Below are 144,179 nucleotides of genomic sequence, written 5' to 3'. Positions count from 1 at the left end.
AATTGTTAGCGACTTGGTTGTATTTAATAAACGTAGTAAAAAAATTATTATTCTTACTAGGATTGAAGTGAATACAACATTACTGTAGTTTTGAGTTACACGCAACTAAAAGAATACGTATAACTATAAAAAACGTCTTTCGGACGATTTACCACATCAGAGTCATTCAGTCTATGACATCGACTCGTGGTTATGTTACGCTAATGTAAACATTAGTAGTCTCTCATCCTTCCTGAGACGTTAATCACCGAAACTGTATCGGGCGCTCGATACTTGAAACAGACATTTTGTTTGCCCTTCCTAAGCTCTCTGTATGGTTCGTGTTTACTTTCTTCTTCCGCACGTATATTAGCCTCAGCCGGAGCTGAGTGTTGTGTTGAAAGTGTGTTGAAAAAAAATTTCCAGTGAATCTTTGCTCTCTCATTTTTATTCGTTTATTACACTATGTAGCATAAATGGTGTTGAAAATTTTTTATTTTCTATATTAAAATGAAACACTATTTATATAATGTAGTGTACATTTATTTGCTGTTTAACTATTTTTGATTTTCAATTGTTTTCGCTTTTCAACTGTTTCAACTCGACTTCTTTCATGTTATTCGCCTTCAACGGGAGATAGCTAACCGCAGCGCGGTAAGCGACTACTGTCTCTCACTCTGCACCAGAACGAGCGTCACTATTTCAACTATGCATCACTTTAACAATGGAGAAGAACGAAAATACGATTTGTTAAGTTTGAAGGACCGTTTTTTTTTTTTATTAAGATTCCGTTATTTTTTGTATTACTAAGAAGAAAATGTAAATTAATAAACTTAGTTCTTGAAAAAAAGCAACTTTTTTACACGGATGAATGAAAAACATACATATATTGTCACACCAAAAAATTTTAATCAGAAATTTCCAATCGATTATAATTAAATTATTTAGAGAAAGTCTATTTATTTTTCTCCCTGTCAAATCTAATTTGAATTTATTGTTATCATCAGCAATATACGATTGGTTTCGATTTAAAATTAGATAATATAGTGGATTATTATGAATTTCTTTTATATCTGGGAATCACTAAAATTAAAAATGAATGATAATCGTTGATTTTGTTCCTTTTTATTTAAAAATAAACTTTGGTGCGTTTTCTAACATAATCAACATAACAAATATTTTTAATGTAGGTGCTTAGAAAATAAAAATTCATTTTTAGCTCTATACATATATATTTCAAATTTTCAAAAAATACACAGTGATATAATTATTATAAATGCATGTAATTTCAAGAATTCTTACACACACACACACATATGGTTACAATTTTTTATCTCAATAAGTATTTTTTTCGATTGAGTAGAAGTGTCAGTGATTAATTCATATTTTTTTTATTTAGAAAAGGATATAACTGATAATTTTATTTAAAATAATATTTTTTTCGGTTAAATTTTATGGAAATGAGTGATTTGAAAATTTTATGTATAATAACTTTTTTTTTTGTTTTATGTGTGAACTAATGAAAGAGTTTTTGAAAAAAAAAGTTTTATAGTACATTTTAAATTCACTTGGGGGACAAGATACTTCTGTAGTTAATTTAGTAGCTGCTAGGCGGCGTCTTTAGTTCGCTTTAAAAAAGTCGTAAAGAGTCAATAAAAGCGAAGCCTTAGGATAGGCAAAGATGATTCGCTTCAGCCTCTGTGGTGTAATCACAGCATGTGCAAAGTGCGCAGATCCCTGGCTAGGTATTAGTCTTGGTGTTACCAAACGAATATCCGGCATTTTTTTACTAATTTTTGACTCGCGAGCAAGCTATACCTATAGAAGTAGAGCGCTGTTCAACAGACGTCAGACTGGGTGTAATCATTTCCGGTCTTCTTGCTAGTCCCTGTGTAATATGGAGACCAATGGTAATACTGAGTAGGAAGGGGTACTTTTTTAACTACGAGAGAGTGGGTATATTTCTTGTTCAGGTAACTAATACCTGAACCACGGTAAGGAGCTGGCGAGTATGTATAACACACAGATCAGGCCTGGTTGCGGAAAACAAAATCCCTTAGGGTACTAGAGAATTGTCGCGTACATATGTAGTTCTGTAAATTTGCTATTGTGTCAATCGGGTGGCCATTTTCTGAATATAGAGTCATTTATTCTCTTTCCAGCCATCGTTAATGTATAACGCATTATAATTCTATCGACGGTCATTAAAAATCATTGTAAATACTAAAATTAATTCTAGCTCTAGTGTTAATCATATTTAACAACATTGTCAATTCAAATTCATCACTTGTCAAAGTAAAATCCGTCTTATGTCTGTTCTAATATAACTCTTGTAAATAATATTGAAATTTGGCATACCGATTGAACATTATCACTGGTTTGGCCTCCGCAGAGGAGAGAAATTTTCAAATAATATTTCTTTTAAATAGTATCATATTGAATCCATAGCTCAAGTGATGCGTTGCATACAATACTATTATATTATTCGTTGTATATTGTATCCTTTTAATTTATGATTTACTTACAATAAACTTAGTTCGCTTATATCCTGAGTTGATCTCATTTTGTCACAAGCAAAAGAAACCTTCCTACTCTATCTACTGGTAAACACTAGCTTAAATTTTTTTTTTTTCCGCTGAACCAACATCGTTGGGATCTTTGGATTCCATTTGACAGTATGTTACAAGTAAGTAATGTGTTATTCTAATAATTCGTTTCATTTTATTATAACTGTTACTGTACTTTTTAAGCAAACATTATTATTAAAACATACTTAAAACACCTTCAATAATTAATCAAGTCGTAATTATTAGTAGTAGACTTATACGTGACAGTCTAAGTTTGTCATGTACGCATGTATCAACCGTTTTTCTAAAACAGGCAGACGTAAGATTTTTGTCAGGACATGTAATACCCGAAAAAATAGCAATTTTACTCAGAAAAGGAACAGATAGACGTATGTCTGACGAAAATTCTATGATCTAGGCACATTGAATATTTTTGATCTATTACGATATATAGTTTAGAAAGACGAAATTCTCTCCCACACTGTCCTAATGCTCTTTTATAACATATGGATAGACATAAGTTGGTCCACCTGAACTTAAATAAAAAGTTTCACCACGACAATAATATAATAAACAACGATATGCTCCATTAAATTGAATTATATTGAGACATAATGATTTGACGGGCGAATCCCATATACCGACGAGAATGACTCCTTGTACTTTAATACAGCTCTTATCATATAAGGTGACGTTCATTCTATGTTTTGGCTCTTCTTATCGGTCATGTAGTTTAAGAATAAATGAATTGATATAGGGCTTTTCATTACTAAACTATGCTTCAATTAATAATAGATGATGTTAATGGATTCTCTTATAAAACGGTACACATCTCTTAAATACTGGTACACTATCTGTATACCACGTCAAAAAAATATTATTTCGATTCAATAACAATTCCTTATCCATCATCGACACATACAATTTTCTATCATACCAATCATGCATGTTATTTTGGTAACCATCTTCGATGTAAAAAATGGATGATTGTCATTTCCTACGAATGCTTAATCATCGCCCAGAAAAGGGATAATTTTAGAATTTTTCAATAAAAAATGTCACTTTCCAGCGGAAAGAATGATGAGATTTAACTAGTTGATTATTTTTCACGTCGATATCACTTTTTGTCCTCGAGAGAATCGAGGCCATAATAATTCCGAACGCATGTACGAACGACCTAATACCACAACTCTTAATACTTCCTAATTGGTAGCTAATTATAATGAATATAATAATAATAATAATAAATAATTGATTTTTTAAACTAAAAAAATATTTTTATCTCCTCTACTAGGAAGTTAGTAGGATAGGCCTTCAGAGACGTACTCAGACCACTGGAGAGCACTGATATTTAGTTTAATTAATCGGTAATTTAATATTTCATTTATTTGAACATATTAAAAGTCTATTAACTAGGAATGAACTATTACATGCAAAAGATTCTCTTTTCTTTAACCATCAATTCACTTCATAACTTAAAGTACTCTCTAGAGTTCTATTTAGAATAAAGCATTCAGTTTTAAAAAAATTGAATGTTGGATATTAAATTATGTTTTTTAGGATATAATTTAACAAGAGTGAAAATATCTGTTGCGATAAATTTTTTAAATTGCTCTTTTATTTTAGTGAATATCAAAATCATGCATGTTCTTGTCAGCTAAAATTTATAGCCCTGAGATCATTCCATAAGAAAGGATTAAAGCAATAGATAAACATTATTCGTTAAATTTGAATCTACATTCAATATATATCAATGAAAATGTTTCTTACATCTTACCTTTCATTGGATTATCTGACTTTTATCAGGTTGTGATTTTTATATTGAGCATATTTGCAACTTCAAATCCTGAAATCAAAGATCACATCACACCAATATATTGCTATATGTTCACGGTGCTCCTGTAGATGGTGATTTTTTATTATTTTCATGTTATTTCTGACAAATAAGTATTCAATGAATTGATAAATAATTATAGACATTGTCAAATTTTCTAAAGAAAAACCAATCTCAATTTATTCTTTGTTTACTTAACAATATAGCTTCAAGTTCAGGAAATAAAAACACGTGTATTTTTAATACACATCTGTAAGGACTCCAAATTATTCCTATTTTATTTTATTACCTTTCTAATATATTACTTCAAGTACTTAGGTTAGTCAATGGACCCTTTGATTTTATTCAATAATATGTCCCATACAGCAGACATCTATAAATATGAACAAAAAAGAGAGAATTGTTTGTTTTTATTATAAAGTAATGTTTAAGGAGACTTTTAGTTAGTTTTAAGAAAATCTCTGAACGATACAGATGCACTTCTCAACACAATTCGTTATCTTTAAATAAAGTATCCACGCTTTTGATATAACGAAACAAATTCAGTCCATATTTAATTAATGTTCCTTCACCATAATCCTGAATTTCCAGTAGACACAATTGACATTTTTATTCAAAACAAAATATCTGCGAACTCCGTTCAATTGATTTTATTTTTTAGCCGAAATTTCATTAAAAATTTTATGAATATTTTTTTCATTTTTAATCAATGTACTGAATTAAATCTAAAACATACTAGAGCATCAATTTTTTATAAATGTTAAATTTTTGGTGAGTCTTTTTGAATAATTTTTTTGTAAAATAAGTATTAGTGGTGTAAGGTATTTTATCTATTATACGATAATAAAAAATAAACTAAATACATTTTCATTTCTGACTGATTGTTGATTTTCATTCAAAACTACTTTTTCAATTAATTATAACATCACTTGAAGTTGATTAGAAAAAAATTTTGAGGAATATTTGTTCAAAATTATTATAATGTTGAGGCCGGAAAATTAAAAGGTTTTAAATAATCATTAACGAGAAAAATTAATAAATCTTATCACAAATATATTTTTAAATAGACAAACATGCATTGAAAAAAGACGCATGAAAGGAATAGGGTTTTTTACGTAACGCTAACATTCGTTTTATTGTTTAATTTTTTAATTTTACACATAAAATTTGATCTTATCACAGCAAATATCAATTAACACTCTCCACCATTTATTCCAACAAAATTATTAAACACATTTAACAGAAAAAATTCATTTACTTTAATAATACCAAGAAATTTACATACAATTACATCATAGCATCAAAGTAAGTTAAAGTAAGTTTGACTCTGGCCTTAAATTCATTCAAATATTTGAGTACAGATTCATCAATTGTAACATCACGCATCATAAGATTGCAATCAAGAAAATCACTGTCACAATGTCTGTGATGATGTTTTAATATTTCCTGCGGATCTAGATGATATGCCCGTCTAGCAGATGGATTCAAAGTTGTCAAAGCATAGTGATTGTGAATAGTAAGTGCACGCTCTGTGGACACAAAACTCTTAACTGAGTCGCCTTCCGGTGAAACAACTGATGTCCTCAGAGTGTGAAAATAATTGAGAAACTCAGAGTCATTACCAATGGTTTCTGCTTTTCTATTGTTTATTACTTGTTTTTGTAATTCCGGAAAGAAATAAACATTTCTTACAGCATAAGAAGCATAGTCATTAAAGGATTTACCAGCTTTTTTTCGTTCACTCTGAAGTACTTCAGACCACGTTCTTTTATTTATCGGGATTATCATTTCATCAATATCAATTGGGACAATGAATTCAGAGCTATAGAGATTATCATAGAAACAGTGATTGTAAGGTATTAGTTCCATTCTTCTTTTCATCCAGATATTTTTGCTGAAGAGTCTTCTTCTGGCTTTAACTTCATTGGGTAAATCTCCCGGAAGATTGAAACGAAACCATCTCACAACATTTGACTTTTCATACAGCCTAAGAACCTTAGTTACATTCTCATGAACATTGAAAACATAAACATAAAACATACTTGCACCAAGAATTCTAGAGAGTTCAAAAAAAGCTATAAGCCTCTCACTAATGTCTTCATCAAAGTCCAAACCCTTGATACACAATGTAAATTCGCTTTCACGTGTCACATTTTCTACTTGTTTGACAATTAAACTATGACTAGTATTCTGATAGCAGGCAGTGAGACCGACGAATACTCGAGAAGGACGAGTTCCTGAGTCTGGCAGTGGACAAGTGATGAGGATACCCGTATAGCCTGTTGATGTGCCACCCCACTCATCCAACCAGATGTCTGATACCAGAGCTTCCATGCTGAAGGAACGCATTCCCTCGTGATCCTCTTGCCTGTAAAACAAGTAACAAGTCGTATGTAATTCTAGTCGAACAAGCTTTACTCAAGATGTTTTCCTTTGCCGCGTGTCAACCAGCAAGGATTGTTACAAAAAATAGATGAAATAGGAAATAAAGAATGATAGAAAGTGATGACAAGTAATGCAACTCTTTTGGAGTTAATTTGACAGATTCTTGTTTCGTTAGTTGACATATACTACGAGAAAGTAAAATAAGATTCTCAAGTGAAGTAAACGAAGGAATACACGTTAATGATGTACAGGCCTTCTCCTTCCGCCTTACACTTCAGTTATTTCCGAAAGACCCGTTATAAGACCAGGCAGTTGACAGGTCGATAGAATTACTTCTCTCTAGAGTAAATTATGGATACTTTCTTTATTTTTTCTTATCTATTTGAATATCTGAACTGTAAAAATATTCTTTTCTGCAATGAAATCTGATCTTACACTGAGAAAAAAATATTATAAATATTACAGTGTTATCTCCGGTAATTGGGACATAAGTGCCAAGTTAATATAAAATTTTAAAATACAATAAATACGTTTCACTTTAGTATTCTTTTATTATCCATTTAGGAATTCTCGAGAAAAGTTTTAACAATTGTTCTTGAATAGCGCAGTTAATGTTTTATTGCACAGTAAAATTTCCTATTGATTGAAGAAAGATTTACTGTTCTATTTTAAAATTCTACTAATGTGGAGTGAAATTTTTACGGCATTACAAAATAAATTTTTCTATGCACGAAATCGATTTTCCTCAAATTTGTTTATTGAATGAATCAAATTACTACATACGATGCCTTTTATTACAGAATTTTTTAACGAAGAGTTTGTAACTATCAAATTCTTTCTATTTTCATACTTAATTTAATAACATAATATATTGAATATTTATTTATTAATGTACTTATGTTAATTATTCTTTATTAAGAAATAATTTCAATAAAGAGACAAGATGGACTTTGTTAATAGTTCAAGTACCGAAATTTAATGACCTTCAACGCAGTTTTTTTTGTTGAAGCCATGAGATTCTCATATCAATACACGGTTCGATAAAGAAAATTCTTTTGAATCATATGCATACTCTCTATTGCATTTTTAACCTTTAGGCTGCGGGGGTGGTCGATATATGGACTAGCATTCAGGTCAGTGACTCTATCTGAGGTATCCAGTGATATTATGGATACATTTTACATGTTCCCAGAGGTAAATTTGTACTGAAATTTCCCCGCAGCCTAAAGGTTGAAGGAAAAATCAGTGTTTTGACAGTCCTTGACTCATTAGTTACTTCAAAGTCTTCGAACGAGTTAATCTGCTAAAATTTTTCCAATTGCAAATCGTTATTATGAGAGGCAATGTTTATTATTCAGTGTTTTTGTGGTGAAAAGATTTTTATACTAAGTTTTATATCGTTTATCGTGTTATTAGAAGAATTACTAAAGGCTTCAATTCCAGTATAATACAAAAAATTATTGTAGAAAATAAATTTAAATTTTACCTTGCAGTAAAAAAACTGTTAGATATATTTTTAGATGAACATATTGAGTGTTTCTTTTTAGTTCTGAAGGAAAAATATTCATTTTATGTATTAGATAGTAATGTAGTATTTAATTTCCATCACATAAATACCGTTGAATTGTTTAATAAAAAAAAATTAATAATTAAAATATCACAATTGAGATGTTTTTAATGCATTTTTTTAAAAAAAAGGCAATATGAAAGAGGACAAATGGCGCTGAAAATTTATTTAATTCTATTTGCCACTCTAATTTTTCATATACTCAATTGAAAAATTTTTTTCTTCAACTATTTATTCAGAAAAAAAAAATACAATTGCGAACATATTACGATACAAAACATAATTTTTTTTTATTATGTTAAAAGTAAATTTTTTCTGATGATAACATAAATTTCTAGAAACTAAAAGCTGATAATCAAATTCCTGATAAAGAAATCCATTTTTTTATTTTTCTAATTAAATTTTTATTAGCAAAAAAGTTAAACCTCTAGTGAAAATTTCATTAATTGCCTTTAAATATCATGATTCATGTAATTAAATAGAAAACTGAAAAAAATTGTACAAATATTGTTTGTTAATTTTTTAATAAAAAACAATGGAATTAATCAAATTCTAGGCAAGATAAATTAAGGAAGATACAGTGAATCTCATGTGTATTTAGCATTTTAGAACCTTTCGAATATTATTAAGTGTTAATGTCAGAGCAGTAATCCTTTAATTTTCAATCCAAAGATGGAATAATAAAAATGAACGTGCATTCTGGTTAACCATATACTCCTTATTTCAAAACTGAAATTAAAATTCTGATCCGTATCTTTAAAAAAGTTAAGATAAGACAAAGTTATGAGGCAAGACAGTGTAAGATCGTTAAAAAAATCCCTATTAATACTTTAGAAACGTGTTTGTAGAACTACATGTTTTAAGACTCATATTTGCAGTTTCTGATATTTGAATGTTTACGGTTGTTTATAATGTCTTATCACATTTTCTTTATAAACTTATAGACAATTATCATATAATCTGTAAGTAGCAGATTTAAAAATAATTCTCATGACTTTATATACAGAAAATTACTAATTTTTTCAGAAATTCATTGAATTTTTTGATACATCGATGGTTTTCTGATGTAACCGCATGTCTCGAAAATGACCACTTTACAGAAAATAGGAAAAACTGAATAATTTATTTATCCTTTTTGTTAAAAAACAAACATTTCATATAATTAAATACAAGTAAATTTCCAAGTGATTTATACAATAAATTGAAAAATTTATAAAAATTCACTTACGCGGTTGCGTCAGAAAGCCATCAATTAATATCTTATAAATATCACAGGCACTAAAACTCCTTTGAAAGAGTTGATATGAGTAAAACTTTTATTGAGATGTGACTGGTGTGAAAATATTGTGATTAAAATGTTAACATTTTTGAATCTTCATGCACTTATTGCTGTTTTTATCAGTTATCAGTCTCAAGATTAAGAATATTATTGAAAAAAATTTAGCAAAAAGTGATGCAATTAATCATGGATTTTCAATTAATAAAATTAATCATTGATTGAAATATTAGGAACTATAATCTAAATATTTTCGCTTTCTTTAAAAGGATCAAGGTATATATAGTTCAAGATCGATATATCATTCTGTTCAACTGATGGAGATAAAATAATTTTATAATTTAAAAATTAATTATGAAAGACTAGATTTAATTAGAATTGTTTTGATCTGAAATTCAACATATGAATAAATTATTTGCTTTAATCAGTTGTGAATTATTATTAAATTTGATTTTATTTATTTAGATCAAGACTTATGTACAATCTCATCATACGGAATCCTTTTTTTAAAGATTGCATTTACCATTAGACTAATTTTGTCTAACATTTATTAACAAAAAAAAATAAATTCACTAATGACAAAAAATATTTTATACCCATTTAAACATCTTGGAAGTTTAAAAACTAATAAAAATAAGTTAAAATTCTATCAAAATGAAATTTAAGAACCTTGCTAACAAACTTTCTAGTCCAAAATACTTTACGATAAACAAACTTAGCACCTGGTACACCACTTCAAGTAATATTAGAGACGTGCACTTAGCAGAACAGTGTAAACGACTTTTAAACTGATTAGATTCTCAGATACCAACTGTGGGGCAAGTATTCCATAGAGAGCAAGTGTTTTAACATTTTCCTATTAGCACATAAAAAAAAATGAAATAGCTTGGTGAAATAAACGAGATAGAATAAGCGTTAATGATGTACATGATTTCTTCCATCTTACACCTCAGTCATTTCCGAAAAATCCGTTACGTGCTTAGACACTTGACAGGCTGATGCAATTACTTCCCTCTAGAGAAAGTATTATACAGAAAGGAATTGAATGCTTGAATACGTAGTAGACCACCGTAGTTGTATCTGATTTACTATTAGCACAATTGTTGACAATGGTGGAACAATAATCTCAGGTTATTAAATTGTCATTTGGGTCAGGTGAAAAGCCAATTATCGCAGACTGCAATCTACGCACAAGACAGAACAATAAAGTATTTTTTGTCTCTTAACTTGTATTTTATTCCCTATGCCTTCGAGCGGACAAACTGCAAATGCCTCATTACCTCTATTTTTTAGATATATACATTGAAATGGTTGAGTGATCTTATATCCTGTCACCCTATGTGATTGTTAGCATCATATATTTTCTCTTTTATTTCTTGGTTTTATGTTAATTAGACTCTCCACCATCGGATCAATGTATTAAATCCAATTATTTACCAAATAGTGCAGAAGAGAACTCCAGACACTGCCGGCTCTCGTTTAACGCCAATCACTCGGACGCTTGGATACCTAACTACTCTAATATCCAAGTGGCTAGAGTAGAGAAATAAACGGCCGGGAATAGTTTCCAGCCACGTTTTCTCCACTTGGTTCGATGTGTTTGTCAACGATGGACTTGATACTGTCTCGTTCGTTGAACATTCTCGTGACGGCCGATAATCCAGCGCCAATCTTCGCGCCCATGAATATGCCACAATACTCCGAGTACCTGGAGGCTCACTTCCTGCTAAACGAAAGAAAAGAGATTATCATTTTTATCCGGTACTAGATGCTTACTTTTCTTTTATATCATTTAAAGTTACCAATAGTTTTAAAAGCTTGGAATTCAATTCTAAAATGAAAATTAGATTTTTATCAACAAAAATTCGTTTTTTTTCTTGCTAAGGAAATGTAATAACAAAAATTTGTTTTTATTCGTTTTATTGAGTTTTATATTTTATCTTATTATTTGAGTATTTTTAAAAAAATATGAATATTGTAGAGATAGTTCGACAACATACAATTTTCAAATTTTGAGTGGCTGAAAAAGTAAAATTTTTATAAATATGATTATGATTAGTTTATCATAATTTTTAAAGTAATACATTCTGTATATAACAAACATTCAGTGAATATCAGCACATCAATTCAAGATTTTAAATTATTTTATTCATACATGTATTATATAATTATAATATTGTTTGGTTTCATAATCACACAAATTTAGTTTATTAATAAAAATTTTTTTGATTAATATCTAATTGAATTTATCAAAAAAAAATTGAGATAGAATTAAGTTTTTTATGAATATACATGAAAACATTGATGCTTGTAGTCAAGTGAATGAACATCTGCACACTTGATACAAATTTCTCCCATCAATATCCCGATACAGATTTAACTCTTTCAATTCCCAAATAGAATCTCGAATATTTTTCAAACTGACATAAACCCATACATCTTATTTTGACTTTTGCAAAAGACACATAATTGTATCGTGATTTACATTAGAAAGTGATCATACTTCTATATCAAAGTATATTGACTTTCAACTGATAAACAGAAACCTCTGATTCATTCTCAAGATATCATCAACCAAAATAATGAATATTCTTACTATCAGAATAACTCTTCTTTCCATAACTTTATGTCAATGAAACAATTAAATTAATCATGGAATATTTAATTGAAACATTTTGTAAAAGTGTTAAAATGCTTTTTATAAATAAGATTAATTGAATAATATTTCAGTTACTTGAAAAAAGTATGAAAAAATATATAATCAGGAAGTTCTACGTTTACTCCAAGAGGTCAGACGACTCACATTTTCTCTATTTTTCTATTGGAAAATAGTGGTTTCTAATACTCTACGTTTATTGCAAGAAGTTTAAAGAATTATGATTTTTCTAATACAAGTCGACAGGAACAGTTATGGCACACTAGAAGAAACCAATCTGCCTAGACATTGAACAGGTGACTATCTAGAAATCATAAATTATCCTCGACTAACGAAGCTGCTAACCCCGAGTATAGGGCAACGTGAGATTTATGTTGTGGCGAAAAAGTGCGATCCTCTGATTATTTACGACGTTTTTACATCCCAATAGAATTCTTCGTCTTTAGAGATAGACAGGTAATGAATTTACCAAGCTTCTAGTTTCTTTATTACAAATACGCTCTCTTCTTTGGAAATTATAAATCTGTACGTGAGTATCTTACAATGCAGAAACTAGCATAAAATTTGCTCTAATTCTCTTGAACTACAGACAATTATTCATTGGATATTTCTAACGTATATTGAAAATGAAAGCTTCTCGTAAATTACGTAAATCTGTCTTGTTAAACAGGTTCTTTCAGAATATATCTATTTAATTATAGAACAATTTATCTAATAGGATTAACTTTGAATTTATAAATAGATGTTGAAAGAATTAAAAATTATTTTTTATTATGGACAAAAATTTTTTTGCTTTTATACTAAGGAATTTTTTAATAAGGATTATTACAACTGTATAAAATAATCATCTGAAGTAGTATCGTTTGGTAGAAGAATTTTAACCATCACAAATTTTTTTGTTTCATGATTTTATTGGCTTTCATATAATAAGATATTTATTACTCAGCTTTGTGTAATAGATAAAAAAAACTTCTCTCGTTAAATTCATGGCAATATTTTTGTCAAAAGTTATTTAATCATTAACTAAAGAAGAAAACAACGTGGTTTTAGAAATAATTTTTCAATTTTAATAATAATTTTTACATCAATAACAAAATATAAAAACCATTCCTTGACCATAAAAACCTTATTTGTTTTTAAAATAAACTATTTTATTTAATGACTAAAATTTACATAAAGTAAAAAAATACACAAGAAATATTTAAATCTATAAGTTGCATTAACGATAAAAAAAACTTATGTATTATCACTACAAATCCAAGTATTTTAAAACTAAATACTTAAAGTATTTACAATGTTAAATCTATGCCAAAATACTATAGTTTGTTTATGGTGTTCAACATTGTAAACACTTAAGTGTTTTATTACTAAACACTTGAACTCTTTTAGATTTGCAAGGTTGATTGCATAAAATAATCTTTTGTAGATGAAAGTCTTTTTTAATTCAACCAGAAGAATGAAAAAGCATAGAGGTGAACAAGGTAAAGAATCATGTTTGGAAATTTGAAACTTTAAAACCTTCAAACGGGTGGTTTCGTTTCGAAGCTGTTCTGACATATTTTATGATTTAGCATGAAATTTATAACATTTTATTAACAATGTCTGAATTTGTTCCTCTAATAATCTTCCTTTTTTTCGTCATTTTTTCTCTTTTGTTAAAATTTTTTTATCTAATATAACAGTGTCCAATTAATATTTAAATTAACAATATTCATTTCTTGACTGAATAAAGTAAAATTGAATAAAAAAATTAAAAGAAGACTTATGATTTCACTTCATTAAAAATAATGAAAAGTAATTTACTTTCAGGAAAAATCTCTTTGCAATTATTTCTATTTACATACTACTTATGCAAATTGATATATCGTTTTTAAAATCAATATTTGCATGAGAATTCACTAGTGTTAATTATGCATACAAACAAATATACTAAAAAAATTCAATACTTATTGACTCAGATAAATTTTCATTTATTTTAAATCAAATTATTGAATCTTTATTAAATAAAATAGATCGATAAATTTTTTTTTTAAATAATTCCAATTAAGTATCCTATTAAATCAAAGAATAATTGATTGCTTGAATTTTTAATTTTATTATTTGACAGTGAATTATTTTGATGTAATCAAAGTTAAGAAGAACATTTTTAAATTATAAACATCTTTTTATAGATCTAATACAACAATTAATTGCGATTATATTCTGAAATATTTTATTGATATCAACGGTTATTTTGATATATACATGTCAACTAAAAGTAAGCGAGTACGTGTTTGTTATTCTATACTTTACCTGTTGTAGGAGCTAAATCCGTCGGCAGTTCTGGAAGCTGAAGAGGCATATCAACAAGAGTGAGTACGCAAAGAGCGGTTACAAGGGCTGCTGCAAGTCCTACCCTGCATAATCTCCTCATACCAGTAACTAACATACTATTATCGTCTCAGTCCTGATGCTTCTTCCAGTGTAATGTCCAACACATAAAAATGACCACGAATCCTTACCCACTTCCAGCAGTGTCTTGCAAACGTCCGAGTTGTGTACATGCGCTCTTCAAGTAATAAACACTGACAATAAAGTAATAATAATAACATACAAGAGAATTCTTACTTGCTTAATGGACACATTTTTATTCAATATTATCTACTAAATTCATAATTCTCAAACTGACTGTGACTGCTCGTTATTATTCTCAAGGCGACCGTGCTCTAGAGCAGAAAGATGAGAAATGGCTTTCCTAGCATAGGAGGTTCTTAGCATAAAAGCAATAACAAGTACTCAAGACCCACGCTCTAAGACCTTATTGAGACTTAGGGAGTGTCTATCTATGCAAATAAGAATCACCACCAACACATTGCTGATTATTTTTATATCTCGGTGTTACGCGTCTTTGACGTAAAACCGACCTCGTATTACCAAACAGCACATGCGTCCTACACGATTTCACTGACCTATAGATTATATACGCATTCGCTTGCCAACCAGAACCATTTATGGCTATGATGATTCGACACATACACAGTTGGGGTTTTTTGCACAGACCACAAGTAATTTTCATTTCCATTAGCACACATGTAATTGGCAGAAATAAAATTCATTATCATAATTATTTTTCTTTTCTTCCCAGATGTAATGATTGATCAAATAAAAATCATTATTAACATTCATCACATTTTTCACCAAAGTATAATTAATTACTAGATCAAAAAAAAATTTATCAAGTCGCCAAACTTGTTGATGACAACGCCAAATAAGGTTGATAATAAAAAGTGTAGCTATAGTTGATACTTGGTTTGGGTATTGATATTAATGATATAAAGCACGTGGTAACCACTGTGAATGTCAGAATTGATGTAATCCTGCTTGCGCGAGAGACGAAAGCGTACTGCGCCACAGAAACTAGGCGGTTAACACGCGACCAAGAGTCTCTTTCTCTCCAGCTGAAGTTTGCCCTGGTAACTTTATATCTCTCCCTCTCTCTTTCTCACTCTTAGTTGTGCCTCTATAGCCAACAGACTGGTGCTTTGGCATTGCTTGTTGCAATTGCTTCTCTTCTCGCATAGCGAATCTCTCACCAAGGCATATTTCTATCACCCTCATCTTACTTACTCATACAATGCTCACCCATCACATTCCATCATCCACATCCCTTTCTTACTCTTTAAATCGAGACACTCGTTAATTGGCTCATATATACCTTGTACAGTATAGGTATATTAATACATAGGTAAAATGAAATAGAGTGACTTGGTATAAATCGAGATAATTGATTCGAGTTCATTCCATATTATCTAAATATAGATGTAATAACTTTCTCAACAAGAAACCAATGCGTCGAATCAATTGGATCAAGACTGTCTTGTTGTTCAGATCGACAGATTTTATATGCAAATGCGAGGTCTTTTTCAAGACTACACACTTAAACGACCAACGGTCAGTACACATTTATACCCACAGGCGATTGAATAATGCGAGCACTTTCCATTACGCACCATATTCCCAGGCACCGACACATGCTTAGGGGTTACGATTAAAGTACGATGACCTTGAGCACTAGTTACTTACAAACTTTGCGAGCAGCACCGGTGTGCATAAGTGCATAGACCACCGTAGGAATCTCGTGAGAACCTGACGAGTTAGGTATAATTGTCGACACTCCTATAGCCCTTTTTTTATGGATTATTCAGTAATATTCTCTATCTTTTAATAGGCCACCTATACTTTTGATGATGAATAATAAGAGATAAATAATCTGATAATTATGTATAAAGATGGATATATATGCGAGGGGGAACTATATTAAAATAACCAAGCTATATGAATATACCTTTTTAGCTGATTTTTTTCATAGTACCAAGCTGCAGTCATTAACTTTTACGAGTCTATAAAAGGAATAGCGACATTAACCCAGCAGCAACAATGCTACTAAGCAATGCATTATTGGTGTAGTTGACTTTTTCTTACATACTTTTTACTTATATTCCATGCGTAAATACTCTCTCCTATATTCAGCTTTTTAAAAATCAGAAAAATCAAGCCAAGATTTACTCATAAAAAGATGCTCATTTGAGGACATGCAGTTAATAGTTTGGTGCTTGTGCATGTTTTTTATGACACAACATGAAATTACGTAATTATGGAGAATTCATAGTATCGTGTTTAGCACCCAAGTAGTGTGCATGATACACCAAACGATGTTTTGACTCACGCAGCTTAGCTTGCTACAGTAGCTGAACAAGTTGTGAGTCTTTTGACCCTCGGAAGTAACTCTGATAACTTGTTGTCTTGGATTCTTTTTACTTTATCTCATAAATTGAAATTGTTGAACGGATATTAGGTCTTATACTTTATAATGGCTGGTATTTATTTTATTTTTGAAAGTGTTGAATGATTGAAGAATAAAGCCAACAAGAGTCTTTTGAACACAGTTGGTTTTTTATCCTTTTAATTAATTTCTCGATGATTATGTGATAAGAATGATTTAATGGAATTTAAGTCAAGTATTATTTTTAATTGTGAGATTATAATAAAATACTAAGGGAAAGATAAATGTAATAATTGGGGTTAAATTTATTATTACATTATTTCCAAGTTATTGATATGAATGATGAAAAGTTATTCTTCGTAGAAATTAACTCATTTTGTACTCGGTTATGATTCAATCAAAACTTACATTACACTCAATTTCATTATACTGTGTCTGCAGTGAATTTTCAATGAGCAAAAGAATATTTCCATCGGAGCTATTAATTATGTCTTAGCATAATTTTATCAGTTGAAGTTTTCCTAAATCAGTGAAGATTTTTTATTAATAAATTTTTAAATCTTATGATGAAAAAGAAACAAATGAGACGAAATTTTTCAATAGATATGCTAAATAAACAACAATGTTTTGAAAAAATAGATAAAAGCAGTGATTGATGATAATGTTCAGAACCTACTAGACCAGTATGATAAAAAATATCTATCATTAAGATCCAATAACAAAAATAACTTTTGGTGAGATTTACTCGATGTAAAAATGTGTTGATCGTTAAAAATACCAATAAAAAAAGTGTTTGGATATTGAGGAAAAGAATTTGGGTTTGATTCCCAGTTGGGTGTATATGTTTTTCTGGCCTTGTTTGGTCCTAAGCGTTCCACATATTTCTTCGTTACGGTTGGTGATTTAAAAAGATTCTAGTCGAGTATAGTGTAGGAGTTCGGACAGCACCGGTGATTAATAACTAAATGATTAGATATATTTCAATATTAAATTAATAATGGTTTTTTAAATTAACCTTTTCATTTGTATTTTGAAAATATTATATCAATACTAAGTCGTAAAGATTTCAAATGAGGTAAATTTATTATGTATACTGTATAATTATTTTATTTATTGTTAATTACTGTCAACTACATATTATAGAGTTATATTTTTGATTATTTACTTTGAGAATTAATTAAATAAACTGGATACTATGAGTAATTTTTCAACTGTAACTATTTCAAATCGTCATCTTTTAGCGTAATACTTTGCTTTGTTTACCTTCGCTATTATTAGTATTTTTTTTATGTAAAAAATCTCAGTTTGTATGTTTTTTTTTATTGTTTTTGCCCATCACTAAAAACAGAGATATAATTTTCAAAATAAAATATGATTAGCAACCTCCTTAATATTGCTTAGTACAACACCATAATTTTTTCTTAGTCTTCCTGTGATTTTTCATTAATTATTCGCAGAAATTATTTTTCTTTAATTTCAACTTCCAGTATCCTGGGAAGTTTACCAAAGATTATTATTATATTTCATTCGTGAGGAAGAAAAATTCTTGCATGCACATTGTAAAGAAAAAGCTGATGAAACTAAGTAAGTAACAATTTACATCTGAAAAAATAACATTTACATAATAGTTTAATTACATACATGGATAACTGATAATACTTAATTAAACCTTTCAATCTTTGGAATGATTCTCTTATTAATCCTTACAAAAATGCAAATAAATAACTGATTGTTAAAATATTTGCACGCTTGACAATTATTGTAAATAATTATTTTTTCCTCTTCATCCAAACGTCCACACCCACTTGTTTGATCCACACCTTTTTCTTCTTGGATCTCTTTTGTCCTATATCCATTCAGATTTGTCAAGAAAAAGCCTCGATGAAATGAAAAACATAATCCAACTTAGCAAAGCTTACGTGTGAGAGTCAACAGTCCATAGAGCGTGTTGTGATGGCCGTACAGAGAATGGGTGTTGCAAATGCGCACAGTACTTATAAGAACGCCCTGCCTTGCACGTTGGACGATGCACATGAATTTTTTCTATTCCCTAAGAGACGAGATATCTTGTTGTAGTATCACCAGTTAGCGAAGAATAAGAAGAGCGAGTAAAGAAGAAAGAAGGTGGTCCCTACGTAACCGCTACATGGTTTTCCGTGTAGACCTTTATGCACGACCTTACCCATTACGTATTCCCTCCAAGTACCCAATAAACAAAATTATATCAGAGCTTATGCATATAACAGTTCTACATTTTTTATATATCACTCTAGACTGTGTATATCTTAGCACGATAAATTACACCACATGATTGACATTATAAATATATAACAGAGATGATCATTACTATAATTTTCAGATGATCTAGATTGCTTACCAGAGATTGGATTGGCAAGCTAAAAGCTGTAATTCCTTGATGGCGAGTTTAACACGAGACAGCCTCAAGCAACAGCCCACTGACATTGGCGTATTTGCGCACAACGACATAAACATGAGGGCTATAAGGAAGATTGAATGAGCAACAATAATTCCTCATTCTCCGTCTGCCATGTCCTGACCTACACCACGGTCAGGGGGCATCGTCCTCCTCATCCCGGTAAGTGGAGAGAATGGACCGAGAGTATACACAGCATAAGATTCCTTGTTGGATCCCAAGTGTAGCCCTACACTCACCACTACCACCAAAATCACCTACACAGGCGCCATGGATACACAAAGCAGAATTTATATTCTTAATATATCTCCAATTTAGCAAAAAAAAAAAATCCTTGAATGAATATTTTAATGAATAATTCAACAAAAACTTGTAAAATGCGATAAGTCATTTTTATCAAATGTATTTATATACATAGAGCCCAGGAATCATGGATAAAACATCTAATACTAATTGATTAACGAATTGCTTTTTTATAGTGAGCATATGTTGTGTATGTTGTTGAATAAGAAAATAATCTACAGAACGAGCATCAGGACTTGAACTAAGAGCCCCTTGCTGCGACATGATATCTCGTCATCTTTAATTGCCGTATCGATCATCGGTAGAAAAGGAAGATATAGAAAGTAAAAATAAATGCGCGTAACTCCAACAGCGCGGTACATCGATCAATTAGCGAAAGAACGTACGCGTCTCTCTGTTACGCGTATTCCACTAGGGAGTACTGTATAAATAATACTTGTACATTAGCTATAATTAGAATCTCAGAGTATTTTTGTCTTTTAGCTTTATAAAATAATCTATGAATAATTATCTTGTAGATGAACATTGAAAAAAGTGTTAATTTAAGTAGACAGAATGGACTCACAATTGGCTACTGTAATTGAATGATCATTGAGGTGATTTTGTTTTGATTATCGAAAAGTATTTTCATTATCGCAAGGACGAAGAACGTCAGAAGTTGAGATTTAGTATCAGAAAATTCAATTATATCAGTAAAAAATGAAACTCATTTTTTATTTTTGATTATTTTTCCGTTGGAAGCAATTAGATTCAGACTGTGATCGACCTTTATGTTTGTTCAGTTTGTCAAAGAAAAAATTCTTTGATTTATTTTAATGTCATAATAAATTGTGGACATATTTAATAAATCATGGTGTAATTAAAATACATAAAAAAAGAGTACTGGATATAGTAAGTATTATTATTATTTTTTTGGAAATTAATTACCTAGGATGATTGATTTTCCATAAATGACTGCTGATAGTTGACTTTTTTTGAAGTTCATTAAGTTGAAGAATATTTATGTGTTGACTGTTATAATCCATCTAACTAGTTTCTGATTCTCTTTTGCTCATTTTTAGTTAATCGTTCAAATAAGGTTATTAAAAAATATGTACAGATATTTGTATCATTAGGACAAGGTAAAAGAGTCTGTAAAATTAGCTATGGTTTCTACTACTAGATCTTTGGTAATAATGTTGATGATCAACTTTAGAAAAATGGATTTATTATAGTATGTTTGGTTCAGTTATTGTTTAACATAAAATAATGATCGTGTATTAAACTTTCTCTGATACATAATTAAAATGGAAAGAACTTGTTTCCAAAAATCAAATAAAAGGTCCTAATATTGATGAAGCAATCCAATGTTATGAAGCAATCTAGACCTATAGTAGATCCTATTAAAGATTATTTTTTCAATCATTCAATGTATTCTGATATTTCACGATTGCATTTTATGATGCAATATTTTTGCATACTCATTGATTATTCTATCAAAAAATCATTCAGTTCTAAGAAAAAAAAATTCACTGATCTATCAAATTCTAGAGCTATTTGATGGATGTTCTCTACTTTTTAAATAATAGATATAAAATTTAAAAAAATTCAATCGCAAGTTAGTAGTGTTATTGATAGTGGTGATGATCATTGATCATCATGATGAGCAGCATCAACTTTTAATACAATAGTCATATTGTTTTTCTTAGAATTTTCATTACTTTCATTGAACTAAATGACCTGCACAAAGTAATAATTTTTTCGGTAATTTTATCGGTAAAAATCAACATTTTTGTACAAATTTTTTTTTTAATTTGTTTGTTTTTTTTGTGTAAATTAAGAAAAAAAAATATAAAAACTTCATTTGATTACTTGCAAAAAAGTTATCAACAATTATACGTGAATGAATGCGTTTACAAAATTCTAAAAAAAAACACTCAAAAATGTTTATTTTTCGATTTTCTAAAGTCAAAAACCGAAGGGACCACAATAGTATAAAATTACCATTTTTTCTAACAACAAATATGAAAAAAGTTAATTTTATTTAAATTACCACAATAAAATAGCAATATAAAATCACCAAGAACACTGAAAACACCTGCTCGATATTTCAGTTGGTTAATAAATATTTAAGCAAACATCTTGATTGCTTCACCAACAAAGCTAATTAAAAATCAGCTATCTGTTGATTTAATCTTGAGAAAAAATATTGTAACAAAATAAATAATATCATAAAAGTAAAACCATGTTTAGAAATTGTATATTTACATAATCCATACATTTTTCAGTTTAATTTTAACCCTGAAAAAACATGAACAGGTTCAATCTGGATTAATTATCCCTCGTTTGCAATCAGATCAGCAAGTATTATCGTGAATCGATACTAATGCCAGTCGTTTATAAGTCTTTAACATAGGTCTCTGCTTGGTTTGCCGCCATCTGAAATGTTCTTGAATCTCATTCTGACCAGTATATAATGCTACTTGTTTCTCTTCTCCTGTTCTGTTTCCCTTTCAAAGCTGAAATGAAAGCACGATACTTTACAGTACATATACCATCGTATTGCATTAATTACCCAGTTTCATTTTTCGCCAAAGAATCAAGTCTCCCTTTTCTTGGTGCGAAACCATGACCGCAACTGCCTTTCTCGATCCAACATATACTCGTAACTGCAAATAAAATAGCGTGGAGTAATTTTAATTGAAGAGTGGTACGGTTACTAATATTGTCACGCGAGCTAATATTTTTGTTGGTTTGCGTGATCAGTAATACAAATGACTCAGAGACTTCTGTTTTCCAATGACATCCCGTAAGATTACGTCTAACGATAAGCAAAAGAGGTTTAAATTTTGTTGGCCTTTTTATTTTATTTTTCTCCAACTATTTCGTTTGTTTCCTTTCTACATTGTTGTAGAGCGATCAGATATTTCTTACCATAATGAGTAGGTATCGTGACTAGCCAACGTCATGGAAGATCACAGGTTAGCTCAGCTGATTAAGCTATTTCAAGACTGTAAAGAAAACCATTTCTGTTCTTCTCTTACACACATGGTAGCAGTGTATTCTGCCAGTCCAATAAGACTACTAAAGTATCCTGATCAATTTTACCAACATAAACTTAAGTGTTATATCATCATAAACACTGGAACCTTGGTACGTAAAAAGTGAATTAATTTACTATCATGTTTATTAATGTATAAACGATGATAATTGAAAAGAAAAGTTATGAAAAAACAACAAATCAATTGAATTAATTCATTAGACATTTAACACCAATTGAATTTAAATAGCTACTCAAACCATGAAGAATGAGATAAAAATAGATTGAGGATTATTCATTGTGTAAACAAAAGTTGTCGTGTCTTTTGCAAAGGCGAGATCGCGTATAAATCAGTCGGTCGCTTCACAGAATTTTCTTTTAGACGAAGTACATCAACCAACTGGCATAATCCTTCTTCGGCATCCTGTTCGCGCGTCCTACCGCAAAAAGTCAGACCTGAAGGAAAGGAATAGAAGACATGAAATGAAGCGTACTGGAACTTAATGAATTTAGTAGCCGTCTTCATGTTGAAGGCCCCCCTGAATGAGATCATTCGTGTTATTTGTAATGTGGTTACTTTAAGTGTAGGTATAAAAGTAGTACTAGTTCCCAAGTATTATATACTGCTGGAAAAATAAATCAACTCTGCTACTAAGCTTAAAAGTAAGTGAATATATTTTATATAATGATAATTATTATTTTTGGTAGTTAAAAACAGAAATATTGATAAATATATAAAATTTCAATTAAAACTTAATTTTAGTACTTAGGTATTTTCCAGGAGTTTATGTGGAATTTATATAATTGGTAAAAAACGGTTAGGATTTCATGCTTCAGTTATAATCTTGGAAAAAAATAGAGAGGAATTTTTTGCTAATAAATATAATCGCTTCTCTTCCAATTATATTCCATGCGATCATTCGACCATAAACTTATTATTTACGGTTGTCAGAAAATGATACAGTTATTGCTAAATTAAAAAAAAAATCATTTTGATTTTCTCCATTCAGTGATAAACATTAATATTGTTAGCAACTCTTGATTGTTTTATTTATGTTGATTTACGACTAAGACCAGTACACAGTAGACGTTTTTTCTCAATTATAAAATCTTTGCTGTTATTTTAAATGAACTTTAAGTTCCCTTTGATAATTTTCCGTACCATTATTGTACAATATTATTACGAATCATGCACATTTGCAATATTAAATACTTAATACTTTAATGTGAAAAATACATTTTTTTCGAATACCGTTGAAGATATTCAAATATGAAAAATAGGGAAGTACTTAGGTCTGGAACTTCATATAGGTTCAGAGTAACTACAAAAATATGAAAAAACAACTTAGTACTAAATTGTCACTAGATCCCTAGTAGGGTATGCCAGTCTTACCAGTAAATGAAGTTATCTTCCAGTCATGGCTGAGTACAGAACTATTGCTGGATGATAACTTCCTGCTAATCCCAATACTGGCTCAATAATGAGTCTGTTATATGTTTCTACTAGAGATCGGTACTCAAATTAGATTTCTACTAGGAATTAGGCAAACATGTATTTCAAACACCTGATGGTAGGTATACAAGATGATTAAATCATATCATCAATCGGATATTTTTAGTAATCAATGAGTATCTACCAAGAAATACTTAAAAATAGTGGAACCATACTGAAAAAATGGATCTGGGCTTAGTTTGTGCCCTGACGACAAACTTCCCATTGATTAAAATCCGTAATTTTGTCATCCTTAGGTTTTTGTGTTTATAACAAATTGCTATTTTTATGAATAATATACAATTGTTTGATCATATAAAGTTATTTATAACAATATTTTATTGATATTTATCGAATATAATCATAGTAATGAGCATTCAATAAATTAAAACCATTTTTAATTATTTATAATAAATTGAATTTATTATAAACAATACATGATTGTGTAAAGTCATATAAAGTTATTAACAACCATATTATATCGGCCTCAGTTGTCAATAATGTTAATCATCTAATGAGTAGAATCTATTTCAAATGTCTTCTTTACTTAACACATTTTACACTCTTGTTGTTATGAAACAAAATGGCTGAACCGAATTTGTTCAAATTTCATTCAGATCTTTTTCATTATATTATCTTGAGTATGAAATTTATTCGAAGTTGATATCTCTAGTGGTTCTCGAGATATCGAAAATGAAAAAAAAAACCTGACATATGCACACACGCACGCACGCACATACATACACTTATTTTTAAACCTTCTCATATGCTTTCAGATGTTTCAAAACGTAAAGATAAGATAAAATTACGAATTTCAAAAATCGACTCCATTACAGTAATTTCTTAATAGGAAATTAATAAATTATAGTATCAAGTAAATATTTGATTGCTGTAGGATTAAGTGAATAGTTTCTAATGCTAAATAAATAATTAATTACATAAATTATGAAATATTTATTTTAATTAATTATTTACATAAAATAAATAATTATTCATTTAATCTTACAATAATTATATATTTCCTTGATATTTTTTTTTAGTGTAATTATCATCTGTTTACAAGTTTACATTGTACGTGTGTGCGTAAAGTTAAGACATGGATTAGAATGAGGGATGTTGTTTTGATCTCGATCTTATTAAAGCTTACAGAATAAAAAAATAGACCATACCATTGACCACCCTTTTCTCCGGTAATTGTGATAATTAAATAAAAAATTTCATTAACTTACCATTTTCTTATTCTTTGAGATTTAATCTCCACTTTTATTTCATTTAAAAACAACTAATAATCACAGATGACGGAATTTTTTAAATTTATTTCTAACTTCAAAATTACGAGTGAGCGAAATACCTGTATTTAGCAATGTAGATCGATGTATTTAGAAATGGAATTTTCATTCAATAAAGCAGATTTCCAACACCGTTCTCAACACAGTTTATTTTCTTAAGTCTCCAATCATCTTCTATCTGCTATTTCTTTTATCACTGTTCAGTTGTTGCTCCTTTTTTATCATGATCACACGAGGTACCCGCATTTTCACCCTCTTATCGCTCCATAATACGCCACAGGGAGCTTCTGTGCAAACTCGTCTGAACGCCCACGGAATCTGGAGCATTGCAGAGTGCAATAAATCAGCGAGCGAAAGCACCTTCTTTACTTGTTCAACGAGCGGTGATATTTTTAAAAATGATATGTAATGAATTAAACCACATTATTTTTTGCCAATTGAAATTGCACTTGTTTTTACAAGGCATTCCTTGCTGCAATTAGACCCGATAGTTTTACACTAATTCCAGGATGCTTGAATAAGACAAGAGTGTTACACGACCCCGAAAAAATGTTATGTGAAAAACGTCAAAGAACGCTGTAATAAACTGCTGGCGCGCGTGGTACTCAAGCATCATTGACCACGAACTGGATTCTCGCCACGGTGGTCGGTAACCATTACATCTCAGAACTATGCCATCTTTTCCACCTGTGATTCTTACTGCCGTAAGTCGACCACATGATATAGAAGACGTTGAGAATAAGAAAATCGATCAGACATTTTCGATGACGTGATTGATACCAATTCATGTCAGCTGTTACTATCAATCAGCAAAAGATTTTTTTAGAAAAGAAAAAAATATAAAAGCTATTAAGACCAACTGAAGGAAATAAATCTTGGAATGTACAGGTGGAGTGAGTCAAGAAGTCAATGATATTCTATTTCCTGGAGTCTGATGTTGAAATATAATAGTGAACATGAAATGAGTGTAGATTGCAATATTCGTTGAATGTGTGGTAGGGAAAGAATACCAAACTTTTTGGTGAAAACTATTCGATGGAATGTTGGTCAAAAAACTTGCTGTTGATTAATGAGACACACGTTTCATTGAATTTTGTTATACGGGTTAGCTGCAGGTGTTACTTTCAAGTCACGCAACCATTTCCACTTTCAATGTCTGATAATTATTATGATTATGTTCAATCCGTATTCAAGTTTGTTATAAATTTTTCGAAAAAACTTTGATATTCATAATATTGTATTATTGAATATTTATAATTATATTCATTTATAGGGTATTATGCTATTGAAGTTGAAGATTATGATTATATGTTATAGATGTTTATTATCTTTAGATTTGAGGATGGAAACATTGTATAATTTACTGTTTTGAAGAAGGTATAATTCTATCAAAAAGAAGAGTAATTCATTGTGCATTTTGAGATAGCCATTACAACTATGTTTAGATGTATTTTATTTTATATAATCAATAAAATTCTTAAGAAATTTTTGGCTGTTAATATTATTGATCTGGTCCATTTTCAATGAAAGTTGTTTATAATTTAAACTTGATAGATCAGCTGAACAAAATTTAAGATAGGACCAAACCAACTTAAATTATGGAATACAAGGTAGACTGTCATGTTGTAAGGACGGAAAGGATTAAATAATATGTTATTTAATTGATTTTTCTTTTGTAAAACGACTATGTCCTGTTTCTACATCGAGATAAGACGTATTATCCTAGTAGGGTATGCCAGTAAGTAGAGTTATCATCTAGTCATGGCTGAGTACAGAACCATTGCTAGATGATAACTTTGTGCGCATTGAGACTGGTTGGCCCAATAATGGGTTTGTTGTACGTTTTCACTGGGGTATTGCCCTAGGATCGACTCGTTCCTACCCTAGGACAACTCCGTTTCTGTCAAAGGAGCTTACATACTATTACTACAACCAAACTTGTACTGTTGTGTGGATAATTTTTATTCTTTAGATCCTTATAATATATTGAAAAGAAAAATTTTATACTTACGCTTTTATCGTCTTTGTGTATTAACTTTTTAAGTATATTTTAACAGTTTTATTTCAGCTTAGTGAGATCAGTTTTTTAAAAATTATGAATATTAAAAAACTATCAATTTAATGGTTTAAGTAAGGAGTAATACATTGAGAACTTGTTTTTAACATTTAACTGAGCGGCTCAGTAAATTTTACTGGGCAACCCAGTAAAAATTCGTCGGTAAAAAAATTTTTCCGGCTCTTTATTAGAAATTTTACTGGGATACCGTATGAATTTTTGCTGCGTTTTCCAGTAAATTTTACCAAGCTTCTGAATAAAAATTCAGTAAGTCTTTCAGCAGAATCTACTGTGTTGATCAGTAAATTTTACTGTATTCCTCAGTGAATTTTATTAAGTTTTAAAAAATCTATAAATAAATAAAAATAAAAGAGTATTATTTTATCAAATCCAATCTTTTAGTATGTATTTTTTCTGATTAATAGCATTGACACTTTGAGAAATATTTACACAATCATTTTTATACCTTCTAAAGGATTTAAATGCATTTGAACTCGCCCGTAGATTTGAAAATATTTACTTAGAAGATATAAAAACTGAATTTGTAAATATTTCTCAAATTGTCAATGCTATTAATAATTAGTATTTTATTAAAGAAAATATTACGGAGAAGAACTTGAAAATTCTTGAAAAAGTCCTGAGTCAATCAAAAATATTACATCATCAAAATAAGATCGATAAATGAGAATCTATAGTTGAAAAGATATTTTCGTATTTAAATATATAAAATAATAATGGAGTGTAAAAACCGCTTTCCAAATGTGTAAATTTATTCGAAATATCATATTCTAAATATAAATACATTCTAATCCAAAGAATATCCGAAAAGTAAATTATCGAAAAGCAATACCAAAAAGAAAAATAAATGACATAACTTATTATGCGAGGAAAAGAAAAGTAAAAACTTATAAACTTGAAGTGTTATCTACATAAATTATTTATCGTAAAATATAAACTGCAAGAAATGCACTTAAATTACTATTTTCCATTCAAGAACTCTTGTCGATGATGCTTGAACGATGATGAGTCATGCCTGAAGGGTGATTGTAAGAAAGGCAATAACAAAGAAAGCAAAAAGTTAGACAAGACGTTAACTCGGAAGTATAATATCGCGCCTCAGCACGAGGATCGATTTACGCAGAGCGAAGGAATTGAACCGGCGACCTTTTATTGCACTCTAATCGTTCAAGTATCCCATTATCCTTGTACGACGATCTTTGTAATTTCCTCTTCCTCTATCGTAAAACAACCTTTCGATCAATTCACTTGTGGCTTTTCTTATCGTGATGAGATGTCTTAGGCCACCAGAAGAATATTCAAGTTATGTTTAAATTTTTTTTTATATTTACACTGCTTTGTTTCGAAGAAAGGAATGTTATAAAAAATTCAATATTTTTTATACACACGAAACAAGAAACAACGCTAATCAAAGAATAAAAAAATATTAAGTCATGAAACGGGCACTTTGATGATTCGATTTATCAGCTAAAAACTGTTAGCCACAAATTTTATAATTTATCAAAATGCTCATCATTTATTAAATATGATAAGCAATTACAATAATATTAAAACAATTAATTGAAGTATCCTGTTAATCATATGCTGTACATTATTTCGTCAATTCATCCCTCTTTCGAAATTGATCTCAAATCATGTCGTTGATTGTGCTCCTTCTGGAAACGAAGTAGCCCACAATACGATATCAAGCTACATAATAATATATTTTAAATTTATTCTTTTTATTCTCTCGATAATCAAGAGAAAAGGTAGCACCAAGCATAAATTGCCGCAATCGCTGCCATTTTCCTCTTACGTCACGAAGAGGTAGTATCGTATCTCTATACAAGTTATAAGATGGTTTGTGCAGGTTATATTTCTTAAAATTAAAATATCTTCCTTATTCTAACATAAGCATGAGCGAAATCAAGAATTTGCAAGGAAAGCAATTGTTGGCTGTCGATTAAGCATACTATTAAGTATCATTACTGCTTCATTCATAATATACGAAATTCAAAAAAATTTTTTTGCGCTAAAATTGAGTAAAATGAGAGTTTATTCATGAAGCAATCATTTGTTTTTTTTTAAGTGGGTGATCAGAGTTTTTGAATGTTATGAAGTTCCCTCACTAACAGATTATAAAGTTGGTAACAAGTTATTTTTGTTCTAGCGCGAATATACAAATAAAGTATGTTCTAAATGAATTTATATATTTTTAATATTCCTTTCCCGTGGTATGCACAAAAAAGTGTAAAAAAATAATTCATTTCGAATATGATTAATTCTTAGATTTAAATCTTTGGCGCTCAATGATTTTAGTACTTTTTGTCGTTCCATCATTATCATTATTTACGCTTGTCGCAAATTTTTGTACAGCCTAGGAGGGGGTTGTTTTTGATAAGATCTGTATATATATAAAACCAAATTGAATTAATAGTTCTTTATTTCGATCCAAAGAATTTTTTATATCAATTTCGTCTTGTACATATTTTTTTACTGTCGATCGCTTTCGTATGTACATCAATAGCTATACCTGTATATAGTTGATCCTTTTATAGCTTTCGAGTATACCAAACGGCAAAATTAATTAATTCGAGTTTGTTGCGCCAATTAATTGTATTCATTAACTGAATACCCAAAGATCCATCTTATGTTCGATCAAAACGTGTTTGAATAAAACATACTTATACATATATACCCAGTACATCTACATTTATGTACATATTTGGTCATGGGTAATGTTAAGTTAAGTCGAGATAGGTTCAAAGGTACGGAAATAGTTCCTGAAGATAACAGTTCGCTAGTTCGTGATCTTGAGTTGGACACGTCTGCAAACGATTACAATAATTTCCGGCACCGAGTAAACGTTTTCGATCGTGGTCGTTGGGTTTTGCAGTAGAGTCGTGAGTCGAGTCTCTCGCGTGCATCTCGTGTTCACGAATCATGAGTCGATGTAACTCACGATCTCACACCATACGACTTCAGTGTTTAGGAGTCCACCTTTCATTTATGAGCTTATGTTGGAGTACAACGGTAAAGTCTTAACTAATGATCTTATTATAAAAATTATAAGCTCGATACATTAGAATTAAGGTAGTACTACCGGTTTTAAAATTTATGTTTAGAATTTAAGGAAACTTGGTGTATTGGTCCATGATAATATCATAATTAACTAGTTTCATTTTTAAAGACCTACAGAAAACTGAAAAAACGATATTGATCTTGAAAAATTTTTGCCTTTACCATTGATTCTTATGGGAAATCACAGACTCTATTTTAATCCAAAAAATCGGACTTTAGAATTTCTATGATAATGGTATCAATAAAAAGAAAAAAATTAGTTTAATGTTGTGTTTAAATAAAATCCTAGCTTCAGAGCTTATGAAAAAAGTAATTAATAAATAATTAAGAAACAAGTACTATGTTACTTACATGTGGCAACACCGCTAAAAAGATTATGACGCGAGCAAACAAGAAAACAGTAACCGTTTGAATAAAGTGTTCGGGCCAACAAAGTTAAGAAGTTAAGGGGTATGGTAAAACGACATGCAAATGTTTGGGACACTTAAAACGGAAACATGGCAATGAAATAGAAAAGAATTGTAGAAAATATGTGAAAGACAATAAGCAAAAGAGAAATGAAAATACTACAGTTCTGACTTCAAGGCAAATTATAGAAACACCTGTAATTCATGAAACTTTTGATTTTAACTTGGTAAATTATTTTGTTAACTTAATGATTGCATTTTGAGCTGTAGAAAACCCATACTTTATCAAGATGATGAAGAATTTGAATGTGACAAATAGTGAAATCAACATAGCTGGGCGACGTCTGTCTGTCTGTCCAGTCCGTGCCAACCTCCGAAATGGATAATTCTGTTGCCACCAGACTTTGCCAACATGTAGAGAAGGTTGTCAAGAAGGTTATAGGATACTTCTTGTTTATGTAAATTATTTATAATTATTAATATTTTTAGAAGCAATTGACAACGGAATTTACTCTGAGAAATATATGTAGTTGGATTTACTATTAGCGTATTCGGTTTCTGCTCGAAGGCGCTCAGAGCAGAACCGAATATGGCCGAACGAAATAAATAATAAATTATCTTCATCATCATCAGCTTCAAATGATGATGATAACAATAATTCCATTATCAAGTCCATTTAATGAATTAATTTTTTTTTGATATAAATAAATTTAAATTCACAAAAAAAGTAGGTTAGGTATACTGACAGCTGATTTCAAATAGGGCTATTTATACGTTCGGGATTTTTCGTACGCATTCGGTCATATTCGGTTCTGTTCTGAGCGCCTTTGAGCAGAAACCGAATACGCTATATTAATAGTTCAAAAAGGACTCAACTATTTTCTTAGAATGTAGGCAATATATTGGGGTACTGCCAACGAGAAATTTTTCCTTCAACTAAAAAAATGTTACTTACCATGTAACATGAATTTAAAGGAACTCTTTTTATTTATAACAATCGAAATTGTTGTAAACAAGCAGAAATTAGATCTTACATCAGAATTCAAATTTTTCTTTCTAATCATTATTGATACACACGAATTCATTACCTTTATTTAATTCCATCGCAAATTATTGCGTATCTAAAATTGAGCCAAAAATTTTCAGTGCCGGTCTTCTTTTGATGCCATAAGTATTTTTTCTGGTCATATTTTTTCACAATATCATGATTATTAATAAGAAAAAATCTTATTTCATCTTCCTTAAATTTAGCAAAAAAATCTAAAATTTGAATCCGTTTCTTTATCACCATATTTATTTGATCAGCTGTTGCATTGATTGAGCATATACTCATACTATAAGTTCAAATGGTCCATCAAGTAGATCTGTATAAAGAACGAATCTAAATTCTGCATCATTAGCATGAAGTCATTCATCCTTTAGAACTAGTGGTGAAGCCCATTAAAGTGTGGAGTCCATGCTGGTTTTAAACTGAGAACGACAGGACGTCTATCCTTTCTGGAGTGCAGTGCACTGTACCTAATAACATGACTCCCATTACTAAGAGGTTTACGATCTTTCCATCAGCTCAGCACGGTGATCTATCTTTCTTGAACAATTCACTTTTTCGTGCCACAAAAATTGGTTTTTAACTGAAGTTTCATATTAAAATGTTTTTAATAAATAAAATATGAAACTCTCTGAGTACTATGCCCCAACATAATTAGAAATTGTACGAAGATTGGTGGTTTAATGAATTTAACCAATGTGGAAGCTTCGAAATTTATAATCATCTTCACAGCAACTGAATATAGTTTTGTAAATATGCAATTTACATGGAGTCATATATTGAAAGAACGCCACCGACATTACCTATTCATGGTGATGTTTCTAAAGAATGCCTATAACTAATCAATTGAATAAAAATAATAATCAACATAAGTTAGATAAATAAGGATTATAAAATCATTCAAATTAAAGAAAGATATTTTCAGTATTGCTTATATCATTATGTAAGTGATTACATTTATAATCACTAAATAAATTAATTATCTTGTAATCTCTGTATGTATTTCAATCATTTTAAATATCTTTTTAAAATATTTTAAACAAGGAAAAATTTTATTTTTCACACTCATTCGATACTCGTTTATTAATAACAATTTATACATACACAAAGTTACAATATGGAAGCTGCAAAGAGCAAGCGTCTAAGTTCTGGACAGTGATAGGACTCCGTGATGCAAGATGTGTTTTACAAATTCGACAATTCTTTTAGATCCCATTTACTCTGTCATAAATCATTGTAAAAGTGTCCTGAAATCTATCGAAGAAGTTCGTAATTGTTAGAATAAAGAACAACACCAAACATGTTTGACATATAAAAAACTATGTTTCCCATTTTTGTTATTCATGGGACGAACTACAGAATGGAATTTAATATTTTTTAACAAATTATTATGAGTAATTTTCCTTAACATGAAAAAGTGCTCTTTATTGATATTAATGTAAAGTAGTTTATTTGATTCTTCTTTATTTTTTATCATTCTGAAATACTTTTTGAATTCATTTTCTACTGTTATATTATACTATAGAATGTGTTATTTTCTTTTCAGATTGTTTTTTCTATTTTTCTGTTTTAATAATGAATTTTTTGATTGTTGTAATCGATGAACTATAATCTCACCAATGAAACATATTATCGCGGTGACCCATCCTAAAGCTAAGAAGATCATTAAAGGCATTATAGACTTCATATTGATTGGTTTATTAATACTTTTAGTCCATGATATTGATTTTAATCGACTGATCACTTTCCGTATCTTTCTGAACATTTCTTTTTCATATTTATCAGTAAACCCTAATTCATAAAACAAGAGCAATATTTTATTTATTCGGTCGTTCAAAGGGTTTCTCTTACGCAACATGAATGAAAATGGTAGAGATGAAATCGGTTCTTTAGCAATATGTATTTCACCTGAATAATCCTTCAAAGATATTCCGAATTTACCCACATTATAGATATTGTCTACAAAAGCAGCAGATTTATCATTTTTGAAAATATTCGCCATTTCTGCTAAAGTCTGTAACCTATAAGACTTATTAAATACTTTTTCGTTTAACTTTAATGTTTGTCTGTCAGTTACGTACAAGATTTTTCTGTACACAGGAGATTCTAAATCATCCAAAGTATCAGCATTTTTGATGGTCGAAGGATTTGTTAGAAATCCTGCTAATTTTCCTTGGAATGCTGATTGTAAAATCAAAAAGTAAAGAAGAATCATAAAGAAAAATACTTTTAATCCCAGAGTGTTCATATTAGTTCTGATAGATGTACTTATCAAGAGTCTGATAACTTCGAATATTGCAAATGCTACTCTATCAGTTTTCGCGAAGTAAAAGCAGACAATGAATGTGATTGTCAACAAGCAACATGTATATAAAACTATCCATTTACCAAATAAATTATACATTTGTTCGAATAGTGTTTGATAGCCTTGGTTGTGTGAAATAACTGTTATTATCAAAAAACCTGGTGGATAAGAATCTTCGAAAGCTGCGTGTTGAATGGAAAAAAAATATAGATCTGGTTTGAATTTTCGAAGATCGAGTGCTTTTTGTCTCAAATTAGATGAGTCCTTTATGCAATAGATGGAGTTTTTTGTTTTCAAAGCTGTTTTGAAGAAAGATAACGTATCGAACCAGATCCCATCACACAACTTCACCAGTGTTTCGTTATATAAACCTTCATGAAACGAAGTTTCACTCACGAAGAGTAGCTCTACTTGATTTAGATATTTAGTTCGATCAAACACAAATCCTCGGCATAATTCACCTACGAAAAAAATGTCAATTTATTTGATCTTTGATAAAATACGCGCAAAGTGAGTACATTGGTGAGTTGCATGATATTTACTTTCATCAATGAAAAGAGAAGGAATTATTGCTGTACTTTTCGCGACCCCCCAGTGACTTGTTGTCGGCAGCGACCAGATGATTAGTCAATTTCAACTTCTTACTACGTAAAAGTATTTGTCTAACGAAGTTTTCGCTAAAGATCCACTTTATCTTCGCAAAGCGTCAATGCACTCACTTTGAACAAATTTCATAACACCTTTTAAATTCAATGAAATTTTACTTATTTTCAGAATTTGAGAACCAAGCTGTTTCGAACTACTTTGAATTACCTTTAAAATATCTGCGATGAAATACAGATATCTCTGTACCAGTATTTATATGTCGCCAGTATTCTGATGCGTACGGTTTGTACGGATTACTAGTCAACACACTTACTTGTCCTTTTGAATTCGCATAAATATAATAAAAAGTTGATACGGACCATTTGTCCCAAAACAAATTGAATAAGAAAGTGCGATAACTTTCGGCACTTGTAGCGAAAATGAATATTGGACGATTATTATTCCAAACTTTCATAACACTGAACATAAAGAAAATTTTATCGGAGATTAAAGAAGTATTAGTAAGTATAAAATAGGCATCTATTTTTGCTCTGGGAATTGAAGGTCGTTCTTTCATTAAGTCATTTCTTATATACTTGACACTGTCCATTTTCACTATTGGGTAAGATGCTGACGGATCTACTCGAGTGTCAAAATGCTCAAAAATAAAGATGTTTTCGAGATCTTTATAGCAATCATTGATTATTTCGTTCTGAAATTACATTGTCACCATTGGAATGACAAATAAAGTAATGGCTTAGTACATTGTCTTTCAACAATAATACAAGGTAAAAAAAAACATTTATAAATTTTTCGAGTATTACCATGATGTCGTTGAATACCGATATATGAGTACCGGATGTTACAAAATTTTGCGAAAATATAATAATAACACAAAAAAACCAATCAATTATCAATTTCGATGGAATTTCCATTTCCCACGGATGATTAATATTTGAGTGTTTTAATTATAAGTGCAATATTTTCAAATGATTATTTCAAAGTCTGCACTATTGTGGATGATTCACAACTAATGTTCGATTAGAGAAAAACCTTTTCTCATAAAACGACAGGGGAAACAATTTTTAATTTGCTAAAAGCTTTGTAATAATGGTTAATTATTCGACATCACGTAAGACATTTACATAAGAGAATTAATGAATAAACCTAATGATTAGAATGTGCAAACAAACATGTTTTGTTTTTAAATTTTAATAATGTTGAAATCATCATTAAATATTTACTTTTGTACATTTGTTATATTGATGAATTTTATTAACAGACGGAAAACATGTGAATTCAATTACTATATTAACACTATTCTAGTAGATTTTAATTCTTCTTATTTTTGAAAATCATTAGGACATATTAATATGAGTAAAAATAAAGGAATTCTGGCGAAGGGTCGTATCTAGGGCATACGCCGTCTGTAATTTGAACAAAGTCTTCGGCCGTATGCCGGGCATCAGACGGCTCGTTGCCGGACTATCGTTTTTTTCCTTTTTGAGAGTAGAATGCCATCTTGAAATCTTCTTAAACAGTTCAACATTACCGCAATTGTTATTTTTAGATAATACGAAACAGAAAATTACAACTAGTGATTTCATTGATGCAAATATCTACTCCTTAAGTTTATCGATAGATAATTGTTGGCGTCATTCACTAGCAAATACGTGAAATTGTGATTAGTTTACGTTGAAGGAAGAAAAATATCGTTTGTTGAAGTTATATAGAGAATAGAAAATAATACTAGGGAGGTGCAAAATTAGTATTCCAAGTTTGGTAGATACGTGATTGAATAAAAATGCCAAAATTAAAGAATTCCAGTGATTTGAATGACTATTGTCGCAGTAGACGCGCAGAGCTATTAAAAAGAATGAAACATCCTCAAGATTGGCTGGAACGCAAGTAAATATTTCTTAAAGTTCAGTAATTTTTGTAATGTACGTGGTCACACTTATTTTATAGGTTAGACTTGTGACTATGTCAACTACACATTTTAAAATGCACAACTTCTATAAAATAAAATTGATTTCAACGAGCCAAAAGCGCTTATCACTACATTAGTTACTTTATTCAATTTATAATTTTTTTTAGGGGTATATGGCTCTCAACTAAAAAGAGAAGAATTATGAATGGTCCTGTAGCAGCATCAACATCAACAAGCATTTTAACATTTAATTTTTTATAAATTGTTTTGACTTTATATATTTTCAATTTCTAGATATAATGAGAAGAATTTTTTTTAGATAATGATGTGCAGCAGCATAATGACGAGAATGGACAAAATGCCATTAGTACAGATGTTTCGAGGGTACTGATTTTCGAAGATGTAGAAATGAACGATTATGTACATCGTATGGCGAATGACATTAATACTGTAAACTTAATCGACAATGATGACAATTTAGATTGTAATGACGAAGATGATAATATAAGCAATGCTGAAGACGATGCTGGTAATAAAAACTATAACGATCGTAATGGTGATAGTGATAGCAATGATGCTGATAGGGAAAATGTGGACAGTGCCAACAATAATAATTGTAGTAACAGCAATGATGACAATAAGAGTAGCAGCAATGATGACTATGATCGTGATGATAGTAGCAATGATGACGACGACAATGACAACAATGATGACGAAGAAGAATCTGGTACAAATAATGATGAAAATGATCATAGTGATGATAGCGAGGAAGATGTTACTGATGATGAAGATAATGATGAAGCTGATGTTAGCAATAATCAATTAGAAAACACAATCCAACAAGAAAATTTCAGAAACCAACAAGTCCATCCATATGATAGCGATAGGCCATTGTATGAAGGAGCCCCTATCACATAGGCAGAAAGTGCTCTGAGTATTTTTAGTTAAGCATTGTCGGAAAATGCGACAGGAACAGCTTTTGCTAACCTTTTGAAAATGATGGCATTTCATTTCCCAGCAGATTCATTATTTAAGAAGACTGTTTACAAATTTAGACAATTTTTTAAAAATGGTAACACGAATTTAAAGAAGCATTTCTATTGTTTAGAATGTTTTCGCAAATTAGAAAGAGAGAATTCTCAATGTCATTGTGAAAGACCTCGAGAACGTTCCTATTTCATTGAAATGCCTATCGTTAATTAACTACAAAATCTTTTGAATAAACCAAGCTTTTGCAACGATTAAAATTATCCGTACAATCAATTAAAAGCACAAAATACTAATATTGAAGACATTTACGGTGCCTCTTTATATAAAGAACATGCAGCCAACAATAATCCAGAACGTAATAAGTACACATTGTCATTTATGTGGTACACAGACGGAGCACCAGTTTTTAAATCTCGCAAATACAGTCTTTGGCCATTTTATTTGGTAATAAATGAATTACCGTATAAAAAAAGAATTTTGAAAGAAAATGTCATCGTTGCGGAACTTTGGTTTAGACCGATTGATCCACTTCCAAATTTATATTTAAGACCGTTATATGAAGAAATGATTGCCCTTCACTGCAAATCGCAGTGTTTTATTCAAAAACACTGTACGTGTTTTATTTTAATATATGTACGTGCATTTTTATGAATAGTTTTGAAATTATATGCCTCGTGTGCATTATTTTGTGTCAATGATGCATTGATACATTTTGTTTTAATACACTGTAATACATTAAATATATAATACATTTAGGTGTTTCATTTCAAAACACATTGAACATATTAATTCAAAACGTATGAAATGCATAATTTATATACTAATAAAATGCTCATCCTGTTTATTTTGTATTTGTATGTTTCTGTAGGATTGAACTTTTTAAAGGTAAAATATAATAATATTCCAAAGAGATTATACAAATATCTACATTTTTCTTATTATAATATAATTTTTTATTTCCATTTATCATTAAAAAAATTCACATCTTTCATGATTAATGAGTAGTACAAAAGTTTTATTATCTAAATTAACTCGTAATAGTGGGTGAGGAAACAATAGGTCATCAGCTCCAAGTAATATTTGTTGGACTGTGGCTATAGGCTTTAACACTTGATAAGAATTAAGATTTCTATTATAACAGATTGTTTCTAATTTTAAGATTACAAAAAAAATTTTGCTATCATAAACGCAGATATCCAGTATTTCACCAAATTCTAGTGGAAGATCTTCATTACAACTTAACAAAATAATGCTGCCTTTCTTAAAAATCGCTCCATAAATGGCCACTTTTGGAGACACCATTATTGAACATGTTTCCTGAAGTTCATGTGGTATTAATGGATATAGCAATGAGGCATATTTGTAGTGTGTGAAATAATGATTTAGACCAGGAACAATTATTTTACTTTCGTGTAAAAACAGTTTTGAAGATTGACCTGGATTAGAAAAAAGGCGAGAACAAATACGACTTTGGTGTCTATAGATCATGGTTAAAGGCATGTTTTTGAAGTTGCGAACAACTGGTACAAGTGATTTGAAATAAGCGTGGGCAGATTCGAATCTGAAGCACCAGTGTTGTCTTGGAGGTCCAAATAATCTTATACATCGTGGAACGTGCGTTAAAAAATGTGTTTTTGGTATTATACTATTCGGATACAGCCCATTGAAACGTGTTATAAATATATCGATCATCCTACTTAATAAATCTACTGAATCCCTACTTATTTGATATGCTAAACATAAATTCATAACTTGTAGTAGTAAACTAAAACAGTCGATTCGGTCATTGAGATCTTCTCCGTCATTATCAACTAATTGGAGAATTAAAAATGGAAGTGTATGAGCAAGTACAAAAGTTTGAGCGGCACTTTGTCGCAAAACGTCATCAAGATCCTTTAATTGGATTTCAGCGGGTTTATCTCGATTGAAATGACCATAATTGAATGTAGACAGTTTTATATTAAAATTGTTAATCGTGAAAAGTTCGTTTTGAACAATGCAATACTTCAAAAATAATCTTATATTCTGCTCAACAATTCCTTCAAGAAGGATATGCATGCAGTCTATTGGTAAACATTGTGTTACATCAAAGTAAGGTATGTTTACAACTGGACTCACACCATTTATACCATACGATAATTGCCAGTATTTTTTCGCGGCTTTCGTGATACCTGGCTCGTTGATATCATTTAAATATTGCATGTGTAAATCTTTATTCCGCAGTAGTTGCTCATTTTCAAAAGGATTTAGTTTTAATACATCTTTTGTTACCATACACAAACGACATGGTCGATATGCAGCCACAGATTCTTTAAAACCGGCCATCAAAGCTGATGCAGGTGTATCTCCTAGAATGTTCAATAATGAGCCTTTGTAATTTTTCCTTACTCCGTTAACATACATATTTAAACCTTCTGTTCGTAATATTTCAATATCATCGATGAAAGGTCTCAAAATTTTTTCTAAGGCATTCGGTTCTTTCAAATATATTGTTTTAACAATGGCATACAATTGAACGGTGTTGTTTGAAGATCGTAACTCGGGCTTAATATTTAGAAGAGTCCAATAAAACATTGCTAACTTCTGATTTTTAGAACTAGCTCCTGAAGGGTTGGTAATCCCCACATCATCGTAATATAACGATATTGCTAAAGAGTTTTTATTATTACGAAAAAACTCATTTTCTCGATAATATGAACCGTCCAACACTGTACGGTATACACTTGGGTCATGATCGAGAGGATTGTCTATATGCAATCTAACTTCATCGTTCATTAACAGATTAGTTAAATTTTCCAGAAAAGGAACAATGTATGCACAATGTGTAACTTCACATAAGTCTCTAGAAATTGTAGAAAGCCTCTTTTTTTGTTTCCATTGCCATTTTGACGAAATCTTAACTTCTGTAGCTTGTACCATGCGCATTTCTTCAATTAAAAATTTATCAAGAGTAGATTTTGATTGTAATATAGAAAAGAGTGTAGTTGATGGATACTCTTCCATACATATAGTGTTAACATCGTCTATTGAAAGCATGTGACTTACAGGATCTGTTTTCTTTTGACATTCTTCCTGTAAAATGGTTAAAATGACATCAAAGATATTATCCTTCTTTCATAAAAAATTAATTCAAAAGAAATCATAGCCCAGCGATTAAATATTACAATTGGTTACTATGAAAATGTATTTGAACAATTCAGAAAATATCTGCTATAATACTCACCAATATTATTGATAAATAAACATCTACCAGTGAAGTGATTCCGTTAATGACCTGATCTATTGATGTCTGAGAAATTTTACAGTTTTCTCTTATATCTATTATTAATTTAGCAGCATACCATTGAAGATTCTTCATTGTAGCATATTCAGCTCTTTCTGTCATTCCTGATTTATTAAGACAAATAAAGTTATTACAAGGGTTGCATCTGGCGTGATTGTAACGATTAAAATTGATAAAGTGATCTACGTGCACTCACAAAGTACATTAGAATTTTGCTTACCTTCTTCATCATTTAATTCATCTCTAACTCCAAAATCTTGTTCTTGCTGTCCATTATCATGTACTAATGGTCTTTCATCAAGAATTGTTGAAAGTGTTGGATGTTTTCTGTAAACATGCTGCTGAAAAGATTTCCATTTGGTGTAAATTGCTCCACATCCATCCTCTGCACAGCTAACTTTAAAACGCTGATCAAGTTGGTGATATCGCACTACATGTTTTAATAAAGTGATTTTCGAATAACATTTGAAAAAACACATTGTGCATTTAATAAAAATATTGTCTCCATTCATTTTCAATAACTAATCAGCTGACATATACATAAGTGTTACTCACTGTCATAACCAAACTTTTTAAGGTTATATCTACATAAAATACTAAGTTTCTTTTTGATTAATAAAACTAATTTCATAAAAATTTTCATTACATGGATGAATGTGTTGATGTAATTAGATTATGTTTCCAAATAATTTAATCAAATTTTTCGAATAGCTATCCGGAAATCGTGCTCACTGTCACAACGTTTACAGGACGCGTTAAAGTTTGCGCAAGTTTCTGCGCACAGTCCCAGTTACCGTGTTTAACCGCACAAACGTGGAACGCGTGGGTCTTACTTTACATACAAAGAAATCTAGTAAAATCAGTGATCGAATGAAAATCTAATTGAAAGTGAAACGAAATAAAAAATGGAAAAGAAAATCTTCTGTGCAATTTTGGGTAGGTGTAAATGTGTAAAATTTATCAGCTTAAAGACTATTTCTGACAAAGAAATAGTAAAAAATAAACTGTTAGAGCTTTGTGTACGAGACTCGTCATTAAAAGCATCGCTCGAGAACAAAGAAATCATTTTGCAAAAAAAGATGTTGATGCTGGAATTCATGTTGATATTGAAGACGCCGAAGAAATTAATAATCTAGATAATATCAACGTTTTATTAGTGCCAATTTACCAAGAATTTATTATCCCATCGACATCTCAAAGTTGTGCAGCTGAAGAATTGGCGGGAAATAGTGAGGTTAAAGTTGTGTATACCGAACCTTTTATGGCGTCCGTTGATGTACAACATAAATTTTATCCTGATCATGCGGAAACTGATAAAGAAAACGATATTGAGGTAAGAAAAAATCATAATCGCTTTTATTGTTTAGTAATATTCGCATGTTGCAATGTTGTATCTTCATGAATTATTGTTTTGTTCATAGGTTGATAATGTGTCAAATGAAAATTTTTCTGAGAGTGAAAGGAAAAAATTATCTGACATACCAAAATCTAAAAATCTAAAACCGCATGAAATCACCTTACCTAAATTAACAATTGACATAGAAAATAAAATCAAATCTCATGGTGTCTTGGCTTCTAATACATATATAATAAGCTTTTGGGGAAATTACTTATGGGAAATTACTGATACTAAACCTTCATCAGAAGATTATGCTAACTTTGCAACCCAAATAACGACTAAATTCCCTGAACTACGTGGTGGTGCTGGTGGAATAGTAAGTAAAGATTTTTCAACAAATGTGATGATTCAAGTTTAATAGCTTATAGTTGCATTATTCTACTAATGGATTTTCTATTTATGATAACAAATTTTGTTTCATTTTAAGGGTATTGTTAGAAAACAATTGAGTGCGTGGATTCGTAACCACCGGGCCTATTTAAAAACACAAGCCGCCAAAAGAGATAAAGATGGAAAGATACTTTCAAGAGCATCCGTAGAGGTGAAAGAAATGTAAGTTTTCTTCGAGAACTCAATAATTAATCATTAATCTCTTCATTGTAATGAATGATAAATGTAAATATTAAAATTAATGTTACTTAATTGTTAATCATTATTAGAATTGCTATTCCAATTAAGAAATTTTTCATTCTTACTTTAAGAATAACTTAATACAAAATTATGTAGACCCAAACAAGCTTTTTTCAATTAATGAGAAACAGACTATTATTATTAATTTTTTAGAATTTTCCAAAAAACCTTGCGTTTTTACTATATTTAACATACTTTCTAATTCAAAATCACTTATGGATCAAGCTATAGTTAAAATGCTGTGAAATTACAGAAATCAAATAGACGACGCTGATATCCAAAGAGCACTGAGAGAACTACAAAAAAATCATAGCGAAAGAAACTTACCACACGTGAAAAAGTTATTAAAAATAACTTTGCCTCAAAGACACCAATGGATTTAAAATGAAGCTAAATCAATCGAAAATATAGTTGAACTATATCCTCAACTGAAGGTTTATAATCTAGTACGTATAAAATGTCTTTTTGTATAATAATACAAAAGTATCAAGGTATAAAATATGAAAGTATTACAACAATAACATTTTTTTAATCGCTTTTTTTTAGATTCTTTTTGAATTTTGTGCAATGAAAAATTTGAGTCTTGACGATTTAAATACAAACGCTAATTTTATGTTTCAAAAACTATTAGAATGTTATCGAATTGGCGAAATTACAGATGAATCTAAATACCAGGTTTTGTCAAAATTATATGGAGAATTATCAAGAAAAGTAAACAAAAATGCAATACCGTTATTTAAATTGAACCAAGTGAGTTATTAATTCACAATCAATATTAAAAATTTTCGAAAATAATTGATTAAGTAAAAAGATATCATTTGAATTGCTCTTTAAAGAAGGTATCATTACAGGTTAATTCTTCTATTGAAGACATTGAAGCTGGTCCAGGCGAATCTCCTAGGTGTGTGATTTATATGGATGAAGGAAGAATTGCAGTGGCATACGTTGTAGCAGACAATAAGACGCAGGTGAAGATGAAATCACCGACAATGGAAAACATCGTTGTTTGTTTAATGTCGACTTATTATGTTTGGCATGTAAAATATCCTTCTCCATACAAAAATATATTACAATATATTGATAACGCTTTGTTAGGCACATCCGTTCAAGCTAATCAGGTAATTTCAAGATTCATTAGAAAAAGAGATGCTATTGTTCAGGAAACACAAAAAGACTCTGCAGAAAACGAACACTCTTAATAAATTTTCTCAAATGTTAACTTCCTTTGAATATTCACTTTCCGCTGATACTTCTCATAAATTGATTACAACCTATGTTATTGAAAATATTGTAGCTACAATTATATTAATATGTTTCAATATTTAACAAGAAAGTTTTATAAAATAGGTTTTACTGACATATCATAAATAAATGAATATATTTTACAAATTTTTCGGATTTCATTTTATCCTGTACATTAATAATATCTTTTATTTATAAGACAGAACGCACTAAAGTTACTAAATATTATGTGCATTAAAGTAAATCTCATTAGTGCATAGTTCTAATGCAGTGTATGTGTTTTGAAATTTTTAATGCACGTTGAAGTGACTAAAAAGCTACTACAACAATTAATGCACTTCAAGCAAATTAAAGTCAAACACTTCGATTTGCAGTGTTAGTACAGGTGTTTATGTGGATATTCCTGGAGAAGATCGGCTGAAAAAAGTAAGAGCATTTCTGCTTATAGGAACGTGCGATGCCTCGGCATGTGCTGATTTTTTGAACCATAATCAATTTAATGGTCATTTTGGCTGCATAAAGTGTCTATCAAAAGGATATTCCATATCAGGAGATACATTCGGCAATACTCATATTTATCCGTATGAAGGAGAAGATATTACAGGAGATATTATTACAGGAAACGTTATGACAGTGCGTACCAAAGAAAGTCATGAAGATGATGTTACCACGGCAATGAAATCTGGTAATGTGACGAATGGTGTTAAAGGTCCGTCTATTATCAGTATATTAATGCCTGATATGATTAGAGGCACTGCCATAGACGTTATGCATAATGTGTATTTAGGGTGTTGTAAACGTATGACAGAATTACTTGTTGATAGTTCACATCGATATTTTGAATTTTCATTATATGAACCCATTGGAATAATTGATAGAAGAATTCTAGAGATTAAACCTCCTGGCCTTTTGAAAAGTATGCCGCAATCTTTGAAACATTATAAATACTGGAAAGCGTGGTTTTTCTACTATTCAGTACCAGTATTGCACGATTTAATGATACCGAAATATTTCACTCACTATTTACAATTTGTTCAAGGCATTTATATATTAAATCAGAGCAGTGTAAGTCTTGAAATGTTACAAAACGGTAAAAATTATTAACAGCATTTGTGTCAAAGTTTCAAGTGTTATATGATCCACGCTATATGTCATTCAATGTTCATTCGTTGCTATATTTGCCTGATATGGTAAGAGATTTAGGGCCATTGTGGGTGACTTCATATTTTCCTTTCGAGGACTTATTAGGAACAATGTTGAGATATGTACATAGAACGCGGCACATTGGACTTCAAATTTACACTAAAATTGCAGACAATCAAATTATGAGTGATAAAATGCAATACATCGGTGAACAATCACAAATTGGTCAATTTTGTATAAGTATGATGACAGCAGGCAAACGAATAAATCCAGAAAATCGTATTGATAGAAATTTATATATTTTAGGAAAAATTATGCATTTAAGAGAATTTCCTAATCTTATTCGCGAAGCCTTTACTCGATCAGGTGTACATTACGATAATAGTTATAATTTATGTACATTCTTCAAACTTAAAAAAGGTAATCAAATTATTTACGCGGAACGTGACCGAAGCAATAAAAAATTTATTTCTCACTGTATAGTTTTAATTGTCAGCAAAAAAAACAAATAGGGTTTGTGAAGCGATTTATCAAGCTATGTAATTGTAGCGTCACCAGATGTAAAGAAATTTGGGATAATTCAATATTTTATGCACTAGTTCAGAAAATTAGAACATCGACACCTTTAGAACGTCTTCAAATATGATAATCCAAAGGCCAATTGTACATGACGTAAATGATCAAGTTCCCATAAACCATATCAAGCAATACATTAGTGCAGATTCACCAGTACAATTGATATCTTTAAATTCGATAATAAGTTTATGTTCTGTCGTACAAGCAAATGATGAAATTTTTTAGAAACGTTAGATAATTTAGTTGAGTATGATCAATGAATAAATATATATGCTTTTAATTTTAAAATTATCATTTTCTGTTTGTAAATATGTGTATTAAATAAAAAAGTTCATAAAATGAAATATTTCTTGTTATTTTAAATTTTTAAGAGATTTCTTTTTACTTACATTATGTGTCAAATCAACAATTACAAATTGATGTTGATTAAGGTTATTCGATCATTAAGCGAATTTAAAGATTAATCTATAAAAATTGCAAAAGTGATAGCTAATAATTCAAAGAATTCAAGTTTGCTTTATCAATAAATATCACCGTTTAGTTTAGCAAAAATAAATGTATAAAGTTCAATTAAAAGTTAGGTTGAACACTAAACCCAATGGCACCAATAATTTCATATTTCTCGTAAACAAAACGGTCAAAAGTTTTATAATTTTGTAATAAATCAATTCTAATTGTCAAGTTTTATTTAATATGAAATATTGTCATTTATCTTTAAATTAAATTTTAACATAAGTTTTCCCTATACTATACTATTGTTCATGATCGAACAACCTTAATCGCTTAAATACCTAAGAAATAATAATGAATGTTTGTCTATAGCCTCATGTGCTTTGCCGCCTATAAGGCCATCTTTCTTTTGTCTGAAAATTTTCCGTCGTATGCCCGTGTGTATAGCTAAATCTATGGCCATTCAAATCTTTTCCTCAAATTTAGCCATCATAGGCCCGTATGTGTTTCCGTTAATAATATTTACAGACTTTACGGCCATCATATACCCTTTGGAAAGCCGGACGGCCGGTGTTCGCCCGTTAGAAAATCATCATTTATTTTTACTCGGGTTTTCTCCCTTGAAAAATAAACACAATGTAAACGATAATAATTAGTTTACCATCAACTCATATCCAATAGAATGAAATAAATAGATGAGTATTAAACATGATTATTCGTATTTACGGAAAATCGAATACGATTTTGCCATATTACTGGACTTTTCTGTCAAATTCATAAAAAATGTGCAAATTTATCATCTACAGTAGCGGTAGATACTTGGCGCCACGCACACATTTGCCGTCTCTCTCGATTTTAATTGATTTTTTCAAGCATTATTAGTAAAATGACGTTCCACATGATGGAATGAGGAAATTATTAATCGCGAAGTAACTATAACAGAATGAAATTTTTATTAATATTCGAGTTCTTCCAACAGCAAATTTTGTGTTTTACGAAAATAAAATTACAAACCATGTGAAATGAATGGAATCCTATTATTTTTGTTTATAAAAATTGTATTTGTTATAAACATTAAAGAACAGGATATATGCAATATATTTGAGTTCTTCCAACACGTAATTATTTCTTTTGCTAAAATTGAGTTACGGACTATGTAAAATGTATGGAATCATACTTCTCTTGTTTGTAACAATTGAATTTGTTGTGAAGGAACAGAAATTAAATCTTACAATAGAATTCAAATTATTTCCTTTTATCTTCAATACTTACGTATATATTTTTTTTATGAACTTGATCACATAGCAATTGGTTTTTGGTATTGGGTTATTCGTGGACGAAGTCGTAAGAATCTGCTAGTACTTTTCTATTTCAGGGAAACCGTAGGAAGAACAGAAAAGAACAGAATTGAAATGTGTGAAAAACGGATTTAGGGGCATAGCCTAATCTGTTTCTTAATAAATACTCAATAGATATATCTCGTTTTGAATTTGAATGAAAATTAATGATCACTTTTGATTCTATATTCTATATAACTTTCGAGTATAGAGTACTGTATTACTCGGTGCTGTAAATGTAAGCCGCGAGAGCGCGCTAGTTGGACGAAAGGGCAATAGTTGGACAAGGGGTAAAATGTGCAAGTGACTTAGCGCCGAGTATCTACCGCTACTCTACATACTCCCAATGTATAAATTGAACGAATGAACAATTTATTCCCTTTCTAACAGTAATATTCATAAGAAGTATGAATAATAATATTAATTTATGAATTATTTTAGATTCGGAATAATGTAATACATCAATTTATTCAATTTTGTTATAAAAATAATAATATTTATTTATAACTTATTAAAAAATATAAGGAATGTGATACAATGAAAGATACTATGATAAATAGCAGCTATGAAATAAATTTGTATCAGGCGGGAAGTTTTAGAGGACAGCATCTCACACAATCTGATAAGTATTTTTCATTGACCATAATCGTATTTATTTTCCATAGCCAAGCCAAGATTTTTTGATATCCTTCAAACACTTGAAAAAATATTTGAATAAGTTTCATGCTAATCAATGTTTGTTGACATTTTAATCAATCATTCAATTGACAATTTTTCGAACATACTTTTTTGGTTCTTTTGACAGATTAACTGACTATTATCCACTTGAAACAAATGGCGCAATACACTCATGTCAATTCGGAAAATTTTTTTACAATTATCGCACTCACCATTAGTGTTACGTATCAATTTCAAATTCAAAAAAATAACTGTTAACTATATGATTTATTCATAATAAATAAACTCAATGTTCAGTCTACTTAAGAGTTTATTTATTATTAATAAAATATATTATTTACAAATATATATTGTTACGCCGCGACTACCTCACATCATTTCGTATTGGAATTATGCTGACGGTGATGTCCTTACGCCTGTGTCTCGAGACTCAGAGCAGCTATTTCAATTCTTTTTCTCAAGCGCAGTAAACACCTTCACGATGCACTACTTTCATATTTGATAATTCATGCATGTTTTTTTTTAGTCAGTAGAAAGGAAGCCTTGATCGAAGTAGAAACAAAAACTATTAGAATCAATAGAAGGATGAGAAATAGAATATAATCAATAAGATAATAGAATTCAATTATAAATAGAAATAATTGTTCACCTATAATATTAGTGTAAACCAGTTAAGTGTAACTAAGTTTAAGCGAATTAATAAATTTGTGACCTCTTAAAATAAAATCTGTGTTTACAAATTAATTAAAATCCTGAAAACTATCCACGGCATAACAAAATTGGTGGCAGCGGTGGCATCTCAAATCAGTTGAAATCGGAATACGTGAAATTATTAAAGGATAAAATGACAATAATAACACTCCTGTAAGTAAAATTATTGTGCATACTTGAATACATATGACAGAAAACGCATTCTCGGAATACAGAGAAAATCAAAATAACGATCATTTTGATACGGACGACTCCAACGAGTCTACAGAAGATTTAAACGAATTTCGAGAAATTCAAATAACTGAAAACGCGATGGAAGCTCGGATGACGGAACTTATAAATGCAGTACAATCATTGCAAAGTCAATTAATTACACTAAACACGAAAGTCGAAAGTATAAACACGCCGTCTAATAATTATACATCAGACCACGTCACAGATGATCGTGCATCTACAACGCACGATAGCGTCGCGACGTCAACTGATATAAAAAATTTAAAACAACAACTCGAATTAATTACAGAATTTGAAGGTAACAACATAGCAGTTAAAACTTTTATTTTTGAAATAAAATCAATTGTCGATGATCTACCGGAAGATCAAAAAAATACATTTATTCGATTGGTAATTGCAAAAAAGATTATTAAGAATGCACGGAAAGCGATCGACGGACACGATATTAGATCTTCAGACGATTTATATCAAGTTTTACGCAATAACTTCGGTGAATGTAAATCATACGATATCGCCGTTCTCGAGAGAAGCCAATGTCAACAAGGATCAGACAAAATATCACTCTATAACAAACGATTTACTGAATGTCATCTTAATATTAAAAGGGCATGTCGAGTACGAAAAAAAAGATCGCGCTGTTATTTTAGCAAATGACAAAAAACAGGGGCTGATACAATACATTCGTGGTCTGAAACCAAGTATCAGATTATTCGTTAAAGCTGGGAAACCTACAACGATTCGAGAAGCGCAGAATCTAGCATTGAAAACGGAAAAGGAAGAAGAAATATCGCGCATAGTATATAAAACTTCGAATCACGAAAGCAAAAGAAATATTAACAGAAACTCGAATAATCCAAATAAAAATTTGAAAACTTCTGACACAGAAATGCAAAAGAATATGACGCAAATAAAAAAAAGATCTCCTTGTCATGGATGTGGCAGTTTGGAACACATTGTGAGTCGAGAATAAGTTCGGACAGCGATATCATTCATTCCTGGCAAATACTGGAGCAGCCGTCAACGTCATCAAATCAAAATGTACTGTAGGACTACCAGTTAGGAAGACGTGGGCACAGCTTACAGGCATCAATTCTACGCCTGTAAATTGTACACAGGAATGCAAAATTACAATAGATAACGTCGATCATATTTTTCTCGTAGTTCCGAACGATTTTCCCTTGGATGAAGATGGGATTGCTGGTCGTCCATTCCTCGAAAAAGCAGATGCTATAATTCTTGCAAAAAGAAGGGCAATTATTTTAAATAGGAAAATACCCGAACTGAAAATGTTAAAAATAGAAACCGAGAAATCAAGTAATTATTCGATTGAAAGAAGCGAACTTTTGAGGGAAAAAACACGTCTTAACCACATTTTGATGAGAAGGCTGAGGAAGCTATATGGGACATAATAGACCCATATCAGGATGTATACGACCTACCAGGGGACTTTTTACCAGGCACTGATTTAGGGGACCACCCTCTCGAAACGATAGACGAAATTCCGGTCTTTGTAAAACAATATCGATATCCACCTGGACAACTGGAAGAAATTCTGAGACAAGTAAAAGAAATGAAAGAAAAAGGTTTAACTGAGGACTCAGACTCTCCATACAATTCACCACTGTAGATTGTTCCAAAAAAAAGTGATGCATCAGGAAAACAGAAGTGGCGGGTTGTAGTAGACTATCGAAAATTAAACGACAAAACTCGTGCAGATGCTTATTCTATACCAAAAAATAGAAGAAATTCTGGATCAACTGGGCAATGCTCGCTACTTTTTAGCCTTCGATTTAGCCAGCGGGTTTCACCAAATCCCGATGAAGAAGGAACATCGACATAAGACGGCCTTTAGCACTCCTCAAGGCCACTATCACTTTGTCAGAATGCCTTTTGGGTTGTAAAATAGTCCTTCAACCATTCAGAGAATCATGGACAAGGCCCTGAGAGGATTAATCGGGAAAATATGCTTTGTTTATCTGGACGATGTCATCATATATGGATCAACATTAGAGGAACACAATAATAAATTGCGTATTTTTCTACAGAGAATGAGAGAGGTTAACCTCAAACTACAACCTGATAAGTGTGAATATTTGAAACCTGAATTACAGTTCCTGGGTCATGTCATTACGAAAGATGGTGTGAAGCCCAACCCTGAAAAATGTAAAAGTGTCCGAGAATTCCCTCGTCCGAAAAATACATAAAATATCGAACAATTTTTGGGACTCTCGGGCTATTACAGGAAGTTTATTAAAGACTACAGTAGAAAAGCAAAACCATTAACACAACTATTGAAGAAAGATGTACCCTGGGTATGGGGAGCTGACCAAGAAAAGGCATTCACGATTCTCAAGGAAGAATTAAGCAGTAGTCCAATCCTGGCATACCCAGATTTTCCAAAAGAGTTTACCCTAACGAATGATGTTTCTGGTGTTGCAATAGGTGGAATACTGTCACAAGAAAAAGATGGGAAAGAACATCCAATATCCTATACCAGTCGAGTATTGAATGCTGCTGAACAACGCTATTCAACGATTGAAAAAGAACTACTAGCAGTAGTATGGTGTGTGAAACATTTTCGCCCATATTTGTATGGTTGCAAGTTCAAGATAATAACCGATCACAGGCCACTAGTTTGGTTAATGAATCTAAAAGATCCCCATTCACGCTTAGCTCAATGGAGGATCATGCTAGAAGATTATAACTACGGAATTGTCTACAAGAAGGGCATTCCAAACACGAATGCCGATGCACTATCGAGGAACCCAGTACTAGCATACCAGAAGAAAAAGAATACGAATTTAGCCAACAAGAAAAGAAAAGAAATAGAAAGAGAAGAATCAGAGAATCAAGTTAAGAGACGAAAGAAGCTGAGTGAACCTCAAGCAGTAAATAAAGAAAGGAAAGTAGAAGATAAAGAAGAGAAAAAGAATACAGAAAATGTTCTACAACCGGAATTAGCCTCGCGAGCGAAGCTAGGAAAACATATTATCTTGACGAATGATCCAATACCTGAAGGTAGTGTTGATGTATCATTCATTCGAGGAGAAAATTCCCAACCCATAGAAGTCTACTCTGAGGAGAACAGCCAAGAATATCACATTATTATAAGAATTAATGCAGAAGAAAATCTTGAAGAATTAAAAGAAAAAATTCAAGAAATAAAACAAATAACAATGAACGAGGAACTTGAAGAACTCCACGTTGATCACGATGGATGCGTACAGTTAAGTGGTTTTCCAAGCAAAATATTGGAGAAAATCTGGATAAAAGAATTTCGAAAAAGTAAAACTACAATTTATCTCCATGATAAACATAGAATGATCCCAACAAAAGAAGAGATACCGAAAATACTGGAAGAAAACCATGATAACCTCACGGGAGGACATGGAGGAATCAAGAAAACCTATTATAGAATCGCAGAGAATTATTTTTGGAAACCGTTGAGGAAGGATGTCAAAAATTATGTGAAAAATTGTATAACCTGTCAACGAAACAAAATCAATCGAAACCCAACCAAAATGCCAATGGTGATCACTGATACACCAAATAAATTCAATACCAAAATCGCAATGGATATTTGCGGACCTTTACCTTTGAAAACGAGAGAAAATAGATACGTACTAACTATACAAGATCAATTAACAAAATATTTCGTCGCAATACCTTTAAAAAATTTTACAGCCGCTAAAGTTATCAATGAATTCTTGAAACATTGGGTCAGTTATTTTGGAGTACCACAAAATATTTTAACGGATAAAGGAACAAACTTTACCAGTGAACTTATGAAGAATTTCGAAAAACTCTTGGGGAAAAAACAGATAACTACAACTAGCTTTCACCCTTAAAGTAACGGAAGTCTTGAACGGAGTCATCAAGTATTAAAAGATTTTCTACGACATTTTTGTGATGAAAATGCCAAAAATTGGGATGAAGTCATCCATTTTGCAACATTGTATTATAACACATCGAAACATGAAGGAACTAAGTTTACACCCTGTGAATTAGCATTTGGCCAAAACGCAACAGATGTATCATCGGTTAAGAAGCGTCATAATATACCATACACCGAGTATCTCAATGAATTAAAATGCATGTTATCAAAGAACCATGATAAGTGTAAAAAAATGATATCCGAAAGTAAACAACGAGCCAAAGATAGGTATGATAGAATGAGTAATCCTCAAAAATTTAAACCTGGCGATTTGATCTGATTACGGAAAGAGAGTGTAGCTAATAATAAATCGCATGCACTCAACCTAACATGGGAAGGACCATATCAAATATCCGATAAGACGTCCGATGTTAACTATGAAATAATAAAAAATAATAAGAAAATTATTGTTCATGCAAACAGATTAAAATATGCTAATATAAATTTGTTTCAGAATTTTCCTGATTAAATTTTCTGATGGTAGCAAAGAAATTTACAGGGAAACAGATTTTCCCGTATTGCCAAACATGTACATGGAGTACTTGGGAGATGTAAGATTCTTTCACGAGACTTACAACGTAGTATCATATATCAACCTGGATGAATTGACGTTCCAAAAATCAGAGATCAGAAAAGGACTCAACATGATCAACACATTTTGTAACAATAACTGTACCGAGGCAAATTTGATTAAAAGAATACGTAATCAATTTGAAACGCTTAAACAAGATAAGTATAAATTATTTTCTGCCATAGGAGTTCCAAACTTAATTAGAGAAAAAAGGGGTATATTTAATTCTGTCGGACAAATTTCTAAAATTTTATTCGGGACTATGAGTTCAGATGATGCAACTTATTACAATACTGAGATAGATGCTGTTCATAGAGATGATGGAAGGATAAGTGAATTATTCCGAAATCAAACATACATATAACAATTAAGGATCCATAAAACTGAAAGTCTTTTCAGAGAATACAGCGAAAAATTTGATAAAATAAACCTAAATTTTCAAAATATTGACAAAACCTTTCAAAAAATTTTAGAAACAGAAAATGTTATCCAAAAGGATACTATTATAACTGACCTTTGTCTAGAAGTTGAGTTAGCCTTAATATAATTCAATAGAAATGTTAACATGATAGTTCAATCCATTAGTTTTGCAAAAATTGGTCAAATAAATTCTCAATTATTAACACCAGATTTACTTATGAGTTCAATAAAATTAATAAGAGATGGGAGAGGAGCTAATGAAATGCCAATCGCTATACATGAAGGTAACTTTTTTGAATACTTAGAGATAAGTGACGTAGCAATAAGTGTAATAAGATATAGATTTGTTTATGTAATCAAAATACCAATCTTAAAAATAGGAAATTTTAAGGCATACAGAGCCATTCCTGCTCCTAAATTAATAAGAAATCATTTATGGGCGTATATATCAAATCCTAACGACTACATAATTACTAATAACGAAAGATTATTATACACACCTAGCGATAAATACTTCTTAGAAACTTGTAAGGTACACAAATCACTCTATTTCTGTAAAACAATACATCCAAAATATTTTATTCAGAATCAAGATACCTGTATGAGCAAAATTGTTAATGAACCGATTAATATAAGCGAAAATGATTGCGAAATCAAAGTAATTAATGTAAAAAACTCTATTTGGATACAATTCAAGAGTAACGACAGATTATATTCAGCGCCGAAACCTGAGACTATCAAAATTATTTGCGATAACACAATAATAGATAAAATTGTCAATGGGACAAAAATATTGTAGATTGCACCTGGATGTAGTGTTGTCTCTAATAATGTTATATTAAACTCTTATAAAAGTGTAAATTTCGATAATAATCAAACCTTTATACCATTAGTTCACTATAGCTTTAACGAACATTTTCAATTGATCAACAATTCAACTATGAACCTAAGTCTACTTAAAATCCATTCAATGGAAACACCAGATGTAAAAATTGAAGATTTAACCAAATATGGAACTAAATTGAACGAAATTAAAAGAGAAGCACTTGAAATAGGAAATCATGAACGAACAAAAACTACTCACGAAAAAATAATTTTTTGGTTTACCTATACTATGTATTCCTTAGACGTGCTAGTTCTACTATATGTAGCTTACAAATTAAGAATTTTTCGATTAATTAAGTGCATAGTGAATAAGTTCTTTTCATCATACAATCGTTTAATCGATTATTGTGCTTCACATTCTACATCTCTAATTAATAATAACGAAAATTCTTCCCATGAAATTTCAATGAAAACCATATGCTATGCAAATTCCATTTTCTCGGACCTAAATAGTGTTTCAGAAAATAATAGGCCAAATCACCATTCTAATCAAAGAAGTAAATTAAATAAATCAAAATTACGGTTATCAGAATTCGAAGACTTATCCTAATATTGTTAGAAAAATCTCCCTTTTCGGAGATTTTTCAATCTAAGGGTGGGGGTGTTACGCCGCGACTACCTCACATCATTTCGTATTGGAATTATGCTGACGGTGATGTCCGTACGCCTGTGTCTCGAGACTCAGAGCAGCTATTTCAATTCTTTTTCTCAAGCGCAGTAACACCTTCCCGATACACTACTTTCATATTTGATAATTCATGCATGTTTTTTTTTAGTCAGTAGAAAGGAAGTCTTGATCGAAGTAGAAACAAAAACTATTAGAATCAATAGAAGGATGAGAAATAGAATATAATCAATAAGATAATAGAATTTAATTATAAATAGAAATAATTGTTCACCTATAATATTAGTGTAAACCAGTTAAGTGTAACTAAGTTTAAGTGAATTAATAAATTTGTGACCTCTTAAAATAAAATCTGTGTTTACAAATTAATTAAAATCCTAAAAACTATCCACGGCATAACAATATATATTTTTTGGAGCTCAACTAAATTGATATTTTAACTATGAATAAATCCTTTTTTTAGTGTATAATTATTATTGTTACAGCTTTTATCATATTCCGAACTTATTAACATTTTAAAATTCAAACTAAGAAATTCTACGTTATGCATTATGATATGACGTTTTTTTTATTGTTGAAACTTCGTTAGTAGCTTTTTACTTCATTACGATTGTTATTTAATGAAGTTAACAATCTGATACTCAATTACAATGAGTTTTACGTAGAAAGAAAAGACTGTATAATTGCAGAAAATAAAATCACAAACTGTACGGAAGTAACTTGTATTTAAAGATTGATGTTATTTTTAAATCTTGATAATTGGCAACAATTATTTTTTAACATTGCATTGGTTTCAATTACGCGTTTTTTTTTTTCACTTTTATTGGTAAATAGTATATATGTATTAGAAATACATGCACGTGATAAATCCATACATTAAAATGGCAACTAGAGACTTGGTTTTGCCTACGTTCTTTATCAGAGGCTTATGTCTGGCAGCAAATCCATCTATCACGACAAGTGAGTCACTTTTATTTGCTTCTTTGTATCTTGCCATAGGTATAAAGCAACTAATTTTTTTTTTAGTTTTTTCAACCTTTGACTGTGATCTGTACCACTAATAAATTCGCTTCATCCAGGTTGGAAGAAAAGGATCGGTATCTATTAGACCTCGGATCTCCTTCGATCCAATAGGCGATATTTGCAGGTTTCGACAATGAGGAATGCAAAAAGTTAATCGTTCCACCAACGCTACCTATCAGTTTTAAAGCTGCTTAGCCATTCAAATGTTATTTCAATGACTTGTTTTCTTATTTGTGGTAGACAAATACCCGTAAATAACAGATTTTTTAGATTGCAATTTTAAATGAAGCTGAATACCAGAATAAATCTGACGTTTTTATAGGTACACATGTGAAGCCGTTAAATAAATTAGTTTTATTCCTTATTGTAAAACACATAATTCTTACTTTTTAGAATTGAATTAATAAACACTTTTTTTGTCGGAAAGAAACGCATTTCTATGAATATCTGCATTAAAAACAAGTAGTAACTCTACTTTTGGTAAAATAATGAAATTTTTTCTTCATTTTCAATGTCGGTACTGATGTATCGAGTACACATGAACATAATGTAATTCAACATTACTCTATAAATTTTTCATCTATTTTATATCCCTTGTCCCTCATACTAATCTCAATAAGGATGAGTATTTCAAGATTTCGGCATAGAATTAATCAGGATAAAATTTCCGTTTCCGAATTTCCCGAATATGCATATTAATGTGTAAGCATTTTACTAGATTATCAAGTTAACAATAATTGTAATAAAAAATTGATTATTTCGGGAATTTTTTGAAAAAAGGCTAGGTATTTTTGTGGATATGTATTTGACATGATAGTATTCACAATAATACTATTTCTAATGGTTTCACTAATGTAAATATATCCGTCCTACAGGCCTTAGCCACTTTAAATACGTTAATACTATTTGCATTTTTTTAAGAAGACTTTTAGCTCATTTGTCAATATTAGAAATTTAAAAATATGTTTCTGATTACAGTCAAGCGCCGATAGATTTCAATCCTAATGTATTCAAATAACCGATATATCAGACCAAGCATTATCATAATTAGACCAAAAGAAAATAGTTGTATTATTTTTTCTTCGTTTTGTAATTATAAATGATTTTTCATCAATCATGCGGGATAACTACTACTATACCACACGCATCTCCGGGCGCAAACTTTCCGATTGTCCACTTTAGGCCTGGGAGCAATAAAACCCCGGGTTTTATGAAATAACCGCACGGAGACTTAAAAATAACGCACGGATACTTAAAATGAAAGTAAACTTTAAGGATTATTTTGTCTAAATCAATCCTTCTATTTTTCTTTTAATGATATGTCACGTGTCCAACATCTGTCTAGTAGTTTTCAAGTAAGCAAAAATATTTTTTAAGCTAGATGCGTATAAATAAAGAGCCAAACAGTCGTTACGATAGTTTAAGATTATTTAAATGATTTTCTTCCGTCCATATTGTTCATAGACGATCATAAACATTTTCCCTTACCATTCATCTTGAAGCGTGCGTTATTTAATTTTCTAACAAACCATTTGCCCTTAAATATCATTGTTCTGAGAATCGTTGAAGAATTTAGTCGAGTGGAGTTAAAATTAAATTAGATGATGGTCAAATTATACATTTACTTTTTCCAAAGTGTACCAACTTTATTATAAACATTAATTCACGAAGAATGAGTGAATAAATTGAAAAATAAAATTAAAAAGATGTGAATGATTTTTTTTTCTTTGTGGGGACTCAGCCCCCCAAACCCCCCGTTTTCCTCCCCCCGACCACCCGTTCAAAACCCTCCAAACGAGCCCCCTGCCGCACTCGTAATGAATAGTATATTGTGCAACTAGGGCGGTAACTAGCCGATTGCCCACGATGGCAGTTGGCGTTAACTGTCTTTCTAATATCTTTCTAATAAATACGCAGTCAAATAAAAGCTCATATGTGATTCATATCGCAGATATAAGCACAATTCGCCTGAAAATTCAGTAGTCTCAGCATAACGAAATGAAGAAGAATCGGGGGGTGTGGAAAAGGATGGAATTTTCTGTATAAGAGTGTCTGCTTTCATGTGTTGGGCAAGACAGAGATACAATGACAGAAAGAGCAAGAGTAAAGGCGGGAGACGTGACTTGGCGCGAGTGACGATCACTCACTCTTGATCGGTACAATTGTTATCTCAGCTTTTAGTACTGATGAATTACTTTTTTTCCGCAACGAGTTTAGATCCAAAAACACATACAACATTCCAATACTATCTTCTGTTAATAATATAAACTGTTTAAGGTATTCAAATGAAAATTTACTCTTGATTTTATAATTTATAATCCAATAATAATTAAATTTATTTCTCAATGTTTCATCTTTATATAGAATTATAAGGTCAAATTCAAATTCTAATGTAGGCTATAATTTCTGCTTGTTTACAACAAATTTGCTTATTATAAAAAAATCGCGTTCGTTTTTAGTTAAGTTATATGGTCAGGAGTCCAATAGCCACAATTTGAAGCCCTATCAACAACTATTAATCGTAGAGAGGCCGTATATAAGATCATTTTGTATGTAAAAAAATTATCTAAAAATTATATGTATCCTGTCTAGACTTCGGTTTTATGATTTTCGAGATATTCTATCATTGAGTTAGAACAACATGGATTCTGCTATTAACAGAAAAAAGAATCAAAAGTCAAAAAAGATCAGGCATAAATATTCCTTCATACATGTCAATAACAACTAATAATTAATGTCCATTATTTATTTTATAATTAATTAAGTGATTTTTGTATTATTAGAAATTTCACCGAATCTATAAGGAAGTTTTCTAATACAGCATACTAATTTCTACCATGCCAGCACAACAATGTTAATAAAGCCATGGCCAATGATTCTTACATTCGACTTCAGTAATATTTACATGATTGTATAATGTTTATTACGGTGGTCGTTGATCGTGCACAGATTATAAGAGAGTATGGTAATTGTTCTGAAATTTTCTCAACTAAAAATATATGATTTTTCTCTCTGCATATGACTCAAAGAATGAACTCGTATCAAAAGAGACGTGTGTAAGAATCCACACATATATTTAATCGACCACATTATGTTTCATGCTGTCGACATGCATCGAGTAACGTAGCTATTAAAATTATTGAATTAAAATGTGTTAATAGCAGTTGAGATGAATTCATAAATGTCGAGAAAGTGGCGATGAGAAAGGAAAAGTGAAGAAGTATTAGTGATGATAAAATAAGGATACGAGAGTTGCAGGTTGTAATGGCACTGACTTCTTCATGAATCTTCTTCTGGCAAAAAGACGCAATCATTCCGCCACGAGATCCACACTCAAGGCAACATCAACTGCTGGTTTCGAAGACTACCGGTCTACGCGTGAAGTTAAATGCCACGCACCCATCGCAGAAAATAATGATGCAGTTGGTATCTCTTACAATATCGATTAAATGCTACGACGGGATTGACGTGCATCTCATACTTAGTCGTTTTGCATTTTTTTTCCGCCAATTTAACCGAGTGTGCACACTCGTGCATGTACGGGATCAGGTGCGAAGAACGCAGTAAAATGTTTGCAGAAATACCACAGATACTTTTTATATTTCCGGGAGCAATTGAATAGTTTCCAAGTATTCAGAAAAATACGAGGACTGATGATAAGGAGTGACCAAGTTAATGATGCTGATGAAGATATCGAACAAAAAATTTGGCAAAAAAACTACCAACTTCAGAACTTGGCGATGATGACGTGTTGGACGTAAATAATATTTATTTCAAAAACATTTTCAACGTTTAAAAACTTATATGAGAATCGAATCGTGAGTAGAGAATTTTTAAAAAAGGAAAAAAAGTCTACGAAATTGCTAGGGAAAGACACGGAGGGTGTGTTGGTTCTTGTAACATTCAAGACAAAGAATAATAATACTTGACTTGTGTGAGTCTCTTTGTACAAGGCAAACGATAGTATAATTCCGTAAATGGTACAAAGGAGCCTGGATAAAGGGAAAAGTATTGAGAACAAGTGAGACACCAGTTGATGCCCAATACTTGGCATATCCCCCTGCTTGTATCCAATTCAATTTGTATGCCAAGCATGTATCTCAGTCCCTCTCTCATTGCATGTAAGCACACCGCCCGCGGCCTAACCGAAGAGCCCTTGATTGTTCCTAGAGTGCTTGCTTCAGTTATGCTCAAGAGTTTCTCTTCGACAGGACTTGCGATATCTTTCTCTTTTTCTTGCGTAAGAACGATCGTTCTTATGTCGAGCGACCAGTGAGGCCAGTCATTATTTCACGGAGCCTCTTATTCCTACCTTTCGTTAGAAATAACGCTGAAGTATACCCATAACTCCTTGCCACTGCAAAAAAGGATTGGTACAGAGTGTGTTGTATGTTTGTAAAGTTCTGTCTCGAATGATCCGGCTCTGAGAACAGACAACTCGTCTATAGGTAGTAGAAAAGAGCAAAACATATATTCCAATCGCTTCTTGATATTTCTAGAGAAAGAATTGCTAGTATATATATATGTATATAAGAAGGTATATACAATACATGATAGTTTTTCTCACATTTTTGTGTAGTTTACTTTTATTTTTTCTGATTCAACTGAAGGTATCATTATCAGGTACAGTCGTAGATATAGAAAGACGCTGTGGTTTACAGAAAACAACTAACGAGACGACAGTGCAATCGTTCTACAAGTCGCCGCAAATGAAGATAGTAATCCTCGTCAAGTAAGGTACTAGACATTCACATCACTGCCGCACCGTTGGAGTTCAATTCAATGCGAGCCAAGATTCACGGCGTGAGACGCAATTTGTCTGCTAAGACATATATGAATTAAGTATACCCTTATTTTCCCATCATCAATTCTATTCTATTAATCTCATGAAGATCAATATTCAACTTCCTGTCTTTTTAAAATAAAACCTCGGATAAGAAAAATCTATCACGCAATAAACATCCGTCATCATAATTTTCTGAAATTTATATCATATTTCTAAAGATATTACTTTCGATGAAGTCTTGGAAACATAAGTATTTGAGAAGAAAGTTTTGGTTACAAAGTTTTTCAAATTGTTAGGTGGTTCATTAACATGTGAATTGTGAGTTATGTCATTATAATACCATCCAATCCTATTTTGCTAATTTTGAAAGAAGTAAATTAAACATTTTGAATCATTTTTTTCGCATTATTTGAATATCGTATTAAATCTATGTTTCTTCAACCAATAGTTACGCTTTTAAATATTCATGTATGTATGTAATATGATTTGTTAATATGGAATCTAAATAGAATAAGCAAAAAATTGCATTTGAGGAACCACAAATGTCTATTTAATATTCCAGATATCTAGTAGATACGTAAATTTTCAACATGCTACAATTAAAAATACATTACACACTCGAAAATAACTTTATTTAAGCAAAAATCATTCTGCTATGATGAGGCTGTGACTTCATTTGTCGATTTCACTACTTTTCTGATTCAGTTTATTGTCAATTACTAATAGAAACCATTTCTTTAGTGAAATAAAAATAATTCGCAGAATAGCAATTTGAAACTATCTTCCATTGAAAAATAATAATCTTGTAATTAATATTTTTTATTATAGAGTAATTATAATTGGAAGAATCATAATTTCAAATATCAATTAATTCTCTACAGTTGAACGTGAAGTTACGAGAAGTATTCGAATGCTTCTCGTAATTTCTGGCGTAATTTTCCTTACAGTTTTTTTCTGAATCTTTCTCATAGTTTTTATTCCACTCTTTTTCTTTGCATCCTTCTTGATCATCTTCGTAACAATGCTCCTATTTTGATAATATTTTTTCCAAAATAAAATTAGACTATAGCGAAGTTTTTCTTAGTCAATATTGATTTTAGGTGTGCTAAAGATATCTTTTGTTTGAGAAATCTAATTATTAAAAATCGTAATCAGTTAGATGTTGCTACTAAATACTAATCTAGCATTACATATCACTAGTTATCAGTAAATGAAATCGTTTCTATACATAAATGAAAAATTATAAGTGCAATACAAAAAATAATGTTTAAAATGTAATACGAAAGAGAGTGAAAATAATACATCAGGCAAGATAGACGACACTCTAGGGAGCTTAACGTAAAATAAAGTGATGAACGACATATTCAGCAGAAATATTGCTGTTAGGGGCGTAACTAATCTGTAACTTTGTTAATAATCAGCAGAAAATTCTCGTTCAATCGAAAGCTTATGATCTTGAGTGGCTACCTATTAAATATGCAGTAATCACAGAGATATTTGCATGTAAAGATTCATTGGTGACGTCACATAATATTGAAAGAGCGCGCTAGTGTAAATCTACCGCTACTCTAGATGCCTGATGCAGAAAATAACAATCTCCACAGCCGGTAAATTTTGTTTATCTAAGAATTTTTACTGGGTTGCCCAGTCCTTATTTTGGCTCGCTTTTTTTATAATTATTACGAGAATTTCGGTCATCCATTTTTTTTCCTGTAGAAATTTCATTAAGTATCATTAATTAATAATATTTCTTATATAAAGATCATCAAAAATCATTACTCAAGTATTCTTTGTTTTTAACAAAAAAAAATTGTAATCAAGACCTGATAAATTCATCTGACCCATACCGGATTTAGTAAGCGGATCCAGTCTATTTCATATGAAGTGTGACGTTTATTATCATATCCGGATCAGAAATCCTGATCCGTTCTTGATCAAACTTCAGGCAATCCTAATCCAAATTGGATCCAAAATGGAACTAATTTCTAGTCGGGGTGTTTTTCAAAGTAAAAAGGAAACAAAAAACGTTTTGTTGTTAAAAACAATTTTTTTTCCAACCATTTAATAGAACATTCCGAAAAATGTTCTTCTCAAGTTCTATTTCGTTTTATTTTTGTGGTATTCTTATGAAGAACACCTTTAAAACATATTTTTTTCATATGAGTGTCTATCAAAAATGCTGTTTTAAAAAATGTTAATAACCGTAAATACATTAAAAAAAGAAGTTAATGAAACTTGATGGAGCTGTTGGCGAGTAATTTAAAAAAAGAAAAAAATTCAACAGCTTGCAATAAGAATATTGTTCTTTTAAAAAAAAATAAAAAAATTTTTTAGTCTTTTATTAATTAAAATAAAAACTCTTTCTTAAACTTTTAAGGATCTTACAGATGCTATCGACGTGAGTTCCAGCGGTTTATGTGTGAATTTCTTGCATCCCGCGCGATCCAACGTGAGATTCGAGAAATAAATGCGCGAAAAAAAATCGAAACGAATCGAAATAAGTGCCGAGAGCTGCAAGCGTTTTAGATTTATCTTTAACTCTTTTCCGTTTCTCTTTCTTAACTTTCAGTTCTACCCTGTGGTGATGTCTCCGTATATGGCGTGGTTTAAGCGACTGTGAAAAATTGAGATGGAACGCACGAATGTAACGTGCATTTTCTCTGACTTTCAGGTGGTGAACTGAAGTATTACCAACTTCTCACCTGGTACCACCTTGCGATTCTTAGTGCTGCACATTATTCCATTTACTACATAGTCATTTGCACAACTAGTAACATTTACAAAAGTACTGCTATTACATCTTTATTCTATTCCATTGAAAAAACAAAAAAAAATACTAACTTTTATCAATTGTACTTCTTTGTGAAGAAGTAGAAAAATTTATAATCAAATACGCTAAATCATTCAGGAAAAAAGGACGTGAGTGCTCATAAAATATAAAATAAATAGAATTTTATTATTCATTTAAATTTTACATAAATTTTTACCCACTTACAGTAATATATATAATTATAGCTGTCATTTTAGTTGTCCAACAACGCTATCAGCATGTTAAAAGATTGTATTACTATTAACGATGTTTATTGATGATTTATGTATGGTACGTTTTTAGTTAAATAGAAAAATATGCTTTTGAAGTAATATGTTATTTACATAAATGAGTTAATACTTTAATTTTTATTCATGAATATAAATTATTCTTCAGCGTTTTTCTTTTTATAATTAATCTTTACTGTAAATATTTATTCTATGATACTTATTTTTAAATGAAATAACAAGAAAAGGTATGTAAATTTTATAGAAAATGCTGCAAGGAAAAAAAAGAATCATTTTCTAAATGTGTCTATAAAAGTGAACAATGAAAACAGGCTAAATATATGCAATAGGTTACTGTAAAAAATGTCTACATGGAAAGAATTTTTTCACTAAATGTAAGTGCAAAAATGACAAGTCCACGTTCCGAAATTTAGAAGTAAAAATTTTTCTATTCGATGGTAAATTTTGAATTCTCCTAAGCAAACTTGAGACTTAAAAGGTGTATTAGTAAAAATTAGACAACCCAAAATTCACTGTTGAACAGAAATATGTTTACTTATAAATTTTGAAACGTGCGCTTGTCATTTTTGCACTTACATTTACACTTTACATGATATTTTTGTATCAAAACTTCATCGAAGAAATATGTTTTTTTTTGACGTTTTATTTTCAAAATCCAAGATATTTTGTAAAATATTCATCGATGAACAGTATCATTGCAAGAATAATTTTTTTTCATGAAATTTATGAATAAAAAAATGAGTAAGGTAAATACTTTATAATCAACTTAATCTTTTACAACGTAATCATTATAAATTTCTTCATAAATTACATTAACTACAGATAATTAATTCAAAATATTTGTCTAACCCCAATAAAATAGTAATAATTTGTTATCATCAGATCGATGATCATATATCCATTATAAAGAATAGTCAATAAGATGAATACAGATAGTTAACTCATATACTTAAATGATACCTAATTGATTATATACATTTCCAATCATAATCCAAATCCAATGTGAAATTTCTTTATGGATACTTATTCAGCAAAGGATTAAAATATATCAATACCATGAAGCTGCATCATTGTTAGATCAATGAGTCACGTGCCGACAGAAGCAATGTAATTTTTTTAACTTCCTCTAATTAATAACGATCATTCCAGAATCTACGTATTTGTTGGCATCTGCATACATGTAAGCACCTGTATATCATACATGCTGCACCCTCCGGATGTTAACCTGAAAACCAGTTTCATTATTATGCTTTTATCGTTGGTTTGAGCGAGTTGAGATAAAGCGACAAATAAAATGTTTATCGATCCTGTTACCAGACTTCTATGAAAAGGTCCAGACGAACAAACTCAGAATATGAATCACTTAAGATGTCATAATCGTAAATCATATGCAATCAAATATATTCACAATCTGTCTTTTTTAATAACGTATCCTAGTCTTATGAATACTATATAACTGGTGGTATGTAACTTGTAAGTAATGAGTAATAAATTAATTATTGAAGGAAAGCAAGTCATAGATAATAGTATAAAAATAAAATAACTTCAATTACCGAGTCAATGACATTCTGAAGGGAACGTCAATGACCGAGACAAGTCAATTGACGATGCAGTGACTGCTATTCGTGCATGTTTAAGTTAAACCTTTGATGATTATATGTAGAAGATACTTGAAAAGTTATCATAGCATTTACTTATTGTTTTTCATTTTCATTCATTTGATATTATCTTATTACAACATCATTTAGTTATTTCATCTGATCACCACGTTTTTGTATTTATTAACTCATTTATCTTTTTTTAGAAGATTCTACATTTATCATTATATTCGAAGAGAACATTTTTGCACCCCCACGGCTTTACCTGTGTCACTTTATAATTTATTATTCCCAGTTCATAACGAAATTAATGTCTTTATTAAATATTATTCATCGTCTATGGAAAAAAATGGAAGCAGACCCATGTCTTAAATTGCTTGCAGTGAAAGACACACTATAATAGGATATGCCCGTCTTGAAGCGTGAAAAAATGTTGGTTCTGTCTTCTTAGTTTATTGCTTAGTAAAAATGAATTAATCAAACCAAGCATGCCTACACACCCATTTTGTCTTTCTTCACTTAAGCAAATGTATACTTGAGAGAAAAAAAAAAAGATACCTACATTATCTTAAGATTAAAGCGGTAGCTGTTGATTAAAAGGCTAACATATTGTGACGTGGTATCTAATTTGGACTAATTTCGTATTATTATGGCTCCTAGAATGACTGTGGTTCGTGAGATTTTTGGTGAATTCGTTTATCCATTAGCCCAATTTATCAGCTCAAAAGGCACCGCCATAAATGCAGTTAAACTGGTCCATTCGAATACTGAAGTCAATGATACAACATTAAATTTAAGAGAGCTTTTGGTGAAGAGAAGGTCTATTAGATAAAATAGGGAGTTTGAAAATTGTAAACAGGTGTTCAACTCTTAGTTTTCAACTGCTAATCATTGATAGATGCTTACTCTTTTTAGACTCGATTAACTTTTTATCAATTGAATCGAAAGGAATTTAACAGATTGCATAATCAATAAAAAAAAATAGGTCGGAGCACACTTTGTCTGTGCTAACACGACGAACTTCCCATTAGTAATTGTTTATAAGAAATTCATATTGTTATAAACAATGTGTCATTGTTGAAAGTCGTATTTGGTTATGAACAATAATTTCTAGTCAATGTCGACTTTATGTTCAAATAAAATTGTAAATAATAAAATAGTTCATCTTTTTATTTATTCATTATTAGTTTTTTTGTTATACGAAAAACGGCTCAACTGATTTTGTTAAAATTTCTTTCAGGTCTTCTTTATAATAATATCTTTCGAATTAATTTTAGTTGAAGTTGATATCTCGATCCGTTCTTGAGATATCGAAAATGAAAAAAATGCTACATACATCGATACACACGTACATGCACACACACACACACATCATTTTAAAAATTGGTCAGTATGCTTGCAAATATCATGGAACGTGGAGATCTGATGAAAATTCAAATTTCACCAATCGACCCAATTTCAATAGCTTCCTAATTGGAAGTTAAAAATTGATAAAATGTTTAAATTGACGAAAAAAAATCCGGGTAAGTTTAACGACTCTTGTAAATTCCACAATCTTGGTTTTATTATTCTCCTGAGCTCTCTTGATACGTTTAGTTATGTTTCTTCCTTTAATAGATATAAAATAAGAACTGATATAATATTAAACATTGAAAATAATAATAAAGAAGTAGTAGAGATGATTATATGAGATCTGAAAATAAAACCAACTGTTTTCTATTTCATTAAACTTCACTTCTTGAAGAGAATGATACTTGTTCTTTTTTGATGACATAGCTACTAGAATGTCTGATAAAAAATCAAGATGATGGAATGAAATAAAAGAATTATAATAATAGAAAAGCTCTGATTAATAGGAGCATTTTACATAATAATCTCTGTTGTCGAGGTACAGAATATTTTATTATCATTTACTTTTTTTTTTTAATGGAAACTTATTCATTAATCTTTGTTGTAATATCCATCAATTGCAAGTCATGTTTAAGATTAAGTTATTTTCTGGCATGTGAGCATTTTTTTCAACTATATAGTCTTTCATTTAGAATATTGATTAACCATAAAAATTTTGTTTTTTATTTTTCTTGAACAAGTGAAGTAATTTTTTTTGCAGTGAATCATGCTATCATTCTATAAAATTATTTTGATCTTTTTTAATAGGCAATGAGAAAATATGCAATAATCAATTAATTTTACTGTGTATGGGTTATTCTTCATACACAAATGTTTTTATTACATGAGCTTTTTCAACGACCACATCTTAACTCTTAATTAAAACTCCAATAAAATAAGAAGATAAGTTTATGGTACTTATAGAAAATAACCTCCTCCATCATAATAATTCCTTATTATCAACATCCACTATTTTTCTGTATTTAAAAATAATTGAACTGACGTTGTAATAATTAGAAAAATGAACCAGTTTCGTTGAAACACTACTTTTAAATAAACAAACTTCAACGAAGATAACGTGAGGAAATATTTATCAGATAGAATTTATTGTCTGTAATAAAATGCAACTGCGGTAAGGATTAAGTGAGGAAAAAATAAATAGATTTTAATACGTGTTTAATCGTGAATGAACTTTATACAAGACTCTCGTAGGGTCAACGCACCAGTGGATGAACAGTCACCAGTGAATGAATGACATGGCCAATATATTTATGTATTGCTAATATATAGATATACTGAGCATAGTATCCACTCATTGGTGTATTTGATTTACTTTCAATATTTTATTATTCATTTTGAGTGTTTCAAAGATAGATCATTCAAATGAAATTTGTTATATTCCATTTAAATGACCTTATAGAGCAGTCTTGTTTTACTGATACACCGGATAGCAATTTAATTCCTAACGATTAATGAAACTATCGATATCCTTAATCGTTCATTCACTGGTGCTTCAATCTTAGATAGAAAATATTATAATCAAAGTTTTCTTCAGCATCTACAAACCGAAAAGTCTCATTCCAACTTCCAATTTACTCAACAATTTGATGAAAGGAAATGAAATACTCTTATTAAAAGTAACTACAACGTTTATTCGAGTAAAATTGAATTTGGTCTCGGTAGTTTTATTTCCAAAAAATAGAATCTTGAATTCCGAAGAAGTAATTGAGGAAAACGAAAACTATGTAGAACTTAAGGTATACCAGCTGCAATTCTTGGTCACGAATCCAACTCGCGGCCGCCAAGTTGAGTTCAGAAAACATTCTTAGAGGACGACAAGACCCGCTATGTAAATTTAGTTTCTCTCAGCTGCCGGCCACGGACTTGCGCCTTGCAATTAGTGTGGAATGCACCGGATGTTTTAAGTCTAAGCATCGAATTAATGACGTGTGCGGGCGACCCATGGCGTAAATTTTCTGACAAAGTATTGAATCGATCCTTATTTAAGGTACTCTACGTTTTTATAGTAGATTACATTTTATTTATTGCATAACTGAACATTAAACAAATGACAATAATTAAATAGATACTGATGGGAGAATCTTCAAATAAAAGGTTTATGATTTTCTTTTATTCTATCCTCATTGATGAATCGTAAAATGCACATTTCTCTAATAAACATAGATCAATATTGTAAAATAAGAACGAATAACAACTTCGGAAAATTAATAAATAAAGAAAAATGTTTATTAAAGATTGACAGCAATCAATTAGAAAGAAAGAATCCGTGCGGTCAACTCAAGTCTCAGTCAAAAACTGGAGATGAACAAACTCTCCCCTCGTTGCTATAAACAATCTAATCGTCAAGCAATCGTCGTTAACTAACAAACTGTCGTTAGTTTAATAGTCATTAGATGGCGACATACAAATATTTTACACTTCTCCCGATCTTCTAAAGATTGCCACCCGGCAATTCCTATTAATTGGGTAAAAATATTGGATTAAGCTGAAATGAATAACATGAAAAATCTAAAATTGAATTTCTAATTCGAAATTATGAAAATCAAATTAATAATCATTCAGCCTAGATTCCAATATTGTCGCTTCCCAACTCTGTCTGCTTTAAAATAAATAAAACAAATAATTAGGAGGGAAAAATCCTGTGGCGGGTAAAAACCTCCAAACAGACCAAAATGATCTAAATTAAACTAATAACGTGATTCTATACGATAAAAGATTCCTTAAAAACTAATCGTCCGTTAGTCAAAATAAAAATTAAAAATTTAAATTTCCATCTTCAATTCCCTTTCCATCCTTCTTTTTCATCAGGAGGAACCACTGGGAAGAACCAAAAGAACCCAAAGAGTAGGAAATGCCAAGAACTGGAAGGTCATGGAACTAAACAAAATAAAAGTTCCTCACAGAATCAAAGTTCTTTAAAAATTTCATTATTCAATCATAGATTCAATGTTCAATTAATAATTAGGTTGAATGGTCACATTTCATGGGGTCAATTCTCGAATTAAATTCCGACTTCGGGTCCTTTTTAAATAAAATCCGACTCTCAAATAAATGATTCAATATCATTAAAACAATCAATTCAATTCCACCTTGCGCAAGGAATTTTCAAAAATAAGTTCAATAGCTTCTGCTCACTGTGCAAACTAAATTATTAAAAATTGGGCTCACAGTTACGCATACTATCCGAACAAAAATAATAGGATACCATGGACACTAGTACCTCACTTTGATTCACTTTGGCCAATAAATGGAGAAAAGAATTCCGGTACAATGACTCCAACCGTGTATATCCTACAGTAACTCCACGAAAACGCTCCAGGACAGACATTGTGAATTTAAATCAACAATCAAATGATCAATGAGAGCCAACGTTCTCAGACTGGAAGTTACAAAAACCCTGAATTCAACAGAAATTAGGAATCTAGGAAGAGTCAAAATAACTAATCATCTTCATGAGGAGCGAGTCTATTCACATGAACAACTTTCAAACGACCATTCGGAATTTTATGAATTCGAAATACATCATTAAGTTTGTTTTTGATAATATATGGACCTTTCCACTCACATTGAAGTTTTGGACACTTTCCTTTAACTCTTTTAGGGAAAAATAACCAAACCTTTTGACCGACATCAAAAGAAAGAATATTAGATTTCAAATCATACATACACTTAAGTTTTTCTGATTTAATTTGCAACTTATCACATACATTATCATGAACAATTTTTAATTGTTCACGAAGATTAAAAACAAAATCAGTTATAGAATTATCCTCAAAAGAATTATCTGAAGGATTAATTCCTCTAAGAAGATCAATAGGCAACCTTAATTCACGACCTAACATCAACAAAGCTGGAGAATACTCAGTAGTTTCATGTCTTGAAGAACGGTAGGCCAATAAAAATAAAGAAATCCACTTATCCCAATCTTTTTGATTTTTACTAATAAATTTGGACAGATATTGAAGAATAGTCCTATGCAACCTTTCAACTAAACCATTTGATTGAGGATGAAGAGGTGTGGTTCTTGTCTTCTTAATACCAAAAAGACTCATCACCTCCTTGAAGATTTCAGATTCGAATTCTCGACCCTGATCAGAATGAATTTCAATAGGAACACCATATCTACAAAATATTTAAGTTACTAAAGCCTCAGCAATAGTAGAAGCCTGATGATTAGGCAGAGGAATCGCCTCAGGCCAACTAGTAAAATAATCTGTAACAACAAGTGAAAATTTATTTCCAGAGGAGGTTTTAGTAAGAAGACCAAGAATATCAATGGCAACCCTTTCAAAAGAAGAACCAACATTATAAATTTGAAGTTGACCACAAGATTTTTTATGGGGACCCTTTTTAGCGAAACAAACTTTGCATTTTTCACACCAAATCTCAACATCTTGTTTAAGAGTTATCCAGAAAAATCGTTGACGAATTTTTGAAATCGTTTTATTAATACCAAAATGACCACCAGAAGGAGAATTATGAGCCTCATGAATTATTTCATTCACTTTAGCTCGACGAATGACAACCTGAAAAATAATATGAGAAAAATTTGGAGCTTCCCAACGTTTAACAAAAACACCATTTTTCAATTCTAAAGAACTCCAATAAAGTAAATAAATTTTAAAAGTAGAATCCAAATGTGAAACATCGTTAAACTCGGGAACTTTATTTTCCTTTTTGAGTTTAATAATTAAACGCACAATGTTATCATCATTTTGAAATTTGATCCAATCAGAATCATTATTAATTTCACAAATGATACGGAAAATATACCTACTATCACATTTTTCATCAGAATCTATTTTGAGACATTTTTTACAATCACATGGACGCCGAGAAAGACCATCGGCATTGCCATGTTTATGACCAGGTCTATGTTGAACTTCGAAATCATATTGAAATATGATTTCAAACCAACGAACTATTTGATCTTGAGGATTTTTGAAAGAAAGTAACCAAGTGAGAGAGGCATGATTAGTTCTAATAGTGAACCTCTTGCCAAGAAGAAAATGACGAAAATTTTCAACAGAAATAACAACAGCTAATAATTCTTTCCTAGTAACACAATAGTTTCGTTCACGATTATTTAAAGTTTTGCTAAAATAAGCAATAACTTTTTCTTCATAAACAGTCTCACCATTTCTATTAACTGGAATCTTTTGAGATAATACAGCACCAATGCCAACATTCGAAGCATCGGTATCAGGAATAAAAGGATAATTTAGATCAGGATAACCCAAAATTGGAGTAGAAGTCAAAATTTGTTTCAATTTTTGAAACGTTTGAAAAACTAAATCATCCTAAATAAAATCTTCCTTTTCTTGACTAATAAGATATAAAGGTTTTGCAATAGTAGCAAAATCTTTGACAAATTTCCTCTAATAAGAACAAAGACCTAGAAAACTTCTAAGTTCAGATTTATTTTTAGGAACAGGCCAATTAATAATAGCAGAAATTTTATCTGGAGAACTTTTCAGTACTTCACCAGAAACTCCATGTCCAAGGAAAATAACTTCTTTTTGGAAAAATATACATTTCTTAGGATTAATCTTAAGAGAAGCTTGTAAAAGTCTTTCAAAAACATTTTGAAGATGAATGAAATGTTCATTGAGACTTTTACTGCAAATAATAATATCATCCAAATAAACTAAACAAATTTTACCGAGAAGACCTTCTAAAACTATGTTCATAAGTTTAACAAAGGTGACAGGAGCATTACTCAAACCAAAAGGAAGAACCTTAAATTGCCAAACCTCATTCTAAACACAAAAAGCAGTTTCAGATCTATCCTCCGGAGCAACTTCAACTTGCCAACATCCACTTTTTAAATCAACGGTAGAAAACCAAATTATTAGAATTATTTTCTAAATTATGAATTTCCAAATTATTATTGTTATAAATCTTGAGTTTCTCTTCGACCTTCCTCGAAACGTTCCTCCAAACGAATCTGATCTCGATTTAGTCTTTCTTCCAACCGATTTAATCTCATCTCTAAAGCTAGAAGTCCTCCATTAGAACCGTCTTCGACACAATCGGCATATTGAGTTCTCCTTCCAGCTCGAGTCTCCGACTTGGACTCTTTGGCATGATTATTTAAATATTCTTTTAAAAATCACCAACAAAACAATTCACGGCACGCGAAACGAACCACTTTCTGACACCAATGTAAAATAAGAACAAATAACAACTTCGGAAAATTAATAAATAAAGAAAAATGTTTATTAAAGATTGACAGTAATTAATTAGAAAGAAAGAATCCGTGCGGTCAACTCAAGTCTCAATCAAAAACTGGAGATGAACAAACTCTCCCCTCGTTGCTATAAACAATCTAATTGTCTAATAGTTAGTCTAATAGTCATTAGATGGCGACATACAAATATTTTACAATATTATTACAGATAAGTACATAGTTCCAGCTTATTTTTTTATTATCTAGAAGTCTAACAGTCTTTAGCTAATTAAAGAAAATTTCAAAGTATGGAGAAGATATGTTTAAAATGAGAATATGAATGTCATTCTGTAATACTTTAAGCTTTAAAAAAGTAGTGGATCCAAAAAGAAGTGTTTCGGACGGTAAGTGTGAGAATGTTTCAATGTGCTATAATGGAGGTATTATAAACATCATTACTGCTAATGTAATGGAATCTTTTAACAGTAGACCTGGTTACCAAATTATTATTCAGTTCGTAGATAATGCAGGCATTATCAGCAGATTAAAACCTCACTAAAAATTAATATTCATTAGCTGAATCTTGTTAATTCTAAAAGCTTTTTAAGAAAAGAAAAAAAAACGAAATATTTTTTTCATTATGAAAATCAATTTTTTAAATAAATTGATGCTAAATTTTGGATAATCACGACCATCTAGAATGTTTTAAGAATTATTGCTAATTTTTATTATTCAAAATAGTTTGGTAATGTATGTTCAACAAACTTCCTATTAGAGAATCTAATTTAATGATATAAAGACAATTTATTCAGAACGTTTTGTCCTGATTGCTTATCATGACTAGAGTAAACTGGATAACTTCATGATGTTAAACATGAATGAAAAAAGGTATTATCTACTCAATTAATTAATTCAATTAGAGTCTCAGTAGATAGGAAGTATATATTTCTATACTACTTTGGGATTTCACCAGATTTCGACGGTTTGGAATGCGAGAGTTCATACACACTCTTTAAAAATGAAACTGTGAAAATAATAAAATACACTGCAAATTCAGTGAATATTCATTGATTTTCCACTGATTAAATCAGTTGTATTATATTTAATCTTTACACAAGATTTGTATCAATGGTTTGACACACAAGATCAAATTGGCATAAATTTTGTGTTAATTCGACACAATTTATTGGTTATAATTTTACTAGTGAATATGTTAATATAACTATTAGTTAGTGTATATTTTTTACAATGATGTGTAAACTAAACTGGTTTAGAATGTAGAAGTTTTCTCAATGAATGTGTTGGCATGATTTACTATAATATTCAAGAAATATTATGCCACTTCAATTCCCTATAGTAAAAATACAAAAAAATTATTAATAAAAGTAATTTGAATAATTAAAAAATAATTTTGTTAGATTTTATATATGTTGAACACCAATTTTACGTATACAAATTTTAAAGATTTCCGGAAATGCGGATTGTGACATCTAATAAAGAATATTCTCTATTGAGGTAATTTGAACCCACGACGTAATTGTTAAGAGTAAATATCTTGAAACGTGGAGATCTAATTAAAATTCAAATTTCACCAATCGACCCAATTACAATAACTTCCTAATGGGAAGTTAATAATTAGAATTTTCATGTTCATAAAATTATCGCTGCTAGATCATTCTCATACTGTTTATCAAATGGTATGAGAAACTGTTTTACACTGTAGATATTTTTCGTTTATGGCCTCTCAAAAAGTAATGAGGATATTAACTTCGGGCCAATTTCATTTGACAGAAAATCTAGACCAGTAGCAAATTCTTTTCTATACATTGTGTACTCCTACAGTTTTTGCAAAAAGGTATCCGTTTCTAAGATATCCACAAATGAGCGTCACGGAATGCTGAAAATCATAAAATACTATGTGTATGTTCGGTCCAATAATCGGTTACAATTATTTTGCAATTTTTTTTCCATTTATCAATTAGAATCGATCTACAGTAATTACCATAAATTACTTAAGTTCTACGTGTAGGAACTGCAAATAGCCTCACACCAATTTTTTTTTCAATTGAAATTTTACTGAAATGAAACCTGAAAGTAGCCATGTATAAAAATTATAGAAAAGAGTAAAGTCACGTTACAGTCCAATGACACTAAAGTTTTAGTCGTAAAAATTCATTGTAAGAGGAGATCATGAAAAACAATTTTAAGCTACAAAAAATGTATTTAGCAGCTGTAATAGAATGCTTCTGAAGTTCTGATATCTATTGGAAATACTGTAAAGACTATACAACTATTCATTTACAATGACAAGAAATCAAATCAACTACTTTCTGAAGCTACAATTATTCAAACTGATGTTTCACTACTACTTTATTTATCACTTTTCCTAGGTAGCAATCAATCAAATGTCAAGATGAAACATTTCAATGGTAGAAAAAGTTATGGAAGGATTATTTGTAGATGGAATACATATTGTTTTACTTTTTTACCCTCACTTACTCTCATGAAGTGTGAAGCACGTTCAGTGTCGGTCAGTTTAACATAAATTTATTTTAAATTTTTGAAGTTGTGTAATTTATCAAGGAAATTTTTTAAGCTGTTCTTCAGATGAACATTACAGACCGTAATTACCTTCTGTTCACCCTTCATGCTGTAATTCTCTCTGTATTAACGGTATTACTTTATGTTGTTTACGTAAAATATAAATACTTATCCATTTTATTTTGTATTCATAGACTGAACCATTTGTTATATTTTTCGAGGAGACATTTCAAAAGATAGTTGTATTCTCGTAATTATCTGAAAATAACTTTGTGAAATAAAAAATACCATAGAACTTTTTTTTGCCAACACATCATTCGAATATACTTACAAAGATTTTTCGCATCATTTAGAGTATTGAAAGTATCTTTTTTTTTTAATTTTTCAAAGTGGTGAAGTATGATGAAAGAAATTTCAAGCAAATGGGTTGAAACGTCTGAGTAACAAACTCTGAAGTATATATTTTTCATGAAAACTCAGTAGAATTTTTATTCAGATTCACCACACATTGTTCAACAATTTCACATTCTTTTAATTAAACTACAATTTAGTTTCATGAATGTAGGGTAAAACACGATTTCTCCTCCAGACAAAATTGTTCAATTCTAAAAAGAAACTAGATTTGTTAACTTTAATAAAGAAAAATCACTAATTTTTTTAAAAAAAAAATTTTAAATGATGAACAAAGATTAAGTCACGCGCGGCAGATTTAGAAAATGGGTTCCTTTACAGTAAGTCGTACCTACAGCAAAACTTAAATAAGCTACAAGTAGATCAGACACAGTACAACTTTCTGGTTTATTTTCCTGAGTTATGGCCAATTATCAAGTTTAGCTGAGAAGATTACCGAGTAATCACAAGCCAAAAATAATATTGCGAAAGAATTGAAGAGAAGTTATCTTAAAGTAGCATTTTAGCTTTGAGGAAAAGCCGCATCATTTATCGTTCAATGATTTATCAGACATGATATTTTTTGTTTGGTATGGTTTTATGGTTTAAGAGAAGTATTAATTGTGTGTCTTCCTGGTGCATATGTGTGTAAGTAAAGCCTTGGTGTAATTTAGACTCAAGGCCAAATGGTGTGTCCTTGAAAGTGTATTCATTTTCTCGGCAAGGATCGACCAGGCTCAGAAGATAAAGGACCCACTGTAGCGCTTGCATGTTAGAGAAGACATGAAGATGGAATTGCGATAGGGAAGAACGATCGCCCGTAGCTTGAATTTATTACAAAGCTTCTTATTCATATATTATTTTCCATCGAGTTTGCCATCGAGTCACTCTACCTTTTTCATTATCTATGTATACTTCGTACTACTGCTCATGTAATTAAATTTTACTTTACTCTCTATATAACTGAGGCTGCAAGCTGAGAAACGAGCTCGTGAAATTGACCTTGAGAAATTAAATTGGCTGGTTGGGGAGAGCAGTAGACGTTCCAACATCGAGAGACGCATCCTTCTTCGTCAGTCGAATGTTGGTGTATTCGAAGATGCGACGAAGAGTATTTTTACTCCACGAGGTCATTTGAGCTGTATCCAGCAGTCTTATTCTATACAAATATATAGACAGTGATAATTTATAATGTTCTGCCAAGTATCGCATTTCTTGTGTAATTCTTACTTCAACCTCAAAAAGCCTTTATGTGAACAGACTAATTTACGTCAAATAGGGGATAATCTTGGTGCAAGTCTGATGGACTTGGAACTTCCGGCTTTCATCTAACAAAATAATTTTTTAAAAGTAATGAAAAATTAACAGGTCTTAATATTTTTATTTTGCACTTAGCAATTCAGGACTCAAGAGAGGCCAGAGAATGTTATCACTGAAAAAAGGATTTATTTATAATTAACATGTTATGTTTAAAGTTAGAATTCTATATTTACTATTAGTAAATCTTACTGCAATTAAACATGATTTTTTTCAGAGATGGAATAGGAGTGATTTCACTTAAGAAAATATACATGTGATTTTTATCAAAAAAGCTTGCAAATTGCTAGTAAAATAATTTATTTTCAAGATTGCATTACATCATTTTCATTAATTTTTTTCAAAATCTATTATCTATAATGAAGAAATACATGATGAAATTCCATTTCTACATTAATTTATATAGAGAGAAACCCATTTATTTAATTAATTCCACTCAGTACATGCATTAAAGCAGTATGCATTTTGTTGTATGGCTAATGAAACACAAATTTAATTCTACCTCAAGTTTATTAAAACTTATTAGTTTGTACAGCTTACAGTTGTTCTGATATGAAATTGTATAATTTAGAAAATAGAAAACAAGTGGACAGGTTGGTGTCTTAGAAAATAGTGTTCTGGTTCCTCAAAATAGGATGTATTTATAGGATGAAATCCAGGATAGAAAGGATAGTTGTTTGGTGACGTAAGGCTGTTTTTTGTCGTGGTAAAACTGTGTCGAATTAGGTAGTTGAGGATTTTGAAAAGTTTAGTTTTCTGGGGAAATATTAAAGTGCAGTTTTATTACAGGATATAGAAAAAAAGGTTTAAGAAATATAGAATGCTAGGTAAAATATACATAAATAAAGTTGTAATATAAGGGCAGGATATATAACACATAGATAAAACTGTGTCTTCATAAGCTATTTTGAACTGTTTCTTACATAAACAAAGATAAAACAACAATTATCTAACATTACTTTCAGTAGATTCATTTTGTCTGTTTAAGATCAGTATAATTTTTAATATGAATATCGATTCATTTTTTGTCGGTAAGAAAAATAAAAAAGTGACCTTGATAAATGGAAACAATTATCGTCCATTAGATAAATTAATGTTCAACATTTACATTCTATATTCATCTTCAGATAATAAAAAAAAATGAACCATGACAGTTTTTAAAGCCAGTTTCTCGACTTAACACGAATATCTCGACAGACATCACAAAATTCCATTGGCTAGTAGATCGCCCTATCCTCGGTTAAGATTCTCATGGGCTCAAAGACTTTTCCATAAGTAAATGCTACTCTTCATCAAACGTGACTGTTTAGATTTTCTAGAAACATGACATTTTCAGAAATACTTATTGCGGTTTTTGGACTTGAGATTTTCTAGAAGCATGAAATTTTGAAAATATTGAAGCCAATTAATGAATAAGAGTCACGCCAAGTTTATGCTTGTTATGTTTATAGTGTCATTAAACGTACTAAATTTAAAAAAAAAAACCGAAGAGAATAATCCATTTTAAATATTGTTGACTCTTACATTTAAATAATTGACGTTTAATGATTTGAGAACTTTTTGTAATTTCATCATTGTCGTTATTTATGCTTGACGCACATTTTTGTACAGCCCAAATGGATGGGGCTGTTTTTGATAATTCGAATTAGATTATATAGGGAGAAAAATAAATAGACTTTCTTTAAATAATTTAATTATAATCGATTGAAAATTGCTGATTAAAATTTTTTGGTGTGACAATATATGTATCTTTTTCCTTCATCCGTGTGAAAAAGTTGCTTTTTTCCAAGAACTAAGTTTATTAATTTAAATTTTCTTCTTAGTAATACAAAAAATAACGGAATCTTAGTAAAACGGTCCTTCAAACTCAACAAATCGTATTTTCGTTCTCCATTGTTAAAGTGATGCATAGTCGAAATAGTGACGCTCGTTCTAGTGCAAGTGAGAGACAGTAGTCGCTTACCGCGCTGCGGTTAGCTATCTCCCGTTGAAGGCGAATAACATGAAAGAAGTCTAGTTGAAACAGTTGAAAAGCGAAAACAATTGAAAATCAAAAATAGTTAAACAGCAAATAAATGTACACTACGTTATATAAATAGTGTTCCATTTTAATATAGAAAATAAAAAATTTTCAACACCATTTATGCTACATAGTGTAATAAACGAATAAAAATGAGAGAGCAAAGATTCACTGGAAATTTTTTTTCAACACACTTCTCAATGTATATATGTATAATATATTGCACTTTTTGATCATAACACCAAGCATGTATATTACATTGAATATTCAGCTCCGGCTGAGGCTAATATACGTGCGGAAGAAGAAAGTAAACACGAACCATACAGAGAGCTTAGGAAGGGCAAACAAAATGTCCGTTTCAAGTATCGAGCGCCCAATACAGTTTCGGTGATTAACGTCTCAGGAAGGATGAGAGACTACTAATGTTTACATTAGCGTAACATAACCACGAGTCGATGTCATAGACTGAATGACTCTGATGTGGTAAATCGTCCGAAAGACGTTTTTTATAGTTATACGTATTCTTTTAGTTGCGTGTAACTCAAAACTACAGTAATGTTGTATTCACTTCAATCCTAGTAAGAATAATAATTTTTTTACTACGTTTATTAAATACAACCAAGTCGCTAACAATTATATCTAGCGAGAGTTAGATTAAAATTGAAGAAAAAAAACAAATAGAGTGTTTGAATTTTAAAGTAATATATTCATTTCAATGAATGTTTCAATATTTAAAGTATAAAAGTGTTGATGGAAACATTAGTTTCACTTACAACATAAAATATGTGTTATATAGTAAGACGTTGACAGTATATTTATTTTCCTATATAACGCATATTGAGAACTATGTGTGCGTATACACTATAAAGTTCCCTGGTTGATCCTGCCAGTAGTGATATGCTTGTCTCAAAGATTAAGCCATGCATGTCTCAGTACATACCGAATTACGGTGAAACCGCGAATGGCTCATTAAATCAGTTATGGTTCCTTAGATTGTACCCACATTTACTTGGATAACTGTGGTAATTCTAGAGCTAATACATGCAAACTAGAGTTCCAACCAGAGATGGAAGGAACGCTTTTATTAGATCAAAACCAATCGGTGGTCTCGGCCATCGTTTACTTTGGCGACTCTGAATAATTTTTAGCTGATCGTATGGTCTTGTACCGACGACAAATCTTTCAAATGTCTGCCTTATCAACTGTCGATGGTAGGTTCTGCGCCTACCATGGTTGTAACGGGTAACGGGGGATCAGGGTTCGATTCCGGAGAGGGAGCCTGAGAAACGGCTACCACATCCAAGGAAGGCAGCAGGCGCGCAAATTACCCACTCCCGGCACGGGGAGGTAGTGACGAAAAATAACGATACGGGACTCATCTGAGGCCTCGTAATCGGAATGAGTACACTTTAAATCCTTTAACGAGGAACAATTGGAGGGCAAGTCTGGTGCCAGCAGCCGCGGTAATTCCAGCTCCAATAGCGTATATTAAAGTTGTTGCGGTTAAAAAGCTCGTAGTTGAATCCGTGTGCCAAACTGTCGGTTCACCGCTCGCGGTGTAAACTGGCATGCTTGTGGGACGTCCTACCGGTGGATTTAGCTTTAGTGTAAAAACTAAAGCGGTCCAATAATCCTGTCGCGGTGCTCTTAATTGAGTGTCGAGATGGGCCGGTACGTTTACTTTGAACAAATTAGAGTGCTCAAAGCAGGCTTATTATCGCCTGAATACTGTGTGCATGGAATAATAGAATAGGATCTCGGTTCTATTTTGTTGGTTTTCGGAATTCCGAGATAATGATTAATAGGGACAGATGGGGGCATTCGTATTGCGACGTTAGAGGTGAAATTCTTGGATCGTCGCAAGACGAACAGAAGCGAAAGCATTTGCCAAAAATGTTTTCATTAATCAAGAACGAAAGTTAGAGGTTCGAAGGCGATCAGATACCGCCCTAGTTCTAACCATAAACGATGCCAGCTAGCGATCCGCCGAAGTTCCTCCGATGACTCGGCGGGCAGCTTCCGGGAAACCAAAGCTTTTGGGTTCCGGGGGAAGTATGGTTGCAAAGCTGAAACTTAAAGGAATTGACGGAAGGGCACCACCAGGAGTGGAGCCTGCGGCTTAATTTGACTCAACACGGGAAACCTCACCAGGCCCGGACACCGGAAGGATTGACAGATTGATAGCTCTTTCTTGATTCGGTGGGTGGTGGTGCATGGCCGTTCTTAGTTGGTGGAGCGATTTGTCTGGTTAATTCCGATAACGAACGAGACTCTAGCCTGCTAAATAGACGTATTTCTGGTATCTTGAAGGTCTACAGTTTTCGGATTGTAGATTTTTACTACCGACGTACTAAAACTCTTCTTAGAGGGACAGGCGGCTTCTAGTCGCACGAGATTGAGCAATAACAGGTCTGTGATGCCCTTAAATGTTCTGGGCCGCACGCGCGCTACACTGAAGGAATCAACGTGTCTTCCCTGGCCGAAAGGCCCGGGTAACCCGCTGAACCTCCTTCGTGCTAGGGATTGAGGCTTGCAATTATTCCCCATGAACGAGGAATTCCCAGTAAGCGCGAGTCATAAGCTCGCGTTGATTACGTCCCTGCCCTTTGTACACACCGCCCGTCGCTACCACCGATTGAATGATTTAGTGAGGCCTTCGGACTGATACACGGCAATGTTTCGGCATTGCCGATGTTGTTGGAAAGATGACCAAACTTGATCATTTAGAGGAAGTAAAAGTCGTAACAAGGTTTCCGTAGGTGAACCTGCGGAAGGATCATTAACGTATTAACAAATTTCATATAATTTGTATTACAATAATAATAATAATAATAAATGTGTTAACACACAAACAATTTTATACTCAATATATATGCAAACAAAATGATATTTTCATGGCAACCTGTTAAAAGTAATTCTTTTTTAAAATGAAAAAGAATTTACTGTGGTTTTTAAATGAATATTCGCCATGATTTTTCATTATATTGAGTTTTTTCTTTTTACAATGCCCCAACGATTACTTGGTTATGGCAAAAATGCATATCTGTCACATTAGTGACTTATATGTATATCATTTTGTAAATGTAACATATACAGATTATATTGACATTTTAACAATGTAAAATAAAAATAAAAAATGATTATTCTAAACGGTGGATCACTTGGCTCGTAAATCGATGAAGAACGCAGCTAATTGCACGTCAACTTGTGAACTGCAAGACACATGAACATCGACATTTCGAACGCACATTGCGGTCTACGGATCCAATTCCCAGACCACGCTTGGCTGAGGGTCGTATCTACATATAAAACTGCATATTTTTTAAGTATGCGAATTTATTATATTGAATGTTCATCATTTCATTAAATGATGTCATTTCAAATTATATAGATGATGATTAAATAACACATAATAAGTTAGTCATCGTGTCCATGAATGATTTTTACATCGTAAAAGGACAGATTGATTTGTAACATTTTTTTGTGTTTCTATCATATTTCTAATGGCGACCTCAGATTGAGCGAGACTACCCGCTGAATTTAAGCATATTATTAAGCGGCGGAAAAGAAACTAACTAGGATTCCCTTAGTAGCGGCGAGCGAACAGGAAAAAGCCCAGCCCTAAATTCCGTAGTCAATGCTACTGGAAGATGTAGTGTTTAGGAGGAATCAACTAACCCGTAGCATTACTTCATGTCCAAGTCCATCTTGAATGGACGTGTGTTTCAGGTGATTCTCTCCTTAGAGTCGGGTTGCTTGAGAGTGCAGCTCTAAGTGGGTGGTAAACTCCATCTAAGGCTAAATATTGTTACGAGACCGATAGCGAACAAGTACCGTGAGGGAAAGTTGAAAAGAACTTTGAAGAGAGAGTTCAAGAGTACGTGAAACCATTTAGAAGTAAACCTGAGAAACCCAAAAGATCGAATGGGGAGATTCATCGTCAAAATATTTGGTATTAATGCTAGTTATGATATAGTAAATAATCCTTGTGGTTAGCATACCTTACGTTCTAGTATTATTTTTACCTTATATGTCGGCGTGCACTTCTCCTCTAGTAGAACATCGTGACCCGTTAAATGTTGATTTATAGCCCGATTGATTGTCTCTTTCTGTTTGCCACTTGGAGGTCATTGGTGTTTCTTAATCAACTGTTTGACGGTATTCATATGGTATTAAGTCGCTATTTTTTAGCGTTAAATTTATCACAAGTGCGGTTAGTTTTTGACAGTACGAATATAATGCCGTCGTTAAAACTAACCAACTGTTAGTTGATGATATTCTTTAACTGACTTTAATACCGGTCAACGATGCTACCGCTTTGAGTACTTTCAGGACCCGTCTTGAAACACGGACCAAGGAGTCTAACATGTACGCAAGTCATTGGGAATTTTAAAACAAACCTAAAGGCATAATGAAAGTAAAGATTGTCTTTAGACAATTAAGGGAAGATAGATTATATTACGATATAATCTCGCATTCCCGGGGTATCTTATTCTCATTGAGAAAAGGTGCACCTAGAGCGTACACGTTGGGACCCGAAAGATGGTGAACTATGCCTGGTCAGGATGAAGTCAGGGGAAACCCTGATGGAAGTCCGTAGCGATTCTGACGTGCAAATCGATCGTCGGAACTGGGTATAGGGGCGAAAGACTAATCGAACCATCTAGTAGCTGGTTCCCTCCGAAGTTTCCCTCAGGATAGCTGGCATTTATACTATAAGTCTCATCTGGTAAAGCGAATGATTAGAGGCCTTGGGGTCGAAACGATCTTAACCTATTCTCAAACTTTAAATGGGTGAGATCTCTGGCTTACTTAAATTATGAAGCTATGAGATTATCGGATAAAAGTGCCAAGTGGGCCATTTTTGGTAAGCAGAACTGGCGCTGTGGGATGAACCAAACGCTGAGTTAAGGTGCCTAAGTGGACGCTTATGGGATACCATGAAAGGCGTTGGTTGCTTAAGACAGCGGGACGGTGGCCATGGAAGTCGGAATCCGCTAAGGAGTGTGTAACAACTCACCTGCCGAAGCAACTAGCCCTGAAAATGGATGGCGCTAAAGTGTCCTGCCTATACTCTGCCGTCAGTGGTATGTTAATTGTATTTTTATGATACATTAAGAAACTCTGACGAGTAGGAGGGTCGCGATGGTGTGCGCAGAAGGGTCTGGGTGTAAACCTGCCTGGAGCCGCCATCGGTGCAGATCTTGGTGGTAGTAGCAAATACTCCAGTGAGATCCTGGAGGACTGACGTGGAGAAGGGTTTCGTGTGAACAGCAGTTGCACACGAGTCAGTCGATCCTAAGCCCTAAGGTAATTCTGATGCTAATGTGGTGTTATAAAGTTACAATATTATAATACACCCATTGGGCGAAAGGGAATCCGGTTTTTATTCCGGAACCCGGCAGCGGAACCGTTTAAATTCGGACATTTGAAAGAATGTTCGTCGGGGCAACCCAAATTGGCCTGGAGACGCCATTAGGAAATTTGGAAAGAGTTTTCTTTTCTGTATAAGCATTCACATTCCCTGGAAACTTTTAACGAGGAGATAGGGTTTAGAATGCAAAGAGCACCGCAGTTGCGGCGGTGTCCAGATCTTCCTAATGGACCTTGAAAATCCAGGTGAAGGACACGTGGAGTTGTCGCGCCGGTTCGTACCCATATCCGCAGCAGGTCTCCAAGGTTAAGAGCCTCTAGTCGATAGAATAATGTAGGTAAGGGAAGTCGACAAAATGGATCCGTAACTTCGGAATAAGGATTGGCTCTGAGGAATGAGGTGTGTCGGGCTTGATCAGTAAGTAAGTTTGGCTGACGTGCCGGGCCTGGGTAAAATGAATGTTGAATAATACCTTCAGGATTTGAGCTCGGTCCCGTGCCTTAGCCTCTTATGGATCGTTCTTGCTGTGTGATTAATTAAATTCGTTTAATTAATCACTACGACCACCATTAAACATTTAACTCAGAACTGGCACGGACCAGAGAAATCCGACTGTCTAATTAAAACAAAGCATTGTGATGGCTCTTGCGGGTGTTGACACAATGTGATTTCTGCTCAGTGCGGTGAATGTTAACGTGAAGAAATTCAAATAAGCGCCCGTCGACAGCAGGAGTAACTATGACTCTCTTAAGATGGCGGCGATAAGTTTTACTTTTGTAGTGCTCTGTTGTAATTCAATTAAATTCATCTGAAATGGCTTAGTGTAAATTTCAATTGTGATATTATAATGTGAAAACGGACTGGCTGAATATTTTGTGATATTAAGTGCTATAAAATTCATTTTATTTGCAAAATAATGTTTATCTGAAATTCTAAGTCCATTCGCTATTGGAAATACATAGTGCTACACTTTCAAGCCGTTGTCTTCAATTTTTCTTATAAATCTGTATATTAAACTGCTATTATCTTTTTTTGCCATGACTAATTATCATAATACTAAAGTTTTTTTTAACGATTAACAGCTACTAATTGTTTATTTTGTTAATTGAAATCATCAAGTGTGCAATATCATTGACAATTTATATGTATCGTAATGACAATTTTTTACAGTGGTTTAATACACCCTAGTTATGAAATGAAGTGATGTACAGCGAGTTTCATGGTTTCTAATTGCGTTTTAATTAGTTTTTTTACATTTGTTTAATTGTTAGTTGGCTCTTATAAGTTTTATTAACGCCAAAAAAACTTTGACATTATAGTGACTTTATAGTTACTTTCGATTGTAGCGCCAACGGCAATATTGTGCAAAAACTTTGTGATCTACTGTCAAGTGGCTCTGAGCTTGATCAAGTGAATGTTTATTTTACCGGCAGTGGTGTATACCTGAATTGGATCGAGAGCTGGGCAAAAGAAAATTTACCTTACCGACAGCGGTGTATATTACGAGATTGTAACATTACCAACATTAAATAGAATGATATTTTATGTAAATTTATATTGTGATTTGGAGCGTTAAGTGAACACTGATCGTCTGAAAAATACTTTATTCACTTTTTCAGTCTTTCACTCTTTCGACAGTGTATAATTAAAATTAAAGTTATTTTTATAGTACATTAATTATACTCCAGAACAGTTTGTCATACTTATATAATTTATTTCTGACATTTTACTAGTCCTGCAGTGATTTGCAAGGAGGAGTATAGGAATAGTAAAGTTTACAGTTTTTTTTGTGACTTTTTGGGACTGGGGATACATTTTTTACTTGCTTATCTATAATTTTGTTGGTGAACTGTTTTGTATTATGACTTTACATTGGTTACATTATTACCATTAATTACGCCGTGTAAATAGTAACATCAACTGGTTATTCGAGCCTTCAGTTTTGAACAGTGGCGCCAATAGACATTTTACTCTAACTAATCTTCCAAGTAGTAATATGTCAACAGTAATTTTATTTTTTGACAATATTTTTATCTGATAAAGCGTACATTACTTCTTTATAGACATTTTTATTGTATTTATGACCTTCCATGTTTAAGGACAGGCTTTTAAATAGTATCTAAACGGCCTACTTACTTCAACTGATTTTTTTGCAATTGTCAACGACTTATTCATGTAACTAAAGAAATTGAATTGTATTTTTCTCTGTTTATTTTGTTGTTTATGTAAAAAGAAAGAAGGAAAAGACAGAAAATTCCTACACTCTCCCTGAATAATAATTTTTATATTCATACCAACTTAATTTTATCCACCACTGCTTCAGCCCTATACTTCCCTAAATCTGTACGTATACTTTTTTGTTGGTTTCTATTCCAACTTATGTCAGCATGTCAACGGCTGGGAAAAGAAAGAAGAAATTGGCTACAGTAGAAGATGTGGAGGGTGCTGTTGTTACTGATGATGTTCTGAAAGAGCTGAGGAACCTTTGGGATTCTTATATCTACAGCATTAAATCTTTTATTCCCTCTCTGCATAGCGAAGCGAAGGATAAGGACACAATACGTGGACGAGAAGGTGCGAAAAGTGCAATAGGTGGAATGGAAGCATGTTTCGAGAAGGTGCAGTGTTTTTATATAAACCTACGAAAGGAGCATCAATCGAGAGCTACTGAAGTGAATGAGGTTATGACAAAGATAACATCAATGACGAACGACAGAGACAACGAACTCGGTCATATAAAATCGGAACTTGATTCTTTGAAGTCTATGGTTGCATCAATGGCTCCTAATCGTAATGAAATGGCTGAAGATATTCAGAATATTGTCCGCGCGCATATTTCAGAATTGAAGGATGAGTTCAAGAATGCTATGCAGGTGGAGTTTCAATCCCTACAATTAAGACCACATGAAACTCAACTAAATGGTCAAACAATTGATGTGCCGGTACAGTCCTTTGCTGATGCTGCTCGTAAACCAAAATCTTCTAGGGATCAAGTGAGGCTGGCGAATGGTGTTAGCTTGCCTGTGCTCAAGAAAGTAGAATTTGTTATTGTTCCTAAAACAGGTCAGGAATCTAAGTTTGAGTCGAGTGAACAGGTTGAAAAGGCTATTAGAAGTGCTGTTGAGCCAGCTGAGTTTGGTATGCAAGTGGCCAGGGTAATTAAATCGAGAAGTACAGCAGTACGAATTTCAGCAGATAAAGTAGACTTAGAGAAGTTGAAATCGTGTGCTGCCCTCCAGCAGCTAGGCCTAGAAGTCAAGATTCCTCAGAAGCTCCTTCCTCGCCTAATGATCTTGGGAGTTCCAGATAGTATTGAGAAACAGGATATTCCTTCAAAATTGGTCTCGGGTAACAACCTCAAGGGTCTCGCTGATGAAATTAAGGTTGTGCACTCTTTCAAATCTAAAAAGAAGCAACATCAATGTAACGTTGTAATTGAAGTCTCTCCATCAATTCGCCGTGAACTACTATCTCTTAGTAAAATTTTTGTTGGTTGGAATTCATGTCATATAGAGGGTCACATTCTTTTAAAGCAATGTTATAAGTGCTTACAACTTGGTCACCTTTCTAAAAATTGTCCCAGCAACTCAGAGTGTTGTTCAAAATGTACTGGGTCTCATGATTCACGCTCTTGTGAGATATCAGCTAAAGACTACAAGTGTGTAAATTGTGCATTTTCGGCTAATAAAGCTGATTGTAACCACTGTGCGCCTGATATTAAAACTTGTCCATTCCTTTTAAACCGCATAAAGCGGAAAGTCGCAAACATTTTGTATTAGAGTTTTCTTTTAGAACCTATCTTAAGTTGCCATCTATATTTTTTCAACGATGAGTCATACAAATCAGCATCTGAGCAGCAGTGTGGATGACAGACCACCTTCTGCCTTAAATAGAATCTGTCGTGACCACAGGCATACCACGAATACTAACATCAATACATATTTACAATTATACAGAATGGGTGAGACCACTGTCCAACCCTGTGAGTATGCCTATACTAATGAACAACGTCAGTTTTCAACATCATCTACGTCTTCGACTGTGGTAACCAGTACGTCACAATCTAGCGTTTCAAGAGCAAGATGGTCAGAAGAGGATATAAGGAGACTTGCCGCTGCGGAGCTTGCTGCATCACCCCAGGCTACACGTGCTATAAACGAGTATCTTCACGCTAATGTTCAGTTAACGAGTATAAGGTGCCTGGCGGCCATTAAACATCTAAGGCTGCGTGAGAGATATAAATCAGTCCTTCAAGAAATGAGGGCGAACCAACCCCAGACTGGGGAAGCAATGGCCCATACAGAGAACGTTGAGGAGCAGAGTGAGAGTCAACTAGACAGTCACCCAACTAGCCGATCTTCTGAGGCTAATGCTTCTAGAACTGAAAGTGAGATCTTTGATGATATTGAAAGTAATGATGCAATTAGGTGCCCTGACTGTCCACGTTTATTTCAATCAGTAAGGAGTTTGGCTCAGCACAAGAGACATGCGCACACCTCTAGTCCTCACTTGGTCATCTCAAACTCAATGGAACTTCTGCATAAATGTCGTTATTGTACGCGATCTTTTTCATCGCCCCAAGGCCTTGGATTACATAAGAAGAGAGCTCATCCCTCTCAGGCAAATGAAGAAATTGAGGTAACTGACAATGCACCATGGCATGATGAGGATATACGTCGACTTGCTAGAGCTGAGCTCAGAGCTCCGGCATCAAAAAAGAAGAATCTAGCCAGATATTTACATGGTCTGAAGTTAGTCTCAAGGAATCAAGCTAGTATATCTTATATCAGGAGCACAAAAAGATATAAAGAAGTAAGGGAATGCCTTTCACGCGAACTCGCTATCAATAGACTGGTATCTTCAGAACGCGAGTGTCTACATATAGAGGACTCATCTGTTTCACCGACCTCAACAATAATCAGCCATTCGTTGCCTTCAGATTTTATGGAATATTTCGACCGGTTACTTTCTGTCTTGCAGGCCCCTGATTGCAGGTTGACGGGTGCTGAACACATAATTGAAGCTATAAATGTCTTGAAATCTGGACTTAACCCTGAATCTTGCATTCTGAAGTGGTATGATGAGTGCTATCCAAGTACGACTCCCTCTCAATCCCCTGTGAAACCTAGTTGGCGTCAACCTACGTCCGTCTCCAGGAGTCATTTACGTCGTAGGGAGTATGCCAGAGTACAGTCTCTTTGGAAGCGTAATAGAGCTAAAGCTGCCAAGCTGGTTATTGATGGTGATTGTGATGATAGGCTAACAGCTCCCTCTTTGGCGACTCAGGAAGCCTTTTGGAGGCCAATTTTTGAGAGACCCAGTGCTCCTTTTTCCCCTGTGGACGATGATGTGAGTACCTTGCCTCGGTTCGACGATGTTTGTGGACCAATTTCAGCTCAGGAGGTTCAGAAAATAAAGCCTCAACTAAGGTCAGCCCCTGGACCTGATGGATTGAAGCCTGTGGACTGGGTTACACGTCTTGAACCGGTTCTAGTTGCTGCAGTAATGAATATAGTAATCTGTTGGGGTCATGTTCCTGCCCTGTGGAGAGACTCTCGAACAATTTTGATTCCGAAGAAATCTGGTTCTCAAGATCCGGCACTATATCGCCCAATATCAATCTCGGCTGTTTTTCTGCGACACCTCCATCGAATTATTGCAGACAGAATTATTAGCCGCGTGGCATTTGATCGTCGTCAAAGAGGTTTCATACATGCTGACGGAACAGCGGAAAATGTAGCTATATATGCGGCTATCCTGGATAAAGCGAGAAGGGACTTAAAGTCTGTTCATGTTGTGTCGATTGATGCGCAGAAAGCGTTTGACACTGTGAGCCATAGGGCTCTGGAGCATGTATTTAGGAAGAGAGGATTCTCGATACTGTTTACGGAATATTTTATGAATCTTTATGCTAAAGCGAATACTTACCTTGAGGTGAATGGTGAGAGATCTGCGCCTATACATCCATGCCAAGGCGTTAGACAAGGGGACCCGTTCTCAGCCATTGCATTCAATCTTATCATGGATGAAGTCCTTACGTCATTGGATCCTTCTACTGGCTTCGATCTGAATGGTGTGCTGGTGAGTGCGTTATCTTTTGCTGACGATTTAGATTTAGTTTCATCTACAAAAGATGGTATGCAAGACGCCTTGAACCGTATTGATCAAGCTATGAGCCGTCATGGGCTATCACCTGCCCCTCATAAATGTACAGCTGTATCACTTATTCTGGCTGGTAAGGTTCAGAAAGTGAAAGTCATCACCGACTCCTTATTTACTATAAATGGACAGTCGATAAAGCAACTGGGTTTAGAGGACTCCTGGCGTCACTTAGGTGTCATGTTTACAATTAAGGGCCCCTGCTCTCCAGTGATTGATATTCGGAGTAAACTAGAAAGAATCTCTAAGGCACCACTTAAGCCGCAACAGCGCCTGATTATATTGCGGACCTTTTTGCTTCCACGCTTCATGCACCAGTTAGTTCTTGGTAAGATCTCGTATGGACTTCTCAACAGGCTAGACAAGCAAGTACGAAAAGCTGTAAGATTCTGGTTAAAGTTACCACATGATGCTCCAAGTGCCTTTATTCATGCTCCAGTTCCTAGTGGAGGTCTTGGTGTGTTATCATTTGCATCAAGAATTCCTGAATTAGTTCTTGCCCGAATTGAAGCCTTGAAAAATTCCTCATTTGATGCAGCAGTAGCAGCGAGTCAAGGTGAATGGGCTCGTGACAGAATAAATTGGACCACTGGACAGTCATTTCCACATAACGAGTGGCCAGATCGTTTACATCTGACGACTGATGGCAGCGAATTGAGACAGTGTCGCGATACTCCATTGTCATATGCTTGGGTCTATGCTCAATTGGGCATTCCTCCAAGAGATTGGTTGGAATACTTAAGAGTGAAGATAAATGCTCTCCCATCACGTGTTAGAACATCCAGAGGTTTAAGAAGAGAATCACATAATATCTGGTGCCGTGCCAACTGCCAAAAAGTTGAAACCTCGTACCACATTATACAGCAATGTGTGCGGACTCAAGGAGGCCGAACTCTGAGGCATGATGCCATTGTTGATGCGTTGGCTAGGATGTTGAAGGACGCGGGCTATGAGACTGAGGCTGAATCCAGAATCCCTACATCAGTAGGATTGCGTAAGCCTGACCTGGTGGTTTGGAAGGCGAATAAGGCTGCAGTGATAGACGCTCAGGTTGTATCTGGAAATGGTGATCTTAATCTTAAGCATCTGGCTAAAAGATGTAAGTACGCTGATAACCCTGATGTTGTTCAGTCTGTTGCAGGGCTCACTGGAGTTCCTGTCAGCCAGGTGCAATTTTCTTCAGTAACAATATCATGGAGAGGTGTTTGGGCACGCCAGTCTGCCAGTTTTCTAATGAGTCTCGGGCTGTCTAAACGCAAATTGCTGAGCTTGACCACTAGAGCGTTGCGTGGATCATATTTAAACTTTGTCAGATTTAATGCAATGACAACAGTTGCCAATCACAACTCCTGCTATTACCTAGTCAAATAGAGAGTCATAGCTATTTCCGTTTCTCTTGCATCGGTAGTCTTCATCAGTTTCCAGATGTTTCAGGTCTCGGAAGGAGTCCTGGCTCTAGATACTTTCTGCAGTGATAGTACGAGAAGCCATTGTAACTTGACCTACTCGGTATCTGTTCCTGACTTGTGGCATAAAGCTTATGTATTTGTCTATTTTGTCCTTGTGCCTTTTTTTATGATTAACTGCTTTTCTAGCCGCTGTCGTATTTATTACATTGGCTTTTTTTTCGCTCAACGGAATGAAGTCAGTTCTGAGGTCACCTGGAAAGGCCTAGAAGACTGGATCTCGATGCTTCTGAGTTGTTCGTCAATTGATCTTCTGTATATATTTGAGGCACGTAGTGTGTTGATTAATTCTTGCATCGTGACTACAATTACACTCTTGCAGAGCGTGATGCAGTATTTCGGTTCTATTACATCAAGCTGCACACATTTGTTGGCTTAAATTAATTAATGAAATTGCGCTTTAATCATTATTGTTTTAATATAGATGCAAGAAATCAGTTTTTTTGTTTATTACATTTAATAATACGTTTTTTTGTAGTATTATGTTGTTCTCTATGCCAAATTACTAATACACATATGTTATCCTATCAAAAACAGCCCCCTCCTTCTGGGCTGTACGAAAATGTGCGCCAAACATAAATAACGACAATGATGAAATTACAAAAATCCCTAAAATCATTAAACGCGAATTATTTGAATCTACGAATCAACAATTTAGTACGTTTAATGACACAATAAACTTAACAACCAAAAACTTGGCGTGACTATTTAGATTTTCTGGAAGCATAAAATTTCAAAAATATTAAAGCCAATTAATAAATAACAGTCATGCCAAGTTTTTGGTTGTTATGTTAATTGTGTCATTAAACGTACTAAATAAAAAAAAAACTGAAGAAAATAATTCATTTTAAATATTGTTGATTGGTAGATTCAAATAATTGGCGTTTAATGATTTTAGGACTTTTTGTAATTTCATCATTGTCGTTATTTATGCTTGGTACACATTTTTGTATAGCCCAAAAGGAGGGGGCTGTTTTTGATGAGATATCCATCACACTTGGAATCTTTCTTGTTAACAAGTTCCATTCACATCAGGAATCTTTGTATAATGGGATACAATATAATTGTGTATTCATGCAAATACTAATCATGAACATTAGTGTCATGTTTATCAGGAGAACAATAAAACTTCAAGATGCATAGCTGTGGCAATAACTACATTTTTTGTTAATTTTATTATATTTAGGAGAGTTGCAAAGTACGAAGACATTTTTAGAGTTATAAAATGTGCAATAACAATGAACTTAAAAATTATGAGGATCTACAATAGCTTTTTGTATATTATATTTCAAACAATCGATAATGATTATGTATAGCCATGAATTTAACCCAATTTCAGGAGAAGCATTGAGTTAATTTGTGGTTATGATGGAAAATAACAGGTTATTCATGATCATGAAAATAATTCATGTGTAACAACAATTATGAACATTCAGACCTGCTTCATTCAAACAGGTGTTTATCGATGCAATTTACTTATTCGTTATTTTGAAGCTAATTAACATTTAGATGTATTTGACAAAAATGAATATTTTGTAGTTTTTTCTAGGGACTAAGAGTATAATATTACTGACTGATCAATAGATTTCTTGAAATAACAGATAATTAAAATTCCATATAATTTATGAGAATGTCGAAAGTTTCTTTGAATTTATTAAGACCTGAAACTGAGATATGAGATGTAACTTGGTAATGCTTTAGTAAAAGTAGAATCTGGTTTATATCCACTTGTCAGTTTGGTATAAGTGTGACAAAAAAAGCTATGTACTGGATTTTTCGTTTTAGCAGTGCAGAAAAAGTCTAGATAATAATTCAAAACAGTAAGTTGGAATTATTTTCTACAGGAGCTAATGAATTATTAACTAGCTCTGGTCTACGTCAGTAAATTAGATTATTCTGGAAATGGAACAATGTATATTTTCTGAAATATACGTACAGTTAAAGTAGAAATAATGTATAGAGCAAAATTGATTGTAGCATGAAAAATGCGTACTCCAAAAAATTAAGAATATCGGAATTAATAGGATAAAAATATATCATAAAAGCAAGTGAAAAATTTATTTAGCTATAGCTCTATACTGTTATATAGAGAGATAAGTCATTATTTCTTCATGAATTTTTCCACAGAGATATCTCCTTAATAGATAATACAAACAACGTTTATTGAAGAATAAAAAAATGTCCTGATGTACTTTCATTTGATGATGTTTGCATTCTTATAAAGAAAAACATACTAAATTTTGATCACAAATATTGCAAGGATGACTAATACATGTACAAGTATCCAATAGATACTCAATCTCTACTTGAAAAATTTATAATCTGTAAAGTTCCAAGTGTAATTAATACGATTTTCTCATAATTTGATCGAAAATCAGTTAATTCTCTGTACTTTATTTACTAACTGAATTAATTGTTGTTTTAGAAGAAAATGTTAAATCAAGGCAAAGAAAGAAAGTAATGATTTGAGCTGATCACCGGCAATTAACCTTACATGATAATCTGGTAAAAGATAAAAATAATTGAAGTTACTAACACACACAGACTTTATACAGTTTAAACATAATAAATTTACCACTTTCATGCGGTTCTTAAGACGATTAATGATAAAAAAAAATTTATATCAGTTTTAAATCGTATTCTGAATTACTATCTTAGGATTGACCCACATGAGCGTCTCCCATCAGCTAACCCACAAATATATTGAAAAATAAATTCTTGGCAATAAACAGAAACTTCGAAAAGTGACAATTGATGACAATTTAACAGAGTAAATATAGTTAAATAAATACAAAAAGTGACCCATAGTCCTACCTTTTCCTCTACCCAATCGATCAGATTAAGTTGGGGAATTTTGAAATTTTGAATTTTAAATAATTTTTATTTGTAATATCGAGTCGTTTTTTCTGGTCACTCCATGCCCGAGTCTACAAATTTCACCTGTTTTACGACTCTTTAATGAAGACTGAATTTGTCCTAGAAAACTCCTGTTTTATTTCTAATACCATTAAATATCTAAGTCTGTTCTTCTCCGCGATTTTCAATAATACGGAGAAAAATAGATCTCTTTTTCGTCTGTTTTTGACTTTCAAACTGACAAATTAAGTTTAAATAAGTCTATGATGAGTACATTTATTTATTATGTACAACGCGATAGGTAGGATCAAATGATGGCCGTGTAGGTCAAATTCACATTTATTTGGCAATATCTCCCTCATTTTCAATCATACCATCAATGAGCAAATGAAAACTGCGTATCTCCGAATTCGAGTAAAACGGGGTAACGTAAGTCAAGGTATGGCTGTGTTACATAAATTCCGTTTTTAATTAATTATAACAAATTCAATTTTTATAAAAGAAGAAATTTTTGTTCTGTCCATGTTATATGGTGAGTAATATTTTGTCCGTAAAAGAAAAAATTTCCTCTTAGATGAACTTAAACATATAGCACCGATTCCTTTTTCCATTGTTTATAAAAATTCAAAAAATGGTCATTTACATTTTAACAGCTTGCAAATAACTCTTTGAACTTAGTTTGAAACAGTTTTCTCAAAATCACAGACAGCCACTCTAATTTCATTTATATAGATTGAACACCTTTTAGTTATTCCTAATCTAAACTAATTCTTTTTCTATAATTTTCCAGCAATAATACTTTGTAATGATAAAAATGCTAATGAAATATATCGGAGAATTACCGAATTATTTTATAAGAACGATATCTACATTTTAAATACACATTTATATTATGAAATAGTTGATCATACAAAAAGGGTTTATTCGCATGCTTTGAAATCAATTTTTCAGCGATAGAAACAAAAGTATAGATGGATTTATTTATATAGGAACAAAAAAAAAGCTAAAGTACAAAAAAGATAAGATCCACTGGCAAGTGAGGATTAATATGATACTCACACGATCAAACGTGAGCAAATTGCGGACTCTGTTGTCCATTCAATCCGGTATGTGTAGTTTAACACGCTTACGGGCAGACAAAGAATTGTTGCAAGCAACAAATGTATTGTGCCTTTTACGTATCGTGTCGCGCACGTACAAGATTGCATGTGGGTTATAAATTTATTTTTTTTCACCCCGTAGCCACAAGTTCCTTTTGTAAGTCACTTAAACGATTCATGGAGCAAAAGCATCAGAGCTAAATCACAACTCTTTGATTTGCACAGTTATATGCTCTAATGTCTTGCAACGATAATACTCCTTTGATGAACGTGAAAAACTTTGAACTAAGCCGTTGCTCTTTTAATATATAAGATATCTTTAGTAGATTCATCGGTAAATTACAAGTGTATAGAACATAACTTTATCGTACTTTAATAATAGTCGTTTGGTTTCTCTGCGGCTCGGTAATAAGAGTACACATCGTCGGCTTGACGCATTTCTCAAAGAAAATCTTTTTGATCCTTATTCCACCGTCCTCTTTCACTACTCTTCTTTACGGGCTGAATAAATTTACTCCGCTAATCTTGCGACGTGCTTGAAATCACTTTATCTGCAGTCACATTGCAACTAAATTATTTTTACAGATTTAAAGTAAAAGTTTCGAATGATGATGGTCTTAATCGCCATAAAGTTATACAACTTTGAAGACAACCGATTATTATTTGATAAAATTCTTACTATATATTATTAACAATGCAGTCGATTATATCATCAACGAATATGATTTCGAACATAATAATTTCATGATAGTGAAAATTAGAATTATTTGAGAAATATTTATAATCTAACATAATTGAACTTTGATTTAGTTTTGCACTTAAAATTCGAATTTTTTTTACTACAAATCGTTCCATTCGCCTTAATTATGCTACAAACAGTTACATTGTGTTCAGAAGGAAAATATGTCGTTTATACTTACATTTTTTTTCGACCTCGAAAAATTTGAATTTTATTGTTAAACCCTATTTTTATTGCGAATACAATTGTTATAAAAAATTATATGTTTTCTAGTCCATGTTCGACTGTTTACAGCATTATTTTCGCTGATAATAATGTCACATAGATTGTTTACAATGAACGAAAGATTTTTTTGATAAGCCAAATAAATAAATTAAAATGTCCAATTTCTTTAGTTAATTGCTGTTCATATCAGTCAAAAAGTCGCGAGTATAAGCTAATATATTTATAAATTAAAAGATTCAATTCAAATGATTATCTTAATATGCTAAAATCATCAATTAAGTTTTACAAAATATTTATTTAAGCGGAAGAATTCACAAAAGTATAATTGTATTTTGGTTTAACATTTATATCTTGAACAATTAAACTAACTCAATGAATGAAACATTTAAGTATTTTTCTATACCTTATTTTTTCATTATAAATAATTTCAAGCATATTTTAATTTCAAATGGTTGAAAAAAATTTATAGAATTACATTCATATTATTTCAACAATCGTTTTTTTATACGCGACAAAATTTACCTCTGGTAACCACAATAAATATAACATTACAACAGCATAGTAAAAATTTCGCTACAATCGTTCGAGACGAAACTTTTGAATGGGTACGCATATAATTCAAACAAGTATACACAAACACAAGTAGCAATATATGGAATAGATTTACTATCAAGCCGTGTATCTCATCGTGGTCACATTTGGACAGAGACAAGGACAGTTTAGACGTAACCGATTGGTATCATTTACGTACAAGTTTATGTACGAATAGTGCGTAGGCGCCGCTATGGTTCGTGATCGGATTGAAAAATATATCCACTGTCAGCATTGCGTGCAGTGGTTGTCTGAAGAGAAACAGCACATCTCTCTCATTTCTGGACATATCACGTATGCCAATCGTGCTATGTTGATAAATATTTCACTCTTTTTCCAATTGGAGATATTTGCAGATAAAACTACATAAATATCTTCAATAAATAAAACAAATACCGTTCTTTTTAAATCAGTAATCTGAGAGTGAATTAGTATATAAAATTTTGGTAATTATAAATTTTAGAAAAAAGCAACTTGGTGAGATCGAGAGTTGAACCCACATTCTCCTCGTGCGCGCTCGAATGCTCTATCACTTAAGCTATCCCACAATTGTGACTGATTCCTTACTTTTCATTCCTGCACTCATTGAGACTTTTCACAGTTCGCCATTCCTCTTATGGCCTAATTAAAGTATTTTCAATATTATATATCAATTTCTCGAATATTGAGAGTGACAGAGTTATTCTATGTAATTATCAAAATTTTTACCCTATGTTAGCTCTTTGAACAAGCCGTTAATACTGTTTTGAAATCGAGGGGGCATCCTACGCAAGCATATTAAGCGGCACTTTAGTCATCACAAAGAGAACAAGAGCCTTTGAACATGCGATGTATGAATATTGCAGAGTATTTCATTCAAAAACTCAAACAATCTCATCAGAGATGCAGTGACGTTGAAAATGGGATCTATGCAACATATTCGAGTTCTTAACACGGGATATTTTTTCTTTTACTAAAAGCAAGTCCCTAACCATGTCACATAAATAGAAACATATTGTTTTAATTGTGATAGTTAAAGTTTTTATAAACAATTAAAAACAAGATCTATGTAATCAATTTGATTTTTTTTAACTAAAAAAGAATAACAAACCGGAAAACATGAAAGGAAATAAAAGGAACAAGTTACTGACCATAAAACATGGATGAAAATGAACATGTTCTTTATTACAATTGTATCTGCTTATAATAAGCAGAAATCAAATATTACATTAACATTCGAATTTTTCCTGTTTATCATTAAAGAATACAAATTCGTCACCTTTTTTTCAATTTCATCATAAAGTAAGAAAGTTGTTCTATTAGCTGAAAAGTAACATTGTTTGAAATTTTCGTGCATCAATGCTTTCAGTTCATTACTGTTCATACCAGTCAAATAGCATGAAGACGTCATGATCATACAAAACTTATACTAGGTTGTATTTTACATTCTGGTTGGTGTTCTGCTAAAATTAATAATGCTATGTAATGACTAGCAAATTTAAGACTATTATCAAAAGTGGTCATCAAATTAAATAAAAAAAATAGGTCTGAGCACACTTTGTCTGTGCTACCACGACGAACTTCCCATTAGTAATTGTTTATAACAAATTTAAATAGTTGTAATCAATGTTTGTTGAAAACATCCAAATACATGTGATATACACATTACTTATTCATTAAATACAATTTTCAATTGTTTATAACAAATTCATATTGTTATAAACAATGCGTAATTGTTAAGAGTCATATTTGGTTGTGAACAATAATGTCTAGTCAATATCGACTTAATTTTCAAATGAAATTGTTATTGTTTGGCTCAAAAGTATTTTAAATAGCTAATCTTTTCATTTTTATATTAGTTATTTTGTTATAAAAAAAACGGCTCGATCGAATTCGTTCAAATTTCTTTTAAGTCTTCTTTATAATAATATTTTTCGAATTAATTTTGGTTGAAGATGATATCTTGATCCGTTCTTAAGATATCGAAAACGAAAAAAATGCTGACGTCCGTACATACATACATACATACATACACACACATCATTCTAAAAATATGTCAGTATGCTTGCAAATATCTTGAAACGTGGAGATTTAATGAAAATTCAAATTTCACCAATCGACCCAATTACAATAACTTCCTAATGGGAAGTTAAATATTTTCAATAAATATTGCTACACAGCCTGAACCTTGTGTGAAGCTTCCAACACAAAATCAGAATAAATTATTATTTATTTGAAATTATCTCTGGTATTAAATATGGTGTTACTTTCAAATGCTTTTTATATAGAATTTTGATTTGGAAATAAAATAAACCATGGATTAACTTAGTTTTCACTCCAAGAATTAATTATTAAATTGGATATCCAACTCCTTTCTTACAAAAAGTATGTTCATCATCTGAATGCTAATTTTTAACTTTGCGATAACTTTCAACCATTCACTACACGAATATTTGCAAAAAAATTCAATCATCTTAAATGCATGAATGAATATGTGAAATCAATAACTTTCTTCTGTTCAGATGTTATCGTTAAGTCCGTTATAGCAAGATCCTTCTTCTCATCATTAAAAGTTAACTTAATCAATGTTTCTTTGTAAGTATTAAAGTGGGCCGTTTGTGCAACTGAATAAAATATTGTTTTTATACAGAAATCAAGATTTGCGAATGTTGCTATAACTGAAAACTAACTTGTATTTGTCATCCTTGATAATTTATCGACAGATGATGTATTTCACTTTACATTTTAACGACACCAAACTTTCATCTGCAAGTACAAATAGTAACTTACTTTATCTATAATCTTGATAATCATTTCATTTCATTTACCAGTAACTGGATTGTATTTTTTAGTATTTTTATCAATCCACTCAACAAAAGTGTAATTGAAATAAAGGAGCTTGTTCGACTCATATATAACATCTACGGTAAATCCTTCGTAATGATCATTGCCTGTTTCCATTATTGAGGACTCAGCATATTAAATAACTCTAGCTAAAACAAGACCAATTATCCAAAAATTACTATCGAATCATATTATTATCAGGAACAAAATGAAAAACTCGAGAGAATTTACTTATTTGTGAAAATAAGTTTAAAAACGCTTATTGCACTAACTGATTATCAATTTATTAATGCATAAAAAATAATTAAAATTCGTTAATACATTAGTTAATTTGTTGATTTACATTTTTTCTTGGTGTTCCACTTTACCCCACCTTTCCCTACTACCAGAGAGATCAATGCAATAAATAATTATCGGCTAAGTCGAACATAAATATAATATAATTTTAATTCGCATATTAATTCGAAAACCCCGTAGATTTTGTATTTAGTGATCGCTGTAATGTACACTGTGATATTCCAGAATGCAAAAAAATTACGATGATCCGTTGTTCCTGGTGTAAAGAATCATTATTTTTAAAACTTCCTTTCAACCAATATCATAAATGTGGGACATATAATCATTAGATTAATCATTGCTCTGGTAAATAATGTTTGCTTTGAATTTATCAAAATGTCTGTAGCACTTTTCAATTTCTCAGTAGGAAGTTATAGTAATCCCTGCTTAAACAATCCTATTAAAAGAAGGAATTTCAATAAGACAATCGCATCGGAAATTTCCTATTGAATCCTATTGAAGGTTTTTTTCCTATAGAAATCGCCTGAATCATATTTATTTTCCCAATAGGAACTGAAAGAATTCAATCAGAATATTATTGACTTAGAATTTCCTATAGAATAATGCAGAATCGTTTTCGATTCTTCAATAGGATTTCAGTAAATTTGATAGGACTTTTGGAATAACAATTTTCTTATGAAAAAGAGGCAATTCCTTTCCGATTCTTCGATAAGATTTTATAGAATTCAATGGGAATACTGTTGTCTCAGAATTTTCTATAGAATCAGTAGGACTGAATGTAATTTGATAGGATTTTTAGATATAACGGATTACTATTCGATATGTGGAAATCCTTTTTAACTTCTTGGAATTTTTCAAAATAATATGACGCTCAGAGTTGATAATCTATTTTTTTATACAGGAAATATGTTGTCACATTGCTCGGAACATGCGCGCGTCATAATTTAATTATAGATTTTCACTACAATGTTATAATTTAATAATAATGTGATGTATTTATTTGAAGAATCCAATTATTATCCTTATTACATCACAGATAAACTTATACACGTTTTTCGTAGCTGACAATTGTATTTTTTATAAATAAGTACATTGTAAAAAAACATATCGTAATTCATGCGATAGATAATTTTTTTTTTAATTTCAAGAAACACTTATCATGAAGCTTATAAACTTTTCAAATAAATAATTCATTTTAAATATTGCTGATTCTTAGATTTAAATACTTAGCGTTCAATGATTTTAGAACTTTTTGCAGTTTCATCATTGTCATTATTGACTTTGATACATATCAACTGAAAATGAATATAAAAAAAATTTTAATTTATTTAGAAAATACTTTAATAATTAGTATATTAACGCTTAAACAATAGTCAACAGATACGGTAGTGATCGTTAAATCGTAAATTGTTACCATTTTGCCCTTACGTGACGATGAGGTACTACCATGTCCCTATACAAGTTATAAGATGATTTTTGCAGAATGTCTCTTAAAATTAAAAAATCTTCCTTATTTTAATGGGCTGAAATCAAGAAATTGCAAGAAAAGCAAATGTTAGCTTCTGATTAAGCAGACTATTGAATATCATCATTGCTTTATTCATAATATACAAAATTGAGGAAATTTCCCTCACTAACAGATTATAAAGTTAGTAACAAGTTATCTCATCAGAAACAACCCCCTTCTTCTGGGCTGTACGAAAATGTGCGCCAAGCATAAATAACGACAATGATGAAATTACAAAAATCCCTAAAATCATTAAACGCCAATTATTTAAATCTACAAATCAACAATATTTAAAATGAATTATTTCCTTCGGTTTTTTTTTTTTTTAATTTAGTACGTTTAATGACACAATAAACATAACAACCAAAAACTTGGCGTGACTATTTAGATTTTCTGGAAGCATAAAATTTCGAAAATATTAAAGCTAATTAATAAATAACAGTCATGCCAAGTTTATAATTAAGAAGAAAATGATTCATATAACATACATCAAAACAGACTTTTTCTGTTTACACCAATTAAAACCTTGTAAAGAAGCAAACATTGTATCTATATAAATGAGATTAGAGTTCCTGTCTGTGATTTTAAAAAACCTGTTCTAAAAAACTAAGCTCAGAGGGTTTTTCGCATGCTGTCAAAACGCAAATGACCATTTTTAGAACTTTTGTCTGTCTGCTCGAGGTAATCTCGGAAACGGCTTAACCGATTTTGTCGAAGTTTCATAGAATTTAGGCAACATTTGTAAATTTATGTTTTTTGCGACTTGTAAACATAAAAAAATGACGTTGGAACAGTTTCTGATATGCAAAAATTGTCCTTCATAAACATTAGATTTTCAATTTACTTTTTCTTCAGTATTAGTATGTTTACATTCCTATAATCTCTAAAAATTAGAATTGTACCAAATATAGTGATAGTAAAACTACTTTCTTTCTAGATTTTTACTTTCCCGGCCAAATTACTAAAGGTCATAGAAAATTTTTTCTAGAACGTGTATGTGAAAATTCAGAGTATATTCGCTTCGTGTATAAAAACAGTCGTTATTATTAATCAATGCGATAAATCTAGCATTTATTTCCTATAAAAATGTTGTACGATTATAAGTAATCACACATTTATTTCATAATTGAATATTACATTGAATTCACATAATTATGAAATTAATTACCAGAGCACTACAATATAAATACGTGCAAATGAATAAGAAACTTAGATACGTTTTTAAAAAAGATGGTGAAGATTATCTTCTTTTTAATAGTCACAGTCTTTGTGAGCGCGAATGCAGGAGGCCTCTCAATTCCAGGCGTAAGTAAAATAATCTATGTTGTGCTTTTTACAGAATCCTTTTGTATCAATTTATTATTAAAATATATATATTTATTCTCTTTATCAAAAAATTTATCAGACATTTATCAGTTTTATTAACTTTTTGTAAGAAACTATAACTTGTTATTTTCAAACATTCACAAGAGCTATTCAAAATATTTCGTTATTCTTTGTTATTACCAAGAATCATCTGACTCGATAAATTTATTAATATTAAACATGTTATTAATTTTTCCACGTATAGACCGACTTGCATTTCAAGCTTCTGACTGCTAATGTTACCGGGACACCAAATGAGTATTTGGAACATGCAGCAATAACAATTCACCCAGATGGTTACACTTGTGATGTAAATACTGTTATTGTTAAACAGTATCCAACAAATGTAATGGTCAGTTATCATTGTTTTTGATCATTCGAGTTTATTTTTTTTATGAATACATCGTTCGTTCTCAAAAGTTCAATTTTTCATCATTATGCATACAGTTGAATGTTACTATAACCTACGCTGGTATGGAAATGCCACCGATGAATTTGGAAGCATGTATTGCTTTTTACGAGCAATGGTTTGTTAAGGGTGTTATAGAAAAAGGTACACCGAAAGAGAAGTTTCCCCATAACTGTCCTATCGACCCGGTAAGTAGATGCAATTATTTTGAATCACTTATTTTTGTTTGGATATGTATGCATTGTAACGCTTTTTCTGGGAAGTTTTTTCCTGCTAAACCCATCAGCCCTATTATTCCAAGTTCAATTAAGAATGTTAAGGTTCCTAGTTATGTTTTTTCCCCCTAAAGTGATCAAACAGTTAAAACTTACCAATAACTGAGAAAAACATGAGCCTTAAAACTAATGCTAAAACTGAACTCTATATTTAATTTTACTGTGAATTTTTCTTCTCTATAGTTTGCTTAGTAGTAGATTTCACTTTCATCTTTGACCAATTTAAAATATATTGTAATGACATATAAACAAAAGCAATAAATTGAGTAAAATTGAAACTACATGATATGATAGCAAAAATCGTCTTGTTTCCTGTTTAATGTTACTTCACTAATAAATATGTTCAAGGGCAATTATACAGTAATGAATTATGAGGTCCCGAAAGAGAAAATTCCCCCAGGAACTCCTCCAGGGGCTGTAGACGTATTTGTCACAATTTATATCCCCGATGGATCAACTATTATGCATCTCCATGTAACAGGAGTACTTGAAGCAGGCGCATCAGGTACACCACAGCTGCCTCTAGGAAAATAAAATGAAGGAAAAAAACAGAGGAAGAAAATTTGAATCACCTATTTAGCATTGGAACTTATTAGATTTATAAGAGTGACGATATACAACTGACAGATGCACCTAAACTACATATACCAGTGGTTTTGTAAAAATCATTCTAATAAGCACATGATTACAAGAGTTATCTCTAACAAGTACAAGTCGTTATAAATTATTATTGTGTATCAATGAATTCTGTTTAAATAAGAGCAAACTCAAATTTTCTTTAAAATAGAAGATTTTATTTCATTAATGTTGTAAATATTCAATTGATCTTCAGAACATAATTTATTATAATTCATTACAATATCCCTCTTTTTATCGTTTGTTTTATTTCGCTCTTTTTCTCTTGAATATCCCGAGTTGTTGAATTTCGTCTGTTTCATGCCTAAAAAAAATAATTTTCTCTATTGTTTTATAAGAGTGACTGCTCGTCACTCGCGCCAAGTCACGTCTCCTGCCTTTACTCTTGCTCTCTCTATCTCACCCAGCCCGCGAGAGAGGAAACTTATACAAAAAATTTTGTCCTTTTCCTCACTCCGCAATTTTTTTTTTCGTTACTCCGAAACCATTGAATGTACAGGCAAATTACGCTTACATTTGACATATAAATCATACAAGAGCTTTCATTTAACTGCTCAAACTAAAAAGTAGATGAACGGTTTAAATTTGGTTAAGAGTTGTTTTTTCTGCAACTGTTGCTTTATATTTTTAAAAAAAAGGAAGGTTGCATTCGGGTAAACAGTTGATTGAACGTTGCATGTTAGTTAAATAACCATTTTTTTACTGCACATTGTAACTGCTGTTTTAAAGTTGACAATTAGTTGCCTTGCATCCATCAGGATCTCTTACTCTCTTATCTCTTACTCTTCATGAACAGCTTCAATGTTTTCACTGTCAACATAATGCCGAGAACCACTTCGATTTTCATCAGCAATGCGACAATGATTCTCAGCCATCATGCAGAAATTTTCAGAGAAGTTTTTATCAGGAAATATTTTATCTTACTAAAAATACTTTATATCATTCTTTGTCATTCATTTAAAAATATTTTAGTTACACAGAGAGAATTTTTTCACTAAATGTAACTGCAAAGGGTGACAAGTCCACGTTTCGAAATTCAGAAGTGAAAATATTTCTATTCGATAGTAAATTTTGAGTTCTTGTAAGTTCACTTGAGACTTAAAAGGTATCTTGGTGAAATTATTACTTAGGATAACCCAAAAATTATTTATGGTAACCCAAAACTCACTGTTGAACAGAAATATTTTTACTTCTAAACTTCAAAACGTGTACTTGTCACTTTTTACTTACAGTTAGTGCAAAAATTCTTTCCAAGTAGTCAACAGACATGAATTGATATAAGAAACAAAAAATGTTGTCATTTGAAATACATATCCGAGTCAAAAAATTGGGACTCATTTTGTCTTCAATTAGTCTTTAATCGAATTTCAATATATATTTGAGACTATAGGACTAAAAAGTCTTATTTTATCCGTGGTTTTCCATTATTAAGACAATTTGAGACTTTTGAGAAGTTTAGATTTTTTTAAAATCTCACTTTGTCCTCAAAAAAGTCTCATTTTGCTGTTATTGAGGAAAAAATGTGTTCTATTTTAAAATTGTTTGGTCCATTAAATGAGGACAGGATGAGATACATGAAACATTATTGAGACTTTGAGGCTTAATATTATTTTTCTATTTTTCCTCATTTTTGCCTCACACTCTACTTAGAGTAACGATTTATTATCAATTAATTATAATAAAAATTGCCAAGTATAATATTCGTACGAATTATGTAAAATAAAAATTTATTTTTTATTATTATTCTAAAATATACATTTCTTACAACTATTCTTAATTTTGTCTATTATAATCTACTTGAATAAGTATAGAATATATTTTTTATAAATTTTGTATCGTCGTATGAGAACTTTCGTGGGTAATTTGTTCATTTTTTTCTGATGAATTCTTGTTTATCGATTGATTATACGAATGATAATTTATTTCTTTCTGATCACTAGGTAATGAATAAGAAGAATAGTGAGAATAAGGATGGTAATAATTTTGATAATGAGTATCGTGGGTCTGATAATTTTGTTGGAGAAACCACTGGTATTGTTGATATTCATATTCATTCAGTTGGTATTTTTGTGAATTATTTGAGATAACTGGCTGAGAATTAGATGGCATTAATTGATTTTCTTTTTCTGATTCTGTATCTGCCATGATTTTATTACTATCATCATTATTATTTTCATTTAAATGATATTGTCATCGATTATTCGAGATGTCGGGTTGTGAATTGGACGATGTTGTGGGAGGGTTTTTTTCTTCTGCTTGATGCTCTACCACGATTTCATTTCTATTAAGATCTAAATTATCGTATTGATTAGTATCTTTTGTGTCCAGATGTATATGTCCTTGGCTTTCAGTGTTGAGTAGATTCTGTATTTGAAATCGCGAAACCGCATCAATTTAACGCACTTTTACTCTTTGTCAAGAGCAGAATTAGTGGCAAAGCTCGAGAACAGATAGACGTCGATTGCAATTTAACAACCTGGGCAGAAATTTCAGAACTTTTACTAAATTTATACCAAGATCGAAAATCTCTAGATCAACTGCTTGAGGATCTAAATAGTATACGACAAGGACGGAATGAAAATATTTCTCAATTTTATCAGAGACTTGAGGATCTCTCTTCTCGAATCTTAGCTGTAATTCATACTTCCGATTCAGATACAAACAAATTAGCAGGTCGAATTTCAATGATTAGAAAAATGACTCTAAATCGATTTGTTTATCACTCACATCCCCAAATATCTCAAATGCTCAGATATCGAGAATTCGAGACCATTAATAAAGCCCTTACAGCAGCTATGGCTGAAGAAAAAGCCCTTAGAATAAAATATGACAATCAAAATCAAAAATGCAAAATCTGCTCTCGCACAAATCACTCTACAAGTGAATGCTATTACAAAAATAAACGAAACTCAAACTCTTCTAAATCTATTAATTTCACTAATGTGAGAAGCTCAAATATTCAACAAAACCCACAGAATTATAATCAACAAAACTCAGATAAACAATGTCGTTATTGTAAAAATAAAGGTCATACAATCGAGGAGTGTAGAAAACTCAAATTTAATAATCAAAAAAGACAACACAATATAAACTCGAATCAAACACCTTCTAATTCTCAAGTAAACTACCAAAATATCAATCAAGATCAAATTCAAAATACAAACTTTAATAATCAAAATCAACCAAACCTTCAAGATATTCCAAGTCAAAATTTGATGACTTTTGCTCATTCAAATATCTTATCCTCAAATACGAATGATTTAACTTACGTATTATTCGAATCGCAAAACTCAAAATCACCTCAAAAAACACTCAAATTTCTTCTCGATACTGGAGCGTCAATTTCAATCGTAAAATCATTTAGCCTTGAATTCTACAATATGCTCAACAACAAAAGTATCATTCTTAATGGCATTTCAAAGAATGCACCAATCCAAACTCTCGGAGAAACATCCATTACTCTGAAAATAAAAGGATTTGCTATATCCGCAACATTCCAATTAATCAATGTAGATACAAATATACCCTTTGATGGTATACTAGGACAAGATTTCTGACGCACACACAAGTGTAATATTAATTATCAAAACTCAACTATTTCAATTCAATCAATACCATTTCAAATTCCTTTATTTAATAATACACCTCAACCTATAAATACGGTCGTTGCATGTCCAAGAACTGAAACAATTGTAAAAGTTAAAATCAATTCTCCTAAAAATCTCCAAGAAGGAATTATATCCTCTCAAAACATTAACCAAGATTCTTCGTTACTAGTTCCTAACGCCATTGTAAAAACCTTACCTGGAAAATATGCAATACTAACAATCATAAACAGTTCAAATGAATACAAACAAATTCCTATACCTGAACTAACTCTTGAACCAACTCCGGCTCAAACTCATATATTCTTAACCTATAACTCATCTCAAACTTCTGATAGAAAAAAATTACTCCAAGAAAACCTTAGACTCGATCACTTAAATGCAGAGGAAAGAAACTCAATCGAAAATATATGTCACGATTTCCATGATATTTTTCTTCTACCTAATGATACACTTACGCAAACATCTGCTGCTTCACATTCTATTAAAACAACCGACGAAATCTCTATTCACACAAAAACGTATAGATATCCTGAAATTCATAAATTAGAAGTAAACAAACAGATAGAAAAAATGTTGAAACAAGGAATAATAAAACCTTCGACTAGCCCATGGTCCAGTCCCTTATGGGTTGTCCCAAAAAAACTTGACGCCTCAGGTCAACGCAAGTGGCGGATAGTCATAGACTACAGAAAGCTTAATGAAAAAACCATCGGAGACGCATACCCGCTTCCAAACATTGAGGATATATTAGATCAGTTAAGTCATTCTCAATATTTTACCACCCTTGACCTAGCTAGCGGCTTTCATCAGCTACCATTAAACCCTGAGGATGCACCAAAAACAGCTTTCACAACTCCAGAAGGTCATTACGAATTTACTCGCATGCCTTTCGGGTTGAAGAATGCTCCTTCAAGCTTTCAAAGAACAATGCAAAATGTTTTGATTGGTCTCACAAATAAGCAGTGTTTTGTATACATGGATGACATTGTCATCTATGGCTCTTCATTACCTGATCATAATTCCAAACTTCTGAATGTTTTTCAAAGATTACGCACAAACAATCTCAAGCTCCAACCAGATAAATGCGAATTCTTGAAACAATCATGTATTTATCTTGGACATAAAATATCAAAAGACGGAGTCAGTCCAAACCCAGAAAAAATAAAAGCCATCGAGTCAATGCCTCCACTAAAAAATGTCAAACATATAAAAATTTTCTTAGGCATGATAGGTTACTACAGGAAATTCATAAAAGACTTTTCTACTCTAGCTAAACCACTGACAATATTATTAAAAAAGGATACGCCCTTTGAGTGGTCCGAAGACCAAGAAAAAGCCTTCCAGACATTAAAAGAAAAACTAATAAATAATCCTATCTTACAATACCCTGATTTTACATAAACATTTATTCTAACTTGTGATGCTTCTAACGTCGGTATAGGCAGTGTTTTATCACAAATTAAAGATGAAAAAGATTTACCAATCTCATATTATTCGCAAACCTTGAACAAAGCAGAACAGAATTACTCCACTACCGAAAAAGAACTTCTTGCTATCATAAATTCAGTCGAACACTTTAGACCTTATCTTTACGGACGAAAGTTCACCATTTACACTGACCATAGACCACTTTAATGGCTTTTTAACTGTCAGAATCCCTCATCAAAATTAGTTAGATGGCGACTAAGACTCAATGAGTATGAATATGACATAAAATACAAACCAGGACGGATAAATTCCAACGCAGACGGATTGTCAAGACTATTCCTCACCACAACTGATAACTTAAATTATCAAGATTTTATCAAGTTCCATTACGTCAATAAAGACGTTATCGAATACGAAGTAGAGAATAAACCTCTGAAGAATTTGCATGATCCCTTAGTCTTATTTTGGTCTCAAGATCTCGACGAAAGCAATCAGTACTCCGATTACATACAGTCAGAATTTGATGTAAATAACCTAACACCTACTATTAACGGAGTTTCCCACTTGCAAAACCAAAATCAAAATTTCTATTTACTCTATTCAAAAAATTTCCATCATGACAAACTTGAATATAAAAATATTTTCAAAGCACTTAAAAATCTAAAAACTCAAATAAAGAAGAAATCGTTTATTTTTGTTCCCCCTTGTAAGGATTCAAATATTAAAATTGCCCTATTAAATGAAATGATTAGATTCATCTTCCCTGAAAATCAAATAAAAGTTTATAACACTATTAGGATTACTCCAAAGACAAATGATGAAATAAAGAAAATATTACAAGAAAATCACGACAGTAAACTTGCAGGACATTACGGATTTAATAAAACCTATTCAAAAATTAAAGAAAGATATTTCTGGACAAATATGAAATCAGACATTCGGAAATATATAAAGTCTTGCCATTCCTGTCAACTCAACAAAACGAACTTTAAACCTACGAAACAACCTATGGAAATAACCACCACATCAGATACGCCTTTCGAAAGACTCGCAATTGACATAGTAGGACCTCTTCCTCTTACTGAATCTGGCAATAAATTTATTCTAACAGCACAGGATGATCTGACTAAATACTCCTTTGGATACCCAATCCCAAATCACGAAGCACGGACAGTAGCAAAGGTCCTAACAAATATTTTTACGCTCTTTGGTATACCTAAAACCTTCCTAACTGACCAAGGGACTGATTTTACCTCCAACTTAATAAAAGAATTAAGCAATCTTTTTAAGACTAAGCACCTAATAACTACACCCTATCATCCTCAGACTAATGGAGCACTCGAACGCTCTCACCTCACTTTAAAAGATTATTTAAAACATTATATAAAAAACGACCAATCTGATTGGGACGACTATATAACTTTTGCCATGTTTAGCTACAACACTAGTATCCATAAATCAACAAATTTCACCCCATACGAACTGTTATTCGGTCGTAAAGCTTATTTGCCATCGTCAATTACTCAAGAACCAAAATTCCATTACACATACGACGATTATGTTCGTTCCTTACAACATAAGTTGAATACTTCCTTTAAGTTAGCTCGAGATCACATTCTAGTATCAAAAGAGAAAAGCAAAGAAATTCATGATCGAAATTTACATCCTCAATCATTTCAAGAAAATGACTTAGTATGCATTTACAAAAATCAAATTAAGCCTGGCTTATCAAAAAAATTAACATCAAATTTTAGAGGACCCTATAAAATCATTCGTGTACACCGCAATAATACTGTTGATCTTCAAATCGGACGTAAAATTGTTAGATACCATACTAATCTCCTGAAACACTATTTTTCAGATGATCCTGATAAAACTAATAATCTTGCTCCTCCTCAACCTTCCTCTTCCAATCATGGGACAAACTTATAAAAATAAATTACTTACCGATTCTAGTGGTATATTTTATGACAAAAAAGGCATTGCTAAAATATCGAATTCTAAACTTACACTAATCACTCACGTAAATTTTATTTATTTAAACGATATTAAAACAGTATTTTTAAATAGTCTGATTAAATCTAAAAGTCTCTGTCAAACCATTTCTAAAGAAAGTAATAGTATTCCAAGTGTTCCAATTCAATGTAATAAAACAATAGATCAAATGGAAGCAAACGCTGTAGAAATAATAAACAAAAATAATATTCTTAAACAGTTGATCGATATACAGTCGATATCGAAAAAACGTTGCGGACTCATGAACGGTGTTTCTTATGCCCTAAATTGGCTTTTCGGTACGCCTGATGCTGACGACGCGAAATACTACTCAGACAGTATAAAAATGTTACTTAATGATAATACACAGACCCAAACACTTTTAAAATCACAAATCCAGATCATTTCTAGTACAATAAAAAACTTTAATAATTCCCTAATTTCTCTGAGAAATCAAGAACAAACAATGAATACTAATGTGAGAAAACTAAACGATTTTATATATGATACTCATGACCACTTAAAACGATTACTATTGCAAACGTTAATCAATGAGCATCTAACTTCTCTTTCTGCTCTTTCAAATCGAGTACTTTCCGAATACACTGAAGCTATTGAAGCCATAAATTTAGGAAAACATAACATTATAACTCCAACTTTAATTACTCCAGATATCCTACTAGAGGAATTACATAAATATAAAGGAGATTATAACTTATTGTATGAACCAAATGCAGAAAATATTTTGAGCTTGTATCACCTTCTTCGAATAGACATAGTTTTCCATCATGGAAATATAATATTTGCTTTAAAACTTCCATTGGTCAATAAGAACGATTATGATCTCTATCAACTAATTCCACTCCCAATTCAACATCAAAACACATCCATCTTCTCCTATATTAATCCTACGTCACCTTACCTATTACTATCAGTTTCCAAAACCCAGTATACCTTCCTGCAAGATTTAATAGAATGCAATGAATACTCTGGACAAAAGTACATATGCTTCAATGTACACACCATCAAAGCTACCGACGCAACTACTTGTGAACTGCAACTGTTGACTCCGCATATTCAGCAAATTCCAGAAGATTGTAATACCAAAACAATCAAAGCAAAAATCGAAGCCTGGACTTACATCAATCACAATCAATGGATCTACGTCCTACAACAACCAACAACATTAACAATTGTCTGCAAAAATAGCAACAATGTTGAAGACATCACCCTGCACCAAACAGGAATTCTCCAACTTCAAAGACAATGTAAAGGATACACTAATACATATTTACTAGAAACAAACAACTACGCTGACGAAAACATCACCTATTTTATACCAAGTCCAACAATCATCTATGACGACTGCTGTATTCCGTTATCTAAAATACAAGATAAAGCAATTCTCCAATTACAACCAATTAAACTCACAAACCTGGATCTAAATGACCTAAAATTTGCAAACAAAAAATTAGACGAATTTAATAACATAATAACGAGAAGATTGACCGAACCTTTCATCGTCACACACACCCACTGGTACACGATAGCCCTAGGTCTGATAGGAGCTCTCATACTTATCATCATAATATCCAATTGTTGCCGTTGGTGTGGATGCTTGAAGTGGCTCAAACGTTTATGCTGTTTCACCCGGAACCCTCAAAATGGAGAGTATCTACCACCCATGATCAAAAACTTCGTAAATTGCAATTTTGGTCAAGACATTCGACAAGATACAAACCGAGATTTAGTCATATATGAACGAGTAAGACAAAATCAGCCAGTACTATCTACACTCCCAGAAATTCAAGAAGATCAGAACGAGACAGAACCTAAAGCCGTTATCCAACATCCTCAACTAAGGACAAGAAGAAGCACAACACCTTTGTAAAAACATATATATTCATAAAACAATTTTATATAGTTATCTAAGACATAGCTGTAAGTTATTTTACTGTTTACCAGTCATAATCTTATGAAACTTAATTATAAACTCAATTGTTATTATCAACATTAACATCTTATATCTTATATTTTACATTTCATAAAAAATCATACTTTTATATAGTCTAAATAATCATAAAATTGTAATTTTCTAACTTAATTAATTCGAGAGTATTGAAAACCAGTTTTCATACTAAAAAAGGGAGATGTTATATATCCTGCCCTTATATTATAACTTAGTTTATCTATGTATATCTTATCTAGCTTTTTAAATTCTTCAAACCCCTTTTTTCTATATCCTGTCATAAAACTGCACTTTAATATTTCCCCAGAAAACTACACTTTCCAAAATTCCCGAAATCCTCAACTACCTGATTCGACACAGTTTCACTAACCAAAAAAAAAAACAGCCTTACGTCACCAAACAACAACCCCTTCTATCCTGAATTTCATCCCATAAATACATCCCATTTTAAGGAACATACCCACTCTTTTCTAAGACACCAACCTGTCTACTTGTCTTCTATTTTCTAAATTATACAATTTTATATCAGAACAGCTGTAACCTGTACAAACTATTAAGTTTTAATAAACTCGAAGTAGAACTTAAATTCGTGTTTCATTGGCTATACAACACTCTATTCTCTTATGAAATTACTGGATTCCAAAGAACGAGGGATGGAAGGAGAACCGTGTAATTGTTATTAATTTATTAAACTCTTTATTAACTAATTTAACAAGTACATAGAATAATTATTTGAGATCAGACTTGTGCTACAGCTATGGCGGTAACAGATAAAAAACTCTTCAGCCGGTGAATCAGGTTGTCCAATCGACTAGTTTTGTATTTTCCCGCTTGGGGCCTAGAAGTCCCTAGTTTATGCTTCGCCACCAGGGGCGTGGTGGTACCACCACCACCGCCACACTCTGATCATTTCACTATACTCTGGTGTCGAAGGCACTAACTAAAGTACAAATCTAGCAGATTCTCGCTTGATCAAGTACTACCAAAAATAAATTTCATTTGTAAAGAAAACACAACAATAAATATATGTGTTCGAGTTGACATGTGTAATAATTAATATTAACAATAAGTTTTATTATTGTAAACCTGTCAGTATTCAATTGATCATATGGTCCATCTAACCAAATCCAAATGAGGCTTCTTTGCTCAGCTTCATCATAAATTTAATCGCCAAGTATCAATTATTCGACCAAATATATCCAATATGGTCTACTAGATTTATGAGGGTATTGTTATCACAACGGGGCGTATTTCAATAAGTAGTAAAATTAGTAATAATAGATACGAATAATTCGACAACTATAATTTGTTTTTTCTGTCATTTAACTTTATATGTTTTCATGAATTCGTACAGCCATTTATCTCTTTCTAATTATGAAAAATTTTTTAATTATAAAGATTTCCTTTAATGACAGGAATCCCTCAAACCTGCAAAAAAGAACAGCTATAAATTTTGCCACTGCATTTTGGAAAAAAAAGAAGTAACAGAAAAAGTTTTTTTATGATTTATGACGATAAGGAAATTTCGAACAACAATCTGTCATTTTTAACGCGGCTATCAACTAAAACACTTCGATCAAAAAATTAACATTGATAAATTCTCAAGATAATGGAATAAATGGCTGTACGAATTCATGAAAACATATAAAGTTAAATGACAGAAAAAAAATTATAGTTGTCGAATTATTCGTATCTATTATTGCTAATTTTACTACTTATTGATTTTTTAAAATATACATATATCATCCAAGTACTTTTTAGTTTTAAATTTCAGTTAAAATAAAAAATAATTTTTCCAGTTAATAATTGACTTTACGACTACTCTCACGAATAGAATTTGTTTATAACAGCCTGTAATTGTTATAAATAATGAAAAAACATCAATATTTGTTGGAGTTGAGTTTTTCCAGCTGAATTTGTTTAATATCGACTGAATAAGGTATATATTTTTAATAGATATATGAATTGATTCAATAATATTATCATCAACACAATTTTTAAAGGACTCTGGTCAGGCTCATTTCCTGTAGAAACTCTTCATTCTTTATAAAATCTGTAATTTTTTTTTAGAATTATTATAATACCATTCAGTTGTGTCAATGGGCAAGATATGAATTCTGTAGGTTCGTGATCGCCATTTTAATTTCTATTCAGATTTGTATATTACATTTGATATTTTATAGCTTTTTGGTATTTCTGATTCCATCGCCAGTTCCCTTTATAAATTTTTGTAATCTTATTAGAATTCCTTAACAGGAAAAATTAGAATTCTATGGGGTTATAAAAAAAACAGGGAAGTTTGCATAAATTTAAATTGATTGAATTAGTTTTATTTTTATTAAATTACTCGATTTTATGGAGTATGTAAGAACAGAAATTTATTTTTGTTATCAGAACATAAATTATAAATTTTTTCAGTTTTTTTTTTAATAATATCATTATTTATCATCTAATCTCTACTAGTACTAATTATTTAGAAACATTTTTATTTTGGTCATTATCTTCATATGACTGCTCATTTGTAACTGATTCATGTTGATTATCAATATAATCGTTACTTGCATAATTATCATATTGTTGCTGATCAAGTTGGTTTGGTTGATTATTATCACCAGATTCTTGTTGGTAAAAAGAAGGATCGTATTGTTCATATTGTTGATAGCTTTCATTTGAATATTGTCCTTGGTAATTAGGATCGTGTGATGCATAGTCTTGATAATTTTCATTTTCTTCTGATGTAAATTGTGATGAGTCTGTAACTTGGTTTTTATTTTGCTCGCTTTCATTGTAAAGATGAGAATAATTTTGATTATCATTTAAAGAATATCCTGTGTTTATGTCTTCTCCATGAGATGTGACATTTTGGTTTGGTGATGGTTCTATCGATGATTCTGTTCCTGGCGATTTTCCTGAACGATTTGAAATATAATTATTAAACATGTTGTTTTAAATAAATCAAATATTTTTTTATTAATGAAATAATAAAAAGTAACAAATAATAATAAACCTTTTTGACTTTCAAATGTTTCTTTTATTTTTTTCGTCAAAAATTCTATGTTGTTTTGTAAACTGGCCATTTCTTCCCTATGAACAAAGAAATTTTCATTTTTATGTTGATTAAACACAAGAAACGACTGAATGATGAACACCTACAGTCTAAAATAACATGTCAATAAACTATTGCTGTGCTGAAAGAGGTGCCTGAGCGGATTTCAAAATGACTGACTTCTTTTTTGGGTTTATTTTAAGTTTAAGATCAACCTTTACAGTACGCTTCTTTTTTGAAGGGGTGGTTGCCAAGTTAAATGACCCATCAGCCGCATCACCTGCTTTCTCTGTCAACACATAATAGCTGTAGACTAAGTGAAGACATTATTTTGTAAAATATAAATAAATTTTAAGGATAATGAAGAATATATTGTGAAATTCAACAAAATTTCATTCAGTTTATCGAGATACACATTTCAAATTAAACTGATCATAAATAGACTTTCAGATGCGATTATTAATTTTAGGTAGCTCTAATTCGATTTCTCATTAAAATAGTTTTCATGTTTAAAAGAAATAAGATAACATGGCTGATAAATGAACAAGAACTAGTAGCTGGACAGATTTAAAAATCTTTTAGTATTAACCTTTAGGCTACGGGGAAATCAGTACAAATTGACCTCTCAGAATATGTAAAAAGTATACATAATATTACTAGATATTTCAGATAGAGTCACTGACCCGACTGCTAGTCCATATATTGATCAGCCCCACAGGCAACGTAAAGTACAATGTAAAAAAATTTATCTCTTTTGTTATGAAAATTTGGAAGGGTATTTCTATGTAATTTCACGCGCTGAATTTAAAAAGAATAGTAACAAAACTCTCGCAGACACCCTTAACCTTGAAAATCACCATTTAAAGATCACATTTCATTCTTCGATTACACTAAAAATGAAATTTGACCTCGAGAATCAATATTCAAGAATGTTTAGAGAAATTTTAAAACTATTTGTTATGTATTCAGGACATCAAATTTGATGTAAAAACTTCAAATATTCTATGTCTTTAGAGTGATCCATATATCGACCACCCCTGTAGCCTAAAGGTGAATAAAATTGGTATTAAACTAATATTTAATCTTTTTTTTTTTAATAAATCAATCAATTTTTAATTTGATTTCCTATTTGCTTATAAGTAGTATCTACTTGATTTCTTGCTATAGAATAATTCGAACGAATATCTACCTGCTTTTTGTTTAAAAAATTCAAAGAAATGTACAATATGACTCATCTATAAATAAGTATGAAACCTATGAATAAAATATTATAAAAATACATGATATATACTCCTAATTATGAATAAACCTAAGGTACCTGCTCAACTATTTATCTATTAGCCTTGTTACCCTATTACACTAAAAATTTAAGCATCTATTGTGTGAAAATTTATAATTAGAGTGGTACTTGTGTGCACGGTTGTTAGCATCCAAACGCTGTGTGAGAGATTGGCATTCGGCAGTCAGTCGCGAGACGAGTTTCGCTTGATTGCTGACAGAATCTTCAAGTCCAGCCACTGTAGCAGCTAGAGAATATTTTTTTATTTCTTGAAAACCAATTCTCTTTAGTCAATTTTAAGTAAAAATTGACTAAACTATCTATCTACCCATGCTAGGCATAGTGTCAAGATGCCGATTTCCCACACAAATTTTGTCTTATGTGTAACTATTTCAATTTAACCATTCTCTACTGATATTCTTAATTATCCAATACATTTTTTATTATTTAAAAGTATTTTTTTATTATTTTAAGCCACAGACAATATACCCAACACAGGCATTGTTTGTTACATCTCACCATGCTTTGTTTCCATCTCCATTATCATTGACGTCAAATCTTTTTCATTTTCTACTCTTGGTGTTGCTGCTGGTGTTTGGCCTTCACTGGCATGAGCTATTTTCTCCATATTCAGCTGCAATCAATAATTTTATACTGTTATCATCATTATGTCTCTTCAACTTATTAAAGATAAGTAAATAAATTAAAAATTAAAAAAAAATCAAGAAATCAGACAAGAAATAAAGTATTACAAGTTTATCTCCAAGACTTAAACCATAAAATATGAATCAATTTCCTTTCTTTCAAGTTTCAAGAACTCACATAAAATTACAAATTAATTTCTGAATCTATTTTCACCATTTGTTGGGAATTATTTTAGATCACGAACCTCTTGGAATATTTAGTTTATGAGTTCAAATACCTCTTTCTCAAGAGAAGCTATTTGCTCAGATAATCGAAGATTCTCTCGGCGACAATGAACTATATCCACATCAGCTCTTTCCAATCGCTGCTTGTAAGAATTTATTTCTATTTGGCAACGACTTTGCTCCTGACGTGCATGTCTTTCATTGCGCTCTGCTGCCAATTTTACGGTTGCTAATTCCTGTTCCACGGCATCTTTTTCTGCTGCTAATTGATTTATATCACTCTGCAAGTTAGCTTATAACAGAAAAAATAGAGGGTAATTTTATTTACTCAAGATTATTTACTTTGTTTTTGTATTGAAATAAAATGGAAATCAAGATTTATAGTAATTTAAATTCGGAGCGTAGTTTTTTTTTTATTTTTTCAGTTATACTCATTAATTTCTTTATTGAAATTGAACGCTTGATAGAGGTTAATATTTTTCATAAAAAATCAGTAATTTTGTCCTATTTATATTCAAATAATCGCACTTAATGGATTTTTTTTAAGTTTAAATGATGATAAATAAAGCAAATAATCTTGAAAATTAAAAAATGAAATGTTTTTTCTAAAATCTATATCTTAAAAACATCTATTATTGTTATCAATCAAATAGGAATTAATTATAATCACTAAATCAACTCGTTAATTCATGTTGATATTTTTTTAGATAGTCCTGAGTTAAAATGTTATATGAAAAATGACTTTACGTATTAAAATAAATATTATATCGATCATAAAAACTTATTACTTGTATCAATTATTCATTTTACTCACATGTTTTGAGAAGCATTTCTTTTTTTAGATCATCATTCATCGCTTGCTTTTGATTCAACTCTCTTTTAAGATCAGCAATTTCTCTTCTCTGTTTATCTATTTCTAACTGTGATTTAGAGGCAGCATCCCAATGAGTAGCAATATCAGCAGTTAATTGTTCAACTTGTTGACTATATCTACGTTCAACTTGATGTCTTTCTTCAGCTAAACGACGACTTGTGTCTTGAGTAGCTTCTCGAATCTTATCTCGTTGTCTTTCTAACTCATCTTTGAGTCTCCTGATTTCAGATTCCAGTTGACTTTTATCAAATTCTGCTTGCTGAGCTAAATCCTGAGCTCTTTTTGCCTTCTGTGTAGCTTCCATTTCTTTTTCTCGAACACTTTTTAGGTTTCTCAAAGCTTCATCTAATTTGGAATTGAGTTCCCTCTTTTCTTTCATTAGTTGGTCCAACTGAGCCATTGTTTCAGGACTTGAAGAACTTGAACCACCTTCAGACATTTTTTTTATACAATTTTGGTTTTCTTCCTGAGCTTTTCTCAATTCGATTCTAGCTTGAGTCAACTGAGCTTCTAATTCACTAATTCGTGATTCAAAAATAATACTTGGACCTTCAGTAACCTGATGAAGTTTTATTTTCTTTCCAGAAGAAAATTCTCCATCATGTAGGTTTATATGTTTCGTCCCATCAATTCTTTTTGTGTCTTTATTACTATCAAACTCATTGAGGAAAGATTTAAGTAAAGTTGTTTTATTTTTGTCATGCAAAGCTTCATTTTCTGCAACAACTTCTCGAATTTTTTCAAGTAAATTCTTCAACTCGTCTTTACAAAACTGTGATTCACTTTCAAGCTGTTCAATATATTCTTCCTGACGCATGATGAGAGTTGACAGTTCTTTTGGTGAGATTTGAGAATCATCTGTCATCAATGCCGATGTTAAAGGCAAACGATTCTTATCAGAAATATTTTCTCGTAATAATAAATTTGTTGATAATCCTTTGGAACATTCACTTATACTTCTTTCATCAGTTTCGTCTCCAGATTCATGTAATTTTGTGTTACTACGTCTGTAAATACTTCTATCTCGTAGTACTTTCCTATAAAAAAAATTATAATATTTTTTTTTCTAGTTTTTAAATATTATGTAAATTTTCAAATACATTTGAAAAAAAGGGATCATACCCGCTTCTTGAAGTGTAAGATTCTGCTAGTAAACATTTCAATCTAGAAACAGCTTCTCGGTACACTGTATCAGTATAGTCAGGTATTTTCTTCTTCGTTGTGTCCATCTTTTGGAAAGAATTTATTCTTCTGCAAAAATGATTTATTATAAATTATTAATTACTTTAAAAAAATTACAGTAATTAAAAAAAATTACAGTAATTAAAAAAAATTTTTTTCAAAAAGGTTCAATTATTTAATGCAAATAATGATCTAAATATAAAAGCAGTTTAAAATAGTAAAAAAAATGTCTGAGAAAAGTGTATATCACTTTGGAATTGAAATCTACCATTTAGATTAAATATAATTAATATTGAAAATTACGATAATAGATATAAATAACTTAAAAACAGCACAATTAAGTTATTAAGTTTTTTGAAAAAATAACAAATTCAATAAATTTTTCTGTAATTTTATTCTGGTATCATTATCTTCTATCTGTTACCATTGTTTATGATCAAATTTTTTCAATATTCCATGTTATTAATGTCGAAAGAAGTTATAGTATTATGTACAATTTTTTTTTTCAATGGCATTAATTCAATTAAAATTAATGAACTGAAGAAGTATTATAAATAAAAACTTATAAAAACTATTGTGGTTAACATTCAGGCCAAAACTGATATAAACAAACAAAAATAATACACGAGAGACAAGTAATTGTATTTAGTTTTAAGCTAATTAAACTTTTGAAATATCTACCACCACCATTTATCAAGCAAAAAACACCACTCATCAATACCCACCTAATTTTGAATCTTTTTGGTCTTCCAAATGGAGCATTTTCAATATGAGTAAAGTTGGAAGTATTTCTTGGTTTGTAATAAGACCTCACCAGTAATTTAGATCGAGAAGACAAAATTCCAGGAGAAGTGACACCAAAAGTAGATGTTCCACCCATACGACATCGTCGAGGGTAGTTGCTAGTCGTCAGCATTCCGCTGGCACTATGGCACGCAAGGTAGCTTAACAAGCTTTACATATAAGCTCCGATCGATTATGATGAAGAAGAAATATACGGTCACACGTATACTATTAGTCGAGAAATCTTGTTCAAGCTCTTGGGGTTTGTAGCTAAGTCAACCAAGTAAATAGAACTTTAGCTTAACAGGACGTATAGCCAGCGACTGGTAGTGAATGGCGTGCAGCGAAGTCATATCATCCGTGCTCAGAAGGGACAGGCACCGTACTATCGAACACGCTATTTTCATACCTGGATTCTATTTTTTTTTTCTTTAACATCTTTAATATTATTTAATAATTACTGTTAACATAAACTAAAAATCATCAATCAACTATTTTAATAACGACTGTAAACATAAAATTATCAATTATTCTACATCAATTACATGTTTAATTCTACATTTGATTAAATAAATGACAAGTAACTTACCTTTGATTTTGTTATTTAAATATTAGGATTTTTTTAAACCAATAAATAAATTTAAGTAATCAATCGATTTCCCAAATAGTATATTTAAAAACCAATTACAATGTGTTATAACATTAAGAAATAATTATTTTCCTTATATTAAAAAATTATGATTTTATTAATAACCACTCTTATTGCACTATATTTTGAAGTTAATATTATATAAAAATAATTATATGTAGGAGAAGGAAGAGTACAGAGAAACGCTTGAGGAAATTTACGAATTTATCAAAAAAAGCTTAAAAATACTTTATGTGCTTTTTGTTTATTAATTTTTCAATTGATTGATGCATTTAAATTTATACAAATTTTTTAATACATTTATTAATTCATTGATTTATGTTTTGTCTCCGTATGCCACTATATTCCTCCTTCCTCTATATTTATATCGTTTTTAAGTTCTCAGCAGAAAGCTATCAAAATGGTTCTGATTTTCTAAAGTCTAAATTTGGACATATTTCTATATTTCAGAATCAAATATTGATATCAATATGGGATAAATTACATTTAATGTATATTTATGCAACTAAAACTTGATTAACTTTCTATCAAAATCAGTCGAACAATTTTTTGTGTTAAATAAATTAACTTAAAAAATAGTCAACTAGAGGAATTTTACAATTTATAAATTGTAATATTTACTAATCTGGATTTTGAATATAATCAGAATAATTCTCCTCTTCATTATTATATTCTTCAAAACATTAATAAATTGTTTATAAATTTAATAAAAAGAACGTAAAGAAATTTGTTATTATGAAAAAAGCAAATAATAATTTACAGAATATTAAACTTATAACTATCTATATATATATGCGTTAAAAGTACTCATATATATATAGACAGGGTCCCTATTTTTATTGTTTATAACAATTTAAAACTTATTATTTAAATATTACTATGATCAATGATCACTTGTTAGTAACAATGTTCAATTGTTATGAACACAATTCCATATTATTAACAATTATTATTGATTATTATAGCGTCTTTAATGCTGTTTTCTCAATCCTGACACGAGTTTAAAATTCTTTCATTGCTGATTTTGTTTTTTAAAATTTTTTTTTTCGATGAAATATTGTCACTATATTTTCATACAAGTATTCTAATCATTTAATATTCATATTTTTTAAAAGATTTTGAAATTTGATTGAAAAACGGTATAATTTATAAATTGCAAAATTCAGGTCGTTTTCCATTTTTGCTAGTTTTTTGGTTCTGCAAAAAAAATGGTTGGACCGATTATGCTGAAAATCTAATCAGTTCTAAGTTACATAATTACGCGTCGAATACAATTGGTCCCACATCAATATCATTTTTTGTTCTCGAGATAATCGAGGCGAAAAATAATTCCGAACGCACATACGTACATACGCACACACAGACGTCCACTGGAAAACGATCGTATTCGACTCTGGGGACCTTAAAACGTGGAGATATGTCAAAATTCGGGATTCGCAAAATCGGACCCATTATTGTAACTTCCCACTGGGAAGTTAATAATAACTACATATTATTTCAATAGCAATTAAACGTTGTTAATAATAATTAATTTTTTTTTAATACAATAAAACTTTCTTAATTTCAGATTTCCTATTTTTTGTATGTATTTTTTTCCAAATTAAGCATTCTTATTTTCACCCTCGGTTGTAGTAGCTGATGAATGTTGGTCGTCTGAACCCAAGCCCAAGTCACTTTCCAAGTTTTGATAATGTGACAGATCTAAAATCATGAATAAAAAATTATTATTTATTAAAAATGTTTAATGACATAACTAAGTATCATATAATTATTTTAAATTTCTATAATCTTATTTTTAGTAAATAATTAATTCAAAACATCAAGTTTTTTAAAGTAGAGTTAAGAACATTTTTACCTATATTTAATGTATAACCTTAAAGATGTGAAAAAAATTGCAATTCATAATTACCACAACACCAAATACTTTGGAAATGGAAAAATTAAAATTTTTGAAAACTTTATAAAAAATTATAATTAATATTAATCCATAGAAAGATTGAATTATGTATCTATATGGTTTGATCCAGTTTGTTCTGTACTATGTAAACGCAACTAGTTTTTAATTTATATCAAGCTTGTTTTGATATTACAATCATAAAATTTAAGTCATTTAATGAATTACTTCACATATTTTTATTTCAATAAATGAAGCAAATGAATTGTAAAGTTTGTAAATTATTATTTACATTATTTTAATTATCATTAATGATAATCTTTTTTATAAAACAGTCTATTTTTTTTGTTATTTGTAGATGTGAGTGCACAGAATTAACGGAAAACTTGCCTCAGCATTTCTCCAAATCCATCAAATCACAATAAACTAATCATCGAATGGTTTAAATCTGATAATCATCTTGCAATTAGCTATCTCTTATAGATTCAAATAAATCTAGTGTTAAAAATATATACTATTAGAAAGATTGCAATTCTACTAGCTTTTAAAAGAATCGAGCAAGAAAATTAAATTTATTTTTTCTATTTTTAATCCAACTGAAAAACTTTTTATTGTTTGGATCTAATGATATTTTAGATCCTTATCATAATCAGCACATAATATCAGTTCAATGTCATAAAAGAAACAACTTTCAATGTCTACACTTGGTAATTTATCTTGCTAGGTAAGAATGATAATAATCTAACAAATATGAGAACAATCCTTCTGGGGTTTACGATAAATTGTTAGGTAATTAATTTATTCCCATGCTATAGAAATATTAAGTTTTCAAGAACAACAGAAAAAATGAATCAATTTTCTAAATTAAATACTTCTTTCTCACAGAAAAAAAAAATAATAAATTCAAAATATACTTAACAATATGTTTTTTTATCTAAAAAAATATAAACTCTCAATAGGAATACACAATTGGAGCTGAAACCCCAATAGGATCTTAGAAATGTACAATCTATTGAAAGTCTACTGTGCTGAATAAAGACCAAAAATTTTTCTACGTGCTTTTATTATATACCAAGGGAAAGAAATAAAATTAAAGAAATGTGTAATTTGAATATCTTTTATTTTCTCTTCTAATATAGTAAAAAACCCAACAACCAATGTTATACTTTAACAACTGATAATTATTTTCAAATTATCAGAAAGGTAAAAGCTATTCAAGATAAAATATATCAAATGAATCATTTATGAATGCATAATTAATGAAACATAAGCTTGTTTCAGAGTATATTATCAGGTAATCACTTAAAAATATTATCATCGAGACGGTATTTAGAAGAAGATTGTATCAGTAGTCAACAACTACACGTGTTAAGTGATAAAGCCGGAAAAAATTTAATTGAACTCAATATTTATTAATTATTAGAATATATCATAAAAATTTTCAATTAATAAAAAAAGATATAGCATGAATAAGATAATTATTGACTGTAAAATGATATATAGTGTGTATTTACATACAATCAACTTGGTTGGTTAGTAAAAAATATAGATGAAATAAGACTTAAAAAACTAGTCCTGGAAAAAATAGACTCAGGAAGAAAGTGACTTTAGAAAAAATAGATGATGAGAAAAATAAAAGGTGTTATAAAAATAGTTTAGGAAACAAACCATGATCTGTAATCATTGACATAGTGTAAACCAGGGTTGGCTTTTACTTTTGGGAATAGAGAGAGAAAGACTTAGGGAAAATTTAACATAGGCCTAATGCCTTTGTCATTTACAATAACAACTGTAGTCTACCTGGGGAATAGTAACAGCAAGCGTTGCCCAGTACTGGTGTAAACTATTTCATTATTAAGTAGTTCTTTGACATTCAATCTTGAAAACACGTGCAGTATATTAATTTATGCTTCGACAGCAATTCTTATCAATCATTATAGATTCCGGCTATTTATTGTTTCAAAACTATTTAGTAATTTTCAAAAATTTGGTGATAATTATAATTTTGATCTTCTTACATAGTCCACGAATATCTTAAATAGACTTCTCATTCGTCTCAGAGTTCAGTGTTTGGTGTGCAAGAGACTATCGCGTATCGAATAAATTTGACATTTGAAACTTTTATTTAAATAATTTATTTATTTATAACTGCATATGTTGAGAAAATAATTTGCAATGTTAGAAGTACTAAGCTCATTATTCTCAACTTTCACAACATTATCTGTCGTCACCTTAATTTTATTTCACTTTTACGTTCATGGAAGAAGAATAGGACGTATTACTGATAAAATTCCTGGACCAAGATGGTATCCAATCATTGGGAATGCACTTGATTTACTAGTACCAACAGGTAAATATTGTTTTCTTTTAAATTTAAAACAAATCAATGTTAAAGTTTGTTTACAATGTCTATTGAATCATTATTAATTTATTTAATCACTATTGAATACATTTTTTTATTATTGTATGATTTGGTAAAATTCTAGAGAATATTTGGCATTTTTTCCGCCGATCTGGACGAGATTTTTATCCTGTTTATAAATTTTGGGTTGGTACCTTCCCCATTGTCAACATTAGACACCCTGATGACATACAGGTAATTATCCTTTTTTTTTTAATTTATTGTTCAGTTAAATTAAAAAAAAAATTAAACTAATTAATGTGTTGGTTTTTTTTAATAGGCTGTGTTAAGCAGCTCTAAAAATATTGAAAAGAATCATTTTTATAAATTTTTACATCCATGGTTACAAGATGGACTTTTAACTAGCACAGGCAAGTTTATCTGAACTGATTTATCAAGTATTATAATTAAATTGATATAAAATTCGCAATCAAGTAATAGTGATGAAAATAATAAATACATATTTCTTATTAGGAAATAAGTGGAGAACTCATAGAAAAATTCTCACTCCAGCATTTCATTTACATAATTTAAAAGAATACAGCAGTTCTATAATTGAACATACCAATCGTTTGGTTAAGTCACTTAAAACAGAATCAACATCTGAAGGAATTATCAAAGAACTTCACCCACTATTGACGAAATTTACATTGAATACCATTTGTGGTAAATATTAATTTATATAATTTTTGAAAATGAATGACAGTAATTTAAAAACAAGATGTTAATGAAATTATGTCACAATAGAGTCTGCCATGGGAATGAATATAACTGAGAATGATGAACATCAAAATAAATACAAAAAAGCTGTCTGTGATTTTGGAAATCTTTTTTATTACAGGTAAATTTATTTAATTCAATGAATTATTCTTGGTTAATTATGTGCCAATATTGGAAATTGTATTTTAATGAACATTCATAATTCTTGATTATTAACAGATTTGTACGACCATGGTTGGAGAATGATTTTATTTTTTCATTAACAAAAAAAGGTAAAGAGCAAAAAGAAATACTCAAGATACTTCATGGCTTCTCTAAAAAGGTAAAACAGTAGTCACCTGAACATATTATTCTTTACTATAATAATCATAAATTTAATGTAAGCTATAATATGTTCCTTAGATAATCAAAGAACGGACAGAATATCACCAAGAAACTCGTGGAAAATATTTACATGACTTTTCATGTTCTTATCAAAATAACACTGGTACACAAGCTACCGGTAAAGGTAAAAAATGTTTTTGACACAAAAGAATTGAATAGCAAATAGTAATAAGAAATATTACTAATATGATAATAAAAATATTTTAATATTTTTGACTAAATTATATAGGAAAGCGAAAAAGGCTGGCTTTTTTGGATCTGCTGATAGCAGCTTCAAAACAAGGTCTTGGAATTGATGCTCGTGAAATTCAAGAAGAAGTAGATACTTTTGTGTTTGAGGTAACTGACGATACAAAACTACATTTAAAAATGATTATTACGAAGCAATGAGTTTGATAAAATCTAAATTATCTCAACATTTCTAGGGTCATGATACTACAGCAACTTGTCTCGTTTTTACCATTCTTCTCCTAGCAGAAAATAAAGAAGCACAGGTACTGTAATAATTAAAATTAAGACTGCACTTTCCTAACCTCAAATAACCTCAAATTTTTCTCGTCAAATTGTGCATTTTTTATTTGTTTTTTTTCAGTTGACAAATATTTAGGAATATTTAGGAAAGTGGTATACAGGTCGGAAAACAAAGATTGATTGTACAAGTGTAATAATAATTGTAGAATGAATAATTTTTCAATGAAAGGCTCATGACAAGTGCATCCGCCATGACACCCCGAAATTCATTGAAAAATTATTCATTCTACAATTATTATTACACTTGTACAATTAATCTTTGTTTTCCGACCTGTATATCACTTTCCTAAATATTCCTAAATATTTGTCACCTGAAAAAAACAAATAAAAAATGCACAATTTGACGAGAAAAATTTGAGGTTACTTGAGGTTAGTAAAGCCTTAATAGTGATTATACTTTTGTTAATTATACCATTTGATAAGTGGTAATTAATTATCTTTACTCAGAAAAAATTGTCTCTTTGAATTTATTCCTAATTTCTCAATAGAAAATTTGTTTTTCTTAATAAAAAATTATAATCATAAAACATTGTCTATTATAGACACGTGCAAGAGAAGAAGTTATTGCAGCGCTTGAACAAAATGATGGAAAATTAACTATGGATGCAATTCAACAATGCACGTATTTAGAGCAATGTATTAAAGAATCATTAAGACTCTATCCAAGTCTTCCAGTTATTGGTAGAAAAATTGATGAAGATTTACAGCTAAGTAAGTATGAAAGCTCGTTAATATTCTAAAATTTTAGTTTATTAATTTCAACTCTTGTAAATTTTATAAAAGTAACAATTGATGAACAAATAAATAGAAAATGATATTTATGTAGTATTAATTTAATTATTTCTTTTTTAGAACATGCTTTCATTCCAAAAGGATCAATTGTAGTTATTCACATATTTGATGTTCATCGTGATGTTAATTTCTGGTCACGCCCTAACGTGTTTGATCCAGATCGTTTTCGACCAGAAAATACTGAATCTCGACACCCATTTGCTTATGTACCCTTTAGTGCTGGGCCACGGAATTGCATTGGTAATTTATTCATTTTTAATTCATTTAAATTTTTGCTACGTAAGAAGCGCCAAAAATTTTTGACTTTTTCGAACTTTTATAGTGTTTTTTATTTATTAAATTTACAAGTTTTCGTGAATACCTATAAGTTATATCTTTTTAATATCCTCAATATATTTTTTTCATTAAAATAAATCTGTTTTTTTTTATCTACAAGCCAAGAACTTTTGACTCTCCCCACATAAAATATTTAATGATGACTTATTTCTAAATATTCTTATTCTAGGACAAAAATTTGCAATGCTTGAGCTAAAATTGCTTATAGCAGGACTGCTACAAAATTTTTACATCGAACCCGAGGATGTAACTTCTAACATCAGTATTCTTCCAGATCTCATGTTGAAACCAGTTCAACCAGCTCATGCTAAATTCGTTCCAATCATGAGATAGATAAAAATTAGTATTATTGTAAAAAAAAGTACAAATAGTTAATTAACATAAATATTTATACTCTATAATAATAAATAATTTTCTATATTTAATTTAATTGAAAAAAGTGTGCGTCAGTCAGAAACTAACGGCGTTTGAAGTGAAACTTTTGATAGAATACAAATTAATTATTAATGAATTTCAAGCTGGCCGCTCCGTGGGGTTGCCGCGCGTAATAATCGGGCCAGGGCCGAATCACTGTAGGGGCCCCAGGGGCTGTACCGGAGATAAAATTTTTTAACAAAAATAAAAAAAAGCCGTATAAGTGACAATAAAATAAACAATTGAAGAAGGGTTAAAGAAGATCGTTTAGAAGAAAATTTTAGTCAATATGACGAACATTTCAACACTATTAATGAAGCATATTAGGCCAGCAAAGGATCTTCTTCCACATTCCTTGGCCTTTAAGCCATGTAAAGAATACTCAGAAAATTATAAAAAAATCATCTTTATTATTAATAATTATTAATAATTTCGTTAATTCTCTTTAATAATAATTATGATTAATTACTAATTTACTAATAATAATTTAACTTCTGTGCCCGGCGACTATTCTTAGTATCTCCGCTTTTTGCGGATCTTTGTTTACTTTTTCTGTCTCTCTCAGTCCATGGTCGAGCAATGGGCAATTAAAAAAAGTATAATTAGCTTAAAAAATTTTTTGGACTCAACAAGTTTACTCTCAATGTCAAAACTACATAGTGTGATATCCCATAAAAAATTTTACTTCAAAAGAATGAAGTAAAAAAAATATTTTACGAATTATGAAGAATTCTCGAATTGTACACCTACTTAAATTTCTCTAATCTTCTAAACTTTTTGATAAAATGGATATTCACTCAAAAAAACATCTCAACATTTGCATATTAAGGTAGTTCTTTCGCTCCGGGCCGTATCAAAAAATGAGTACAGGCACTCCAAAATATAATTTCTATTTTTTACTAAGTATTCCAATAAATAGCTGTAAATTTAATAAATTATTCTGAAGACTTTTTTAAATGATAATAAAAAAATTAAAAACATGAATATTGTTGTGTTTATAAATCTTTTTTTATTAGAGGGTTCCGGATTAAATTTTATACCTTCCTGATACAATACATGATACCGCGCCATGTACATACACGCACACACTACTAAACATAAGTTAATAGTGAGATCGTGACAACGTTGCATTTTATACTTCAAGCTAAATATAGTATTAGTTATTAAGTTACTTGTGAACTATGGGGAAAAAAGCATTATCAGAGTATTATCCAAAAAAAATATGCAAAAGAAACCAATGATTACTAAAGATAAAAGAGTTTTAACTACAATAATTCGTTGTTTGGGAAGTTAATTATAATATTATTTAGGAGTTTGTTATGAAAAGTATTTTTGAAAAATATAGAAAAGAAACCAATGGTTACCAAAGGTAAAATACTTTTAATTAAAGTCATATGTTGTTTAAGAAATTAATTGTGATATTATTTAAAAATTTGTTCTAAAAAATATTTTTAAATAATAAAGAAAAATAACTTATAGTTACTGAAGATAAAAGAGTTTTAACTTAAATAATATGTTGTTAAAAAAGTTAATTAAAATAGTATCTAAATTTTGTTATTGAAAGTATTTTTTTTACAACATGAAAATGTTATTCTCTACTTTTTTGTACCAACGAAAATTTTTTGTACTAGTAATAAATGAAACATATTATATATATATTCGTATATTTTAATTTTTCACGCTTGAACTTCGCGCCGAATGACTACTTCATAGCAGCTACAAAGTTGCCAAGTCATAAACACGTGAATGTCCCTTATTGGGAATAGTAAAAAATTTGTCATTAAAAAATTTTCAACTCCGTATTGACACGACAGATTGAGTCATTCTTTAGTTTAATATACGTGCCATAATTGTATGTCCACCCTGTAATTTTTTAAAATAAATCCATAGAACCGTTCTTAAATGAATTGTGAAAAACCTCGCCATGTGCTGAATTTACATTGACTTCAATGTGAAAAACTGAAATTTTTAATCGTTAATAACTTAAATTTTAATCAATAGAATAATTTTTTTTATTTGAGAAAAAGTTTTCTTTTTTTATTATCTTTATTTCTAGATTGGTTAAAAAAAAATCCTAAGAAAATTTTTATAGAGAACGAACTACCTTAATTGATATAAAATAATCATTTATTTGACTTTCAAGTGTCTGGACCAACCTGAATTAACATTACAAAGACTGTCAGGTCACACAACAGAAAAACTGAAAAATTTCACCTACTGAGTTCACGTAAAGTTTTAGCTACTCTGTTCGTTGTAAACAATCATTCTGAAGTATTGTAAATTCAGTCACTTAACTTTTATTTATGTACAACTATTAAGTTATTTCGCAAATATTTTTATTAAAGTCAATCCGAAAAAAATGATGAGATTCATTTGGATCAGAAGAAAGTTAATGTTTTATTCAAGTGGATTTAATTTTTTTCTCTTGATTCAATTTAATCTGATATTTTAGTTTTGTGTGATGAAATGAGATTATTAAATACAGTAATACCTCGGACTTACGCGATAGGTGGGACTGAGCGCTATCCGCGTAAGTCAGGGTATTACTGTATAATGGAATTTATTTGAATTCATCAGATCTAATTAAATTTGGTTGGATATGATCAGTTGGTATTATTTCATAAAATCGAATTGAATTTAATCAAACTAATTTTAGGATCCAATTGGATCTGATAAGACTATATTTATTTTGATCGAATTGTTTTTCTCGAGAATATATGATAATACGTATATTTATTGATTAATACGTTGAGCAATTAATAATACCACCACGCTTTAAGGCAAATGTTCAAATTAATATGAATTTTCAATCGTTTATTTTTCGTTCTTCGCCGTTAGTGATTACCGTTGTCATGTTTTTGGAATTTGCATCCAGTGCTGCATTTGTTTGCATCTTTACCAAATTTAGAATGATAATAACAGATGTCAGATTTATTGTAACACCATTGCCTCGATTGACTACGAGAACGATCTCGTTGTCGGCTTCTTGAACGACTGCGTTGTTTTCCAGACCATAACCTGCGCTTCAGGGAAGCAACTTGCCTGGTCAGCTCGGTAACTTGTACTGCAAGATCAGGAGTTGAAGTTGATGGTGTTGCAGCTGCAGCTTTAGTTGGTTTCTGATTCGCAATAAATATATCGTGAATTTTATCCGCCATTCTACTGAGTTTGTCCAGAGATTCATCAGCGCAAATAGTCAAAAACATCTTAGTTTGATCAGGAAGACCAGACATCCATGTAGATTTCAAAGTTTCCTCATCGACGACTAGCATGAATGTTCTGAGGTATTGTAAAAACTGTGATGGAGTTCGATTTCCAATTTGTTCTCTTTCAAATTGTTTTTGGATTCTAGTTTCTCTTAATCGTGAAAATTTTAATATCAGCGTATTTCTCAAGACCTCGTATGGGTTTGTTATTGGCATATTAATAATAATATCTTCTATCTCAATGGCGTAACATGTGTCAATAAGTGGGACAACATGATAATATTTGTCGATTTCTGATGTAATACCCTTCATACGGAATTGAGTTTCTACTTGGCTGAACCACAAAGCAGGGTACTCAATGGAAAATAGGGGAGCCCGAATGATGGTCGAATTCAAGGCTTTCAAATTAGTCGAATGTTCTTTGTTCATCGTCGTCAAAAAATGTTAGGAAATAAATGAATATTACAATAGTCTTGAATTATGTAATCAAGTAACGCAAATTTACACTGTCACAAATACCTTGTTGTTGAATCTGTTGATTCAGAACATTCTAGAATTTTTATCATGGTCACGACCAAAATTGTAAACTTTTACTACGTAGCACTTAAAACACTTTCATTGCGTTGGTGATGTTCAAATGTCCATTAATACAGTATAAAGTCTTTTGATGATCAATGATACACGAATGGCAATACAAGAAATGACTAATACGAAAAAAGCACTCTACAAGCTATCAAGAATATAGGGAAATATTATGAATAGAAACAATAATTCATAACATTCCATAAAAGTCTATGGAATACGTTAGAGTTGTAAGATAGATTAAATTAAAATTGGATTTAATTATCAACAAATCAACAAGAGTAAAAAACCGGCATTCTTTGTTTGAAAGTCACAAAATTACTTTAGCAGGACACGAGAATATAGCATAATGTATCGTATGGAAGTCAGCAGTTCACTGATTGTAATGAGAATGTAAGAACTTATATTCGAATTAAGTGGGGTGATCGATTTGACAAAAAGTGTCAGTAAATATCGATCACGTCTAATCTACAATACGTTATTTGATCAATTATAAAATCAATATGAGTGTAGTAGCACCATATGTGTGCATGTTGAAATAATATTTTTGACAAAGTTTTAGTTTTTTAAAGATTACTATAATTTTTTTTTCTTTATACACTTGTAGACCTAAATATTTTCTCTTTTTACATACAAATGTAAAATATCTCATTAAATTAAACATTGTATTTCAAGTATTTTTTAACATGACATAAGGAAAAAAAATATTAAAAAGTTTTTGATTATATTTATTAACAAAAAAATAATAATAATAATGTATAAAAATTCACTTCAATTGTGCTTATAATTACTAAACACTATAGTTACTGTTTATTACTAGTTCTTATTTATTATCCTAAAATATTATTACACAATCATAATAATATCACAGGATTCGTCCAAGTAGTATACACACTTTTCCACACTCCGCCGTCCCTCTTACGGCCTAAAATACACGTCGTTATAATTCATCAACAATTGCTAACAAACATCAAATCAGATATAATAAAGGACAAACGCGTGAATTTATTTCCAAGGGTAGATTATTTTGATATGTACAACGTATTCTATCCATATCGTATTCAAAAACAGTAGAATCCCTCTAATGTTGACAATTCGGGCCAGGATCATTCGCTAATGTTGACATTCCCCTTTATCCCCACTTTTCATGCCTTACCTTTCTCCTATGTGCATTAGCATGCGCAGAACACAAAATCGATTGAAGGATCCATGTGCACGGGTATAACCGCAATAATTTTATTTAAGGTACGCGCCGCAAAAATAGAATTCTATTGGACAGTAAAAAATCATTGTGGGGGAAAATAAAATTAACAATAACGGGATTATCCTGTCAACATTAGCGAGAGAGCAACATTAGAGGGATTCTACTGTATAAGAACAGATGATATCGTAGTGAGTTTTTGGAGGCAACAAGTATGGTAATTCTGTGTAAATCGTTATTTTTCTTTTTTTTTGTTCAAGTTCTTACTATTGAATTGGAGAATTATCATAATTTTCGTACTTCTAATGCCCTAGTGAGTTTCTACATTCTAATTTAATATTTTTCTATTACAACTGATCACAATAAATTGAAATGTTTTGAAATAAAATACATGAAACGTGTTTCAATAATTTTCAATGTTCAACAACAATATAAAAATTACACAATTCCATGTACCTTTAAATGTTTAGTGACAAAGAGTTTTCATTTTCAAAGTTTCAGATTTTTAAAGATTGTAAAAAAGATTATGACACCATAACTATTCATGATGATTCTAAACAACTTGATCGAATATGGATACAACAATTACATGAACGATTTCGCACAGCGATTTATTACAATGAGAGCTTACGCTATGAGGGAGATTGTTTCAAAGTGAAAAAATTCGATGCTATTTTAATTATTTTATCATCTTTGATAAAACTAGAAAAAATCATTAATGATTTATCCTATACAACATGGTGGAATGTTATGATACCAGTTTATATATCGCATTTATCAGACCACAACTGTAACGTCGCCATAAACATTTTACAACAAACATGGGAGCATAGGATACTTACATCGTATTTTACATGCATAGAAAATAATGAAGTTCAAATTTACACTTATAATCCATTTACTAATCGAGCACCTAAGAGCTGGACAGAAGTGCAAAGATCGCCAATAGATTCACATTGGACACTCTATCAACAACAATATCATACAGGTAATTGATTTTATGTATAACAAACATTTACACTATGAAGCTATTGAATTAATCAAATGAATTCAATTATTACAGGTGTTATCTGCCAAGAACTGGATTTTGATCGAACTGAACAACTTGGGGGTTATCCAATTACCGTCGTAACTTTACTCAGTGACTCAAAAAGAACTCCATATCTTGAAAGACATTTTAATTATAATGCATGGTATCCTCTTTTGGCCATAACAGAACCTCGCTTACATTTTGTTATAGATGCTCTTGCTATGACATTAAATTTACGTCCTGATTTTTATATAATCAAGAAAGCATATTTTGGAAAAAGAATTCGTTATACAAGAATCGTAGAAGAACTTTACGAAAATTTTACAGCAAACTTAATATTCTCTGACTATCATTTGAAATCAAACAGGAAGTTAAAAAACAATTTACTGACATTAACTTACCCTCTGGCTTGGTACAACAACGCAATTGCTACACGTAACCGTGGCTATCGAACACTCGTAGAAAAAATTTGGGATTTCTATGGCATCTGGATATTTTTATTCACTATTTTTATACTGATAATCACATTTGGAGCTATTTGGTTCACTGAGAGTAAAAGAACGGCATTCTCAGTATTTGAAATAATTAGGCTATTGATAAGTCAAGGTCTCTACACTCGTATGAATACTCTACCTCTTCGTATTTTTTTTATTACAATTTTATTATATTTTTTAATCATGCAAGCAACCTTTAATGGTCATTTAGCAGAATTTCTTACTCAACCGGAATTAAGAAGACATCCAGAAACTAAAGAAGATTTAAGAAAACTCGGCTACACATCAGTTTATAATACAACAAATTTTGATGAATCTTACATGCTTCATGCAAATGAAAGAATTCGAAGAACGGCACAGGTTGATAGGCTCTTGAAAAATTTTATATATAATGACACTTTTGCCGCTGGTATTTTTGATCGCTTAATGCTACTGACGTCATTCAAAAATTCGAAGGAGAGAGGAAAACTATACGTTTCTAAAGAACCAGTAGAAGTAGAATATACAGGATTTTTAGTTAGTAAAAATTGGCCTCTGTTGAATCGCGTAAATTGGCTACTTATTTTTTTGGAGGATTTGGGTTTTCGACAACGGTTATCAGACAACGATCTGGCAATCTACCTAAAACATTATCAAAAAAAAAATAAAGCAAAATCTGATGATAATTTCCATCCAATCGAAATTGAAAATCTGTTGTTTACTTTTTGGGTTTTAGCAGCTGGATTAATCAGTGCGACTTTCGTCTTTGGTATTGAGTTATTGATAAGTCGTGAACCAAAGTTGAGTATGAAATTTTATATAAAGAATTGCAACAAGAGCATTACAACATCTAAATAGATTGATAACAATGAATGATTTTTAATGATCAATAGATTCTCTCTCTTAAAAAAAGAACAAAAATTATCATAAATGTAAAATAGTTACTTTGTTCATATAAAAATAAATATATTCATGTTAGGAAAGCGGGTTCTTACAGACCATCTGTAAGTTTACACCCGAACCGAAGGCAAGAATTGAAAAACTCATAGTTTGTGATGACTGATTTCTTTCTCAAGATGTGCATATTATTTTTCATAGAATGATTGCAAAAAGTAAAAATTTTATTCTGTTTTAGAGTTAGAAAGTAACCTCTTTTCTTTTACAAAGAAAGACAGCACCTATCTGGACATGCGCACAGACGATTGTCCGTCTTTCTGGGTTAAAGAAAAGACGTCATTTTCGTTCATCGATGTAACAAAAAAGTGTTTTCAACAAAATAAAAAACAAATATTTTTGTAAGAAAATAAATAGACTTTTTTTAGTATTATGAAACAAAAAATCAGTTTATTTACCCTTCCGTTAGTTATGATGATCGAGTTTTTGATAAAATACCCTACATTTCCTACCAACGTCGTATAATCAAATACTAGATAAAAAAATTTTCTTTTAACTAAGGATCAGTAAAACATTTTTATTTTTTATAGAAAGTAATTTATATTATTATACTTCAGAGTGAAGGAAATAAAGTAAAATATGCTATGGTCCTAAAAAAATCCGAACTTTACAAATATTCAAAAGTATATTTCAGGCAATTCATTTTGATAATTACATAATTGAACTTCTTGTTGATTATTGTTCATGAATTAATTATCCCAAATGTATTCAATAAATATAAAAACAAGGAATTGAGTTGATATTTTGTAAATATTTTACTGATATTCAAAAATACACCTCTCCAATATAAAAATTACACCGTTGTAGGGTAATTTTCACTCTTCTTGAGTGGTAAAATTTACCACATAAATAATTTATGTTTGAATGGCAAGAAATATTACCCCTTTATTAGGGTATTTTTTATCTTATACTTGAGAGGAATTTCAGATTCGACTTCTTCCGAATATCTTCGGCGGATGGGCTGTTCAAAAATCTTCATGTGTATTTATTTTAAAACACAATAAACAAGCAACGACCGGTCGTAATGCACATTTAGTTTGGGTTTAGACATAAAGTTATCAACACGTAATGTACTATGTTAAAATGGCATTAATGGGAAAAAATTATTTTATATACTTCTATTTGCATTTATTTTCTTATTTCCCTTCAACTAATAAACATTGTACTCATCAAAAAACCAATCTTTATTTGATGTAGTGGGTGCATTTATTTAATTAATAAACCCGACTATTCAAGATCCACATCAACTATAGTGTATATGTATACATATATTTTTTTATTTCTATTAATAAAGGAGCTTTATTTATTTTCTCAATAGAATTATTATTTTAACAATGTTTTTCCTCCGAAAGAGAAAATTTTTAACCTTTGAACAAGGTAAAAATTATTCTACTCTAGGGTAAAAAATATCTTTCGGTCGTTGCGTCCCACGGTGACTCTTCCGTAGAGTAAATTTTACATCATATTTTAGGATAATTTTTACACGGAAATTTCCTCCGTGTATATCTGACAAATATCAAAGATTTCATTCTCAACCACTCAGACACATTAATGATCTATTATTCAATCGATATGCATGTGTCATTGTTATTGATTAATCAACAAATATAAATAAACCCATTCTTTTCTGAGGGAGTGGATAACTTTGATCCTACATATTATTCTATTCATATTAATTAATCAACAAATATAAATGAGCTCATTCAGGGCGAGTAGATAATTCTAACACTACGTGTTCTATCCAACAGTATTTAGACGTGAGAACAGATAATATCGTAGTGAGTTTCTGGAATCAACGAGTATGATAATTCTGTGTAATCTATTATTCTTCTCTCTTTTTGTTGGAGTTCTTACTTTGGGATTGAAAAATCATCATGATTTTCGTACTTCTAAAGCACTGGTAAATTCTTTACATTAAATATGATCACTGTACACTTAAATATATTAAAATAAAAAGCATAAAAGCTATTTTGATAGGTTTAAATGTTAAACTTAATACACCAATTAAAAATCTACTAACCTTCAAAGGACTTAAAAGATACTATAAAGCTACTCGGAACTTGAATACTGAATATTAATTCTTCATGAATATGCTGATTTTGTCTTATTGTACTATTTTCTGAAAATTTTTAAGTTTCAGATTTTAAAAGATTGCAAAAAGGAATATCAAACTATATTCATCGATGATGATTCTAAACAATTGGATCAATTTCATTTACAACGATTACACGAACAATTTCGTTCGGCGATTTATTACAATGAGAGCTTACAATATGAGGGAGATTGTTTCAAAGTGAAAAAAGTCGATGTTATTCTAATCATTCTATCATCTTCAATCAAACTGAAAAAGATTCTTAATAACTTCAACGGTATGGCATGGTGGAATGTTATGATACCAGTTTATATATCGCATTTATCAGACCACAACTGTGACGTCGCCATAAACATTTTACAACAAACATGGGAGCATAGGATACTTACATCGTATTTTACATGCATAGAAAATAATGAAGTTCAAATTTACACTTATAATCCATTTACTAATCGAGCACCTAAGAGCTGGATTAAAGTTGAAATGTTGCCACCAATTGAAGGACCACGGATACGAAAGCCTACAATTTATCAACGGAAGTATCTAGCAGGTGATTACTTATAGAGTCAAATTATCCATCAATGGCTTTTTATATATCTCTCATAAACTAATGTTGTGTTGCAGGAAATATATGTCAGGCGTTTGATTTTGATCGAATCAAATATCTTGATCGTTATCCAATAGTTATTTGTTTTCAAGTCTTTTATGGACCGAGGACAAAACATACGAATAGATTTACCGAAAATCATTATCCACCTCGGTATAATTTTATCAGTGATGCTATTGATATTTCATTAAATATGACTATTGATGGATTTACTATCCGCACGAAATTTACTAAAATAGAAAATACAACGTTAGAAATGATATGCACTAAAAGAGTTCAGGATGATATTTTAATAAATTTAATACTATCTGATTTTTATTTCCATTCAGAACGAAATTTTCAAAACCATGAATATACACAAACTTATCCTTTGGCTTGGTTTGAGAATGCAATTGCTACCCATAATCGAGGTTACCAAACTCTTGCTGAAAAAGTTTGGGACTTTTATGGTACTTGGACAATTCTATTCACTATTTTTGTGCTCCTGACAACATTCATAGTCATATGGTTTACTGAGAGTAAAAGAATAGCATTTGCGTCATTCGAGATAATTCGGTTATTAACAAGTCATAGTCTCTACACTCGAATGAATACTCTGCTTCTTCGTATTTTCTTCATTGCAATTCTAATATATTTCTTAATTATTCAAGCAACCTTTAATGGTCATTTAGCAAAGTTTCTAACTAAACCGGAATTAAGAGACCATCCAGAGACCAAAGAAGATTTAGGGAAACTCGGCTACACAATAATTGATAATTCGACAAATAATGAAAAATTGTTGCAGCAGCAAATTAATCAACGATTTGGAACATTCGAGCAGGCTGAATATTGTCTGCAACATATTTTGCATAACGATACTTCTGCTTGTATTTTTGATCATTTAATGCTACGTAAACTACTTACATATTCAGAGCAAAGAGAAAAACTCTATGTTTCTAAGAAACCTGCAGAAGTACAATACACATCATATTCAATTAGCAAGCATTGGCCACTAATGAATCGTGTGAATTGGCTACTGATATTATTGGAAGATTTGGGTTTTCGACAAAGACTATCGCAAGATGTTTTTAAAAAAATCTCCAAAGATTACCGAGCTTTAAAGACAACAGATTCGAGTGACGATTTTCAGCCAATTAAACTAGAAAATTTAACATTTGGTTGTTCAATTCTGGCTATTGGATTAGTTAGTGCAACTCTTAGCTTTTGCGTTGAGATATTGATGAGCCATAAATTGAAATTATAGCTAATATTCTGTACAAAGAATATCAATATAGCTGTGGTCTAAACTTTCACAAAATAATGCACAATAATATTTGAGGTAGAGGGTTGACGTATCAGTTTATTCACTGGTACATTCGACTTCTTCTTGAAACGTGATACATGTTTTTTCAGTGTTCCGAAGATAAATCATCCAAATTACTTGTTTTATATTCCGTGTATATAGTGTAATAAAGTGTTTCTGTTTATCTAATAAACCGTATCATAATTTAATTTTTAGCGATTAATGAAAGGATTGGTACCTTTGATTGTTCATCCACTGGTATGTTGACTCTACGCACATTTACAGTAAAACTCTTACAAATTCGACTTCTCCTACATTGTCCCCTACTCCTTGCCATATGTTCATTGAGAGAATGGAGTACATAGTTAGAGATAGGGAATAACCGTAATTGTTTTTTTTACCTTACAATATTTCTTAACAATAGTTAACTAATCACATTAGTTAACTAATCGAATAAATTCTTTTTTAACTATCAAATCAATTGCATTTCAGCTACTGCCATAAAAAAACTAGAAGCCTGGGTATGACTAGTTTACCCAAGCTGCCGACTTCCCATTTGGTGCCTTCGATAAGTAAAAACTATTTTAAAATTTTTATAACAATTCAAATAATAAATAATTGAAATAGAAATTGTATCAGTATATTTTGTTTTCGTTATCTGTCAAATAGAATTAGTTTAAAGTTAAAATCTTGCTTAGTTATCGAGATATTGACAAAAAAAATAATTTGCAATCTTTTTTTTATTATTACTTTTTTTGTTATAAAAAAACTGGTGGTTTAATTTCAATGAAGACTTTATCAGCCCATCTTTTAACTGTTATCTTTCAAATGAAATTGGTTTGGAATTAATATCTTGCTTGGTTCTTTAATTATCGTTGGAGAAAAATGGTTCACCAACGTACAATCGAACGTACAGACATCATCCTAAAAATGATGAATTCGAACTTTGCTGACCTTTAAATTTGAAGATTCATTAAAATTTCTAATTTGATAAATCAGATCCATTACCCCTCCGTTAACCGGACAAGACGATGTCGTCCAGCCGAGTTTGGAGCTGATGCATATCTTTAGAAGAAGAAAAGAAAGGGGCCTGTGAGTACGAGCGTGTGCAAGTTTGTGGACGGACGATATCGTCCTATACGATTGGCGACGTAACTTTTACGAATTTTTAGGTACGTGAAATATAAATTTTTTTCATCACACTATCATTATTATCAGTGCTCTGAATGACAATTGAGTGTAATAAAATAATCAGGTGTGATTTTTCCAGAATTTTCATCGTTTGTTATTATGGCTGAAGTCAGACACAAACATCACTATTATCTACGTGATCGACACGTAATAATTCACGATGAAACTAGTGAATCGGAGTCTGAAATTGAATG

General features: G+C 31.1%; 9 protein-coding genes, 1 long non-coding RNA gene, 2 other non-coding genes and 1 pseudogene across 15 annotated transcripts in view; 8 read left to right on the top strand and 5 right to left on the bottom strand.

Moving 5' to 3' along the window:
- Positions 1-5,485: 5,485 nt before the first annotated feature.
- LOC118066358 (uncharacterized) lies at positions 5,486-15,641 on the bottom strand. Of its 2 annotated transcripts, none has more exons than XM_035082345.1 (3): positions 14,557-15,641; positions 11,046-11,334; positions 5,486-6,748 (listed from the first exon to the last, which is right to left on the bottom strand). In XM_035082345.1, the coding sequence occupies exons 1-3, from the start codon at positions 14,690-14,692 to the stop codon at positions 5,668-5,670; spliced, it is 1,506 nt and encodes a 501-aa protein (XP_034938236.1). In that variant the 5' UTR covers positions 14,693-15,641; the 3' UTR covers positions 5,486-5,667. The 2 variants fall into 2 exon arrangements, with proteins under 2 accessions (XP_034938236.1, XP_034938237.1); XM_035082346.1 differs by having other exon boundaries at positions 11,046-11,331.
- A 21,205-nt stretch (positions 15,642-36,846) lies between these two features.
- Positions 36,847-37,890, top strand: LOC118066375 (putative uncharacterized protein DDB_G0287457). Its single transcript, XM_035082364.1, has 3 exons — positions 36,847-36,950; positions 37,140-37,207; positions 37,292-37,890. The coding sequence occupies exons 1-3, from the start codon at positions 36,847-36,849 to the stop codon at positions 37,888-37,890; spliced, it is 771 nt and encodes a 256-aa protein (XP_034938255.1).
- A 1,041-nt stretch (positions 37,891-38,931) lies between these two features.
- On the bottom strand, positions 38,932-42,259 carry LOC118066374 (uncharacterized). Its single transcript, XM_035082363.1, has 3 exons — positions 41,466-42,259; positions 41,186-41,349; positions 38,932-41,034 (listed from the first exon to the last, which is right to left on the bottom strand). Exons 1-3 carry the CDS (start codon positions 41,755-41,757, stop codon positions 38,932-38,934), a joined length of 2,559 nt encoding a protein of 852 aa, XP_034938254.1. The 5' UTR covers positions 41,758-42,259.
- On the top strand, positions 42,151-43,669 carry LOC118066373 (uncharacterized). Its single transcript, XM_035082362.1, has 4 exons — positions 42,151-42,181; positions 42,259-42,578; positions 43,072-43,196; positions 43,528-43,669. Exons 1-4 carry the CDS (start codon positions 42,151-42,153, stop codon positions 43,655-43,657), a joined length of 606 nt encoding a protein of 201 aa, XP_034938253.1. The 3' UTR covers positions 43,658-43,669.
- Positions 43,662-44,539, top strand: LOC118066363 (uncharacterized). The gene is made up of 3 exons (XM_035082356.1): positions 43,662-43,720; positions 43,821-44,024; positions 44,126-44,539. The coding sequence occupies exons 2-3, from the start codon at positions 43,842-43,844 to the stop codon at positions 44,471-44,473; spliced, it is 531 nt and encodes a 176-aa protein (XP_034938247.1). The 5' UTR covers positions 43,662-43,720; positions 43,821-43,841; the 3' UTR covers positions 44,474-44,539.
- Positions 44,540-65,803: 21,264 nt separating this feature from the next.
- On the bottom strand, positions 65,804-77,399 carry LOC118066364 (uncharacterized). Its single transcript, XR_004690233.1, has 3 exons — positions 76,996-77,399; positions 76,623-76,922; positions 65,804-66,171 (listed from the first exon to the last, which is right to left on the bottom strand). It is a non-coding gene; the product is annotated as an uncharacterized lncRNA (long non-coding RNA).
- Positions 77,400-81,261: 3,862 nt separating this feature from the next.
- On the top strand, positions 81,262-83,173 carry LOC118066383 (small subunit ribosomal RNA). The gene has a single exon (XR_004690239.1). It is a non-coding gene; the product is annotated as a small subunit ribosomal RNA (ribosomal RNA).
- Positions 83,174-83,532: 359 nt separating this feature from the next.
- On the top strand, positions 83,533-83,687 carry LOC118066392 (5.8S ribosomal RNA). The gene has a single exon (XR_004690244.1). It is a non-coding gene; the product is annotated as a 5.8S ribosomal RNA (ribosomal RNA).
- A 211-nt stretch (positions 83,688-83,898) lies between these two features.
- LOC118066389 (uncharacterized) lies at positions 83,899-86,871 on the top strand (annotated as a pseudogene).
- A 17,886-nt stretch (positions 86,872-104,757) lies between these two features.
- LOC118066362 (uncharacterized) lies at positions 104,758-106,333 on the top strand. The gene is made up of 4 exons (XM_035082355.1): positions 104,758-104,833; positions 105,099-105,245; positions 105,341-105,490; positions 105,926-106,333. The coding sequence occupies exons 1-4, from the start codon at positions 104,759-104,761 to the stop codon at positions 106,109-106,111; spliced, it is 558 nt and encodes a 185-aa protein (XP_034938246.1). The 5' UTR covers position 104,758; the 3' UTR covers positions 106,112-106,333.
- Positions 106,334-117,642: 11,309 nt separating this feature from the next.
- LOC118066367 (serologically defined colon cancer antigen 8 homolog) lies at positions 117,643-123,715 on the bottom strand. Of its 3 annotated transcripts, none has more exons than XM_035082358.1 (8): positions 123,189-123,715; positions 122,404-122,532; positions 121,222-122,318; positions 120,461-120,699; positions 120,058-120,172; positions 119,668-119,785; positions 118,221-118,297; positions 117,643-118,122 (listed from the first exon to the last, which is right to left on the bottom strand). In XM_035082358.1, exons 1-8 carry the CDS (start codon positions 123,377-123,379, stop codon positions 117,683-117,685), a joined length of 2,406 nt encoding a protein of 801 aa, XP_034938249.1. In that variant the 5' UTR covers positions 123,380-123,715; the 3' UTR covers positions 117,643-117,682. The 3 variants fall into 3 exon arrangements, 2 of the variants coding, with proteins under 2 accessions (XP_034938249.1, XP_034938250.1); XR_004690234.1 differs by lacking the exon at positions 119,668-119,785 and adding an exon at positions 118,367-118,548 and having other exon boundaries at positions 118,059-118,122; XM_035082359.1 differs by lacking the exons at positions 118,221-118,297; positions 119,668-119,785.
- A 1,608-nt stretch (positions 123,716-125,323) lies between these two features.
- LOC118066356 (major facilitator superfamily domain-containing protein 12-like) overlaps positions 125,324-144,179 on the bottom strand; it is a 31,907-nt gene continuing 13,051 nt past the window's right edge. Inside the window, exon 7 of the mRNA XM_035082343.1 lies at positions 125,324-125,596. Within this exon, the coding sequence (XP_034938234.1) occupies positions 125,496-125,596 (101 nt within the window). The 3' untranslated portion in view covers positions 125,324-125,495. The remainder of the gene's footprint in view (positions 125,597-144,179) is intronic.
- On the top strand, positions 127,596-131,323 carry LOC118066355 (cytochrome P450 4C1-like). Its single transcript, XM_035082342.1, has 12 exons — positions 127,596-128,139; positions 128,276-128,385; positions 128,471-128,561; positions 128,665-128,856; positions 128,938-129,031; positions 129,130-129,232; positions 129,313-129,418; positions 129,524-129,633; positions 129,720-129,788; positions 130,368-130,536; positions 130,678-130,857; positions 131,123-131,323. Exons 1-12 carry the CDS (start codon positions 127,965-127,967, stop codon positions 131,284-131,286), a joined length of 1,563 nt encoding a protein of 520 aa, XP_034938233.1. The 5' UTR covers positions 127,596-127,964; the 3' UTR covers positions 131,287-131,323.

This window comes from Chelonus insularis, unplaced genomic scaffold, assembly GCF_013357705.1.
Source record: "Chelonus insularis isolate UGA/USDA-ARS -01 unplaced genomic scaffold, ASM1335770v1 contig_33_pilon, whole genome shotgun sequence".
Classification (NCBI taxonomy): Eukaryota; Metazoa; Arthropoda; class Insecta; order Hymenoptera; family Braconidae; genus Chelonus; species Chelonus insularis.
This window is presented reverse-complemented; position numbering and strand designations above follow the sequence as displayed.

What these genes read in the sequence shown, in the direction of transcription:
- LOC118066358 (XM_035082345.1), bottom strand. Translation starts at nt 14,692, where the DNA reads ATGTTAGTTACTGGTATGAGGAGATTATGCAGGGTAGGACTTGCAGCA. An exon ending in GGATTTAGCTCCTACAACAG is followed by an intron (nt 11,335 to 14,556) that starts GTAAAGTATAGA and finishes TCTTTCGTTTAG; the next exon opens with CAGGAAGTGAGCCTCCAGGT. An exon ending in GTTCTCTTCTGCACTATTTG is followed by an intron (nt 6,749 to 11,045) that starts GTAAATAATTGG and finishes CTTGTTTTACAG; the next exon opens with GCAAGAGGATCACGAGGGAA.
- LOC118066375 (XM_035082364.1), top strand. Translation starts at nt 36,847, where the DNA reads ATGCCAAAATTAAAGAATTCCAGTGATTTGAATGACTATTGTCGCAGT. An exon ending in CAAGATTGGCTGGAACGCAA is followed by an intron (nt 36,951 to 37,139) that starts GTAAATATTTCT and finishes AATTTTTTTTAG; the next exon opens with GGGTATATGGCTCTCAACTA. An exon ending in AGCAGCATCAACATCAACAA is followed by an intron (nt 37,208 to 37,291) that starts GCATTTTAACAT and finishes AATTTTTTTTAG; the next exon opens with ATAATGATGTGCAGCAGCAT.
- LOC118066374 (XM_035082363.1), bottom strand. Translation starts at nt 41,757, where the DNA reads ATGAATGGAGACAATATTTTTATTAAATGCACAATGTGTTTTTTCAAA. An exon ending in TGAATTAAATGATGAAGAAG is followed by an intron (nt 41,350 to 41,465) that starts GTAAGCAAAATT and finishes TTAATAAATCAG; the next exon opens with GAATGACAGAAAGAGCTGAA. An exon ending in TTTATTTATCAATAATATTG is followed by an intron (nt 41,035 to 41,185) that starts GTGAGTATTATA and finishes ACCATTTTACAG; the next exon opens with GAAGAATGTCAAAAGAAAAC.
- LOC118066373 (XM_035082362.1), top strand. Translation starts at nt 42,151, where the DNA reads ATGGAAAAGAAAATCTTCTGTGCAATTTTGG. An exon ending in AATCTTCTGTGCAATTTTGG is followed by an intron (nt 42,182 to 42,258) that starts GTAGGTGTAAAT and finishes AAACTGTTAGAG; the next exon opens with CTTTGTGTACGAGACTCGTC. An exon ending in TCCGTAGAGGTGAAAGAAAT is followed by an intron (nt 43,197 to 43,527) that starts GTAAGTTTTCTT and finishes GTGAAATTACAG; the next exon opens with AAATCAAATAGACGACGCTG.
- LOC118066363 (XM_035082356.1), top strand. Translation starts at nt 43,842, where the DNA reads ATGAAAAATTTGAGTCTTGACGATTTAAATACAAACGCTAATTTTATG. An exon ending in CGTTATTTAAATTGAACCAA is followed by an intron (nt 44,025 to 44,125) that starts GTGAGTTATTAA and finishes GTATCATTACAG; the next exon opens with GTTAATTCTTCTATTGAAGA.
- LOC118066362 (XM_035082355.1), top strand. Translation starts at nt 104,759, where the DNA reads ATGGTGAAGATTATCTTCTTTTTAATAGTCACAGTCTTTGTGAGCGCG. An exon ending in GAGGCCTCTCAATTCCAGGC is followed by an intron (nt 104,834 to 105,098) that starts GTAAGTAAAATA and finishes TTCCACGTATAG; the next exon opens with ACCGACTTGCATTTCAAGCT. An exon ending in AGTATCCAACAAATGTAATG is followed by an intron (nt 105,246 to 105,340) that starts GTCAGTTATCAT and finishes TTATGCATACAG; the next exon opens with TTGAATGTTACTATAACCTA.
- LOC118066367 (XM_035082358.1), bottom strand. Translation starts at nt 123,379, where the DNA reads ATGCTGACGACTAGCAACTACCCTCGACGATGTCGTATGGGTGGAACA. An exon ending in AGAAATGCTTCTCAAAACAT is followed by an intron (nt 120,700 to 121,221) that starts GTGAGTAAAATG and finishes TTCTGTTATAAG; the next exon opens with CTAACTTGCAGAGTGATATA. An exon ending in TAGCTTCTCTTGAGAAAGAG is followed by an intron (nt 120,173 to 120,460) that starts GTATTTGAACTC and finishes TATTGATTGCAG; the next exon opens with CTGAATATGGAGAAAATAGC.
- LOC118066355 (XM_035082342.1), top strand. Translation starts at nt 127,965, where the DNA reads ATGTTAGAAGTACTAAGCTCATTATTCTCAACTTTCACAACATTATCT. An exon ending in GGAAATCTTTTTTATTACAG is followed by an intron (nt 129,032 to 129,129) that starts GTAAATTTATTT and finishes GATTATTAACAG; the next exon opens with ATTTGTACGACCATGGTTGG. An exon ending in TTCATGGCTTCTCTAAAAAG is followed by an intron (nt 129,233 to 129,312) that starts GTAAAACAGTAG and finishes TATGTTCCTTAG; the next exon opens with ATAATCAAAGAACGGACAGA.